Below are 139,731 nucleotides of genomic sequence, written 5' to 3' on the forward strand. Positions count from 1 at the left end.
GTAGGCATCCAGGAAAGGCAGGCTGAAAATCCCAGGCATGAGATGAAACTTCTATCTACTGGTGTAATTTCTACTCCCTCAGGGGAACCTCAGTTCTGCTCTTAAGGCCCTTCAACTGAGTGAATCAGGCCCATACAGATTATCAAGGATAATCTCACTTAATTTAAAGTCAACTGATTATGGACTTTAATACAATCTATAAAATAGCTTCATAGCAACACATGGTTAGTGTTTGACTGAATAACTGGCAACTATAGCCTAGCGAGTTGACATGGAAAACTGACCATAGTAAGCCTTTTATCTTTACAAAATCTGTATCATTTGTAGTTATTAAATACCTTTTCATTCCTAATATCACTTATTTATGTTTTTCTCTTTATATCATGTTTAATCTTGCCAAATACTTTTCTAATTTATTAGTCTTTCAAAGAACCAACTTTTGGGTTTCTGATTCCATTATGTTTATTTTCTACTCCATCAATTTTTGCCCTTTATGACACAGTTCCAGAATAGGCAGAAATTGGTATTAATTACAGGAACACTACCAGCAAAAAGGCCACACTTTAAATTGTAGGCTTGAGTTGTTTTGTTTTCTTTTCTTTATACATCTATGGAGCACGAATTTGGACTGCACACCTATGTAGGGGAAAAAAGCCTAATGATGTACACTAAAACGTTAACAGTGGTTATCTTTGGGTATTAGGGTTGGAGATAATGTCCTACCTCATATTTTCCTATATTAAGAAGTACATACGTCTAGGGAGGGTATAGCTCAGTGGTAGAGTGCTTGCTTAGCATGCACGAGGTTCTGGGTTCAATCCCCGGTAACTTCATTAAAATAAATAAATAAAACAAAGTAAATAAACCTAATTACCACCCCTCCCAAAAAAAGTGAAAAAAAATAAAGCAAAAAAGAGTTCATTAAAAAAGTATATACTTCTAATAATTAAATACAATGCAATATTCTTAACTGATCCTAGGTTGGGTAGAAAAAAGTCTAAAGGGACAAATTTTACTATGAAATATATGTTAGGCAATAATATTCTTTTGTTAAATTTCTTTGGTATAAAATGATATTGTGGTTATATAGAAGACTGTCTCTATTCTTAGGGGATATATTGAAGTATCTAAGGGTGAAGTGTCATGATCCATATTTCAAATGGTTCAGGAAAAACCCTGTTTATAAAGCATTCACAGCAAAATATCAACAGTAAGTCAATCCTGGGGAGGGGGGGCATATAGCTCAGTGGTAGAGTGCATGCCTGGCATGCACGAGGTCCTGGGTTCAGTCCCCAGTACCTCCACCAAAAGTAATAAATAGATAAGCCCAATATTCCCCCCACCAAAAAAAATTAAAATAAGAATAAAATTAAAAAAGGACACAAAATCAATTCTGATAAAGGGTATATATATGTTTGCTGAAGTATTTGAAATTTTCTGTAGGTCTGAAAATTTTCAAAATAAACACCTTGGAAAAATTATATACTCCTAAAATAAAACAGCTGGAAAACAAAAAAGACAATCAGTCACTGATTAAGATGCTTTCTTCATAGATGGGTCTCATCCTTTTGTCTAAAGGGATCTGTTCCATGCTAGTGGCAGTGGCTCACCACAGGCTGCTGCACTGGCAGTGGCTGTAGGATACCACAGTGCCCAGAGTTGGCAGGCACAACCCAGCCCTCACTCACTTGCTCTCTGGGATAATTAGATGATGCCCTCATGAGTATAAAGCTATAAAATAACTTCCTCTTTGAGAAGCTTTTTCTACTGGAGAATGAAATTAAGCATAAGACAACTTTCTACAGCACATAAGCTCAGAATAGGCAGTTCTACTGATTATCATGATGGTGGCTAATATATTAATTTATTTCCTTTTCCATTTTCCTACATTAAGTTCCAATTCTGTGAAAAAAATTTTTTTTCTTAAACGAAGTTTAATATTATATAGAAAAGAAATGAGGGTGATATTTCTTGTTTCAAAGTTCTGATTTGCAAGTTAAACCCAATCAACACAAAAACCTTCCTTTAACCAAACAAAAGTAGGGAATGAAAAAAACCTTTTGCAAATCCTTGGTATTATCAGGTTGCTGTGGACCTGAAATGTAACACTAAAGGATTATATCAAGTTGAGGAAATAAATCAAAATACATGTCTATAAACATGCTTTCCAAAGTAATAGAAATAAACTTTTACTTCAGGATCTTGAAATCAAAATTAATTCCTATATTACTCAGAATCAAACCTAATGACAAAGTAAGATGAACTAGCCAACAGCATAATAATAGTAGCTGATACTGATATAAACATTACCATGTGCCAGGAACTAAGTACTCTTACCTCATATAATTCTCGTAACAACCCTCTGAAGTAGATACTATTATCATACTCATTTTTCAGATGAGTGGACACAGGCTAGAACTTGCCCAACATTATTCAGCTGGGAGGTATTACAGTGGGTCTTCAAACCTGGGTAGTCTGGTTTTGAAATCTGTGTTCCTAACCACTGTGCTACAATGTCTCTCAATACCAGCTACTAATTAAAAAATCAGAAATGTAATCCTTCCTAACCTTAATTTAACCATCATGAGACAAAGAGTATCCTTCGGCTCCCATACATCTAAATTTTCAACATGTTTTGTTCCTTCCAACCTGTAACTATGAAACTACTCTCAACTTTGAGCCACCTGATTTTACTTTACTACTGCATGCCCACCCGACTTCACCCCTGTAATTTGTCCAAATTAAGTGGATGCATTTGTATTAAGCTCTGCTTAGAATACTAACCAAAAATGTATGAAATACGTAATTAAATCTTGTTTGCTCAAAATAAGAGGAGTTGAACACTTTCCCTTACTCTTCAACTACTCTCTTATCAAGGCTTCGAAGACTTGCTCAGAAAAGCACTGCTGAGGTTGATACCCAGAGTAGCTTACCAGGAGCACACTAGGCACTAGGCTACAACACTATCAAAACAGCATCTTCAGTTCTTCTCTTGTGTGTGTATAATGTGTAACAGAAACGGGAGGTGAGGGTGGGGGGTGGAAATTATGGTAATAAACATAACATAAAATATATCTTCTAGAAACATTTCCATTTCATGGAAATACAATGTTAAGACTATCAAGCTAAATATGGAAATGTGAAAGTTTTATTTTTAAAAAATCAGGCTACACAAACAACTCAAAGCTATACATGAAGACACTGCCAAAACAAACAAAAGGTCTTATTTGCAAAATTATTTACATGTTTAGGGCCCATATTAAAAAATACATGGTCCCCTAGGTCCAGTACAGACACAGAGAGCAGTCTATGGTAACACACTTCGGAAAAGGACTATTGCAGTACTTCCCAGTACATTACGTAAACCAAATGAGGAAAACCCTAGAAGGCAATTCAACACTCAGAGGTTATAAGACCCTGGCTTTGATGATTTTGAAGGTAAGAAACAAAATCAAACTGGCTTCCAATGGGACATGCCAGTGGCCCCAAGTCAGTGACCACAATCACAATGCTTCTGAATGGCCCTCCATCTGGAGGCAGGGCAATCTGCAAAGATGATACTTTTTATACATGCCCTGTTCCCTACACCAGGATAATTACTACATTATCTTATAAAGACAAACTGTAGTCTTTAAATGCTTTTAAAAATATGTAATGAGTTTCCTAAAGATTTTTTTAAAAGGCCCAGATTCATCAAAGATGAGTAAAAAAAACTATTACCTTCCTAAGTTCACTCCCTTACTCTATTCCTGCTTAAATGCAAAAGCTGACAGTTTCTGATTCGTAGAAAGATCTAAAGGTTTTTGCTTTTTAGGCAAATTAAGATTCTCCTTTGCCTTTTCTGTCTGGTTTTCAGTTTCACGACTTCTATCCACCACACGTTTTCGCTTCTTTGCTTCAGCTCCATCACTTACAGTTTCTCCTTTGGCCTTTGCAGCCCATGCCTTTGTAAAACATTGGAGAAGAAAAGATTTTTAGGTGATAATGAAGAAATAGGAAGGAAATTATTTCTTTACTTTTGCGGGTAACATTCCTTTATATAAAGCAGCATAATTAGCACTTGAATTGTTAAGCTAATCATTAACTGTTCCCATTTTTAACAAATCTCTTATTACTTAATTACAAGGCATGTTAAAAAATTTACATTCTACTTCTGTACTTCAGTCTAAATTCTGCTTGTAATTAACCATATCAAGTATAAAATACTATAACTGCAGGTAGGTTTTTTAAAAAGAAACCTTTTATTTTGAGACTAGATTATTGTAGATTCACATGCAGTTATAAGAAAAACTACAGAAAGACCCCATGTGCCCTTTACTCAGTTTCCCCCAATGGTTGTACTTCGCAAAATTGTAGTGTACTATTACAACTAGGATATTGACATTGATAAAATCCCCCCTTCTTTACTTCTACGTGTGTGTGAAATTCTATTGGAGGCTGTGTATTTATCATCACATTCAAGGTATATAACAGTTCCATAAGCACAAAAATCCCTCATGTCCCACCCCCTCCCCCCCCCCCACATACTTCCTTCCCAGGCCCCAAGCCCTGACAATCAGTACTCTGTTCACCATCCCTATCACTGTCATTTCAGGAATGTTATATACAGTATATATTCCTTTGGGATTGGCTTCTATTCACTAACAAGGTTCACTCATTTCATCTGTCTCTCAAACTTCTTTAATCTGTAACACTTCCTCCACCTCCTACTTTACTCTCTTTCTCATTCATTATTGTTGAAAAGAGACCCTTTGAGCTGTAGAATTTCTTACATTAACAGACTGGATTTAAGAAATGTTCAAGGTTTACACTAAAAATACTGATTATATTTTTAAGTATTCAAAAACGTAATCACAACTTTTGCCAAGTCTCTTCATCTTTTGATGTTTAAGGTCTTATTCATTCAGATGTGATTTTATCTAATTCTTTAGAATTTTTATCCTTTTGTAAATACTTATAAAAAATGAGAAACACAAAGTTGCTAATGAGATTCTAAAGGAGGCTAGAGGTGGTTAGACCAGTTTCCATCTTTCTCATTTGCAATATCTTTGTTCATAAGAATCAGTTTATCAAGGTAAGTATCCACATCACAAGGTGCTGATGCTGCACAATGCCATCCCTGGGGAAGGGAAGTCTGAGGATTTATTGATACACCACACATATTCCTTCCCCTTGCAAAAGAAAGCTGCTCATAGCCTTTCATGTGGCAGAAACTGACACGAGGAGCAACAGGTACAAGCCACCTGTCCTAATTTCCATGTGAAATGCTAGAACAGAACACTAGCTTTTTTCCTCAAAAGCAATATTCTCATTTAGTATTCATTGTGTAAATACACAGCATTTTAAGAAACTCTGCTTACAAGGACCCTAAAGTAGTAGCACAAAAATGTGAATTAGTTTCATTTTTAATTATTAATTTTATTTGCTTTTGATTTATAAGTAACACTTTTTCTAGTGGTATTCCCCTAACTTACTCTATGCTGAAACTTACACAGATGTGAACAGTGTAACTGCCAAAGAATTAACCAACAGAACTAAATAATAATTATTATGTATCTATATGTTCAAAGCTGACATTGTTATATTTTCTCTCCACAAAGAGTTTACCAAAATGTATTCAATTTCCAAAAACAGAGAAAGGCATTTTCTGTAAGAATTTTTAAAACCTGGGAATTCACTAAGCTCTCAGTCTCAGCACAATTATCCTTACCTTCCTCTCTTCAGTTGACAATACTCTAAATCGAACCATTCCTTCTTTTATTATGTCTGCTTCATCTGAAAAGTCAGGATTGTCAGACAAAATATTACTTCTGTTTTCTTCCAGCCACATCTGGAACCCAGTCTTTGGCCTAAAATAGCAATTATGTAAAAAAAAAAATTATACTTAAGACACAGTTTTAAAGTGCTTTATGATTTTTCAGGTTAGTAATTAACCATTAGTCTTTGCCTATCTATATAAAGAGAGACATAATTCATTATATTTGTTAATACCTATAATTACATTATTACTTAAAACTGCCTAGAGGCTGTAGAAGCAACGAACTGAAAAAAATCCTCTGCAAGGTCAATTCAAAGGAATTACTCACATCTTTATTTTCCAAGTGCAGCAACTGTAAACTCTGCACTTTCAACTCTTTATGAATGTTGACAGGCTCAAGATCTCCAACCTTACTTAGCCTCTCTAGCCCAGTAAAATTCTCCCATGTATCCTTGGTAGGCTTTCTCCATTTCCCAAACCAGCTCTTTGAAATCTTCATGACTTCTCTCAAGCTCCTTAGCCATCCTCTCACCCTTACTCTCACAGTTGACCTGGAGTGTGGGTCCTTTCTTGTACCATCATTATGTAAAGCATGGACACAGCACACTTGTCGATTTTACTAGATCTCACTTCTGATACAAATTGTCTTTAGGTCACAAGTGAAGGTTTAAAGCAAACAATATTTACTGAGCACTTTTTTTCTGTACAGCCTGTTGCCGGTATAAAAAATTGAATCTTAAATAAAAATTACACTGTTTAATATCTAAATTTAGAACAAAATAGGAAAAATAAAAACTACAGCTACCCCCTCAAATTAAACTGGTTAACATGAGATACTGGCTAAATGAGACTTTCAATTTAACTGATATATTTTAAATAAATCTAGAATACAAGAGATCAAGAAATTTGGCAACATACTGAGTTGGTTGACAAATAGTATATGGACAAACAGGAACTCTCATACTGCTGGAGGTGTATAAAATGATACAACATCCATGCAGAACAACTGTGCATATCTATCAGAATTACAAGTATACATTAAGTTGAACCATACAGGAATCCATCTTATAGCTATTTGTATATGCAAGAAATGACATTCATATAGTTATTCACTGTACTACTATTTGTACTAGCAAAAGACCAGCATCCATCTTTTGTCCACCAATAAAGAAATAAACAATTATGGCATAGCCATTCAATGGATGTAAAAAGATTAGAGAAACTCTTCATGTGGTAATAAGAAATGATCTGCAAAAGTTGCTAAGTGAAAAAAACAAGGTACAGAACAATGTGTATACTACCATTTCTGTAATTTCAGAAAGCAGATAAATATGTTTATACATGCATAGAATAATTCTGGAAGGTTATATAAGAAAGTTGCTCAGCGATTATTTGTGGAGGGGAAACTGGGTATAGCAAAGAGATGTACTCTTCATCACACATCTTTTTGTATCTTTTGACTGTGTTTCTCCCATGTAACTATATTATCATTTAAAAACAAACCAAAGAAAAAAATGAATTATAAAAGTGTCCCAACAAAATGTACCTATAATTTAAAACACATAATACAATTTATCAAAACATACTTTAATAAGTAATATAAATACATTAATCAATATTTGTGGCTTCCCTAAAGTTACAAGTGTTCAGAATGCCCAGTATCTGTGCCAATGAATTATTTATAATAATGAATAAGACAGCCACATAATTTTGTATGGCTACTTCTATATGCTTTTTACTGGGATATTGTATCTTGAGAATACTAATTTTCTCTATGTATTGACCTTTGGTTTTCAGTGTTTTGAGGACACACAGGTGGGGTTTCAGATGATGAATTTTCAGAATTTTCTTCCTTCACTTCCTCAGTCTTATCAGCTTTGGAAGCTCCTTTCTGGAAAAAGGATGCTGCAGAAGCCTGTAAAAACAAACTTATGAATACTGCAACAAAATCTAGTATGATTTTGTGTTACAATCAAATTTTTAAAAACGTGGAAAAATATTTGTAATCATTTAGAATTCAAACACCAACATGTAAAGTTAAAAATAAACACGCACACACACACAAAATAAAAAAAAACTACACCTCAAATTTTATGTTTTCTAATTGAAAAAAATTATATGAAATAGGAAAGATAAATAACATATATTTTATTGATGACAAATATAAGATAAAACACTAAAACTGGGATGAAACCTGGGAGATAAAAATCACAATACAGAAAAAGTAAAGATTCGGGCCAGGTACTAAACCAATTGTCATTAAACAGGGACATGCATCAAAACCATCTGGGAAAAGGGAAAACAACAACAACAAAAACAGATGCATGAGTTCCTGTCCTGGGTGTGTGTGTGTGTATGTATATGTATATGTATATATGCATGCATGTATGTGTGTGTATATGTATGTATATGTGTGTATATATATATAAAGTGATTCTAAAGCAAAAAAAAAGATTTGAGAACCACTGCCCTTGCTAGACAATCAGTGACAAACAACTGGAGCCTACCTGAAAGAGTGAACAAAGCTAAAGTAAGACAAACAGACCATGGCAGAGGGCAGCTGAAATCATACCTGTTTAGACTTTGGCTTTGGAATCAGAGGCTTTATAACTGGAGACTTTTCATTATTTGTAGCTCGACTAAGTGCAGTAGACTTCTTGGATGATTTATTCATACTGTCTAAAATATTAGTTGAACGTACTGAATTCCCTGAAATGGCTGGCTCTTTGGAATTGCCTGATACCTAAAAAGCAAACTAGTATTAGCATTTTATGTTCAGAAAAAAAAAATCCCAAGAAGTTTATTTTTCCTTTAAATTTCTGTTAGGTTTGTACTGTAATTTCACCTTTGTAACTGAATACATTTGGTGTAATCCAAATTAAGACTGATGCACATATTCCCAAATACCATATCTCCAAGAAAAATAGGTAGCACCTTTCAAAACCGTAGGTTCTTAGAAGACAAGCAGAAGTATAACTTTTGGCCAAAGCATGAACTAGTGCTACTTTTAACTTTGTTTATTTCAAACATTTACTTATTTAAATATTTTAAAATTAAATCTTTAATGTCTAAGTCTGGGGAGGGTCATCTTGTCACTTGGAAATATTTCTCTGTATGGAAATGTGTTTAAATAATAGAAAACATCACTGGAAAGAGTTTACCTTGAAGGGGTTTATTCGTCCTTGGTTGCTAGAGGTAACTGCACCTTTCATAAGAAAGAAACCCTCACTTAATAGCAGTAAAACTCAGAAGACTTCTGACTTCAATACTAATAATGGAATATTTAAATCTATATTATATGAAAATAAACGTAGTTTGCAACTTTAAAACTATTAACAATTACATATGACCTCCTTCCTATTTCTAAGACAAAACAAAAGCTATTAGATGAGAACTATCCCAATTGGCCACTATGAGACATACAAACACAATATGTATAGATCTATCCTCTTCTCTTGTTACCAGGAAAGACTGTTGCCTTATTTTAGCTAGTAAATAATTCCTACACTAGTGCTCTAAATCCCACCCACTCCTTTTCAAGAAATCTGTGCTGTCAATGGCCACACCATCTTTGACCTTCCTTATTGGTTCCTGAAGTTTCTCAACTTAAACAAACAAAAACTAAACACTCTCTCCTCATCACATTCCCCCTCTTCCCAGACACCATTTTCTCTCACCTCCCACAAACTGTCAAATTTCTCAAGCGCTGTCTACATGGCTATTCCCATTTCCTCACTACTCACACATTCCTCCACCCAAAACATGGCTCCAGTCCTATACTACCCTGCAGAATCTGCTCTTGCTAAGGACTCAGTAAGCTCTATGTGGCCAAAACTGGTGGATCCATTTCAGCTATCATCTTATTTGACCTCTCAACAGCATTCCACATAACTGAGTGTTCCTTTCTTCTTGATACTCTCTCCCTCTTGACTTCTGAGATACGGCATTCCCTGGCTTACCTCCTTCCTCTCTGGTCTCATTCTCTTTTGATAGTTCCTCCCCTTCTTCCTCGTCTACCTGAAGTTTAAATGTTGGGGGTTCTCTAGGCCCAAGCTCATTTTTCTTTTCACTTTACACTCTCTCCCAATACTCACTCATCCGTATACCATGCTTTAAATTGCTGTATTTATGCCAATGATTTTCACTTTATAGCTCCATCCCAGTGATACTGCTTTCCTGAGCTCCTGACCCAAATAGACAATAGTAATTCATCATCCTCCTATCTAAAGCTATGTTTCCCAACTCAGTAAATGGCACCATCATTCACTAAAGTACTCAAGCCAGAAACTGAGAGTCATTCTTCACACTCTGAACTTCCATACCCTCTACATTATCTTCAGGAACACCTCTTCAATTCCTCCCATTCTTTTTACCATCACTCATCACCACCCTAGTCTAAGTCGCTATTCAATCTCACTTGGGACTACCTCAGTAGTCTCCTTACATGCAACCCTCCTCTGCACAGTGTGCCACATTATGCCCCTGCTTAATACCTACAACAGCCTCCCAGTGACTTCAGAATAAAGATCAAAATCCTTACAATGGCCAACACAGATCTGCACACTCTGGCTCTTGCCCATCACTCCAAAACTATTCAGCATCACCTCCTCTTTGCTCTCTGCTCTTCACACCACTCTTACAGTTTTCACACACGCTGTTCCTTAAGCCCACAAGCTTTTCCTCTGCTTCTGCTCTTACCCACCTTTGCCTAGCTGACTCATTTATCCTTTAGGTCTCTGCTTTAATCACTCCATAAGGCCTTCCTTGGAATCCCAACCATCTTCCACCACTGACTGGATTATAGCCAACTTGTTATATGCTCTTTTAATACTCTGCACACATGTTTAAAAGTATATTTTAAAAATCAAACTAACATATATACCCATTTTTAAAAGCCAATCAGTACCATAAAGTTATTCTATGCAGGGATCAAACATGCATGCCTACTTGATTTCTGTATCCCCCATCTAGTCAAATACCTGACACACAATAGGCATTTAATGAGTATTTGTTAAATGACCAGTTTCACATACATTTCTGATTGAAAACAACAAAACAGGCCCTAAAGGGTAGGTGTATTTGTGTATTCTTTATCACTTTAAAGAATTCTTGCAAAATTCCCTTGATATTATAAAATCAAAAATATTTCTTACCTGACTTAATAGCTAGCACATCAGAGGAATTTGCATTTTTAAAAAATGAATTTTGTCCTATAGAAAAATTAACATAAAGCAATATACTGTTAATGGGAAGATAAAGCCACCTTCTATAATCAACAATCAGACAGCAAAGATGTCTCAAAAAAGTACAAGTATTCAATTTCCTTCAGCCAAGTAAATGAGGAGAGGCACATACATGACACTTCTCATCTTCAAATTCCCTTAAAAATATAACTTACCGTGATTGTGTGTTTCTGGTTTTTCTTCTATATCATCAGCTTCTCCACTGTCTTCTGTATCTTCTTCAGCTTGATTTCCGAGCCTTGGCTGACTCCATTCTGTAGCAGTATTACTGTAACTAAAAGACAGTAATATTATTCAATAAAAAGCTGTGCAAAGACCAAGTCAATATTCAAGATGGTAAAGAAAAACCCAAACAACTGAGTATTTCTTACCCAGCATTCAACTTTTTTCTGAAATCCTCTTCTTCTTCCTCCTCCTCTTCAGCTTGGGTTGCTGCCAATTCTGCTGCCTTCTCGACAGCCAGTTCACTAAGTCTCTGGGCCAATATTAATCTCCGAGAACGAGAAGCATATTTAATGGCTAAATTCACAGCATTCTGAGTCATTAGATTAGCAAGTTCCACACAACGAAATTCTCGCTCCAGTTTACAAGAAAGCTAAAGGGAAAAGGTGGGGGGCATCAAATTACCTTAAGTAAAACCTCTTAAAAATAAAAGATGATACTACTATTAGAACTGGGAAAACAGTTTTCTAGATACTGTATTTTTTATTCTAAGATGCACATTTTAACATCTCTCTCTGAAGTTGAGAAGTGTCTTATAATTAACAGTGAGGCGAAATTTAATTGGCAGCATTTTTTTCTGACTCAGCAACTTAAAATAATGGTGCTTTTTACAATCAACAGGAGCTTAGATTCAACGAAATATGGCATATTATTTCAAATTATTAATTGTAAGGAAAGTAAGAGATTTGTTCAAAATTTAAAAATGGTTTTCTTAAATTTGTCTTCCTGCCCACCCTATCACCTGCACTCATCAAACAGGGTAGCAAATTCAAAGAAAGAATAAATTATAAATGATTTATTTATTATTATTTTGCTCAGAATTGGCACACAAATGCTACTAAATGAATCTGGGTGGAGGCAAGTATATTTATCCATAATCTTTTAAAATGTGATTGTCTCTGATCTCTAACTACCAGAAACAGTTACACAATTTTCAAATTAACAAATAACCTCTTTTTTCTTGCTTTGTTTTTTATACTTACAAAATAAAACAAAGAACTTCACTTATCATCCCTTAGAAAATATTGACTTTTTCTTTCAGTACGAATTTTGACAACTCAAAGTGAGGCAACTCAAGGACAATGTGAGGAAAATTAATGCTCTGAAGACTAAGGGTCTCATAATTCATAGAACAGAAGGGTTATTTTGTTACTTAGACATACCACATCTGACTCAACAGCACAGAAGCTTTAGATATTCACCTGCACGTCCTTCTCAAGTTTTCTAGAATCACTTATCTATAAGCAGTACTTCTCAGCTGGGGTGATTCTCTTCCTCAGGGGGCATTTGGAAATGAAATGGAGTAAGGAAAGCAAGAGATTCTTCCAGACTAAGCTGAACTACAGGCATTTGCCAGGGGCCAGGAATGCTAAAGAACTGACCATGATGCTACTAGTAGAACCAGCTGCACCCTGCTGAGCAACACTGCACTCTAGAGGAAAAGCTCCTCTAAGGCTAAATGGTAAATAAATCAAACACAATTCTTTACATGTGTTGTAGGAAATGAAAAGGTTACCAGTTCCTAAACCACAAAGGAGATTTTATAAGAAACAAAACTTATTTCTACAGGAAACTAAATTTCTTTAATACTAAACTCAAGGCAGTGTTGCATAGAGGTGACAAACATGAATGCCACCTTTTGGAGACTGAAGGTCAATCACCTCTGCAGTCTTAGCTATCATTTTTCCCTCAGAAAAATTTTCCCTCATTTTTAAAGTGAAAAGCCTGGACCACTGACTCTCTTAAGAAATACTGAGGTCTACTGTGTGTTAGCATCCGTGCCTGGCATACAGCAGTGAATGAGACAGGGTCACTGCCCTCCAGGGGCTTGCAGTCTAGAGGAACAGAGAAGAAATTATAATACACTTTTCCCTAGAAACCAACCTGGAATGAGGACACAACATACAAACTTTATGTTTCAAAAAATTCACTTATCTCCAAAGCTAAGTGTACTTAAAAATCCAAGGCAACAAACCTGGTCACTGGCTACAAACTTTTACCACCCAGTATGCCTAAGAGGATAACAAAAGGCAGACATATATAAAACCTGATCAAAGTTCTTAAGACTGCCCAGCCTGGAGACCTAGAAGTCCACAAACTTAGTTCGCTGCACATAAGACCAGTAGCTAGAGCCAGTTCTCAAACTATTAAAAAGTGGCAGAGTCACCTAGAGGGCATGTTAAAACACTGACCAGTGGGCAAAAATAAAACAAAAAAGGAGGTAGCACCAGAGCAATTTTTTTTCTTCCTATGACCTTAGATACAAGGTAATGTCTTAAATATATTACCTGCAACATCAACTGAGAAACAGAAGTTTTAAGGGAGAAAAATGCCACCAGATACAACTTGAGAATTTTAGGTTATGGAACTTGTCACACGCCGTTAAGAAATTCAACCTAGAGGAAAGCATTTAACTCTTTTTGCCACTATATTTATTTTACTCACCGCAAGCATTTTCATTAAAAGTTCCTGTTGTTCTTTTATTGCTTGATTTTTAGTGCTCTCTTCATATGCATAACCATTTTTAGCTAAATAATCAAGGTAGTTGTGAAACATAACTGAACGCCAATATTGTTCCTACGAAAGTATAAAAATTGGTTAGAGTCAACTATCAGCTGGATACCAGGCAAGTGTTACATATTTATCATATGATACCAGTTTCTGAATAAAACATTTTCTGAAATACTCCTTTCTATAGCTTATTTTATAATCCAAATTCTAATGTGATACTATGGCTTGACTTCACTTTCTATCCTTAAAAAAAGAGAGAAATACAGTTGACCCTAGACCAATGCAGGAGGCAGGGATGCCTATCTTCTGTGTAGTTGAAAATCTGCATGTAAATTATCGCCTGTATACACAGTTCCTCCATGTCTGATTTCCACAACCTTAGATTCAAACAACCGCTGATCATAAAGTACTGTAGTATTTACTATGGAAAAAAAAAACTCATGTGTGAGTGGACCCGCACAGTTAAAACCCATGTTCTTCAAGAGTCAACTGTATAGTATTTTAAAGTTTCCTAGCTATCATAGTTAATGCTCAGAGAACTTGGTATACCAGATTTTTTAGAAGCCGATCTGTTTCTTGTTTAGAATAACTAACTGCAAGATTTCAAATGACTTTTGATGACCCAGGGCTAGGACTAGAGCGAGGCAAGCCTGGTGCCTAGGGTACAAAACTCATGGAGGCACATCCTCTCAGGCACTCGCCCCACCCTGGGAGTGAGTGCCTTACCCTAGTGAGCCCTGACAGTCATACCCATTTACCTCTTAAACAAAGTCCACAGAAGCAGCGATGGCAATCAGGTGCCCTGGGGATCATAAGCCCTCTCCCTCCCAGTTACTGTGCTTTATTTAATTATAAAGAAATGAATACTCAACACTGGTCATCACGATAATTTTAAATGCTTGTATCACAGACAGGGTATTATCAAATTCAGAGCGTCAAGGTAAGATCTGTGCATACCTCCATTTGTCCTTTCTCAGTGGCAGTCTGACAGTAAGGAAGCTTAAAGGATAATACAGCTATAGCAGGGCGTGGAAGGGTTGGAGGAAACCGAGAACCTTTGCAAGGAATGCACCTGTCAGGAAAGAAAGTCTCACCATAAAAACTTTCTAAAATATCAAAAATTGCTACATTATACATTTTCCAAAAGTTAGTAACTTTTAATAATATTATTCCAGTATCTGACTTAATAATATACAACAAATTCCTCTTTTTAATAAAAGCATTTTAGGCCTAATTATGTATAAAAGCTACCCCTCCACGCATTTCAAGAATTTCAATCCTTCCTTATATCAACTTTATTAAATAGCAGCCACTGAAAGTGAAATAAGCTCTTTTCAGATTTTCTTTAGCAAACTGCCTACTTTCAAAACAGAGAAACTGTACCATAAACACTTGTCATGGGATCCATGTTATAAAACAGATCATTCTAACATAAAATGCTGATAAAGCATATTCACTTTCATTCATCAGTTCAGAAATATTTGGTACTATTGGTAGAAAGTGTCTGTAAGAGAAAAAGACAGTGAAATGTTCAAAACAAGTAAAAGCTTATTGTTAGTTATTGGTGAGAAGGAAGCAGAAAATTCACTATCATTATAAAAAGATTATAATGTATATCTGCTCTGTAAATCAAAGTCGCCTTATATGGCAATAGCTCAGTGAGCCAGGGCTTTGTCTAAACCTTTTCTGACTAGAATATGTAAGGCACTCAAAGATGCCCATCAAGATGGGTACTAATGCAATTTATGAATTAAAAAGCATTCATTCATCACAGAGTGATTTATATATGTAGAACTCTTTTAATGTCTGTACTTCAAATTATTTCTAAGAAAGCACTGGTAAACCATTAATTGCACACTCTAAGTACTATGGGCAAATTTTCTAATTTTTAGAAAGTCATTTAAAAAACATAGTACCTTGTTCAATGCTTACTAATAGCCATCAGTTTACTTATAGTACAGCCTTTTAATCAAGGCTTTAACCTATTACCTTTTTGTAGGAAAATACTAAGTAGGAATTAGGCCCTTGGAGGGGCGGAGGGTATAGCTCAGTGATAGACTGTATGCTTAGCATGCATGGGGTCCTGGGTTCAATCCCTAGTACCTTCATTAAAAATAAATAAATAAACCTCATTACCACCCTCTCCCCTAAAAAAACCAACAAGAAAAAGAAGAAATGATTAAAAAAAGAAATCAGGCCCTTGGATTTATTTTTTTTCATAAATATCTTCTAGTATTATCAAATGCCCACTAGAGTATTAAAAAATGAGTAAGCTGTAATACCCAGAAATCTTTTTCAAACTACATAGGTCCCCTTCCTACTAAGATTTAAATATATCTTTTCCTTTTTTTGGTGACTATACAACAAAAACAAAGATGTTTTTAGAGTTCCAATATTTTTTAACATAAATCTCACTTCTTTCTTCCTCCTCTTTTATGACTTCATATAAATCAGTGGTTTTCACCACACAGTATCAAGTGGCGGTGTGAATGCTCTGAGTCTGAAAAATCTCTTGTGGTAATTCTGTCATGCACCTATTCATAAAACTGTAGGTTTATTAGTCGTGCAAAATGGAAGACAGAACATGTGTATTCAGAAAGGACGAGTCCAATTACATACATATATACATTAACAAAATTAGGAGGAAGACTGGGAGTAATCTTAATTGCCTTAATATTTTTTTCCTATAAAGTGATTTTTTTTTGTTTAAAAACATTTTACAACTCAAATACTTCATTGATTTAGTGAGCAATTATAACAAAGAAAAATTAAGATTTTATTTTTTTGTACTTAAAACAAAAAATTTTTTGGGGGTAATCAGGTTTATATATTTATTTATTTTAATGGAGGTACTGGGGATTGAACCCAGGACCTCATGCATGCTAGGCATGTACTCTACCACTGAGATATATACCCTCCCTCTTTAAGATTTTATTAATGGCTTTTTAAAAAAACCACATTTACATCAAAGCAGAGCACCTTCTCATCCTTTTCTTAGCTTTAAAGACTTAAAGTAAAAAGACTTTTCCTCTGTTAAATATCTCTTTCGTGGAAGAAGAGGAAAAAACAAACTCATCTGACTGCTAATTTGATGGGGTTTGCCTACAATGAATGAGTTTCCTGGAAACTGTGATTAAACCATTTGGAGGAGAAAATGTGAAAAAACAAACAGTACGCTAAGGAGACAAAATAACTTCAATTCCTTTTCAAATAAATCACAAAATTTGTTCTCAAATCATATTAAAGAAAGTGTTGAAAAATATCAAACTAGAAAAAACTGGGACCAATGTCCAGACTAAGTTTCCATAAGTCAGTGAGTTTTGTTTTGTCTTCTGTGTTGCATGGGACTCTTCCTCATTTGAGGGGATTTTGTTCACAACTCTTTTATAGCACTGACTCAGGAGTAAGTACTGATTTTACCAACCAACTCTTCCAGGCTGCTTGGCTTATTTATGTTTATGTAGCACAAGACATACAGTCAGTACTTAAACAAATGCTTGTCAAATGAACACAACTTGCAAAAAAAAAAAATTGTTTTCAAGTGTACTCTTAAGAGCGAGCTTTTAAAAACTGAAGAGAAAAGGTTGATGGTTGTAGACAGCAAATTAGATTATAGATTATGAAAAATCAGTAAACTTTGAGTTATGTATTAACCAGTAGTGATCATGAAAAAAATCTTCACGGGAAACCATAAAGACAGTTTTTGCTAAACTGAAGTTCATTTCTAACAGAGGTAGGAGTGATATACTATAGATCAGTAGTTAAAGGCAGGTGTTTTGTACTGACTCAAATAAACTTAAAAAAATTTTTTTTAACAAAATGTATTTCCTCATCAAAAAGAAAGCATATATACTGCTGAATCTGGGTTAGAAAACATATTTAAAATGAAGAGATTAAAGAAATAAATGTCATTTACCATGAAATACAAGGCTAAATGCCTTAGAGATGGTAAGAAAACTACTGTTGTTATTATTAATAGCTGATATTCAATGAACACGCGCTAAGGGCCAGGCACTGTTCTAGGTACTGCTGTAACACTTCATCTTCACAGCAGCTCTGTGAGATGGGTACTAGTTTCAACTTGGTTTTAGAAATGAAGAAACAGAGGCACAGGGAGTCTAAGTGTCACAGCCAGGGCTACACAGTGAGCATTTCAGCCAGGACACCACAGCAGACTTCAGCTCTGGACCACTAGGAAATGTGGCCTTTCCAGAGGAGCAAGTAGTTTGCCATCTTTACCATGAGTGAACTCTGAGAGGAAATGAAAGCATTAGAGATTTAAATACACACAAGGGGGAATTTCTTGATAGCAAGGACAGGTAAGTCTCATTAAACACAGCAGCAAGCTACTAAAGGTGGTTGTACAATTTTCTTCCTGGGCTTTCATGCACCTCTTCATCCACAAGAAGGAAATTAATCATCTCTAAAGGTGTCTAAATGTAATGAAAGCTGGTATGAGAAGTGCAGTAGGCCATACTGAGAAATGTAGCTTCCAACCTTTGAAAAATATTCTTATTCAAGTCGATTCTTCCAGAATAAATTCAAGAAAATAATAAAAAACACTCTGAACAATTTATCATAATATATACATTTTTCAACATATCCACTCAGTGTTTCAAATGTCTGCCAAATCAAAGTCCCCTCAGTAATTCAATTATCCTCCTCAAATAAGCCAGTCCTTAACAGAGAAGTTTATTCATTCAATGAGTCTTTTTGGGCCTTGGTTTTCTCATCTATAAAAACTGGAGAGAAGGACTGGGAGTGAAGGCAGAGCCCAGGAACTGGACCAAAAGAAATTGGTGGTTCCCATTTTTTTTTTTATCCCTGTAGGGCTGCTGAGCTATTGCAACCATGCACTCACACCGGTACCATGAACTGTAAGTAGAATGAAAAAAAGAGCTCCCATTTTATGTACTAGAATTTTCACACACATACAGATGATAAAGTTTATAAATACAAATTTATGTTAAAATATATATTTTTAGGTCTATAGAAGCTTTCTGTTATTATGGATTTTCTCTACCAACTGACACTATAAAGCTGCTATCATTTGGAGGTCATGAAATGCTCATTTAAAAGGGTTCTTATACTTAAAAATTATAGAAGCCACTGGCCTAGACAATTTCTAAAATTCTTCCAAGCCTAAACACTATAATTTAGAGCCCATTTAAAAAAATCTCATGTTGAATTTAACAGTTAAATGTTACCAGCTATAATTATCATGTCTTTTAATGAGAGTTAAAACTCTTTACAGATCTTAACTGTAAAGCAAGAAAAGAAAGTCAGTTGTATAAATTACTAGGGGGTGTAAAAATTGAACTTGATAAGATACTTGTAACATTAAATTAAATGAAAAACAGAATTATTCATTGCAAATGAATAATTTCGCATACCTCCTTAAGATAATGATATTAAGAAACAAAATGAATCATCTTACTTGAATAAATCTTAGATGGAATAGTAAAAAAGTCTTCTTGAATCTGAATTCTAGTCTTCCCAGATTTAGGTTACTGAATTACCTCTTTCATTTATAAAAAAAAAAATCAATTTATTTAGTTTTTGAATAAGTAATACATTTATATGCACAAAAAAAGTATAAAAAAGAATACAGAGAAGTCTCCTATACTATCCACTGAGTTTCTCTCTACAAGGTAACTACTGTTGTTAGTTTCCTTTCTACTCTTACAGGAATTCTTCTGCATATATAAACAAATAATTATCTATTCTTACTCTTTCTCACCTTTTATACAAATGGTTTTCATTTCACTTAATGCATCTTGCAGATCTTACAGCATCCTTACCCTTTTAAATAATAACTTTATTGAGATATAAGTCATATGCTACAAAGTTCACACAGAATATATCATAGCCATATCATACCATAGAGTGCACAATTCAAGTTTTAGTATATTCACAGTTGTCCATCGATCACCACTATTTAATTACAAAACATTTTCATCATCCCAAACAGAAACCTCATACCCATTAGCAGTCACACCCTATTCTCCACTGCTCCCTCCCCTGTGAGCCCCTGGCAACCACTAATCTACCTTCTATTTCTATGGATTTTCATATTCTGGACATTTCATATAAATGGAGTCATTTAATATGTGGCCTTTTGTGTCTGGCTTCTTTCACTTAGTGTAATGTTTTCAAGGTTCATCCATGTTGTAACATGTAACAGTACTTCATCCCTTTTTATAGCCAAATAATATTCCACTGGATGGATATACCTCTTGTTTATCCATTCACCACTTACTGAACATTTGGGTTGTTATTACTTTTTGGCTATTATAAATAAGGGTACTTTGAACATTCACGTACAAGTTTTTCTATGCACATGTTTTCAACTCTCTCTCACATACCTAGAAGTGGGTCATATGTCTAAATTTCTGAGGAAATTCAAACCTTATCATTTCACATCCCCACCCAGAGATGTCTGAGGGTTCCAACTTCTCCACAGCCTGATCAACACTTGTTATTGTCCATCTTTTAGATTATAGCCTAGTGAGTGTAAAGTGGCATCTCTGTGGTTTTGATATGCATTACCCTAATGACTAATGAAGTTAATATTTTTTCACATGCTTACTGGTCATATGTGTATCTTCTCTGGAGAAATGTCTATTCAAACCATTTGCCTGTTTTTCGGCTGAGCTGTCTTTTTTTGAGTTGTAAGAGATCTTTATATATTCTAGATGCACATCCCTTATCACATACATAATTTGCTTCACCCTTATTAAAAAGAGCTGAATAGTTCTCATGTACAGTGATACAGAACATATGTCTGTATTCTTCTACTAATGAGAATTTAGGTTTCCAATCTTTTGCTAATATTAATAATCCTAAAATGTAGGATATCTTTTACATATTCCCCCACATATGCTAGCAGCAGTAATTCCTAAACTTTAATGTGCACAAGATCTTGTTAAAATGTAGGTTCTGATTCAGTAGATCTGATGTGATGCCTGAGGTTCAGCATTTCTAATGGTAATGCTGATGCTCCTGGTCCACAGGTTGTACTTTATTATTTTTTTAATTGAAGTATAGTTAATATACAATATTATATACATTACAGGTGTACAAATAGTTTTTCACAATTTTTAAAGGTTATACTCCACTTATAGTTATTATAAAATACTACATTCCTTATGTTATACAGTATATCCTTGTAACTTATTTTATACATTAATAGTTTGTGCCTCTTAATCCTCTACCCCTAGATTGCCCCTCCCCCTTCTCTCTTCCGGTTGGTAACTACTAGTTTGTTCTTTATCTTTGACTCTTTCTTTTTTTATTATATTCATTAGTTTGTTGTATTTTTTATATTCTACATATAAATGATATCATACAGTATTTGCCTTTCTCTGCCTGACTTATTCCACTTAGCATAACACCCTCCAAGTCCACCATGTTGTTGCAAGTGAGTTTCACTCCTTTTTAAGGCTGAGTAATATTCCAGTGTGTGTGTGTGTGTGTGTGTGTGTGTGTGTGTGTGTGTGTGTGTGTGTGTGTGTGTACACACACACACATCTTCTTTATCCACGCATCTGTTGCGGACACTTAGGTTGCTTCTGTATCTTGGCAATTGTAAATAACGCTGCTATGAACACTGGAGTGCGTGTATCTTTTCTAATTAATGTTTTAATTTTTTTTGGATATATACTGAGGAGTGGAATTGCTGGGTCATATGGTAGTTCTATTTTTTGTTTTTTTGAAGAGCCTCCACATTGTTTTCCACAGTGGCTGCATCAATTTACATTCCCATCAACAGTGTACAAGGGTTCCCTTTTCTCCATATCCTCGCCAACATTTGTTATTTGTTTTCTTTTCCATGGATCATACTTTAAATAGCAAGTACTAGTATATCTGTAGGATAAATCCTACAGGCAGAATCACTGGGTCTAAATCTGATAGTTCTTCACAAATTGCCTTCCACAGGGAGCCAATTTATACTCCCATCAGCAATATGTAAATGTAATTATTTCCCTACAGCCTCACCAACTAAGAATGTTATCAAATTTACAGATTTTTCTAATTTGCTAGGTAAAAAGAGAATTCTCTTTTTAGTTTTGATTTGTATTTATCTTATTTTGAGTGACATTAATCACTTTTCATATATTTAGAGCCATTTATTTCCCTCTCTGACTATTGCCTCTTTCTTGAAATAGTCTCCACTTAGGGCTCCACTAGGGCTGGGTTCTGAGACTTTTTGTCTCTTTTTATTTATTGCTATAACTTTATATACCTTCTATAATCTGATGATTCCCAAATGTGTATCTCCAGCCAAAATTTCTCTGAATTTGAATCATATATTCCAATATCTTCTTGATATCTTCATTTGGCTATTTTGCAGGTTTAACACCAAGAGAATTCATTTTCATCTTCCTTATTTCTCTAAATGGTACCACTATCAATCTAATAGCTTTAACTAGAAACATGGGTGTCAATGATTCTTCTCTCATTCCCAACCCCCAATCTACCAGCAAATCTTACTGTTTCTATCTTGAATCTGCTTCTCTTAGTTTCCATTGCTCCACACTAGTTCCAGCCATAATTATAGCTCAGTGAGATAACTACAAAATTCTCCTCAAACTAATAGCATTTGGGGAAGGAAAATTTGTAGTTGAGCAAGACCATCCCACACACTCTAAGATATTTAACAACCTAGGCCCCAGCTTTCTGAATGACAGAATAATTCCTAATCATTGTGACAGCTAAAAACAATACCCTACATTTCCAAACATCCCCAAAAGAGTGGAAAACCCCCTAGTTGAAAACTGTTCTCCCTATGCCCGATCTTACCTCTGTGAATCCATTTACCACATATATTTTTATTTTTGTAGTATAAATCAGATTACATCATTCTGCTGCATGAAACCCTTGAATGGCTTCTTGACACACTTCAAAGGAAGTCCAAACTTCTCTATCTATAATGCAGCCTGTGTCTAATTTACTAATACCAACTTGGACTTATGTTCCCTGCCACCCCCTACTTCTTTGCACTCTAGCCACGTTTATATCCTTTCAATTCCTCAAACACACCAAGTTCTTTCTGACCTCAGGGCTCTTGCGCATGCTGTTTACGCAACATGGACTGCTCTTCAGTTCATTCTTCCATAACAGACCCCTTGACCTCCAGATCTCATTCTAAATACTACCTCTATTAAGAGTCTTCTGTGACCATAGTACCTAGAAAATGTTCTTCTGTTATTGTCTGTCATGAGTCGAATCAGATTAATTAGTGGCATCTTCCCCAAGAAGTAATTAATAGTTACTCGTTTCTGCTATCTGTCTCCTAAATCAGACTGTAAGCTCAGGAAAGCGGAGACTTATTTGTTCACCAAGTACCTACACAATGTTACCAACAGTCTTTTAGACCCAGGTATCAGGTGTCAAGACAGAGGAAAACATAAAACAGAATACTGAACAGAGACTATATGAACTGAGAATTCCACACTTGCAGTCAACTACTAAACCCCTACTAGCCCTCTCCCCATAACAATAATTAAGCTAAACGTCTCAAAAAGCAGCTAAATTGTACATCCAACTCTAAATCACAGTTTTAAATAAAAGGCTGTAATAAAAGATGAAATGCCATGATTAGCCAGAACTCCCCTCCTTGTCTGGCTGAAATGGTGCAAGTCACACCAATAAACTTAATTTCTATTTTGTTCAATAAGTTTCAAGTCAAGAAATTAGCTAAAAACTTCAAAGTGAATATAAACAAATTCCTAACTTAGTGAATATGGAAAGCATGTAAATGAACTAAGGTGAAACACAAATTTTAAAAATATCTTTAAAGAGCACAATACAAAGAATTTCAAAGTACTTTTTAAGAAGAGTCAACTAAGCATTTCCTAATAGCCCACCTCAGCTGCTGGGGTTTTTCATGGATACCAACCACCCAGTAGTGATCAGATTTTCCTTTGCAGTGTTCTCTTGTGTTACATATGGGAGTCCATGTATTACCAAGTCCTCTGTTGAGCATTCGAACAATGCCTTCCGAATCCACATAACATGGGGTACCTATACAACAATAAAAAAACAAATCACAGAGACAGCTACATATTTGTTAAATATATCCCTTTTCAAAAACAAATACCAATCATTCAACTTTCAATTCAAAAGCATAAAGCAAAAAAACAAAACAAAACGGCAAATAATCCAAGATTATTTCCCATAGATTTTCATTAACCACATAGAGTAAGACCTAACTGAATAAAGAGAGGAAAAAAAAAAAAAAAACTGCACATGATATGACTAAAATTTACCCAATAATGAGGGTAAAAACCTGATCATTTCAGTGAAAACTATGCCACCTGCTGGAATATAGCAGTTTTTTAAAAGCCAATTTTAGTAAAAAAGTTAAACTTTGGTCTGAAGTTTCCTTGGTTAAGAGACTTGAAAAAATGACCAGAACCTGATGCAAGGTGATGATGTGGAGAAGTCCGTCTTAGTATTCTTCTTCCTCCCTCTCTTTCTTAGCCTTGTCGCTATGCTGTTCCCCAACTCCTAGGCTTACCTAGGAAACAAGAATCCCCATTTCCTACCTACTCTGCTCCCATTTCAAGAAGCACGTGGCAAATTCCCTAATTATTCCTTTTTTATCTGTGATTTCACTCTGCAAACAGCAGTTTCCTCAGAGTCTAGATCTAACTGGTAACTGGGAGAGAAAAATAAAGCTATATGAATGGAAGTTACTAATAGTCACATTTAAAGCCAAGTGACTTGTAATATTCCAATAGAAAACACATCCAGAACTGGGTGATTTTTTAAGGGTAAGCTGGAGTTTCCAATAATGTAATTAAAGGGGCATGAATCTCCAATAATAGAAATATTTAAACTAGAAGATAGGGTTAACAGGTGCCTTAAAATAAGGTATTCCTCAGTGTCCTTCAAATCATGTCATAAGCCACTATTAAGTGAGTCTACAATAGCACTGTTCAATAGAAATACCATGTGAGCCACAAGTCTAATTTTAAATTTCCTAGTGCCACATGAGAAAAGGGGGAAAAAAGTAAAGTTAATTTTAATAATCTATTTTATTAACTCTAATATATCCAAATATTATCATCTTAACATGTAATCAACGTAAAAAATTACTGACGTCTTTTACTTCTTTCTCATACTAAGCCTCCAAAATCTGGAGAATATTTTACACTTACAGCACATCTCAATTCAGATTAGCCACATTTCAAGTGCTCTATAGCCACAATGGCTAGTGTTTACGGCAGTGGATTGTGCAGCAGTAGAAAATTCTTGATTTTTGTGTAGAATCTTCTAGAAAAGCTAGAACTTTAGCTCTGATTTGGATTTCCTCCTTGCTAGCTAATAAATATCCAGTAAAATATATTTTCCTCTTTGTAAGTTTTCTAATCAGAATTCTGACGAAGAGACTTGTATACAAAGCATTTCTAGTTCTGCCAATATATTAATACAAAGAAATTTAAACATAAAATATTGACTATTTATCTTTAAACAAACTAATTACAATTAAAATAATGAAACAATTTTCTTCTTGAAAAAATGTCTTTAATTTTAATAAATGAATTTATCTTGCCTTCAGCTGAAAATCCAACCCATACAAGGTAGGATTTCCTTGTAAGAGGAAGAGGATCACCATGTAAAATTTGTTTTTTCTTTTTCCCCAGCTCCAGCAGTTGAGCTCCAAGACACTGATCACCATCAAATCCTGTACCTAGTCAGAAAATTGAAATATAAATCAGGTATCCATGGTTATTTGGCTATAATGTAGTCTGAATTATTTTCTGTGAATTGAACTGATTTTGTGTTAAATTCCTAGATTAATTAGCACTACATTTTATAGATAACCTACCTAACTGAAGCACCATTCGGGTATTAGAAGCAGAATATTACATTACAAGGACTATTACTATAAAGTGTTTCTAAGTGGTAATTCATTCACTCAAGAAATATTTACAGAGAGCTTACTTTGTGCCAGGTACAGAGGTTATAATGGTAAAGAAGACAAAGTCCCTATTCTCATGAAATTCATACTCAGGTAGAAAGGAAAAAGTAATTTAAAAAAAGAAAGAAAAAATGCTAAGTGTTATTATCAAAGATTAAAAATGCTAATGTGATAGAGTGTCAGACTAAGTGGCTATTTTAGATTGAACAGACAAAGGCAGCCTTTCCAAGAAAGTGAAATTTAAACTGAGATATGATTTGCAAGTTGGAGCTAGTCACCCAAATGATAGGGGGAGGAGCACTACAGCAGACAGGGAACAGCTAATGAAAAGGTCCCAAAGTGGGAACAAACTCGGTGAGTTTGAAGAACACAAAGCAGTCAGTAGGGCCAGAACGAGTAGCAAGAAAAAGTGGTAAGAGTTGAGGTTGAAAAGGCAGGCAAAGTTCAGATCACGTAGGACTTTGCCAACTGCAGTAAGAAGTTTGATTTTCATTCTAAAGCAACAGGAAGTCATCAGAGGAATCTAAGCAGGAGAGGGCCGTGGTCTGATTTATGTTTTTAAAAGATCACCTAGGCTGCTATGTGGAGAATGGATTGTGGAAGGAAGAATTGAAGCTGAAAAGTAGTTAGGAGGTTATCTGATAGTCCAAGAGATGACATCTGGTTTGGACTGGGGTTTTAGTGGAGATGAAGAGAGACAGATTTAGAAAGTTGGGTGAACTGACATGATACAACTTTGCCAATGCAGATGATGTGGGGGTGAGGGAAAGAGAAGAATCAAGGATAACTTTTATATTTCTGGCTTGAGTAGTTAGATTGATAGTATGCCATTTATGGAGATGGGAAAACTAAGATGTAAGTTTGTGGGGGAAAAACCCCCCCCCGAGGTTTTACTGTGACAAAGTTAAGTTTGAGATGTACATCAAAATAGAGATTTCAAGTGGACAATTGGATCTGTGAGTCTGGAGACAGGAGAGAGAAGGGTTGGTAATATTAATTTAGAAGTCATGAACACATAGATGTATTTAATGCCACGGGTCTTGAGATAATCCAGGGTAGTTTCTCAAACTGCATTTTTTCCTGAGTCATGAAATCAATTTAGCATTATAACCAGCACTTAAAGAACAATGAAATCAAAGAGTAAATGTTGTCCACGAGACTTTTGTTATATTTGCAGGTATGCATAGAATAGCAACAGAATGCATTTTTCACTAGGTCTAAGCAGTTGAAAGATTGACAGATCCCGACCTAGAGAGAGTACCAGAGAAGAGGGACTGTAACTGAGCCCTAGAACATTCCACCTAAAGGGCTGGCATAGGAGGAGGAGCCAGCAAAGGAGCTCAAGGAGTTATCAGTAAGGAAGAAATTGGGAGAGTGATGTCACAGAAGACAAAAGAAATTATTTCTAGTAGAATTACTTAAATAAGCATAAAAAGATCATCGGTAACCTTTATAAAACCAGTCTTAGCATAGTGGTGGGGACCAAAGGAAGAAAACGAAGTGATAAAAAGGAAGCAGCAACTTTTTAAAAGTCACATTCAAGGCCGTTTTGGTCCTTCACATAAAGAGTTAGTTTATTTTTTGAGACATTTAAACTCTCATAATTCTTATAAGATATGGAAGATATGGACATGGAAGCAATTAACAAAACTCTACCTTAGAATTCTTTCTACAGTACAGTTTTTCTATAAATAAACTGTTTTTGCTTTCATTGCTATTATTTAAAACAACAAAATTCTCTACAAAGATTATACCGATTCAAATGTTTAAAAAAATCGCAAAAGGAGGTATAAACCAAAACAAAAAGAGGGAAAAAAAGCCCAAGTAATTTCCATTTTACAGAAAAGCTCAGGTCATGGCAAAATTGTGAAAGACTAGAAAAAAAATCTACCTCTATGATAAATAATGACAAGCTGTTCTCCATGTCCTGCCATTGACACCACAGGCCCAGGAAGACTGAACACCTCTTTTTGAACACCTCCAATGGTAAACAAGCGAAGAAGCAAGGTGCTAGTGGCAGCAGCAGCCCAACCCTGACCAAGACATATGGCTTCAATATCTTCATTTTGAGGCATGTCTACTATCCACTCTTTACTTGAATCCCAAGAACTAAAGTGCAGGCAGTGAAGCTTGCTAAAAATTAAAACAAGACAGAAACAATCAAACATTCATATTTGATATTTTGTATATATAAAAAAACCTAATCATAATACCCAGTAACAAAATCAAATAGCTTATTTTTTCTATTATACACAAATAGTGCAAAAATGGCTTTAAGAAAGTAATTATGAAATATCTTTAAAAGGGACCACATTAAAACCATTAACAGTCATGTTATTGAATATTTAAAGATAAAGGAAAATGCTCACAACATAATGTAAAATGGAGAAAAAGGCAGGCTAAAATCTGTAGAGTATAAACCTAGGTGCAAATACACATAAAAATCACAACCAAATTTTAAAAAAGGAAGCATCAAAACATTAGACAACAGTTCTCTCATTGCAAATAATAATAATAACAACAATGGAGAATAAAGAGAAAAAGAAAAAAAGTCATATATAATCCCACCAGTGAGATTACCAACCTCTGTTCACAATTTGATGTGTATTTCCAGTCTTTTTTCTTTGCATATATACATGCATATAAGTGAGTTATTATGAAACTTAAGCTTCAGAATGTAGATACCATAGTATTTGGAATCAGAGGCAGTACTGAATTCCTGAACAGTAATTTAAATTCAAATTTAAAATAAAAAGATAACATTGTCTATGTGAAATAACATACCTAGGAAAACAAAGAGGATATTTGAAATCAAAACTGCACATGGAACTAAATGTTCTAATTATGTAAGATATCCTGAGTTAGAGACACTGGCTCAACAGTGATTTATTTAAGTAAACTGATTAAATGCAATAATGAAGTATTGAGTTGATTTTATAATGCGTAAATTAGGAAACCAATTAAAATGTTAAAAATGACCCAATTTGGTGTTTTTCAGGCTTTAATGCATATTCTATCACCTGAGGATCTTGTTAAAATGAGGATTCTGATTCAGAAGGTCTGAGGTCTGTGATTCTGTTTCAACATGGTCCCAGGTGCCCCATTCCCCTACTTTGTGGACCATACTCTAAGCAGCAAGGAACTAATGTATCCAGTTAGAAGGGTTTTAATTTCAAATCACCTGGGGGTTAGTAAAATCTATGATCAAGTGTATAAGCATATGATCAGCTAAAAAAATACAGATTCTGTATGCATTGCTTTTCTACCATACTTTTTTTGTCTCTATATCTACCTACCTATTTACCTACCTGCCAAAATAATCTAAGAAGTCTAAATATATTAAGTTAAAGTCAAACTAACAAATAGTACTAATAACACTTTTCAGTGTATGTGTGTGTGTTTTTTTTAAAGAGAAGTTTCAAATCTAATCAATACTGACAAAAAAATCCAGATCAGTAGTTGCCCAAGGCTGGGTGGATTAACTATTAATTATTAACTGTAGTTTTATCTGAGAGTAGAATTCTGGGTGGAATTTTCATTTGCTACAAATTCTGTACTGCTTAAGTTTGTTTATTTACAACTCTAATATGTTTATTACCCTTATGTAATAAGGGGACAATTTGGCAAAAACAGAAATATGTTCTGAGGTATTAGGGGTGTAGTGGTATTTGTACTAAACTCTTCTGAAAACCCATACTACAAAAGATGTATTTTTGTTTTTATCTTATTAACTTTTTGTATTGAACTTCAACATTTGTGTCCAACAGTTCAACAGTAACAAATTCTTCCTAATAATCTTGAATTTACCTTGCTAGTTCATCAGTGCTCTCACATGCCAACAAAATAGCTTCATGGGAAAGATCTGCTACTGTATAATTCAAAGTGTTTGATAAGTGTGTTGCATGGTGTATGGAGGTATCATGGAACTCCACATCTATGGCATTGTCTTGCTCATCATTATAGCAGCGAATAATTCCAATAGAGTTCCATACCTACAAATATGTAAGGTTAAATACAAGTGTGAAAAAGACTGAAGCTCCTAGAATCAGTAGGCTAAAACAGCACAAACAAATACTATAATTCAGTCTGTATCAAGGTTTAAGTTACGGAGTAGCCACAGCTTACATACCTCTAAACAGTTTCAGGTAACAGTAGTAACATCAGAGCAAAATGACTAATTATTCTATTCTTCATGAAAAGAAGGTATGTATATACTTATTTATTAGCAAATGGAATATTTCACTTCATATTTTTAAGAATTTCATTACTGTCATAAAAAAATACTCTACAATTGGCCTTTGAACAACTGAACCATTAAATTCCTCAAAAGAAACATTTCAAACATTTACTTACTCACAAATATGGATATAAATGACAGCATATTTTTTTGTTCCAGCTAACTGGTGTATAGTTACAGAATAAATACATACATTTTTAAGGCAGCATAAACTGGTAACATTTAGAAAACTTATCTTTCACTCATGTACACTATAAGCTCTCACTGGGTAGGACAGGACCTAGTGTTTCTTTCCTATACCACAAGTAACAGCTATAAAAGTAGTTGACAATATTAGAAAAATCAAGACCTATTACTTGATGATAATTACTGATGGCAATAAAACTTTTTTAAAAAAATAAAAACATCACCTTTAATATTTATATACAAATTTATGCCAGGACTATTCCATTCAAAAAACACAAGAGGCAAAGTTCTCAGTGAAAAATCTCAAATAATCAACAAATAGAAATATTAAACTTTTTCAACTTTTAAACTTAAGACAAAAAGCTAATACAGTCATTCCATAAATAAATGTTTAATGCCTACTGTGCCATACCTTGTCCTAAGTGCTATCAGTAAACAAAATAGAAAAATCACTATGCTTATGGAGCATACATGCTGGTGGGATGGGAAAAAGAGGCAGATAGTTTCTTTTCACAGTACTTATCACCTTCTAATAGTATACTATACTAGGTGCTGCTTTCTAAAAAACATCTTCTAACTAATGTTCTGGAATCAGTACAATCTCCTATATAAAAAGTAATATGAGAAGTAAAGTTTGTAAGTATAGCCAAGAGGAACTGCAAGATACACAGTCACATTTACTTATGTTCATTATGTGTCATTTTACAAAGCAGAATCTTATTTAACAGAATTTTGAATAATGAGGCTGAAATAAAATTAAAACTGTGAGTTAACCATAAAACAAATCAACCAAAAAATTATAATCAACCAAAGTGCTTTAGGCAACTTAATCAAGGTTTTTAACAAATAGCTTTTACCAAACAAAATTAACTATATTGAGATAAAATGCTGACAGGTGAGATAAAACTATTTTAAAGTTAAGTGTAGACCTGAGACTTACCATGAATCTGTGAGTGAGATGCAAGGGTGTAGAACCTGACTGGAATGGCTTTTGCCGGGGAGTTGGCATAGGACCATTATAAAATGGCTTCTGAGATGTTAAAAGTGGTAGATTTTGAATGCCGCCTGCCTGATCATCTTCCTCCTCCTCTTTGAGAAGACTGGAACTATTTTTTAGCATTGTAACATCTAGAAAACAAAGGATTATAATTAGAGAATCATAAATACCAATGACCTTAAAAAAGAAAAGCATTATGGAAATCTAATAACCTTGTCCATTCATATTTAATAATGCTAAAATGTTATTTGCCTCTTTCATGGACATCTGCAGTAACAGTTCAAAAGCAATGGAGGTAAAACTGTTAGTACCTTAGCATGAATCAAGGCAGTGGCACCAATCTGTATTAGTAGTCAATGCATTGTTAACCACCACTTAACTGCATTAAAAACAGTAAAAATATTTTTGTTTTTGTTTTTGTTTTTTAGATTCCACATACGAGCAATCTCATATGGTATTTTTAGCGTAAATACAAAACAGAAATAGACTCATAGACATAGAATACAAACTTGTGGTTGCCAAGGGGGTGGAGGGTGGGAAGGGATAGACGGGATTTCAAAATTGTAGAATAGATAAACAAGATTATACTGTATAGCACAGGGAAATATACACAAGATCTTATGGTAGCTCATAGAGAAAAAAATGTGACAACTGAAAAATTGTGCTGAACACTGGAATTTGACACATTGTAAAATGATTATAAATCAATAAAAAATGTTAAAAAATAGTAAAAATATTAATTTTATTAAATCTTGATCTTTGCATAGATTTAAAAAAAGCGTTCTCTGTGCTAAAATGGGAAGTATGCATAAAGAATTGTAATGGTTGTCTTAAAAAAAGCATTTGTGTAATTGAGTTGTAAGCTGAACTAGCTAAGTTTTTCATGTAATACCATTTTTACTTAAAAGAATGCCAGATAAACTGTGGTTACACAGACTTAGGTATGTGGTAAACATTTTCTTAAAAATGAATGAAGTGAGCTGGTCACTTAAGAAAAATAACTGACAGAGTTTGTGGTCAATGATAAAATTTGAGCTTTCAAGCAAAAATGAGAATAGTGGAAAACTTGTATCTGCCACCATGAACTTGACTGCTTCATAGTATTTTAAAACTTCTGATGAGATTGGTGCTGATACTAACAAATATTATTCTGGAAAATGTGTCAGTATTAGGAAGGTCTGCAAACCTCAGTGAATCAGTATTTCCCAAATCACCAATATGTATGTTACAAAACCAAACGTGGTAAATGATCCACTCAAAGTTCAAGTTAGACCAGTGGATTTTAATGTAATAATAAGAGTCGAAATGTTCATCAAAAAGTTCGCAAAAAGTTCTCAGACTCCACACTGCAAGTAATCTTTAAGAAACTATCATTTGTTGTGTTTTGGTGCAGCATCAAAGAACAATATCCACAATTATTTCAATAGGCTATTAAAATCTCTCTTTCTTTTTAAACTACATATTGTGTGAGATGAAATTTTCTTCACTTAAAAGTAAAAACAATATATGGCAGTAGACTGAATTCTGAAGCACATGAGAGAATCTAGCTGTCTTTTATGATAGACATTAACAGGATTTGCAAAAGGGTAAAATAATGCCACTTTTCTAATTTTTAAAAAAATTTCATTAAAAATGTTATGTTTACATGTTTATTAACGAGTTTACTGTTATTTTAAAGTGAATAAGTATTTTAAAAATTTCTGTTTTAATTCCTAACATGGTAAATAATAATAAATATAGCTCCACAGATGATTTTCTTCAGAGTCCTCAAAATTTTTAAGAATGTAATGAGCTCCTGAGACCAAACATCTGAGGAGTGCTATCCTATAAGCCCTATATGCTTTAAATGCAGTACAATTTACATTGTACATTGGCATTTTACTTGGTAATGTTCAAGTCTGTTATTTTGCCAAGTAAGTTGTTGTAATAGGTACTTTATTTAAAAGTTTTTAGTTACAATCTCAATAACTTTAACAGATACTGTACTATTCAGTCACCTATTTCTCCTTGAGTTAGCCTGGTAGTTTGTGTCTTTCAAAGAACTTGTCTATTTTATCTAAGTTGGTGAATTTATGGGCACAAAAGTGTTCATAATATTCTCCTATTATCCTTTTGCTATTAATAGCAGTGCTGTCTTACAGAAATATAATGTGAGTTACATATGTAAGTAAAAATTTTCTAGGAGCTATATTTTAAATAGTAATTTTATTGATCTTCTCAAAAAACTAGCTTTTGGTTTTATTGACTTTCTCTATAGACTTTGGTTGTCAGTTTCACTGAATTCTGCTCTTTATTATTTCCTTCCTTCTGCTGGCTTGGGATTTAATTTTCTCTTCTTTTGCTGGTTTGCTAAAGCAGAAGCTTAGATCATTGATTTGAAACCTTTTTTACTATACATATTTAATGCTATAAAGTCCCCTCTACACACTGCTTTAGCTACATTCTACTAATTCAGTAACAACTTTATATAATAGCTTTAATAAAATACTGAAAATATTGATCAACAGGATGGATCATCGAGGGGGGAGGGTACAGCTTAGTGGTAGAGTGTGTGCTTAGCATGCATGAGGTCCTGGGTTCAATCCCCAGTACTTCCATTAAAAATAAATGAAAAAATTAGCCTAATTACCGCCCCTCCTTAAAAAAAGAAAACCCAGGATGGATCATCACATTCACAAAGTGAGTGCATACCAACTGAATTTTCATCATCATCTAGGATGTGACTTCGCTGTCTAGGACGACCTGAAGCCAGCATGAGGTCATCATCATCTTCCTCATCATTGATAATCCCTTTTGAAAAAGAGCGCATTTCGACTGCATTGTCATTTAGAAAATCACCAGCATTACTTCTATCATCTCCATCAAAAAGATCACTGTAATCCTTTTCCACTCTGCTAGATACCTTGAACAATTTAACACAAATTAAAAAGTATTAGTGAACTATTTAGATCAACTCAATAACTCAATAGGTAGTCTTCTAATATGCACCTAAAAACTCTACTAAGTAAGCAAATATGCTGGTAAAAATAATTAGTAAATATATTTATGAGGATTGTACTTACATTTATGTAAGATCTAGTCCTTACTTTAAATGCCTTATAGTCTACAGGTAAGGTGGGAGTGTAAGACAGACATGTAAAGAATATATTTATATATATATACCCAAATATGAAGCAAGATTTTATTCCTCACAAGTCTTCTCCATAAAAGAAGTCACCTATGAGTCCTTACAAAATCTCTCCTTATAAGATATTCTCTCATTTTCCTCTATTTTGAATAAGACACTGCTTAGGTAAGATACGTTTGCTTTAAATGATCTCAGTGAAAGCTTATTTTTTGGAGGGTTGGTGTTTTTGTTTTGTTTTGTTTTGTTTTGTTTTGTTTTGATGCTTATAGAAGTAAATGGATAGAACCAATAGAAAAACAAAGGCAGCAAAGAAATTCAATATTAATCGATTCCTAGGAATGTGAACATACTGCTGCAGGTACTGAATGTCCCTATAAACAGTTTTTGAGATCACTTTAAAAAGGGAATAGTAAGCAGATACATTGTAAAGATCACAATATTCCTATAGGACGAATGAAAACTGTACAAATGTTAAGTCAACAGAAACTTATAGTTGGATATAAAATTCTAATGAGAACATCATTAATGGAATCAAAAGGGACTATATCACAAACCTTTTAGATGGAAGTACAGATGATTGTGCTTGGAAAATTAACATTTAAAGAAACAAGAGAACAGAAAAAAATACTCCTAAATTCATATATTTAAACATATGATTTGAACAATTAAATTTATAAATAAATGCTATAAGAAGATATTTAACTATTCCATCCATAGTCCTAAAACTTTATGTACTCAAGTTGGTGAAAAACTTTATTTTTGCACTTTCTTATTCAAAAATGAAGGTTTTGACCTTATCTTTTATGGTGAGGGCCATGAAGTATTAAAGGTGTTGTAACAGAAATAAGTACTGAGAAATAAGACCAAAAAGGAGAGAGACTGGACAATTCTGGATAGGAGGGTTAAGGTTTTATAAGAGGTGACCTTTGAAGTAAAAATTATTTCTCAATTTACTTTTTGTTTTTATCAATGTTATATGCGTATATGTAACACATGCAGTGTTATAAGGTTTATTATGAAAATGAAAACTCTCTGCACAGCCTCCAATTTACTTCTCTGCTTTCAACTGGTTTTTTTTGATACTTTCCTCTATACTTTTAAAGATTCTAGTCTTATTTTTTGATTTTTCAGTTTTAATTATTATCTATTTAATTGATGCTATTAACTTCCTTCTATTAGGGAAGATGAGGATTTGGTGCCATTTTTCAACCACCCTTACCCTCCTTGTACACATGCACATCATTCTCCTACCCCTGTCCTTGCAATATGGAAATATTTTTATTTTGGTTGGATCAATAATCAGTATTTAGGGGAGGAGAGTATAGTTCAGCGGGTAGAGCATGGGTATAGCTCAGTGGTAGAGCGGGTGCTTAGCATGCACAAGGTCCTGGGTTCAATCTCCAGTACCTCTACTAAAACAAAAACCAAAAAACAAAAACCCCCCAAAAACTAGTTACCCCCCCCAAAAAACAAAAAATAATCAGTATTTTGATTTATTATGACCATGTAAGTGCTATTCGTGGCTGAATAAAAATTATAATAACATTTACAAAGTGTTGTGCTAGAGACTGTTCTAACTCTTTATACACAATTCATTTAATTGTCCCAGTAACCCTAGGTGATAGGCATTAATCTTATCCATTGATTTACAGATGTAGTATATTATGATCATTTTCCCACAACGTTTTGTTTTTTTGTGGAGTTAAAAATCTCTCTGGAATCACGCTCCCTGACTTCAGACTATACTACAAAGTTACAGTCATCAGAACAGTATTGTACTGGCACAAAACCAGACACATATTAATGAAACAGGATAGGAAGTCCAGAAATAAGCCCACACACTTATGGTCAAATAATATATGACACAGGAGGCAAGAATATACAGTGGGGAGAGAACAGTCTTTAATAAGTAATGCTGGGAAAACTGGACAGCTACCTGTAAAAGACTGAAATTAGAACATTCTCTAACACCACATACAAAAATAAACTCAGAATGTATTAAAGATCTAAGTGTAAGACTTGAAATTTTAACTCCTAGAGGAAAATACAGGCAGAACACTCAGACATAAAATTGCAGCAAAATTTTTTTGGATCTGCCCCTAAGGCAAAGGAAACAAAAGCAAAAATAAACAAATGGGACCTAATTGAATTTAAGAGTTTTTGCACAGCAAAGGAAATCATCCACAAAATGAAAAGAAAGCCTACTGAATGGGAGAAAATATTTGCAAATGATATGACCGATAAGAGGTTAATATCTAAAATATATAAACAGCTAATACCACTTAATATCAAGAAAAAAAACAATTAAATATGGGCAGAAGCCCTGAAAAGACATTTTTCCAAAGAGGAAATGTACATGGCCCTTAGGCACATGAAAGGATGTTCAACACTGCTAATTATTAGAGAAAGGCAAATCAAAACCATAATGAGGTATCACGTCATACCTGTCAGAAGGGCTAGGATCAAAAAGAATACAAATAACAAATGTGGGCAAGGATGTGAGAAAAGGGAAGCCTGGTATGCTGTTGGTGGGAATGTAAATTGGTGCAGACATTGTAGAAAACAGTATGGAGGTTTCTCAAAAAACTAAAAATAAGAGTACCACATGACTCAGCAATTCTACTCCTGGGTATATATCCATAAAAAACAAAAAACACTAATTCAAAAAGATTCATGCACCTCAATGTTCACAGCACCATTATTTACCATTGCCAATTTATGGAAGCAACCTATAAGCTCATCAACAGATGAATAGATAAAGAAGATGTATGTGTACATATGTACAGACACACATATACACACACACACACAAAATGGAATACTACTTAGCCATAAGAATAAAATTTTGCCATTTGCAACGTGAATGGACCAGGGGTGTGTTATGCTAAGTGAAATAAGTCAGACAAAGACAAATACTGTATGTTATCACTTATATCTAGAATCTAAAAAATACAACAAAAACTAGTGAAATAATAATAAAAGAAACAGACTCATGGATACAGAGAACAAACTAGGGGGGAGAGAGAAAGGGGGAGGGGCAATATAAGGACAGAGGATTAAGAGACACAAACAATTACGTATAAAATAAGCTACAAGTATATATTGTACAACACAGGGAACATAGCCAATACTTTATAACTTTAAGTAGAGTATAATCTTACAATATAGTGAATAACTATATTGTATCCCTGTAACTTATGTAATACTATACATTAACTATACTTGAAAAAAAAAAATCTCCTACCTGTTTTAGTCTTTTTTCTTAGATAGATTCCCCAGAGATGATTTTACACTCTCCTGCCTGAAAAGCGTACGACTGGCTGACAATGCTCTGGGAGCTAAGCATAAAAAGTGAGCTGGGAATATCAGCACTCAAATATATAACCCTATCATTTAAGCGTTTTCAGTAAATATTCCCCCTCCACCCAGTGCCACTCAGTTGTATCCAGTGTCCCTGGACCAAAGACCTCATTTTTACCTTATCTAGAGAAGAAATCTCCAGCATTCTGCCAAAATGTATACAGGGGTGAAGGAGGGCAGTTACTTAGCTGTGCCCACTGATGTTAAGACTGGACAGATCTACTTGCTTATTAAATCAACCCTCCTGTTTTCAGTATCATTTTTAAGAAGTACCTAGTACTACCAAATTCTGACTCTTTGGGGATTCAGTTAGGCAAGCTAGTGGCACCTCAGCTTTCCCCCAGTGCAGTCTTAGGATTCAGCTTTTTGAGAAGCTAAGCTTAGTTTCTAACATTCTTCTATTTTCCAGCTTAAAAAATTTTTTTTTACTATCATCATTTCAACTATCTTCTTTAACCTTATGAGATTATGCATTAAAAAAATTTCTCTCAGTATAGTTTTAGTTGGGCTTCCAGGTATGAGGAATTTGAGTAGAAATAAATGGGTGTATTAAGTCTGTGATCCTTAACTGGAAGTCTAAAACAACTTGAAATATGAGTGAATATATCTGCCAGGCAGGGGGAATAATGAGCACAAAGCAATGAGGTATAAAACAAGGTGGCCCATTTAAAGCGGTTCAGTAAGGCTGGAGAGATAAGCATAAGATGTATATGATTAGCTCTAAGAGTTAAGGCTAATTCAGGACAGAAAAATTTTATAAGCTAAACTAAGTTACACTTATAAACTCTAATTTTTATCTATAAAACATTTATTTAATTAAAAAACCCAAGAACACCAGGATACTAAAATAGTACTTCACAAAGGTATTCCTTGGAAAGCCACAGAATATTGATAGGCATTATATGGACGGAAAAAAGTTTCTTAGTAAAATATATTTGGGAAACATTAGGTTAAACAAGTTTAAACAATTTTCTTTATGATAGAGCACTACTGAGCATCTAATTACATAAATTATACTTTTCAAAGAAAGTAATATAGTTTGTGGTGTTTTCCAAATCCATATGACCACAGAAAGACTTTGAAGAAATTATTCTACCCTATTACTTATTACCTTACTGCTTGACATCTTTCCACTGGGGTCACAAACATTCTCCAGGAGTCCCAGATTTCCTTCTGCATCAGTATAAGCTATTTGACCACAAGTGGGATGCCATGACAGGCCACAGATTGCATAACCTTTCTCATTTTTCACCCTAAAAATTAAAAAGTGAGTTCTTAAAACACTGACAAGAAAAATAGAAATTATACCTTTCTTTAGGTAAATTTTAGTTAGAAAACATTACATGGTTTTTGATAAACACAGGTGTATGTTTGCATTTTGACAATCTAATAACAGCAAATTTGAAATGTTTCATAATAAAACAAACCAAAATCTAACAGAAATTAGCAAAAAAGAGACAAAAGATATAATGAATCATACCTTTCCATGCAATCTTTGGTTTCCACATTCCAAACTATAATTAAACCGTTAATACTTCCTGCAGCTAAATATTGTCCACAAGGAGACCAGGTTACTATATTCAGGGTCTAATAAAGAAAACAATTAACAAATAATAATTCTATGTAATTTGAAACTGTTAACACTCATTTTATTACCAAATTCAAATTTTTATAACCCATATTCATGCAATTTTTAATTAAATCTGATATACAAATGGCAAGATAAAGTTTGCTTATTTTTTAACTTTTTTTCAATAATTCAGCAATCAAAATAATAGCAGCTATTACTCTATACATCATAAGAATATCAGACTAGCACAATTTTAAAAGCAAAATCTAAAAAATGCTATTATCCTGGAAAGAGAGAAAACACAAGGCATCCTCTTAGCACTCACAATCAAGATGTAGAGAACTAGGAAGTGAAGTACTAAGTGAACCGTACTAAGCCATTGCCGACCTACTGGGATTCTGTTTCCTTAACTGCAAAATGCTGTGCATGAGAGAAGGAAGGGAGGAGGAGGGGAGAGAAAGAGAAAGAGAGAGAAAGCAGACCAACAATATTTCCTGCTCTAAATTCCAGGGTCTGTGATCACAAGTCTCAATGGAACTAATTTAACAATAAAGGCTAATTACTGATAATGTGAGAATAATGTGTCCTATTACTATGCTAGGGTTAAATTTGCCTTCTTATAAACTAAAAGATTTTCCTATCAAATTTCACAAAGGAGGAAAGCCAGATAGAACCTAGAAAAGATTAATCTACTGTCTAGGTATTGGCTACATGAAAAAAGGCTGAGGGGCGGAAGGTGGACACATGCATAACATTGGAGTTGTTCTCCAATGATATTTAACTGCAACTGTATTTAAGTAAAGTATGCATTAAATATTCCCATTAGAATGTAAATTGACGCAGCCACTATGGAAAACAGTATGGAGGTTCCTTAAAAAACTAAAAATAGAACTACCATATGATTCAGCAATCCCACTCCTGGGCATATATCCGGAGAAACTCTAATTCAAAAAGACACATGTACCCCAGTGTTCACAGCAGCACTATTTATAATAGCCAAGACATGGAAACAACCTAAATGTCCACTGACAGGTGAATGGATAAAAAAGATTTGGTATGCGTGTACACACACACACACACACACACACACACACACACACACACACACACACACACGAATATTACTCAGCCATAAAAAAGAATGAAATGCCGTTTGCAGCAACATGGATGGAACTAGAGATTATCATACTAAGTGAAAGAAGTCAGAGGAAGACAAATATCGTATCATTTATAAGTGGAATCTTAAAAATGATACAAATGAACTTATTTACAAGACAGAAACACACTCACCAACATAGAAAACAAACTAATGGTTACCAAAGGGGAAAGGCAGAGGGTAGGGGTAAGAGGGATAAATTAGGAGTTTGGGATTAGCAGATACAAACTACTGTATATAAAATAGATAAACAACAACGACCTACTATATAGCACAGGGAACTATATTCAATATCTTGTAATAAACTACAATGGAAAAGAATATATTTATATAATTTAATCACTTTGCTGTACAGCAGAAACTAACACAACATTGTAAATTAACTATACTTCAATTAAAAATATAAAAAAAAAATTCCCATTAGCCTACACAAAATGTCACTTACAAAACTTACCTGAGAGATGAAATTATCTGAAAGATCAAATTGATTACTCCAAGTTTCCCTTCTATACAGCTTAACAGATTTCTCCACAGGAACTGCCAATAACTATTAGGAAAGAAAAAAGATTTAAACAAAAGTTTAAATTAAATTTAAAAAGAAAGAGAACAAAAGCAGAAAACTGATCCAAACAAGACTACAAAACATAAAAGAAAATCTGTATTTTAATTGGCAACTAACAAAACTCAAAAAATTACTTAAAATTTTCTTAAGTAAACAATGTGTGAGAATCATAGTACTGTTTGCACCAAAAAGCAGAGCACTTGGAGTTACTAGTATTTTTAATACTACTTCTTAAGGAATATAAGCTCCTTGGATCTAAAAATTCATCTTATTTGCTGGAAAGAAAGAATAGAGCCAGAATACTTTGAATATTTCTTGAAGAAAAGGAAACTTATCTTCTCATATAGTCTTCCAAAGAAACAGATTAGCAGAAAAAATAAAAATGGTGTAGTCTTTCCATGTTAAAAAAAAAGAAAAAAGAAAAAAAGGATTACTTATGAACAGTAAGACTATGTTTTAAAAAAAATTTTTAATTGTTTCATAAGCAAAGAAAAAATACACACTAGATTCCTGAACCATCACTTTAGTGCAGAATATACTCTTAAAAGTTTACATGACACAAAAGGGCATAGATTGAAAATAAAGTCTCCCTCCCATCTTTAACTCTACATTCCCAAAAGCAAAAAATACATAGACTATACGAGAATGTATTTGTATATAGATACAAGTACACACACAATTAACAGTAGCATTCTATCTACTGTCTATACCTACTGCTCTATAGCTTGATGTTTTTAACATAACTAAAGATTATTCCATGTGAAGAAATACAGATATACCTCATTCTAACAGTTGCAGAGTATTCTACTTTCAGGAATAAATTCCACAACTTATTTAAGTTCTCCATTGATGAACATTTAGGATGTTTCTAATCTTTTGCTACTATAAACAATGATACAATATTTGCATTATACATACTCTGTAGTGCATACGTGAAAACATGCTTATAGGATATATGCCTAGCACTAGTACTGTTGGTCATTCATGCTGATAAAAACTGCCACACTTTCTTCCACACAGTATATAATCAAACTTACAGTGTTTGACCATCTGACAAATGAAAAATGCTCTATCATAGTTTCAATTTGTATTTCTTTTAGTATGAAAGGTTGCATGTATTTTCATATGTTAAAAGCAATCTGTGTATCTTTTTCTGTACACTATCTGCACATGTTCTTGTTCATCTTTCTATTGGAATCATGTTGATTTATAAGAACTGTCTGTATATTAAGGAAATTAGTTCTTTGTCATATTGTTTCAAAATTTTCCCCAGGTTAACATTTGTTCTTTGACCTTGAAGTATTTCATATTTATTTTTTTACTTTTTATATTGTTGAACTTATTAATCTTTCCTGAAAATTTTCACATATACAGAAAAGTTGAAAAAAAAATACAGTAAATAACTATACAGACATTCACTATGTGGTGGAATGCCTCCAAGATAGTTCTCGGTAATTCTCACCTCCTGGTATTCATACCCTTTGCAAATGTATTCTTTACTAAATCTCCATTTCTCCCTTTATTATACATGAAATTTCTGTATACGTATTTCTCTGTTTTATAGATACCTGTTTACTCATGAATTAGCAGCAAATTTTAATTCTCAGTTATAACTGATTGAATCAGACTTCATCATTTTTTTCCCCAAGACTTTTAGATTTATTTTTGGCTCTAGAATCAGTTCTGTTTGGTTCCTCCAAACATCTTCTGATATTTTATATTTGAATGTTCTCAAAACTATAGACAATTTAGGGAAGAGGTGACATCTTTATACCAAATTTCTATAAATGGGATATATTTTTCTAAATGTTGCCATTTGCAACAACATGGATGAAACTGAAGGTTATTATACTTAATGAAATAAGTCACAGACAGAAAGATAAATATTGTATGTTATTACTTACATGTGGAATCTAAAAAATAAAAGTAAACAAATAAAATGAATAAATATAACAAAACAGAAACAGACTCACAGATACATAGAACAAACTAGTGGTAACCAGTAAGGAGAAGGAAGAAGGGAGGGAAAAAAATAGAGGTTAGGGATTAAGATGTACAGACTATTATGTATAAAATAACTATGCTACAAGGATATATTGTACCGCACAGGAACATAGCCAATATTTTATAATAACTGTAAGTGGAGTATAATCCTTAAAAATTTTGAATCACTATATTGTACACCTGAAACTAATATAATATTGTACATTAACTATACCTCAATAAAAATTAAATAAATAAATCCCTTTTTAAAAAAGAATGGGATATATTTTTTCTATTTAAGTCTTCTTTTACTCTTTTTGGTAGCATGTTTAAGTTTTCTTTATATAGCTCTTTCACATTTTTTGGTACATTTATTCCTAGTTACTTTATCTTTGTTGATTTCACAGTAAGTGCATTTTTTCCTCCCATTATATTTTCTAAATGGTTATTGTTTGTATATAGGACTGTTATTGGTTTTGTATATTAATTTTGCTTCCAACTACCTTACTGCATTTTCTTATTAGTAATATTTTCCCCCAGTTGATTTTCTTGAGATTTCCTTATATACAAGCATTTCATTTGCAAATAATGAACATTCTCCTTTCTCCTTTCAAACCTCTCGTGTCTTTCTATTGTCTGATTATATCAGCGAGTATCTCCAAGACATTAAACCTAGTAGGAAGAGTTGGCATAACAAGACTATTTCCCAAGTTGTTACATTAAACATGAATGTAAAGAAGAATATAAAATCAACTCATTTATGCAAAATACACTCTTCAAAAAAGAATCTTTAAAAAGTTTAAATGTTTCTTAAAGCATTTCAATATTAATTAATTGGCTTGGAGCTCTAAAATTTACAATGTAATAAAATAGTTAGAATTCAAAAAATTATTCTTACATTCAAAGATGACAAGGACTGGAACAAATAATTAAAACAAAGGTTGAAAAATAAGGCTAACTCACCTTCCCACTTCTTGGCTGCCAGGCAAGTCTGCAGATTGATGTTGCGTTTATCACATCGTTGCATTTTTGTAGCAGTGGCCAACTAACAGCACATGTCTCATTTTTTTAAAAAAGAACAAGAAAATGTATTTCCCTTTATGAAAATTCTCCCCAAAAGACATGCAGCACTGAATACATTTAATAAGTGGTTTCTTCAAACTGACTCATATAGCTCAGAAAAAAGCAACTTAATTCACTTTAATCTAATTATGATAATATTTGACTTCCTAAATTACTTTATAACTTTCAGAGTTACAGAGCACAAGTCTTAAACAATTATTTCAAATAAGAGTTTTTTCTATATAGAATAAGCAAGTAATATACTAACTGAATAAACATATATAAACAAATTTAAAAAATCCCAACATGTTACAATCTTAAAGTATCTATGAAAATGAACTTAAGAGATCTACTAAAATGTTAAGGTGTAAAAGTTAAACCTTTTAAATAGTTCAAACGTAAGGGAAGGAACTGTGGCTACTAGCTGAGGCTTTCTGAGGGGGATGTTTTTCTCATCAGCCACGTCATCCCTAGAAATGCCAAGCCTTCTCCAATTGATTGCCTCAGGAAGAATTAATTGTTCCCTCTGCCAATTCAGAAAGCATTTTCTTCATACCTCCTTTAAAAGTATTTTCAGGCTGGGTTAGAATAACATATGTGACTCTCCAAATCAAGTGTGGCCCATGCCTTATTTTTGTATCCCCAACATCTAGGGCCCAACAAATAGTAATTAGTTTGTAAATGTATAATGATTGGATTTCCCTCACTGACTTATAAAACCTAAAAATGAAATATAAATCTATAATTTCCTTTGTGATTGGGTACAAAATCAATTAATTAGTCTTCAACACATTTACTTTTGCACTAGATTATTGTGAATTTGATCATAAAAACAGTACTTAATGCTACTCAAAAGAAATAGACTATGAAGAAAAAGAATTATTTAGTCCAATAACACATTATGTAGCACCCAATATATGATGGAAGTGAGTAAAAAGTTTTCAATTCAAATTGATGAGTTTACCTGATCTGAAATTTGCCACACTTTGACAGATCCATCACAACTAGCTGATGCCTGAAGGAATAAAACAACAGATTTCTCTATAGTTACAGCCATAATACTACATGGAAACTGGTTCAACTGGTAAATCAAAGAGCCTTTTATCAACTGTGTGAAATTTTCTGTTAATTCTCTTACAGTTTTCAACATATTCACAAAAAATGAAAAAAGAGAGGGGGAAAAACGATTACCAGAAAGATGTCCTTAGGATCAAAGGAAAGACTTAAAACAGGGGCATCATGTCCTCGAAACATTTTCTGTTGGCTGCAATCCATCACATCCACAACTTTGACTAGAAAATCACTAAGAACACGAAGAGTAATGTACATCAATAAATGCCAATACAAAAGCCTCTCAAAAGCTATGACCCAAATATTTCAAAATCATAAGAGTAAATGCCATAATTTCTTTACAGCAACTTGTGAAATTTGGCCCTCAAATTTAATAACTTACCCTTCAGTTTTGCTCTATAAAAATGCTAAAAACATAATTCAAGAGTTCTCATATGTTAAAATACAAATACTTTTAGGAAGTGACTTCCTTAGTTACACCTTAATCTTCTATTATTTACTAATCTAATTACAGTCACAACAATTTTTAAAAGCACTATGTCTTTTATTCCAACTTAGCAACTCACCAAGTATTACCTTTTTCCCCCTATGACAAAGCATCAAGAGAAACAACAAAAATCCTAATTGTACAGTCTTGGCTCTACCTAAAATGATTTTTAAAATTTATTCAGCTATCATCTTTCCCCAGTCTTTTCCAGCATTTACTAAACAGGCTGTTGGCAAAGCAACACACCTCAATTTATAAAGAAGCATGAGTTTGTAACCAAAAATCTTTACCAGAAAAAAAACCTAAACATAAAAACTAAATAATAACAAAAAGAAGAAATAGAGTCCTGAAAACGTTACTCTGAATCCAATGAATGAGGCCATTCTATTTTAACACTACTTCCTTTTCTGATATCAAAGAGCCTTACCTAGATCCAGCAGCAATTTTTGTACCATCCCCATTAAAGATCACATGGTTTGCATTTGTGGTGAAGCGAGTCAAGATACCATCTGGAACTCCTTCAGGAAATGTGTGCACCTGAATAGTATTGTTAGATACTGCAGTAACCAATTTCCCATTCTGAAAGAAAAATAAAAAGAAACATTGGCAAAAATAAATAAATAAATAAATAAATAAAATCAATTGGGAGTCTCTCCATAGTTAAAAATCCCATAAAAATTTTTAAAAAATTTGTAACAGTAGTTCATGTCAAGAGAAAAACTGTCACTCAGTGCACAACTTTCCTGAAATGACTACTAGCAAGACAAATTTACTTCTTTTATAAAATTTAATTCTCCCTTCATCAGCCGAACTTTTAATTTTTGATTTTTCTAGTATTTCTGGCAAGAAAAATACTTAAGTAGTATTTTTATGGATTCCCAAATGTCATAAAAAAGGAGACACAGGACAGCTTTTCAGAAAAAACATAACTAGTCTCATTGAGGGAAGAGCACAATTTGGCCACACTATTTGTGTTGCCCTACGTTTCCACAAAAAAATCATTAAATGTCTTTCTGGAGTAGGGTAAAGTCTAAATGCAGAATCCATGGCTCCTTTTTAAAAACACCAAATAAACAGAAAGTTTTAGAATCTGAAAATGATGTGCAGACACCATTGTTTCGCAGAGCTTTTCACAAAGCATCATTAAAGTCAAGGATCTGCCCTAGCACCTTAATTTTATTATTTATCCAGGAGGAATTAAGTCCTGACAGACTAAATCATAGTCTACCAACCTGATACACAATTTGATAAATCATATGGTCAATTTGTTAATTTAGATTAAATGATAACTGCTAAAAAGAAACAAACTGCTCAAGTCTGTTAATGAACACACTTTATCCTATAGCAACAGGTCCTAGCCATATTTGCGCACTTAGTACCCTCAGCCTATCTACAACATCTGCTCCTATTCTAAAGGGAAAAGAACTTGGTAATACAATGACAAGCTACCATACGCTAAAATCTGGGGAGATGTATACATCTGTTCAGATAACAACACAGTTGATTCAAATTTGAACTGTGATATAAACTTACCTCCAAATTCAATTATTGGAAAACTGGTGAAAAATACTATTTATGCCTGCATTGCAACTACTATATGTAATTAAACAATCCACAGTAAACTAAACTCATAATGAAGCTAAGCTACCAATAATTTAAATGTGAAAAACAAACAAAACTATAACCAACTCAAGACAACACTGATGATGCTAAGAGTTCTTTGGCAAAACTGCAGAAACACCAAACTATTTACGTATGTGCATAGAAAAGAATTTTACATGCCAGCTGTGTTTTACTTGGCAGATTCCTTAGCAGAATATTGACTAAGCATCTTCAGTTAACTCTAGTAAAGAATCTTGGTAATTCTTTAACAAAATGTTAACTAGCCCTTTACTCATGTGAAAATGTAAACATATATAACTGCACTAATTCACCTGGGAGACTTAAAGACCTTGCTTTGAAGTCATTTTCCAACAAATCTACAAAGAAATCAAATCACTATCGGTATACCATGCCAACTAGGAAACATTTTTAAAAAAGAAATCATCCAAAGGATCAGGGCTGTGGTTCAGAACTGGTCAGACTACTCTTCTCCCTGGTGGGTTGGGAGGAATGGAACCCAACACAAGATGACTTGGGCTCCAGCCCACCGTACTCCTTACTATGTCGTTTGACTTTCTTCTGAGCTTTGATTTTCCCAAGAATAAAATGGAGAGAATTTCATGTACTCCTCCTTATCTTTGTTAAAAGTCCCTGACAATGTAAAATACCATGCAAGCCTCAACTATTACTATTCAGCAATATGTCAATACATCCCAATCTCACTATTTTGGAGGGTGATATTTTTTTCTGCTTTGTTCTCAAATAAAGCATCTAATTATACTTTCCTATACCGCTGAATCCAAAAACATAAAGTACATGTTTATAAGCAATTATGCTTTAAATGAAATACATTGTCAAATTATCAACTTTGCATGGCTATTTGGTAATGTCATTTCATTGAAGTACCGTAAACTCCACTCTTAAAGCCAAAGAAAGCATTTTAGCGCTGATCATGGATTTGTAGTGGGTTGAATAGTGGCCCCCAAAAGGCATGTGTAAATCTTAAGCCAAGGTACGTGTGAATGTGATCTTTTTCAAAAATAACGTCTTTGCTGATGTGGTAAGTTAAGGATCTAAATCCAATAACTGGTGTCCTTATAAAAAAAAAGGAGAGGGAAATTGAGATGCAAAGACACAAAGGTGATGTAAAAATGGAGGCAGAGATTAGGGTGATGTTTCTCCAAGACAAGGAACAACGAGGATTACTGGAGACCATCAGAAGCTAGGAGAACGGCATGGAACATATTCTCCCCCAGAGACTCAGGAGTTAACCTTGCCAGGAGACAGGAGGGAAGGGGACAGGGGCAGAGCCATTAAAGGAATGACACAGCAATTGAAGATGCGACTGCCAGTAGACCTTGAGGCCCAGGACAGCAGGAGATTTGACTTCCAGTAGACCATGAGCTTCCTCATACATTCACTGTAATAAATTAGCATGCTAAATGACACATCCACAGGTGCCAAGACAATTCCAAGGCTCACCATAAAAGGTCAAAATGTGGGTGGCAGCTCAATTCCTGGGAATTCTCGCCCCTTCCCCAAAGTAGTTGGAGTAATCCTCCTACTTGTTAGCATATGAAATTCCTGAGCCCATAAAAACTAACCATCCGCCACAACCTGTGGCTGACCTCACTTTCCTATAGGACCCCATGATCTGAGGCTGCCTCTCACCTCTCTAGATTATCTGCATTCTGCCTATGGAATGTGTATCTCCTAAGCCTCTCACTCTTTCTTACCTTGTGATACTGGCCCACACTGCCTACGGAGTGTGTGTCTACTTTTACTTTAACTACCCTCACACCTCCTTGCCAATCTCATTTTGCTAGATGATCCTGTGCTCTGGGGCTGCCTCTTACCTCTCAAGATGAACTGCATTCTGCCTATGGAATGTGTATCTCTTAAGCCTCTCTCACTCTCTCTCACCTGCTGCACTCTCTCTCTGGTGTGTGTATCTACTTTTACTCTAAACTAAATACCCGCCATGCCTCGTGGCCTCTCTGGCTTTCTAAGATGGCCTACACCCTGTGTACGAAGTGTGCATCTCTCTGAACAAATCTTCTTTTACTCAGCTGTGGCTTGCTCTTGAATTCTTTCCTGCAAGAAGACAGGGACACTCACTTGGCGGGGCACATCCCAGAGGGAGGCACCCAAAACCTGGGACACCACCATCTTCTTGCACCCCATTTTCCAGTGTCAGCCAATACCTAGATTTCAGACCTCCTGTCTTTTAAACTGTGATATAATAATTTTCTGTTGTTTTAAGCCACCAAATTTGTGACAATTTGTTACCATAGCCTTAGGAAACTACTGTAAAACCACTTTCATTTTTTCTTTTACAGTCTTTGTCATACACAAAAGCAGTATATACTTACTGTAGGAAAAAAAAACAATGTGAAAGTGTCCTGAGCAGAGAATGAGTTTCCCTACTCTTGCTAGGTAACTTTCATTAACATTTTGGGGTTGAGTCTTTTTAACTTTCTTCTATACATACAGAAATTGCAAATATATGTGTACCTATACCCTTTAACAAACATAAGACTATACTATAACAGATTGTTCTGTAACTCTACTTTTTAATTTTTTCAATTAACTGTAATCATCTTTTCAAATGAAGATGTGTAGCACTCCCCCATTTTTTAAATGGATGCATCATATTACACTATATGACTCTACCAAAATTTATAAAATGAATTCTCTATTCAACTCAGTTCAATTGTTTCTAATTCCTATTATAGACAGTGGTTTTACTAATATCCTTGTCTGCACAAATGAAAATACATTTTTCCTTAAGGTAAACAGCCAGAAATGACTATGTGTTAGCATATGAAATTCTAGTTGTGACACACAGTATCAATTTACCCCCAGAAAAGTTTGATGAACTATATTTCCAGCAACTGTTGTATGATTACACTGTGAAACAGAAATACACTGGTCTCAGACCTCATTTCCTGGCACAGAGCTCCTATATAACTCTTGTAATGTCCTAAGTGATAAGAGCACTAGTAGCATCTTTTGTTCTAATATTCGGTCTTTGACTCTGATTCCTGACACAAAGCTCCTAAATCCCTTGGAACTTCCTGGGTGATAGGGGTATCTTTTGTTCTAATGAGGTGCACCTTGGTGGGCTCCTGGATAGCTTCAGGATGGGGGCTGGTCACCAGAAAGATCAAATCATGATTAGAAGCTTGGAACTTTCAGCCTCACCCACGCCCCATCATCCAGGAAGGGGAGAGGGTTGGAAACGGAGTTAATAATCAATCATGCCCATGTGATTAAGCCTCCATAATAATTCTAATAGTATGGGGTTCAAGTAGCTTCTAGGTTGGTGGCCCATCCCAACTCCAGAGGGAAAGAAGACCCTTCCAGATTTCACCCCATGTATCTCTTCATCTGGCTATTCCTTCGTATCCTTTATTTATCCTTTATTATACAATACACTGAAAAACATATTTCCTTGAGTTCTGTGAAATGTTCTAGCAAATGAACTTAGCCAAGAACGGGGTCACGGGAATCCCCATCTGTAGCCAAGCTGGACAGATGTTGTGGGTAATCTGGGGACCTCCTACTTGCAACTGGTGCATGAAGTGGGAAACAGTCTAGTGGAACTGAGACCTTAACCTGCGGGGTCTGCGTTAACTCCAGTTAATGTCAGAATTGAATTGAATAGTAGGACACCCAGCTGGTGGTGCAGAGAATTGCTTGGTGCGCCAAAAAAACACACACATCTGGTGTCAGAAGTGTTGTGAGTATGGCAGTAGTATGAGAGTAAAGGAGAAACACAGGAGGAGAGTGTTTCTCCTTTACAAATATGTACTTCTCCAAGCCCTCACTATTACCAGGATTAGCAATATTTTTCATTATTGCCAATCTCCAATTGTTTAATTTGCATTTCTTTGCTTAGTAGTGAGATTTAGCTCATATTTAACGTACATTGGTCATTTATATTTTTTCTTGTGGGGCTACACTTTCCATTATATGACCATTTTAAAAAGAATATCTGAAGTATCTAAAGACCATCTCATCCACCTTAATGAATCTGAGTTTGGAGAAAACATGAATTCTGTGGAGATTTTTTTCTATCCAAATACAATACACTCAATTTAAAATTTACCACAAATAAAAAGCTTAATGGTTTTTAGGTACTCAGTTTACGAAGTCCTTCTGAAAACAGGTCTCTATTCTCCAAGTAACCTACATCTTATTCCCATATTTACCTTACATAAAACTTTAGACATATGAAATATGTATATAGCTTTCTGAAAAAGTTAATGAAACAGTCCTATTTTCTAGTACAATCCCTCAAGTTATCTGAATTAATGAGCTGAAAATCTAAAATGCAGTTTTCTCTCAAAGAAAAAACAGAATATTTAAACCTCTTTCTTAAAAGATGAAGTACAAAGATAAAGTATAATTTCTTGCATATATCTTAATTGGCTCACCATTACTATCCATCAATCACCTTTCATAAACCATTCAGATTTTACCTGTAAAATTTTGGGGCAAGTTATGGCATTATTATACGCACACTTTTAAATATTATTATTTCATAAGAGAAACAAAAAGGTACATCTATATTCAAAACTTCTACAAAAATTTTTATCCAAACATAAAACATCACACGGCAGTATCATTTCTTATCAGTTTCTGTAATTGTTTTAATACCTTCAAAGCACATGAATATGCCTTTTCTCCAACATTAATGGACTTAGGATCATCATCATCCAAGTCTTCCCAAATCCTCACATCACCATCACTTCCACAAGTCACAATACAACTGTGAAGGAAACATACTCATTAAAAAGTCACCCAATTCTCTGACATAAATCTTAGCAATGTTCTCCTAGGGCAGTCGACCCAGGCAATAGAAATAAAAGCAAAAATAAACAAATGAGACCTAATTAAACTTATAAGCTTTAGCACAGCAAAGGAAACCATAAGCAAAACAAGACAACCTACAAAATGGGAGAAAATATTTCCAAATGATACGACTGACAAAAGCTTAATTTCTTGAATATATAAAGAGCTCATACAACTTAATAACAACAACAACAAAAAAAACCTAATCCAAAAATGGGCAGAAGACCTAAGCAAGCAATTCTCCAATGAAGACATACAAATGGCCAATAGGCACAGGAAAAAATGCTCAATATCACTAACTATCAGAGAAATGCAAATCAACTACAATGAGGTATCACCTCACACCAGGCAGAATGGCCATCATTAAAAAGTGATAAATGCTGGAGAGGGTGTGGAGAAAAGGGAACCCTCCTACACTGCTGGTGAGAATGTAGTTTAGTGAAGCCATTAAGGAAAACAGTATGGAGATTCCTCAAAAAACTAAAAACAGACTTACCACATGATCCAGCATTCCTACTCTTGGGCACATATCCAGAGGGAAGTCTAATTTGAAAAGATACATGCACCCCAATGTCCACAGCAGCACTATAAACAATAGCTAAGACATGGAAGCAACCTAAATGTCCATCAACAGATGACTGGATAAGGAAACCATGGTATATATATACAGTGGAATACTACTAAGCCATAAAAAAGAATAAAATAATGCCATTTGTAGCACATGGAAGGTCCTGGAGATCATCATTCTAAATGAAGTAAGCCAGAAAGAGAAAGAAAAATACCATATGATATCACTCATATGTGGAATCTAAAAAAAGAAAAAAGAGGACACTAATGAGCTCATCTACAAAACAGAAACAGACTCTCAGACCTAGTAAACAATCTTATGGTTACTGAGGGAAAGGGGGTGGGAAGGGATAAATTTGGAAGTTTGAGATTTGCAAATGTTAGCCACTATATATAAAAGTAGACTTAAAAATTTTTCTTCTGTATAGCACAGGGAACTATATTCAATGTCTTGTAATAATCTTTAATGAAAATGAATATAGGTATGTATACGCATGACTGGGACATTATGCTGTACACCAGAAATTGACACATTGTAGCTGGCTATACTTCAGTTAAAAAAAAAAAGTCACCCAGTTTTAGGCCTATTAATTTTTTTGGGGAGGGATGCTTGTTTATCTCTTTTTTAATAAAATGAAGATACTAGCCAACATGTTATCTTATTTGACATACATAAACCTCAATAACAAGGACTGTTCAGCTCTTATTGGGCAAAATGAAAGGTGAGTTTATGTTCTTTACAGTTTTTCCTTGGTATAAAATTTTATACAAAAGTGGTATTTACATTGGGAAGTCAAAGGACAGTTAGGATTGGATATGCTAATATTGTGAAAAAGGGACAGTTCCAAACAGACAAAACTACATGACCCAAAATATGAAGTTAAAAGCACAGAGGAGTTTGCCTGGAGCAGAAAGTCTCAGAAATTGAGGGGGGGGGGGGGGAAGCAGACTGAGGTTATCCTATTTAAAATGACTTTAACGCCAGAATAAGAAACTTAGACTCCATTCTATAAGAAAATAAGAGGATCATAAGTCTCAGTTTGCCCAGGACATTCCTGATCTATGCATCTGGCTGGTTTAGCATTTGGACTAAGTTTCACTTTAAAACATATTAGTATTAGTTGCATCAAAATTTGTTGGGTGGGCTTGACAGACCTCTTCCTTGCACTTCCAGTTCCTGCCATGATCTCGTTTAGTAGTGTAAGCTGTGTAATGAACAGAGCTCTCACTTTAACATGTAGGTAAGTCTGAAAGATAACTAGTGATAACCCAACTTCCCCTTCCAATCCTTTCTTGATGTAACATAACACCGCCTTTCAAGGACAACAGGTGTTAACTGATAAAAAACAAAGTGAAGTTAGACATGAGCCCCCAGAAAGAACAATTTCTTTTAGTCTCCAGTGGTGATGGGAGAAGTAGTTCATATCTTCCTCCCTACCAGCTATTTGGTGTGCCAGCTAGGTGCACCAAGGGAGATGTAGGAAGCAGTAGGTGCCAGCTGGTGATGCCAGTGGGAAATTATAGTGAAATAATAGTAGAATTAATTAGAAATATATGCAAGAGCTTTTAGAATAGTCTGGACATCCTTCCTACACTGTTTTTGTCATTTACTGTAGGAATAAAACTAACTACATATTAATTTTATTGTTGGCTATGCTACTAAATTTTGCTAAAAAAAAAAAAAAACCCTTTCAGTAGCAATGAGCTGGAAAAAAAATACAAGTACATGTTTAATAAAAAATTAAACACTAAATTTCTGCTTCTCGAGAAGTTGATAATGAAAGTATAATTTGAACAAAATATTGACATTTACCATGGGAGGTGTAGTGATAACACCAACCACAAGAAAGTGAGAAGACACAGAACTCCTGAAGAAACTCAGCATCTACTTCATAAGTTAGTAGTTATCTTGAGACTGCCTGAAAACGGTGCTTCTGCAGCAGTACAGAGTTTGCATCTTGTCAAGCATGACTTTTCATAAGAATTTAGTGTTGTTTGATAGAAGTTTCTAAGATGATGGAAATGTTCTACATCTGGCTGCTGAGTAATTAAAAAGCAATCTAAATAGTCACATGTGCTTAGTGGCTACTTTATTGGACAGAGCAGTGTTAAAACAAGTAACAGTAGTTCTAAATTAATTTTGTTCATTTTTTATTCTAAGTTGTCTACTGCAAGTATGAAAAGTGAAGTGATAGCTTTAATATGTTGTCTCCCTTAATTAAAAATACCTTTCTACACGGTCAAATGATACTGATTTTATATCAATGTTATCAGAGGTTTTAAAAAGGAAATCAGATTAATTCCAATAATGGTTTAGTTCTCCCTTCAGTGCATGGAAACAAAGTAAAGCTTCTGGAAGTTCATTCTGTACAAAATGAAGTATCTGACATTATTGGGAGTTCTATTTCCATTTGAAAAGTTCAATGCTAAAGATAAAATTCTTAATGTTTACAGTAATAACACACATTTTGCTGGAGTACACCATTGTAGTAAAAACAATGTTCTTACTATAACAAATCTGTGAAACACAAATATACTTGGAATTGGAATTATAACTCACAATTGTACCCAAATGACCTATGATAATGTACCAATCAAAACAGAAGCCACAGTTGTCAAATTTTAAAATTTTATGCATACCCAGAATAACTGAACAACAAAAATTTTGTAACAAACTGATGTTAAATACACAAAAATACTTCAACATTGCAGAAGATACTTTTTCTGCTGCCTATCATCAATGAGATTTTTTAAATACTTGAGCCTTTGAAGAGTGACCTTATAAAACGTTATACATGACTTATAATGATGGTAGTATTACTATTAAGCAAATTCTCTAAATCTTGGTTGCATTTTGCTCAAAATGAGTTAGAAATCTTTAATCAAATCACTCAACTTAAGCCTTTGAAGCTTTTAGTGAAATGCAATTAATGAAATCAAAGCTTATACTGAAATTCATCTCTACAGAAGCAAGTAAGAATTGAACAAACTGTACATTAAAAGGTGAAATGGTGAATGATTTTATTTTGAAATTCTGTAACTGTTCTTTGGAATACTTTGACTTTTGGGAAGAATCTTTTGATAGATCTCTTCTTTTTAATTGTACAAATTTATGTTCTGTTCCAGAATGACATAAAGTGGGCTTAAAATTTGTGAAACATTCAAGGGAATCATAAATAGAAAGAACTTATTTGATGAATTTTGTCTTTAAAAATACTGTAGACCTTAGTATAGAAAAAGGGTACTCTACATGCAGGTGAAAAGACAGAATCTATAAAAATGCTGAAGGTGAAATATTGATCCATCTCAGGTAAGGCAAATTTTTAAAAATTGAGACTTCCATTTAGTAGAATTTGCTCTAAGCTTACCAGGTATGTAAGGACCTAAAGAGAGTATTTTCTTATTGAAAAATATTATAGTCCAAAGAAAAGAATTAACTGAAAGTCTCACTTCAAATTTATTAACTATAAAATGAAATTCTGAAGAAGACTGCAACCAATTTTATAAGAAAAACAAAAATAAGACTATATTGAAAAAAGCATATTTTTCAGAAAAATATCAACAACAACATGTTAGAGACAGGCTAAAAAAACTGATTAAAGTACATGAATACATAACAAAAATGACTACTTATGTTGATGTTTAGACTACATGTTCAATGTAAAGAAAATTTTTTAAATGTTTTAATGTCATAAATATGTTTTTTAGGAAAAAATGTTTTGAAATAGTTTTTGAATAGAAATATGTTACAGATCTACTGAAACAGAATAACTTACCAATCAATAAATAATTCAAAAAAACCCTGTAATTTTAATTATTTTGAAATTCTTCTCCCTACTCGCAAAGGCGTCCTGGTTTAGATGATAAATTAAGAAACCCATTATAAGTTTCTGAGCAAAGGACTAATTCTATCAAGACTTTATCCTCTTTATGATATAGCTACAAGAAGCCAATGGCTACCAAGGCATTTGTCGCTACGTGGATTCACCATCCTCATGCAGCAGTGTTCTTTCCCTAAGATGACTACCCCTCTGTAACCCTTCCACTGGGCCTCATGAGATTCATGGTCAGGTACTAACAAAATCAGCTTTTTTCCTGAACACTCCTCTGAGGACACTGCTTCCTCTTCAGCCCTCTTAAGTAGTGGCTGATTTTTTTTCTACATCCCTCTGGGGCCTAGAGGTGGGCCTCTCCTGTACTATATTACCACTTCCATTCTATTGCCACACACTACTCTCTTAAAAAAGGCAAGAAACTGCCATCAGACCACCTACAGATTCCTAAAGAGAAATTGCCCTTATTCCCTAAGAATTTTTAGAGGGTTCTCTCTCTAACAACAATATCCTATCACAATTCTTAGTATTTTCATATTCTTGTAGATGAAACCTTCTGATACTTCATCTTGTCCTCCACCCCATCTTAGACTCCCATGGTCCTAGCCTAGATTTTGTCTTTACCAACACTGCAACTGCTTCATGACCTCAACTGCAATCATCCTAATCACTTACCTTTTCACCATGGACCCTTAATATCCTAACTCCAATAATTTTTAAATTCTATTAGGATCTATAATCTACTGAAACTACCTTTTAACTGTCTCTCATCCCCTTCAAATTCTCATATCCCACTGAATCTGGTTTAAAGTCTACAGTCTGTTTTTAAAATCACTCCTCTGTATCAACCTCAAATCCTTTAGGCCTCTCTGATGTTGTCATACCAGGCAAAACCCCAACCCTGGTTAAATCCAACTCTCTATTAATAAATTTGCACTTAGAGAGCTAAACAGGACTGGAGAAAACACATAACTAGGTTATTTGGTCTCACTTTAAATTCACGATCACTAATCTGAGTTAGGCCTTTAGTGCTGCCCTGCAATCCAACGACATTTCCCTAGTCTATTCAACTTTCCCTCTCTACTATCTCCTTATCTGTCATACATATGCTGTAATCTCTCTTACCTTGAAATAAAAACCTTTCCTGACTGTACATTCCTTTCTGATGACCCTCACAAACACTAATTCCTCCCTTTCCATTCTCTTGAATCCAATGCCAACAAGGCTTTTATTCTCACCACTCCATAAAAAAAAGCTCAAGATCATCCAGAGCCTCCACATCACTAATTCTAATGGTAGGATTCTCAGTCCTCAACTTGACCCACCAGCAGCATTTGACAGTTTATTACTTCCTCCTCCTTAAAATACTTTATTTGGCTTTTTAATGTCACTTTTTTTTTTAATGTCATTCTTATCTCTTGGTTTTCTACTTTTCTAGCCATCCCTTCTCATTCTCTTTAACTGGATCCTCCTTCTACTTGATCTCTAAATATTTTGCAGTGTCCAGGGCCTAGCCCTTGTACCTTGTTTCTTAACTACATTTACTCCCTCCCTAGGTGATTTCATTCAAGTTCATAGCACCAAATATCATCTATATATTGACAACTTCCACATTTCAATTTCTAGTCAAGACCTCAGTCCTGAATTCCAGGAGGTAACAGCTAAAGATGTAGATTTCTATCTCGAGATCACATTTCTTCTCAGCTTTAGATCCATTTATCCAACCGTCTACATCTCTGCTTGGATTTCTCAAAGAAATCCTATACTATGTCCAAATGCAAACTCATAATCTCCAAACCCGTTCTACCTCTGAAATATGCTCCTCTCCAAACGTGCTGGATATTTGCAAATGGCTGATTATTTCCCCAAACATCCAGAAATGCAGATGTTATCCCAGACACCTCCTTCTCCTTTCTTCATATCTGATCCATTCTATTGATTTTAAATATTTCCTGAATGCATCCTCTTTTCTCCATAGCCATGCCTACTCTAGTCCAAGTTTCCATCACACTCAACCAGACCAACATAGATACCTGCTAATAGTCTCTCTACATCCACTCCTGTTCCTTTTACAATTTATCCTTCACGTATCTTCTCAAAAACAAGCCTGATCATATCTTTCTGCTTCAAATACCTTTCTACTGTTTTTAGGATAAAAACAAGATTCCTTAGTAAAGCCCAGAAGGCCTTGGATATAGGATGCCCACTTCACAAATTCATCTTTCATCAATCTCTGCCTCACTCTCTACACTTTAGCATGGCTAGGTTTCTTTCAGTCTTTTGAGAATATCATGATCCCTACCCTCATTGGATCTCTGCACATAGTGTTCCCTCCGCCTGGAATGTGAACACCACCACGCCACTGCCACCATTACCCATCTCTCTATACTTCTTTAGATCTTCAGTCTAACGCTCTCCCAACTGAGCTATTTCAGCTAGTTTCTCTATACTTCTTAATGCCTACTCAATCTTCAGATCTCATTTCAAGAAATACATTCTCAGAGAAGCCTTCTCTGCCTCCTCTAACTAGATCAACTTCCCCTCAGATACGCTTATCATTGCATATATAACTTAATATTTCTAAGTATAACTTTAAATGCACATTTACTTTTGCAATTAATTTGTACTCTCTGTCAATCTACAAAAAACTTAAGGTCAATGAAGAAAAGATTATGCTTTGTTTGCACTATTATTTCCAGCCCCCAGTGGAGCAGACATGCAAATATTTTTTCAATGAATGTATCAACATAGAAGTGACAATAAAAGCTGCTTTAACCATTAAAGAAAAGAATGCATTTAAAAGTAAAAATGGAGTAACTATAGTTCAGGCATTCAAAATAGAGCTAGGTGGCCACAGTGGATATGGTTTTAGATGAATTTTTGCATTACTGAGAACTTGAATTTTCTGAACTGTATCAGACACAAGGATACCACCAGTGGTTCTCAAAACAAAATCTGGAAGCAGCTGCCAGCTATAACGTGGTCTCAAGATCTCCACTTATAATTAACTGTGCCACCATATTGGCCTCCAGCCAATACTTACTTAACAAGCACCCTTACTTCCTGCCAACTCCAATTATAATTCTTGACAATCCATGTAATTTAGTAGTTTTTGCTGTTATAATCCTCCCTCATTTTGTAGTCCGACAGAACAAAAGTCAAGCACTTCTTTAATCTGTGTCTCCCAGGCTATAGTCCTCAGTTTGGCTCTAACAAAACACTTTTCTATTCTTAGTATAGATTGTTTACTGTTTCCCTCCATAAGGACTAGAGTAACCCTAGGAAAATACCACCATTTAAGAATCAAGTAGAGGAAATTAGAAATAAAGCTGTCACAAAATTAAAACAATTAAAAAAAAAAAAGTAAAGAGCATCATGAAAGGCAAGGGAGGATAAAAACACTGAAAAGATGGACCCAGCCATTTTGACAAGCAGGCAGGTAGCGATCTGGCAAAATTAATAGTGCGAGGTGCAGAAAGGAAGTGAACAAAAGGAAAACGTAGGGGAAAGTTCGCATTCTTCCAAATCCCCTGGAAGTAAGATTTTACACTCATTAACTTTCTTGATATACTAAAACTACCGTGACGGTCAGAATGGAACAGTAAATCAAAGGAAAATTTACGTGCCATTTTAGAGTTCAGCCTTATTTCTATCTGGGTGAGTCATTTTAGGCTGACTGTTTACATGACATATAAGAATAACTGTTGTAATAATTCACACCCAAAACGTTCTTTTTGTTTCTCAAAGTACCTTACCTCCCAGAATCATCAAAACAGACATCTGTGTGTCCCTCTGTGTGTCCATATCGCATTGGCTTCTGTGTGGCAGGCATCTTTTCCTCTACTTACCTGAAAATATTTTATAAAAGCTACTATTATTTTAGAAAACAAGAAAGCCAGAGGCTGAATGGGTAAAAAGGAAGGTTAATTTCCTCATGGGCACGCCCTCGGCAGCCCCTTTTCCTACGCCCGAGGGGGACTAACAGGATATAGCAGAGGGTCTGTCCGACACTACGTGGGGGAGAAGACACGCTTCCCTGCGGTGGGCGGCAAGGACGCGGGCAGTGGAAGGGACGACTCACCCAGGAGACCGAACCTCCGCGACTGAGGAAAGGTGAGAAGCAACCGCCGCCGCAGGGTCGCTTCCCGCGCTCCGGCGTGCTCCCACACTGCGCCTGCGCCGTCCCGCCCACGTCCAGCGCAGGTCCCGACCCGGGTCGCAGGACGGTGGCGTCACAGCTGCGCGCCCGCGGCAAGGGGAAAAGCCGGTTGCTGGGGGCGTGAGGAAAAAAGGGACGGCGCCGAACGCGGAAGTGGTGGCGGCGCCGCGGGAAGCAGGTGGAGGCGGTGACCGCGACGTCCGAGATGAGAACCCTGCGCCGAGGAGTGGGGGCTTGCAAACCAGCATCTGCATGGTAGAATCTTCATGAGGTGCAGGAGTGGCTGCGCCTCCCTTCTTCACCTCAGCGAGCACTCAGAGTGATGGTGGTGGTGATGGCGGCAGTTACTCGGACAGCCTCGGTTAAACTGCGCTTCGAGAGGTGAGCGGGGGAAGGGTGGGTTGCTGCCTGGCCTTGCCCTTCGGGGTCTGCTTCTACTTTCCTGGCGCTCCTTTCAGCAGCCATATCCGAGTCCCTACGCGGATCCAACGACTCCTCCGCTGGAGAATGAGATCTTTGGGCATGTTCGTTAAAGGAGAGGAAGGCGAGACCCTTCTCAAGCCTTTAATCTTGTCATTTCTATAGAGATAAAGGAAGGAAGACTTAATCTCAATTTATGGTTCCTGGAGTTCTGGTGTGTACATTAATGCTTTTTCTTTGGGACACTTTAAATACATCCCTTAAAAAGAAAGTAACCCAGGTTTCCCTGTTCAGACCCCACCTAAAGTTCACTGAAGTACATATTTAGATATATAAGAGCTAGAATTAAAGTACCTTTTTGAATACTTCGATCGATCCTTGCAATCTGTGCTAAGGTCTTGGCCATTAAGTTTATGCTTTGCTTGTGTTTCCATCTTCTCCATGTTAGGATACAGGTCTCTAATGAAAACCTTCAAATAGTATTTTTTGTGATACCTACCTTCTAGTCTCAATCGGACCTCGTTTATGACATAACTGAGACATTTTTCTGTTGTAGATATTTTCCTATTGTTTTTCATTTTAGTTCCATTGGGAAAAGTTGCAAATGCATATTTAGACAAGCCCGTGGTATTCTTCTTACCGTGGTGGCATTGTGTAAGGGGGTTGTTTTGAGTACTAGGGCTCCAAATACACTTGCTAGACACTGAGGTTTGGTATATGAATGAAGAGGAAGAGTGATTGGTTGAAAAAGAACTTGGAATTTGTGCAAAAATTAACCAACCTATTGTTGATTTCCCGCAAGAACAGAAGATACCTGAGATGATTCCTTCCCAGTGACTTAGTATTATTTGGAGATGATTCGTTGTTTAGGTAGACTGGTTTACAATTTTTTTTATCCGAGTAAACATCATTGGATAGACTATGGGGTTCAAGATGAGCTCTGATAATTGCAGCCTCTATATCAAATAAATCATTGTGAGATTTCAGTGTAGTACTTCTCAGAGTTCAGCATAAGAAGAATCTGCAAATTTGGAACAAGAGTTACAGCTATAAAATGCCCTAACTGTAATATCAGGAACCATGTGATTTTAAAACTATGAATGGTGTCTGCTCTTCTCTCCTTTCACTCTGCCAAGCAGTCAAGTCAAGCTATACGTTAAAGAAAAAAATTTTTTTTTCTTTTACAAATTTCACACGTATAGAAAGAGCTTGGGGCCCTAGGTTTTAATTTTGACTCTGACAGTTACTCATTATGTGACCTTGAATATGCTTCTTTACTTTTCTGAATGTCAGATTCCTCATCTCTAAAACGGAGATAACACCTACCCTCATAAAATTATCAGTATATAGAAGGTACTCATTGATTTACAAAGCTAATTGTTAATAACGTATTGTGTTATTAACAGGGTACTTTGAATGGGCATTTAATGGTTTTATTTAAAATGGAGTTTGAATCATCCAGTAAAATTTTTCAAATATGAGAAGATGTATTCTTGCTTCTGTCAGCATAATGTTTCCACATTTTCATTTCTGTTTCAAATTTTTAAAAAACAAATTTTAATGTCTTCAGTGAGTTTATGGTCTTGTTGAGGGAAACATTCAAATAGTATATACAAGATGATAGTGTGGTAATGAAATGTGTACAACTTAAATGTTAGAAAAATTGGCTGGTTATTTAAGATGACATAGCCTTTTAAGAAGAAACCAGTGTAGCTGTCTGTCACTGTTTTGGCTGTTAAATTTTTCCAAATGGATTTATCATTAACAGTACATGTGTCATAGGAACCGGTAGCTGAATGAACTCACTGAAAATGATGCCAAGGTCGCACCTCCAATTGCAGTGAAGGTTAGGTAGCTCTGTTCTGTTGTGACCATTCATAGTACCCTTAGGCTCACAAATGTTATTGTTCTCAAAGACAATAGGGTGAGAAAACATGAATATATTACCATTCTACTTATGGCAGTGAGTATTATCTATATAAATAATAATATCATATAATCTTAGTCACTTTATCCAAGAGGCATATCAGTATTGCCTTATGGAAGGAGTTTTAAAAATGCGTTTTGAATAAAATATGTATTTGATGTGAAAATTATTCATCCTGTGAAAGATAAAACTAGAAGAGAGTAATAACAAGACTGAGGAGAGCAGAGTATTGAAAAAAAAAATTGAAAGGAGTTTAGACATCTGAAGATTTTTATATCTCTGATAGTGTCCTGAAGTGTAACAGCCTATTTAATTTATTTTGGGGGTAAATAATATGTGCATGTGTATAAACTTTCTAAGGTGTTAACGGGAAAACAGTAAAATTCCTACTCTCAGCTACCTAGTTCTACTGGCTAAAGACAGCCAGTATTTGATTTTTCGTGTTGTTACATTGACATTGGATCCTTACCACAGCAAGACAGATAAAATCACTGTTTTATCAATGAAAAGGCTGAGGCTAAGGCAAGTTGTATTCTGTCCAAGATCACACACTTAACCAAATGTCAGAACTAGAAATAGAACCCAGGTCTTTTATCTTCTGATCCAAGAAGTCTACTGCCTCTCCAACTTTTGCCATAAAACTTAGAATTCAGTTTTATCAGAACATGAAAGCAGTTTAAGTTTAGAGTAACCTTATACTAGTTTGTAGGTAAAACTTCTTACCCAAGCATAATTGTAACCATATGTAATTATTACACAGCAATGAAAAGAATAATATATAGTCAGTTTTAAAAAGAAAGGCTTTCCCTACTATTTCTGTTCAAATCTATATATTCAATTAGCTTGCAAGAAACTACAACTTTTTATAACTAAGTTTGTTTATTTACACCCATAATATTTTTCAAGAATTTAAGATTCAAAAACTTTTAAAAATAGCATGTGTAATATTTGGAATAATATAAAGTGCTTTTTGATATTTCAGAAATGCTGAAGCATCCGCAGCCTCAGATTTGTGAGGTATGTTTTTGTGCGGATTTTCTAGCCTTATATGTGACCTTTGTTCCCTCTCATTCCTTTTCCTGAATTTTGCCACTTTCCCACCTTGTATTTTTAAAAATTAGGTTCTTCTACATGGAAGACTCTAAGAAACACTGGAAAGCAGCTAATATGTATTTTCATTAAGCTCAATGTGTGTTATTTTCATACAGTTTAATCCTGGCAGTAAAAACATGAGGCAGTTGGCACTACCCAGATTTTATGTGAAAACTGAAGCTAAATGAAATTTTTAAAATCAGGTGGCATAGCTAGTAAGTGACAAAGTCTGAATTTTAGATCATGTTTGATGATTTAGCAGTTCATGCTATTTCATCTGCACCATGCTTCATTTTTAACTATGGTATAGTGAAAAACTAGATTGTTAATTTTTTATGGATCTTTAAAACTTAAAATTTTTCTTTTTAGTCTAAATTGCTCTCATAGGAAAAAAGACTGCAAGGAAATTGGCCAAAATGTCTAAACTGATTGACTCTAGATAATTGAATTATAGTTTTTTTGCCTTTTTGAACTTTCTGAATGTTCTATATATTTTATGAGCGTACATTATTTTTATAATTAAAAAATTACAAATTGAAAGGAAAAAAATACATCCAAATTATTTTCTAAAAAATTACATCAAATAGCTTAAATATTCTTTTTTTTCTCTGAAGATACCAGAGATGTGTTTTATTATTTTTTTGTATGTATGTTTTTTATTGAAGTATAGTCAGTTTACAATGTTGTGCCAGTTTCTGGTGTACAGCATAATGCTTCAGTCATACATGAATATACATAGATTCATTTTCATATTCTTTTTCACCATAAGTTACTACAAGATATTGAATATAGTTCCGTATGCTATACAGTATGAACTTGTTTATCTATTTTATATATATTAGTATCTGCAAATCTCCAACTCCCAGTTTATCCCTGAATAGCTTAAACATTCTGGTTTCTAAGATTCTCTTAAGGTTTTTCCACTTTTAGAAGCTTATAGTGCCAGCTCTTAGTTTTCTGTTCCCTCTTCACTTTAAATTAACCTTCTTTAGTGACAAGTCTTAGATGTTTCTCATTATCTTTAGTTAACATGTTCGGGGAACATATGCTCATTTTAATATTAGCCCTAGTTAATGTTTCTCCCACAGTTTGTTCCACAAAAAGGATTTATAATGGGTTAAATGTAGGAAACTATGGCTTACGCAGGTTTCTTAACTGAAGGACCTCTTGGAACTTTTTGCTAAATATGCATTGTAATCTTTCAGAGGTGAAGTGGTTCCCAAACTTGTTTGACAAGGAAACCTCTGTTTCTCTAGAATATGTATTAACATCTTTTAGCACTATTGTCCACAGGAGTTCAAACTGGGGGACACTGGCATAACCAAACTATAATTAGGAAATTAAGTGGAGAAAGTTCAGAGTAGGGAAGGGAGAAGGGAGGATGTGGTGGTGCTAATCAGTGTTTTTTTGTTTGTTTGTTTTGTTTTTGTTTTTTTTAAGTAAATACAGTTAAGTCCCATGAGCCATGGCTTGGTAGCATGAAAAAGGAGATACTTTAAAATATTTACTGGAAAATGAACTTGTATTGCTTTTGTTAACTAGAAAAAAACATTTTTTAGTTCAGATTTTTTTTCTTAATTTGAACAAAACCATTTTTCATATTTTTCCTTAACCTGCCAAGGAATTTATCTGTCAACTACTATCCAGTATAGTCCATTTGTGACCCCTAATAAATGTTTCCATAGAATTGAACTCAAATATCAGACTATGATCAATATTAAGGACTATGATCCACAGAATCCAATTCAGATATCATGGATTATGACCAGAATCTGTTCAAGGAGTTTTGGGGCGTATGATGGCGGGTAAACTTTGGAATCATGTATTTGATAAGGAAATTCCCAGGGTTAAATTACTACCAGAAAAATAATTTGTTTACACATTCTTTATGTAGTAAATTATTCTGTGTATGATCAATTTTTTAAATTTAATATTTATATGAATTCTGGTCTTAGATATGCATCAGCATTGAAGACATAGTAGTTCAATGAATAATTCATACAGTAATGCTCAATTATCCAACATCATAGAGAATACAAATGAAGTGTTTAGATAAATGAAGGTTAGCCCTTTAATTATTGGCTTTTTAAACTGTTTTCTATGGAAATCTTGAATTAAAATCACCTTCCCAGCCTTATTCAAGAGAATTAAGGTAAATGTTATTTAAATCTGTTATTAGTATAGAATGGTCACATTCGATTTATTCTTTTATTACTGTCTTTGCAGTTGATGGTAGGACCTAGAATCAAATGGCTAGTGAATCTGGGAACTTGCCTTCTTTTTCTTGAAAAAAGCTTTTATATAAACTTGCTTTAGACATTTGCCTCTTGCTCATTAAGTAATAATATTTTAAAAATGTCACTGTGTACTCCCCAGGGCAATGTAACTTAGATTCCTTCATAAAAAATTAATTATTGAATTAAGAAGCAAAGCAACCTTCTCCCAAGTGATTCTTTCACCCTCTTTAAAAAAAACGAAACAAAACAAAACAAAGACTTCTTGTTAATTACAAAGATCTTTGATTTGTCAACACCTTTCAAAGTATCATCTTTGATTTCTATACTACATAAAAATGATGGTAAAGCTGCGTTCTTTTCATTTTGTGTCTCATTTATCTCATTTCAGTTTGTATACAATTTCAACAATTAATGATAGGGTATTTGAAAGGACTCATTCAAATTCAGAACCCTACACTTTTTTTTTAACATTCAGATTTTACATGTATGGGAAGACAACGAAACACTTTTTCTTCTTTCTTTAAGCAGGTGCTGGGGATTGAACCCAGAACCATGTGCATGCTGAGCATTTGCTTTACCACTGAGCACTTTTTTTAAACTCATCTTTAGTCTTTAAAAATAAAAAAAATTAAAACTTTCTCACTAAAAATTAATGTTTTTATTGAAACCAATATTATTGAATTTTTTAATTTTATGAATTTTGGTTTAATGAAACTTTTGGAAGAGATTAGAAAATCTTTTTCCATGTGTTTAAGTGCAAAGATGTGAGAATTTATATACTTGATGCATTTTTATCATTTTTGTAACAAAATGATGTGATAGTGAAGGAAATTCTGAATGTCTTTTTTTTCTAAAAGGATCACTTCATAGCAAAAGTTTTTTTTAAAGTGGTTACTTTCTTAGTAATTAAGATGTTATCTAAACCATGAAGAGACCAGTTAAATGTTTTGTTTTGCCTTTCTTTCTTAATATTCCTAAGTAGCTTCTCAGAGCCAATTATTATCCCAGTAAACTGCATCAAATTTGTAATTTTGTAAGAAAAAAATGCATAACTTGTCTTAATTTCAACAACATAAGTACTTTGCTCTGAGATAACTACCAAACCTTGTGTGTTATAAGATTTCTATGATTTCTATTTACCAAGTATTGTAAGGATTCTCTTATTTAAGATATGTAATCCACAAATCTATTCCAACAGTGGGGAAACAGTTGCAGTGCAGTGAAAATGAACAGAGAAATTGAGAGGGCTGCCAGCAAGTCCTCAGCTTTTTGGAGCTCCCACTCTTGCCTCAAGAATAGCACTGCATCACACACAAGTAATCATCTGACAATGATTGGAAGTATTGCCTGCCATATATTCAATATTAATAAATTTTAATTTTTAGACAAATATAAATAGAAGTTAAATTTTCTTCCTCCTTTGAAGATTACAGCATTAAGTGACATTCTGGTCTGTATATTGATATGATATATTTTACCAAATATATTTTTGCCATAACAGTTTATAAAAGTGGAAGCATAAACTCAGTTTTCTAGCAAAAGAATAGCTATGTGAAATTTATATAAGGTTATTAGTCTTAGATTTTAAAAAATTGTCAGAAGAAAATACTCTATTTACTAACTTTTTAAGTATAGGTAAATGTATGGAAAAGTCATCTAAGGCAATGGTATTTTTTATTTTATGGAAACTTATAGCATTAGCACATATAAAACAGGTTAACCTAAAATCCACAGATACTTGATTGATTAGTACCTATTATATACAAGTTGGCAAGCCTTGCCAAATATAAACCTGTTATATTAGCATGTAAACTTGTATAGAGTAAGGCTGGAAATTAGTTCTCTGGGGGAAAATGTCAAATTGTTTTATAGCTTCATGGTCTGTTGAGTTTTGGCTGTACTTGGCTTATTGATCCTTTTTACTTTGAAACATTAGTTATCATCCTGAAAATTATATTTGCTCATAAATTTTGTAGTTAGCATTGAGCTAGAGACAGGTATTTCTGTGATTTCTTTAATTATGAACTCTATAAAATTGGCTTACCTGCTTTAATAAAACAACATGTAATATCTGTTCCTTTTTTAGAAGTGAAAGAATATGTTAACATTTATTATATATTTGCTATATTTAGGATCTGAGCTGCTTATTTTACATATATTATTTCATTTAATCCCCAACAGCCCAATAAAATAGATAGGATCAGTATCTCCATTTTCCAGATGAAGAAACTGAGGTTTCAAGGTCATGTGGCTAGTACAAAATAAACTGGACTCAAACTGTATTTCTAATGCCTGCCATCATTGTGCTGTGGAATTCCATCCTTGTCATATACACGTATAGAGATATTGAAAATGTTTAAATAGTTACTTCCAGGTGGTAGGATTGTGGAAGAGTTTTACTTTTTTCTTCATAGCTTTTAAGTTTGAATTTTTCATGGTGAATATGAAGTACTATTTTTATTTATGTCTATTAAAATGATGTACATACCTAGGTTAAAATTAAATTAAGCTGAAAAACTTAGATGAGCTAAGAAATCGTGCAGTCCTTTCCTGCCCATTCCAAAGGCATCTACTTCCAAATTTTTAAACTTTTTTCCGATATTTACCTTCATATTTCTAAATCATTTGCTTATACTTCTTTTTCTTGGTGTATCAGTAGACATGGTTTTGCTCCTGTTATGATAGAGGATTTACCTCTTTTTTAGTCTCCCTCCTCTCTTTCCATTCTCTTATTACACAAAGAGCCTTATGTCCTTGTGTGGTTGTATGGACTGGTTGCTCTCCAGCAGCTCCAGATACCCTGTTTTCTGGAGGTGTCCTTTCTTAATTATCCCAGGGACTCACATTTCCTCTCTTATGTTAAATATCTTGTTTCCTATGTCATGTCCCTTGTTTTGGGTTTACACCATAATTTTTGAAGAGCACATCCTCCTGTATGAGGTAAAATTGTTGATACTTTGCACTTCGGAAAATTTCTTTATTTTATCCTATTTCATTGGTAGTTTGGCTGGGTATCTCTTCAAGGTTGGAAGCTGTCCTCTAGCTTCCAATGTTACTTACTCTTGAGAAAACAGATGGTATTTTATTTATAATCCTTTGTGACTTTTTTCCCTCAGGAAGTCTTTCTTTCTTACTTTCTCTCTCTTTCTCTCTTTCTTGGCTTGGTCATATACATTGATTGTAAGAGCACTTAACATGAGATCCACCCTCTTAACAAACTGATAGGCATGCAATGCAGTGTCATTGCCTATAAGACAGGAAGACTTTGGTATCTCCTCTTTATCTCTAGGGTTCTAAAGTTTTAGAATAACGTAACTTGGTGTGTATTTTCCCTCATGCTGGGCACTCATTGTGTTCCTTTTATATGGAGGCTCTTATCCTTCAGTTCTGGGAAATTTTCTAATACACTTTCTTTTATAATTTCTCCCCTTTATTTTGTTGTTATTTTCGGTGAAACGTCTGTATTGATACTCTAATTTTCTTATCTTCTCTTTCTAGTTAACCATTTTTTCCTCTTTTTTATTATTTCCTCAACTTATCCTCTAACTTTCTTATTAAATACTTTATTTCTGCAATCATGATTTTAATTTCCAAAATCTTCTTATTCTCTGATTGTCCCCACCTTGTCTTACTCATTCATTGGTATATCTTCTCTTGACTTGGAAGAAATCTATTTTATTTCCTGTTGCTTTCATGGTTACTGTTTTCTCCAAGTTCTTTATGTTTTAGTCACTGTTGTTTATGCTAGAGGCTTTCCTCAAAAGTCTGGTGACCTGTCATATTCTAGAGTGAATGAAGCACAACAATGCTGCCTAAAAGCTGTATGTGAGCAGGCAGGGCTTGTGGATGGATGAGCTTCACAGCATGCTTGGGTAGCCCTCCAGCTTTTTATTGGAGGATATCTAGTTATCAGCATCCGTAGATCTTCTCTCTCTGGCTGTTCTGTTTCTCCAAAAGAGCACCTTCCAGTATCCTATTAGGAGGTATAAGTCTGGCTGCGGGAGTTCTGGAAGCTAGAGGGAAGAAGGGAGCAGGGAACTTTCCTTCTGATTTTAGTCCCAAAGCCTGCCCCCTGTCCTCACTGTGTCTGGCATCCAAAGTCGTGAGCCTCTCTGGTTCAGTTTCTCCAAATAATAAATATCCCATCTCTTCTAAGTGTAGAAGTAACCAGAGAGGTCCAACTGCATTTAAACAAATTTTCAAACTGCCTCCCATTTTCTGCCCTGTTCTCCATCCATATTTTCTGTAGCACCTGGTTCCTCTGGGTCCTGGACTTTGCCTGCTCTGTTGGCTTGCTTCTCATCCATGTTGCCTCTGTGCCTGGTGTCACCCACCTCTCCACTGCTGAGTCAGTCGTTGCTACTCTGTTCATTTTCTGTCCTTGTATTTTGTGACTCATGTTATAGATAATCTGCTAGTTTCACTGAAGATGAGGTTTGTGTTTTTATTTCTCATTTTCCCTTCTGAGAGAACTGACTTCTGAGAGAAGGATGGAGCCAAAAGGTTTTCACTTAACCATTTTAAAAACAGATCGTTCTTTCTTTTACACTCAAAAAAACTTTTTTTTTCATTTTGAGGGGAAATCAAGTTATACTACTCATTAAGAAATTTAATATGGAAGGCAGCAGTTATAACTAAAGGAAGCATTAGAATCACTAAAAGTTTATAGGAGATTCAGTTGTTTTTGAAAGTAGAGAGAAGTTAAGAGAGAGAAACAGAAGCAGGCCCTGGTAAAGGTGGAATGTCATCAAGAGCAGAGGTAGGGAGCTTAGCTCTGATATCGAAATGAAGGAAGATGAGGGAGCTCATACCCATAAAGTAAAGTTGATCACAGAGTTAGTAAACTGCTATTTTGATATTTGTAAAGTAAGTAAATTACCAGGCATCTCGATCCTTGGATGATATACTTTTCACATTACCATGCTGAATTAAAAAGTTGAAATTATATAGTGTTAATAAAAAAAATCTGCTTGGGGCTCCTTTTTAATTTATATCTTGAAAAATCTAAGTGTACGCTCTTAGTAACAAGTATCTCTTCTAATTGGTAACGCTCATTCTTCAGCCTACTTTGTAGCTTCTACCTGTTTATTTTTGTTCAGTGGAATTTACTCAACAAACAGCCAAAACATACTATTGAATATAATTTTGGTGTACTAAGTGATGATGTTTCTTACAAATTAGATTTTAAAATATTTTTCTCTGTGGATTTTAAATGATTATGTACCAGTGAGCTGACTAAATCAAAATAAGTATAATCGCCAGGTGCTATTCAGTGTTTAGAAAAGGGGTACTTTTATGTGGCAAGCCTTTATCATTAATTCACACTTTAAAGTACTTCCCAATCATGTTTTCCACTGCAGATACTTGTTTCAAACCCTACTGCTTTGAAATTGGATCTAAACATTTATTTGGCTGTTCAGATTGTTAATGCTCCTCTGACATAATCAGAAGCTTAATCATTGTTAGAATGTTGAGTACAACTGATTTTCTCAGTCATGAAATTCAATTTTCACTTGTGAAATAGAGATTATTGAATCCATCCCCCCAATTCTGGGCTTAAATCTTATTCCACCTAAGAATAGGTAAGTAGTTTTCATCTTTGACCAATCATTACTATTAGTCTTAATAAAACTCAGTATTTTGCATTATAATTCTAATATATCCAGCCAATTTTATAGGAAAGGCATTGCCCTATAGGGCAATTTTATCTGCTTGTTTTTCATAATTATCAAGAAGAATACAAGGAAGTGTGTGTAGTACTAAATTTTTATCTAATTCCGAATTTTGTAAAAACTGCCTAGACCAATATTGAAGTTGACCAGTTTTTAAAACAAGTTGACAAAATAGCATTGGGAATTCTGCACGACATTTCTGCTGTTCACTGGTGATTATTTATTTAATAAATTCTTAACAGCTTTTATAACTTAAAACTTCATATTTTCAATCAATAGGAAAGAGAACAAGAAGAGAAGTGAAGAAACTATACAGGGTAATGGTCCTCAAACACCAGCTCACCAGTTTCTCACTATCTTACAAATAATTCCCTGGTCTGCTATGAAATTTAAAAAGTAATAGGAGGAGAGATTGGCAAGATGTACCTCAAAACCAGAAATTTTTCACATTTCAGACATACATTTTGGCTCAGAGAGGAGGCTGGGCTCTTGCAAATTAGCTGTGGGAAGGGAACTCGGATTCTTAACTCTATGGCACTATGAAATTATTAGTATATGGTAACACAGTTTATTAAAATGGTAACAAAAGATCTTGGAACTGCCTTCCAACATTTCTAGTACTTCTTTTAATTTACTAATTATCCTTTTTCATATTTTCATCTTGTGTCTAATTGAGGCTTAATATATAAACTATACAATGTTAATGACAAATGATTAATTTTTTTTCCTTAGATACATCCAGAAAGTGCCCAGAAGAGACTTCCTGCCGGAAAAACTGAAAAAGCAGTATTTATAACAGTGGAATTTGTGGATAATTTGTTAAAATGGCAGAAAATAGTGAAAGTAATAAGAATGCAGATGTAAGGCCCAAAACTAGTCGGAGTCGAAGTGCAGATAGAAAGGATGGTTATGTGTGGAGTGGAAAGAAGTTATCTTGGTCGAAAAAGAGTGAAAGTTGTTCAGATGCTGAAACAGTGAATGCTGTAGAGAAAACTGAAGTTCCTTTACGGAGTCAAGAAAGGAAGCACAGCTGTTCATCTATCGAGTTGGACTTAGATCATTCCTGTGGGCATAGATTTTTAGGCCGATCTCTTAAACAGAAACTGCAAGATGCCGTGGGGCAGTGTTTTCCAATAAAGAATTGCAGTAGTCGGCACTCTTCAGGGCTTCCGTCTAAAAGAAAAATTCATATCAGTGAACTCATGTTAGATAAGTGTCCTTTCCCACCTCGATCAGATTTAGCCTTTAGGTGGCATTTTATTAAACGACACACTGCTCCTATAAGTCCCAAATCAGATGAATGGGTAAGCACAGACCTGTCTCAGAGTGAATTGACGGATAGCCAGCTAAAACAACGGAGAAACATGGAAGAAGAGGTCAACTGTTTCTCACATACCAGTGTTCAGCCCTGTGTCATAACCACTAACAATGCTTCGGGTAGAGGTGGTCGTAGGGCTGACTCTATGATGAACCTGGCTTCAAATAACAGTGTAGAAGATAGTGATATGGATTCAGATGATGAAATTATAACACTTTGCACAAGTTCCAGGAAAAGAAACAAACCCAAATGGGAAATTGATGAAGAAATCCTGCAGCTGGAAACACCTCCTAAGTACCATACCCAGATTGATTATGTCCACTGTCTTGTACCAGACCTCCTTCAGATCAATAACAATCCATGTTACTGGGGCGTTATGGATAAATATGCAGCTGAAGCTCTACTAGAAGGAAAACCAGAGGGCACCTTTTTACTTCGAGACTCAGCACAGGAAGACTATTTATTCTCTGTTAGTTTTAGACGCTATAGTCGTTCTCTTCATGCTAGAATTGAACAGTGGAATCACAACTTTAGCTTTGATGCACATGATCCTTGTGTCTTCCATTCTCCTGACATTACTGGACTCCTAGAACATTATAAGGACCCGAGTGCCTGTATGTTCTTCGAACCACTTTTATCCACTCCTTTAATTCGGACTTTCCCCTTTTCCCTGCAGCATATATGCAGAACGGTTATTTGTAACTGTACAACTTATGATGGCATTGATGCCCTTCCAATTCCTTCTTCCATGAAATTGTATCTGAAAGAATATCACTATAAATCAAAAGTTAGAGTACTCAGAATTGATGCACCAGAACAACAATGCTAGGAAAAGGGTTGGAACATGAGAATGATTGTATGCATATTTTCATTTAATATTTTATTTTTCTTATTATGCCACTTTGAATTTTTCTACAAGGGCAGTTGAAGTGTAAAATAAACCTCTGCCCTAAATTTTACTTTCAGATCAGTTTATTTTTCTTAGGATACAGTAATGTTTAAGGTTACACACTAGGGGTTAATGGATACTTTTGCCCAGGTGTTTGGTTTTTGATTTTATCATTTAGATTGTATACTTAATTTTTTCCTTTTCTTAACTAATTTGCATATGATCCAGGGATATTTGAAATTTGGTAGGCATTGCAAACACAAATAATCTGTATTTCATACTTTTCTTTAAAAATAATCCTTTGTCCTTTTCTACATACAAAATGCTTTGTTAACCTATGCCATTGACATTCCTACACATAAAATAGTTTCCCCATCCCTTTTTAGAGTTGTTTTAAAATTCTTCAGTAAAGCTGAGTGTATTGTAATTTACAATCCACACTAATGTAATTGATGGGTTTTTTGTAATTTACTAATAGGGATGTTAAAGGTTAACAAAATGACTTAAATCAAACTTGATGTGTTTTCACTTTAAGTAAAGTAAGATTACTAAACTTGATTAATCTGCTCAGTAAGAATCAACTGAGGACATATTTCGGAGATGAATTTATTCTATAATGTGGCATGGTCATTTGTTATTCTTTGAATAGATCTTTCTCTCAACCTGGAAGAGTTGCCATCTTCAGAACCTAAGTATTATTCCTTTCTCACTGGAAGCTTTAAAAATAATGATAATACTATTAATAACTAGTAGTTACTAAAGTAAGAAAGCAACGGGGGTTTCTCTGTATTTACTTAATGAACTTTGCTTCTGCATAGCACTTTTATAGAAACTCTGAGCTTTTTACTTTGGAGAAATGCCACAGCTTATAAACAGGCACAAATTTCCATTGGTAACCGAAGAGATCTAAGTAGTTTTTCATTATTTTAAATTGAGCTTGAATAAAAATTTAAGAAGTAAACATGGAGCTGAGTATTCAGGGGGCTTAATATTGTTTTGATCTTCAGGTTTCAAATAATTATTCCTATTTTCAGAATTAATCTATTATGGCTTCAAAAAACAGAAAACATTTTGAGAGTTACAGGGCTTATGCCATACTGAACAATACTGGGCACCAGGCATAATATTTTACATTTACTATCTCAAGAACAGGGAAGCATTTTTAGAAACATCATGATCCCAATGTAGTAAAATAGATGGAGTGATCGCCTATCCAACTCTTTTTGAAAGAATCAATGAATACTAAGTTTCCTAGACAGTTGTTTCTTCTGGTGAGTTGTCAACCCCTTTGTACAAATTAGCATTTTTAGTATCATAGTAATCTATTTCTTGATGCTAGCTTAGCTCTGGTAGAAAGCAGCATCTACTTGGATTGAAACAAATTTTACTCAAATTTCCAAGTTAGGTGTTTCTTCAGTATCATTGCTTTTATGGTGAAGTAGCATTTCCCTTTCCAGTTCTGCTGTTAACATAAAGGTGGCATTTTTAAATAATTGCTTAAATAAATTTTCAGCAGTTATCACAATATTATAAACAATCTATTACCATTATCCTCTAGCATTTCTTTCTTCTCAGTGATCTCGAGATTGTCTTGGTTCTAGTGAGGGCTAGCTACTAAAATGGCACCTCTCTTAGCACGGATGAGGCTCAGGATATCAACACCAGTGTCAGAATAAATATCTCTTCTAAAGATGGTATTTCCCTTTTACAAAAGTGGGGAAGTCTCATACTACCTCATCTTTATTGTGGCGCTTTTGTAGATCACTGAGAAGCTTATCTTATTTGCCAATATAACACTTCCTAAATATCCATCTTTAGTGAAAGAAAATTAATAGTATGGTAAGACTCTACCCATGATTATAGTTTTTTATCAGAATTTGATATTGAGACTTTCTGTTTCTATGAAACAATATTGTTTTAAATGTTTTTCTTTTAAAAATAACTTTTTATCAGTACAGAAAAACAAAGGATGACTAGCTACCAAATATTCTGTTAAATGGTAATTTTATAAAGAAAAATGAAATATAATTACGTTGTCTTTTATAATGGTAAAAATTAGTATTTATATAAAAATCAAGATCTAAGTAGCTTTTCATGATACTCAGACTGGTTGCTTGTGATATATTTTCTCTGGCTTTCTAATGTTTTCAACTTCAAGGTATTGATAGGTGTTAACATTTTCAAAATACTGCCATTTATACAGCCTTGAAGTAAATGATCTAATAAATGAAAGCAGGGAAGAGACTGATTTACTCTGAAACAGTTTGTATTTTTCCTTTGCTATTTGCAACATTGAAAAGAAATCTGGAAAGTAGACGTATAAGATTTGAGAAGGGAATTGTTTACCATGAAGGAAAAAGAAGAGTAATAATAAGTTAGTTAATTTTTTAAAGCATGAAGGGATTGGAATTTAGAAAGGTTAAATCCTTTCTCAGTGATTTTTGAGGATACGTTTGGAAGAACATTCAGTATGCAGAAGCTTAACTCATTAAAAAATGTAAAAATGTAATTACTGGAATTATGTGTAAGCAAAATGAGTATAAGTTTTGAGAGGAACAATGTGGAAAGATAAATATATCTAAATATAAATTTTGTAACTCTTAAGTTGGACATTGTGTGCATTTGAAAAGTGTAAATTTCAGAGTTAAGAAAGCGTTCAGCATGGTGGAAATGTGTAGAGTTTATTGGTGAGAGAGAATGGGGTTAAAAGAAACAAGATAAAATATTAAAATTAAGAACTTAGGCATTACCTCAGGGAAAAGCCTTGACAGTGAAAGGGAACTACTTAATCGCTAATAGCTAGTCTGGACCAGACACTTAAATGCGCTTTGGGAATCATCCTGCACTAACCAGGAAATAAACTTGACTTTTGTATTTCTCTATGAAGCTTTCAGGAGTACCCCCCTTGCTCCCCCTTTTTTTTAAGCTACATCATCTTGCTTCATCCTAGAATTCCTGAAACACGCTGAGTTTTTTAGGTTCTTTGAGCATTTTTATGATTTATGAATTATATCTGATCTTTCTATAACCATGCCATTCACTTAAATAATTCATAGAGGGGATGGTTTAATTTAAAGGAAGACCTAATAGGAAGAAGATTGAAGGAAGCTTTTAGTCAGCCTGCGGCTAGATTTATTGATTTGGTGATCAGACCTGTGTTCTTTCCTGAATTTCAGCTAATGGCAAACTGTGGTCAAAAAATGGCTTTCAGTTAAAGTTTTGATGTCTTATTATAAATAATATAAAGAACGTCTAAGTAATTAGAAATCCTTTTAAAAAAAAAAAGAGCGAATGTGGCAAATAGGACTCATCATTATACAAATTCCATTTCTTTTTATAAGAAAAACACAAACCATTATCACTTATTCATGAGCCAAAGCCATTAAGAAGATAAATCAAGTTATCAGCTTCCTGTTTCTGAAGTTTGGATCATTTTATAGATCCATGTAATAGAGAGCTTCCTTCCTATGAAACAAAAACCTTGAGACCTAACTCTTATAAATACATTTATAGTTTTTGTTAAAAATCTTTTTTGTCACTTTTAGCTATAACCAGAGTCAAATAGGTTATATATTGATTTTAGTAGAGCAAATTTCACAGGAAGAAGATTTAGTTATGTAACATTCCTGGAGACAACACAAGGGAAACTGTTTCGATGTAAAATAGATTGTGTGTTAGGTAATTTAATGCCCAAATGAATAAAGGATTTTAAGTCAAGCAGCTTATTGTTTCTACTTTGGAAAAAAACTTAGTTTTAACATAATTAGTTTTATATTCATTTTTATTTCTAAAGAGCAGAAAGCACAAGGGGTTTTTCTTTTTCAATGGCCTATTAGAAATGAGCAACACGACAAGTCTGTCTATACTATCCTAATACATTAAGAAATGGACACAAAATAGAAATTTTGGAAATGGTTTGGCTTCTAAGTAGAAATGTAGACTAATGGATATATAAACCCAGTGGAAACGGACTTAAGGCACATGAATCCTGTTTCAAATAAAGCCAGTCTTTTTTTTTTTTTTTTAAGTGAAGTAGTCAATTACAGTGTGTCCATCTCTTGTGTACAGCACAATGTCCTAGTCATGCATATACATACATACATTTGTTTTCATATTTAAGCCAGTCTTTTTGATTTACTTTTTAATTTTGAATAGATTACTCAATCCTAAATCTTTCTTTGCTTTCATTTCCTAGCACATAAAGTATAGATAATACTATTTGTCACTTGACTTCCCGAAGGTTAATTCTTCAATTTAGAGGTCACCCTTGGAGCATACTTGAAAATAATTTCTGTACAATACTAATGTGATGATAGGTTTTCAAAGTATCCCCTTAGTGAATCCTGCAGATTCACATTCACTTCTTTTACTCTGTAATAGGCTTTCTTGACTTGATTTGACAATAAAGATAACGGTACAGCTTGAATTTATGATTTAGACTCTGCAATTAGATGGACAGTTGCAATTTTCTCTTACCCTTAATAAGGTTTGTGTAAAATTGATGTTTGCCTAAGTTATTTTAAAAGTTGATTACATTTGCAGGAAGTAAAGATAATCACTTTTGCTGTGGTTATAATCAAATCTAAGCTTTCAGACTTGAGAGTGTAAAACTCAAGGACATTTACTTAAATTATGCCGACTTTGCTAGAATTGGATAAATTCTGTATAAACCAAGTATGAACTTGATATATACTTGAATATACAGAGTTTAAATAGTAACTTCATAAAGCTATTAGTACTCTTACCAGTCCCACTTGTATGATCCACCCTTTAACCAAAAAGGAGTGTTTCCATTTTTATTTCTAATCCTTGAAGTTGAATGTCTCTTGGATGTGAGTTCAAATAAAATGATCTGAATAAATTTTCATTTATTAAAACTTCATATATAAAATCCAAAGTCTTTGTAGTTTGTTTTTAAAACATTGTATAACTTTACCTGGCACATTCAACTTAGAACCTGATAAGAGAAAATTTTAAATCTGTATTACACGTTTTCCTTTCAGTTTTTAGTGTGTCCTTTTGGGTCTTCCCAGAAGCAGATGCCAAGATGTGCTTAAATGTGCAAGAGACTTACTGGAGGGTGGTGGACATCTATGAAGAATAAAGGGAAAGGGAGCAGGAGAAGGTGGGGAAATCTTCCTACCACATTGCAAGTCTGACATCTGTGAAAGAAATTGAAGGAAGGATTGGGTAGGGTGGGCAGCGCAGTTCTAAGAAAGCTAGGTGGGGATTTAGTTCCCTATAGAGCTTGCCTGTAGGAGCCCATATAGGACAAGAATGGCCTGGCCTAGCTCTTGAACTCCCACCATGCTGAGTTATTGGCTGGGAGCATGGGAAAAGCTGGGGCTGCCAGCACTGTGATAAACACGGCCAGGACTAGGGTGGGGTGAGTGAGGCACTCAATGCGGTCACAAATTTTTTGACTAAAAACCTCAGTAATGAAAAATACTATTTTTGTCCAACATCTAGAAATCAGAATCAATGCCCCCCCAAAAACAAGCAGAATATCAAATTTTTATTTTTTTATTTCATTTTTTGCAGGGGAGGTAATTAGGTTTGCTTATTTTGGGTGGAGGTACTGGGGATTGAACCCAGGACCTAGTGCATGCTAAGCAGGAACTCTTAACACTGAGCTATACCTCCCCTCTGCGAAATATCAATTTTTTAAATACATCATGTTTTACTGACTTCTGTTGCCTCAGGCTTCCTATGGCTCCACAAGACACTGCTGATTCACTGCCTCCTATGAGGGCAGGGTAGGTCGTTCACACTAGTGGTATCATTTTCCATAGACCACTGCCCCTATCCAAAAGTGTCTTCCCCAGGCTTAGGTATTTAAAATTTCTCTCTTCCTCATTTTTCAGTATGAGAATTATGTGTGCTGTGGAGCTAATCCAGAGATTAAGTCTTCGTTTAGGGAGATTATTGTAAAATATCCACCCACCGACTCACTAACAGCTTACAGAAACACCAAAATGTAAGAAATTTGCATACTTTTAATTCTTACATATTAAATATGTATGTATTTTATGTGTATATATATCTTGTACACCACATAACTGACATCATTACCAGCTAGCAGTTCCTTGACGGCTGGGGCCTTGTGTCAATCATCTTTTGGGCCTGACAGAGTAGATACTTAAAGGTTTATCCAAAAATGAACATGTGGGGAGAAGAAATACTGATCAGGAAAAATCTGCAAAGACATCTGTACAATTAGTTAATATCAATTTGTCAAGCCATTTGCAAACATTAATTAATGCCCCTTTCTGTGTTGTTGCTTTAGCTCTCCCCAGTTTGGGCCCAAGGATCCGTATCCCGGGGTTGGGCCGCATTCACACCCACCCAGCTTCGAGGCCTGGCTCTCAAGACCATGAATATGGGGAACCCAAAACCCTACAGGAGTCAAGTGAGCAATTTCTGCCAGGCTGTTTAGAACGTCACCCGTTACTGGCGTTTCCTCCAGAAGCTCAGAACTCCGGAAAACCGGGGAGCTTTCTCGCCCACCGGGAAACGGCAGTCACTCCGGGGCGAGAGCAAGGAGCAGCCGCGCCACCAGGGCCCTGCTGGGGGCGCGCGCGGCGCGGCCCGACCAGAGGGGAGGCGGAGCGCGGGCGGAGGCGGCGCGCTCCGAGCACCGCACTTCCTGTTCCGGCGCCAGGACGAGCCGCGCGCTGCTGGTGCTGGTGCTGCTCCTGGTGTTGGTGCCGCCCCTGCCGCTGCCGTCAGTCAGGCTGCGTTCGGTTCTTCAGCACCTGGTTCCCTCGGACCCATCGCCGCTTTTAGACCTTGCTGCGGACTCGAATCTTGCCGGGTGAGGCTGCTTCGGCACTAGCGGGGTCGTGGAGGGCAGTGAGCGAGCACGCCCAGGCGGGAGGCGGGCTCGGTAACGGAGGTGCCCGCAGTCGCCTCTTTGGACACCGGGGGCTAAGGGCTTCTCCCCGTCGTCTTCCTCTCGGCAGCCCGCTGCCCGCCCGGTCGCCCCCTATGGAGAAGGCCTCGGAGGCGGGTGACGTCGCGCCCGACGGGTCTCTCGGCGTTGGACGTCAGGCCTAGTTGAGGGGCGGGGCGCGGAACGGGCCCGGCCCCTCCCCCACCCCTTCCCGGCAGGCGCGCGCGACCCGCTCGGAGGCCGGTTCGCTCCGGTTAATCCTGGACTCCTTTTGTTCGTTTGGCCCTAAAGGGCGCCGGGCCTCGCGCCCTTCGGCTCTGACCCCCTCCCCCATTCATTAATTTCTAATGAAAGGGAGAGAGAGACTTGCAGACATTCTTGGAGTCGTGTTTGACGCTTCTGTAAGATTATTCTCAATGTGACAACGTTCTGGTCATTACTTTCTAGAGGAGTTGCTATGACAAACTGTGGAAAGTGCTGAGTTCTGTAATACTCCCTTCAGGATTTATGAGCCTTTGGTGGCTCACAAGTAGCTGGACCATTTTCTTTTGAAAACCGAGAGTAGTGTTTTCAATAGATAAAGATATTAATGTTAAAGCATTGAACCATACTTACCCGACCATAAGAATTTTTTTTATTGCATTGGTACTAAAAAAATACGCATTGGTACTAAAAAAATACGCACTCGTACACCTCGTGGTTGTAAGGGCCTGTTTTGAAAACGAACCTTAATTACAGTCGAAGGTGGCCTTTGGAAAATTTTCCTAAGGTCTTTGCTCAGGAGTGTTCACTGGGTAGGAAGAATAGAAATTTTTCTTGCTGCTGGTTTGTGAAGCTCTTATTCAAATCTAGTTTATCTCAGAAACTTTTGAGTTGTGTATCCTGGAATGTTCTTTTCCTTTCTCCAGGAGGTACAGAGCCCCGCAGCCCGACGCCTTAACCGAAATCCTTGGGATCTCTGTTTTGGAATTTAGAAATCTTTGGATTTTACGTTTAGATTTTAGGAGGACAATAAGATGCATAGATGAGAAAACACACCGGCAGAATCAGGGCAGCATCCCTTAATCCAACATTATTAATATTTGTGCAGCGACAGGTAGGAATTAATGGAAACTAAAAATAACCTCAGGTCAGGTTTTGCCACCGAGTAAGATTTATGCCAAACTTGGGAGCATTTCTTTTTCAGAGGTTTCTGAATTGAGAACTGCAGATAGAGGTTTCTGGAACTATAATAGTGACTGTAAAAGATAACGTTTATTTTTGCTATGTTGCATACAATGCTAAGAGATTTATTATATAAGTCTCACAGCGAATCTGTAAGGTGGGTACTATTCTTGTCTACTTTCACCTCTGAGGTTTGGAGAGTTGGGTTTGTCCAGAGCCACCCAGTGAAGAGCTACAGTGTTAGCTAGTCATACCTACAGTAAGGCAGTAGGCCCATATGCCTACGAAGACAAAACAATATATCTATTTCCGGAGCACTTTCACTATTAGCACTTGATTTGCCAGTTCCATTTAGTCTCTCACATTACTGGCCCATTCTTCATAGTTCAGGAAATCGGTTCATTTAGATGAGCTGACTCCATGACATTCAAATCCTGGTCTTCAAACTTTCTTCCCCTTCCTATATTCCAGCCAGTCTGAACTGCTTACACTCCCCAGATTTTCTCTTGCCTCCCTCTCAGCTTTTGCACAGACTGTGCTCCTTTGGCTAGGGCTGTCCCACCATCCCCTACTCCCAGCTCTCTCTTTATTGTTCTTCCAGACTGCAAGGATTCCTCCCTCCTCCTCTCTTCCTTGATTCCTTTAGGAACTCTTCAAGATACTCCCATAGCGCCCTGTGCTTACTCCAGTAATGTTATTGTTTAAATGGTAGTTCTCCGCCAGACTGTCAAGAGCCTTAAGCAGTTATTCCTTGTAACACCATTCATTTCCCTAAGGCTCAACACAGTTCCTGGTACATATGTTGCAGTGAGTACCTCGTTGTAGAAAATATGGCTGGCATGAGGTTGTTAAAAAAATTACTTTTATATCATGTTTTAAAGTACTTTAAAATGTTCAAAAACTGGCAAATCCCTTATTTCTTGAATTGCTCAAATATAAGATAGAGTATATCTGATAAAAGCCAATATGAAAAACTATCATGTATGCAATTCAAAATTTATATTTTCAGTACAGTTCATTATTCTCCCTGCCTCTTACTAAGCAAATCAGTGCAGAAATCCTCATTTCCCTTAGTGACTCTTAATAAGTAACTTTCTTGTTTACAACACTTTATAGATTATTAAATATTTTAATTTTCTGTGAAGTAATCAGAAATTATAACTGTTTTGCTGATGAGAAAATGGTCTCTGGTGGAAAAGCTGGCTTTTTGTCAAAAGATTCAGACAAAAGGATTGATGTCCAGGTTTCATAACTCTGTGGCCCCATACTGTTAATGACTCCTCCACAATTTGATGGCCCTTTGAAATACTCCTTGTCCAATAGTCACTAGTAATTTTTGGAGTTCAACTTTTTTAAACCTCCCCCTGATTGAATTACCTTTTTTACTCTAAAGGTCATAATAGGCATTACAGAAATGTTTTACTGTTCTAGTGCATGTCATAAGAAATTTTGTGCTCTATTTTAAAATTACTCCTCTTGCTCCTTAGAAAAAAACAGTGATTATTTTTCAGATGATATGTAGATTCTGCCATAAATTGTTACTGGAAAGTTTTGAAAGTAATAGCTTCAGGTTATTCCAAAAAGAAAAATGAAAATCTTTTTTGATCAACTTTTTGTTGTTGTTAGTTCAAGGTTATACTGGCCTCATCTTAATTAATAATGAGCATAATCCATATGTTTTGGAATATTTTTTTTAAAGAAAATATAGGGGTTTTTTACATTCTACTTTGTCTCATATTGGAATACTGATGTCCAACTCTATTTTTTGCCTTTTTATGATGAAAGTATTCCCCAAAGAGTAAATTGGAATGTCTCCAGTTAACATGAACACTGTTTATTCTAGGCATGGAGAGCCAGTCACTTTACTCTGTGGTGCTGCAGAACAGGAAGTGACCTATTTCTAATTCCTTTGGTCAGGGCATTATTAATTCCTCTATCTTCCAGGGTTTGATTTTGAATTTAAATTTCTGAAAGCCAGAGTTGTGTGAATCAGTTTAATATTACTAACTAGTGGAATAACTTACATTTATTGGTTAACTTTATCATGTTTTTCAAAAACTAATAAGAGGGGAAGGGTAATTCTGAAAACCTAAACTGTAGAACCATATGAAGTTGAATGGGTTGCTTGCTTTGTGAGGTTTCTGCTCCAGAACTATGTGGACTTTGATACAGAACCATTTTCTGTTTCGTTAAGGCTCCCCCGGTTTGAAAAGGATGTTAGTCTTATGTAGACTTTAAACCTGTCTTGCACTGATGAACTTTCTTCAGGTGTTAGTCCTAAGAATTTACTATTGTGTGATGTGACTTTTTATTATAAAACAAACCTTAACATGGGAATGAATGGGTAATTGTGTTTACTGTACGTTCACGATGTGTTTTTTTAATATTACAAATTAAAAGCAAGATTATAGCTGTTGTACTTAGTAGGCTTCGTGTCCATTTTCTTTTATCATTCCTCATGATGACCAAGTCATACTTAATAAAACTCTGTCAATGCAAGGATGACTCAGTATTGAGCAGTATATATATAACTATTGTGTATTGGTGGGTCAAAGGAGAAAAACTATGAGATCAACTCATTAGATGCCAAAAAAATCTTCTGAAGTTCAGTGTTATTTTTTTCAACTAACAAAATAATAAATAAATCTAGCAACCTAGGCATAAACAGAAACTTCCTTAATGTAATTTTTTTAAGTCTCAAACTAAAAATGAGAATGGTACTTAAACATTAGAAGCATTGCCAGGAGAGTTGGGAAGAGACTACTGTGTTCACTACCACTATTTAACCTTTCATTGTTGTTTAAGTTCTAGCTTATACAAAAGAAAAAAGAGGTGTAAATAGTGGAAAGAAAAGGTAAAATTATTTTTTGCTGATGGCATAATTCTTTACCTGCAGATTCTAGAGAATCAACTAAGAGACTTTCAGGAATAAAATAATTCAGTAATACCACTGCTTATAAAAGTAATACACTAAAATTTAAAGGGCTTTTGCCATATATGAACAACCAGTTAGAAAATATAATGGAAGAGCCAATTTACAACCACAACAAAATGTTTACCAGTTAAAAATCTAACTCTCAAAAAATGTGTAGGAGACTTGATTTTTAAAAATGATTGAGTGATAGTAAATGACAATGATGGGAACTAGAAAGACATACCTTGTTCCTGAATGAGAAGATTTTATATTTTAAATATATCAAATGTCCACTAAGTTAACCTGTAAATTTAATGCAGTTTAAACCAGAACACCAACAGATTAAAAAAAAAAAAAAGTGGAAAAAATAAGCGTAAGAATTTTCAGGAAAATCTGAAAAAGCAGTAGTAATAGATCATACAATTTATTAAAAATATAAAGCTGCCTTAGTGAGATGGAATGTTCTAGTGTGGATCAGTGGAAGAGAATAGAGTTCACAATACCTGTGGGAAATGGTGGAGGCTCTATGGCCTGGTGTTTAAGAGCCTTGTCTCTGGAGTCAGACTGTACCTGGGTTTGAATCTCTGCTTGTCACTAGCTCTGTGACCTGAAACAAGTTAACTTGCTAAGCTTCCTTTCCTCCAGCTATAAACTGGGGGTGGTGATAGAATCTGCATCTATTAAATGAGATTATACACCTAAAGCACTTAGCATGGGGCCTGTTCTATGGTATATTATATTCAGTAGTATTTGTTGTCAGTAGCAGCTGTGAAATGTGTTAAAGGTAGCTTGTCAAGTCAGTTGGGGAAGAAAGATTATTCAGTATGAAAGAACAGATTTTAAAGTTAAACTATATAAATACAATGGAAAACATAGGTGAGTTTTTTGTCTCATATATGACAGTGAATTTCCTTAATGTTTGTAAAGCATTAAAAAAATGTACTACTAATTAGTAAAATGATCAAAGGCAAAAAAGAGTACATACTGTTTTATTCTATTTATATGAAATCAAGGAACAAGCAAAAACTAAGAAAGTGATTGCTAAGTGGGAAGAGGAATTGACTGAAAACTAGCATGAGTAAACCTTACCGAGTTAGGGAAATGTTCCATATCTTGGATGGTTACAGGGGCATATACAACTGTCAGAGCTTGTTGACCTGACCACTAAACTATGCATTTCATCGAGTGTTAATTATTCTTCAGTGTTTAAAATTGACAAAAGTGGTCCAAGGACATGAGCATATTCATAGAAAAAGAAATATAAATGGGGTATTAAATCTAAATAATGCTCTAATTTCCACTTAAAGAAATGTAAGTTAAAACAATAAGGTGCCAATTTTTAGCCTATCATAATTGAAAATGATTAATAAACTTCATAATATCAAGTGGTGAAGAAGAATTTTTAAAAGGTAGACAGTGCAAATTGGTATGCCTTTTTGAGATGGATTTTAGATGGCCTTAACCATTGCCTGTAAGTTTCATTTGTAGTATCTTTCCCTGGTGATAGATTCACAAAGATATGTGTTCAGAGATGTTCACTGTGTCATTGTTTAAAACAAGTCAAAAATGTGAACAACCTAAACTGCTACCAGATGGAGAGGTGTAAACTAAATTACAGATTACTTTTATATGATGTGTAGCTAGTAAAAAGGGATGATTTATAGAGCTGTATGAACTATTATGGAAAATTTTCCTCTATAAAGAAAAACACATTATATAAATGATTAAGATTCCATTTAAGTAAAAATAATGTATGCATAGAAAGTTCCTTAAAGAATATATAAGAAATGGGAAACATTGGTTTTAAAATATTTTTTCTTTTCTTTCTTTTTCAGGAAAATGTCTGATGAATTTTCGGTAAGTTGATGCATTTATCCTTCTTAAGTATTTTGGTCCTAACTGTGGGCCATAAGTCTTAAATAAAAAGAGATGCTTTTTGTGATTTCTTGGATTTTTTTTTTTTTTTTTTGCCATTTGATAGATGATTTGCCAAAATTTACTTAGATGTAATACGTTTGAAAATTCATTTTAAATTGTTAGTTCTGATAGTGTTAATAATAGCCAACATTTATTGAAAATTATATACCAGACATTGTGTTAAGAACATTTCATGAGTTACCTTGTTTAAGCTGCAGGTTAACCCTAAACTATTGTGGTTTTTTTTGTTTTTGGTTTTTTGAAAATGAAACTGAAGCTCAGAGAAGGTATGTAACTTGTTTGACATAAAGCCAGGATTCACATCACACTATGTTGATCAGTTTTATTTAGAAAACTTGAGCTTCTCTGAGAAATTTGCTTTGTGAAGTTGATATTCAAGGTAACTCCTCAAATTTTATATTAAATGAATTGTTTTTAAACTGAACAGCTTGGCTTTTGAAGAATTCCTGATGCTATAGCTTACTGTCCTTTATGGGTATATAATCATGTTTGGCATGACTTATCCCTAAATAAGATCAATAAGACGTGCCTGTTTTTTATTCTAGTTGGCAGATGCACTACCTGAACACTCCCCTGCCAAAACCTCTTCTGTGAGCAATACTAAACCTGGCCAGCCTCCTCAGGGCTGGCCAGGGTCCAACCCTTGGAATAACCCAAGTGCTCCACCTGCTGTGCCATCTGGACTCCCACCGAGTGCGACACCCTCCACTGTGCCTTTTGGACCAGCACCAACAGGAATGTATCCCTCTGTGCCTCCCACCGGACCACCTCCAGGACCCCCGGCACCCTTTCCTCCTTCTGGACCATCATGCCCCCCACCTGGTGGTCCTTATCCAGCCCCAGCTGTGCCAGGCCCTGGCCCCACAGGGCCATATCCTACACCAAATATGCCCTTTCCAGAGCTTCCGAGACCATATGGTGCACCCACAGATCCAGCTGCAGCTGGTCCTTTAGGTCCATGGGGATCCATGTCTTCTGGACCTTGGGGACCAGGAATGGGAGGGCAGTATCCTGCCCCCAATATGCCATATCCATCTCCGGGGCCATATCCTGCTCCTCCTCCTCCCCAAGCACCAGGGGCAGCACCACCTGTTCCATGGGGCACTGTTCCACCAGGAGCCTGGGGACCACCAGCACCATATCCTGCCCCTGCAGGATCATATCCCACACCAGGACTCTATCCCACTCCCAATAATCCTTTTCAAGTGCCTTCAGGACCTTCTGGTGCTCCACCGATGCCTGGTGGCCCCCATGTGAGTGTTTAATTTGTTATTTAACATGCACTAATAGTCCCATAAGCACAACTAAAAGATTGTCTCCAGTTTGGGTTGGAAGATTGGGAAGTTTTTAAACCTTTTTTTAGAAAGGTGTGTGTATAAAGTAAGAGTAAATTCCAAACTTCAGGTAAAGCATTTAAAAGGATGAAAGCACAAGTTAAGTATTCCTGGCACTAAAAATAGAAAAATTTTCTAAAGACTTTGTAATGTAGTAAGCAGTGTCCTCAATAGCATCCTTGAAGTAAACTCAGAGATGTGTTTAATTGAACCTTTTTTTTTTTTTTTTTTTTAACATTTCTCAGTAATGTTTTATAGCATCACGCCAAAGCACACACAGTTCAGTAAAAGTAATCTCTGCCAGTCTGGCTAGATATAGAGGTAGATTAGAGAATCCAGGCCAGTGAATATATAACGTTACCCATCTTTCATGCAGCTATCCATAGTGTTTCTCATCCAAGGATTTGTTTAGATCCTTAGCAGAATTGAGCTCAAGATTATACTGCTCTCCTACATTGCCAGCTCTATGTAATGCTGTATGTTTTACATATCAGCCAAGCTGGAGTAGGGTTGACATCTTAGTTGAGGACCCAGTCTTGAACATGTGACCAAATAGAAAAGCACCCTGTTTTCCTATGAACTGGGCCAAGTCAGTATCCAAACGCAGAGTCAGGTCTCCTTGGGGGAAAAAATCTATTTATTCTTAACAAAATACTAATCAGATCTTCAGCTAGATTAATCAAACATCCACCTCAATTGTAAATAAAAAAATTTTAATAAAGTGTCCCTAAAACTTCCTTTCATTAGTGTAACTTCTTGCTATATACTCTCAAAAAAATATTTTTGTGAATTGTATGCCAAAATATGTGAGATGATTTGCTCTTTGGTTTTATTAAACAGTAACTTTATTTTAAGCCACAGCAAGGAGTTAATAAACTCCATTTACAAAATCTAGAAGTTTACTTTTTCTTTTTTCTATTGCAGTCTTACCATTAAGTTAACAATGGATGAAGAGATGACGCTTTGCTTTTTGAAGTACATATATATATGCACATGAATGCATATATAAAAATTGCTGTTTCACTATTCTTAGAGGGCATTCATGAAAGAACAACTCTTGCACCTCTCAGAAGATATCTGCCTCTTGTACTTGGATGTTTAGTACATCTGATGGATACAATCAGATAAAAATGTAAAAGTAAATCATTCAAATGTGATTTTTATTCGGTTTTTATGGAAAGTTAAAGTGATTAAGTATATTGAATACAATTTGTTTAAAATTTTTTTTATAATTTGATACAATTTGTTTAAAACAAATTTTCGATTTGTTTAAATTATGAAACTAAACACATAATCACTTCTTCCCCTAAATAAACACACTTTGAAAATAATCACATTGTCATAATTTAAACAAATGATGCCTCTCAACATCTTGAGCTGCTCTATCAATAGGATAAATAAACCTGGTCCTCTTGAGGTTTTAGTTTGGATATACATAAAACTTCATAATTATTGTCGGATGTTGAGCTCATTAACCAGGCAGTGTTCATTTTTATCCTTGAGCTTTTAGAAAAACTTTCCCTTTATTTTGAGTTCCATCTTACTTGTTTTTTTATTAGCCAGATGGGTCATACAGCTCTAAAATCTGCCATTTATGGAAACTAACTTTTATCTTTTTAATGCAGGCCAACATGTATGTAAATTATATTCTTAGGGAATTGGGGATCTCTTTGTATTGCTTTAGAATCATGAGATGTCCATATTGGCTTTGGGAAGAGCTCAAGGAAGGAAACATTCTCTCCTAGAGGAGACCCTGGGAGTTGCTTCATAGACAAGTAATTTGCATTCCCACAAAACACCCTTCCTGTAGCCCCCTCTCCTTCTGTTCTTTAGAAGGCGCACATCCCTTAATTCCTCCCTGATATGGAAAACTGGCACACTCAAGGGGTCTATCACAAACAAAGAAATTAGGTTTAGAGAACCTTAGTCAGACAGACATGATAGTTCTCTTTGTATAAGTGTGATCAAAATATGTATGTGTCTTTCAGTCTGGTTAAGTTGTCTTTGTCTCTTACATAGTTTCCTGGATCTGTTTGTAAAGTGTTTATGGCCAACAGTTCAGTTCTGTATTTGTTGATAGGTAAATAGAAGAATGAGTGCCGTCCTTAAAAATTATCCTTTAGCTCTAACAGTGAGAATAATAATAAAGTAGATCTCTGCAGTTGAGTTTAAAGCAATATGACTGTGTTGCCTAGAAAAAGTTGTTTACTTTTTGGCACCTTTAAATCAGATTTTTTAGATTTGGTATAGAACTGACCATGTTATTCGTCAAATAACATTTTGAAACTTTGAATGTATCCACTGGCTTACTAAAATGTATTGTGCATTTCTTGACCAGTATAGGAAAGATTTATGCTAGAGCTTATTTTTGCTTAGAAATAAAATATTTGGTAGTTTCTCTTGTAGTTAAAATGTCGAGAATGCCAAATGCTGCCAGTTTAATGGTTTGATAGCTACCTCCTTTTAAGAAAGCAAGATTGTCACCTTTGAGAGGAACATTCGGTGTTTAGGCCTCCCTTTTAAGTGCTGATAGATTCAAGCTTTTGGAATTGAAACTGATTTGTTTGGGTATTTTCAGACTGGGGAATGTTAGACAGCTCTTTCAGAATGGCACAATCTTTCTTCTTTCACTTCTTTGGAGGGACAAGTGCCAGCTATCTGTAGCACACTTGGAATCTGTGTTGACAATGTAGCCTTCAGTTTACTAGGCCAGTAGCCTTAGAAAGTGACATGGCTTAAATTGTCAATCAGTATCATAATGTCATCTAACTCTGGAGGGATAAGATGATAGGAAAAGTAAGATGGCAGCAAAGATACCTCTCCTTCTGGTTATTTTGGTTGTCCTACATTGGGATAAATTGACAACTCTAGCTTTACCTAAAGGTATTTAACGCTAGAGAGAATAATGTTTAACTAAAAGAAGACAAGGTAGCAAGTTTGGGAATCTGTCATCGTGAAATCCATTTATTATCGGAGAAAATCTTTTGCTAAAGGATTTGAAGGACCGTGAAGACAAGATTTGAAATTACTACCCCCTGTAAGTATATTAACTTTGCTGGCAGCCCACATAGCCCAGTGAGCCCTAGACGATACTGCCATTTTTAAGCTTTGCTTTTCGAGGATTTTCCAACTGGTGTTTCGGAAATTTTTTCTTTTCTTTTCAAGATTGGAAACCAAAGGAATAGAATTTGCTATTACATTCTTTCTAATTCTTTCAAGCATCATTTCTTAACTTGGAGGAGGGACATCTCAATTCTCTTGGGCACTCTGGGGCAAAAAGTATTTTTAGGTTCAGGGTAGAGTTAAGAAAAGCAGAAGTTGTTTCAAGGGAGGAATGGGGGAAAGCATCTAAGAAGGTTTTTTGTCTTTACAAGGGAATAATGTTGCTTTTAAAACAAGTCTTGCTAGGCTGAGATTGGTTTGTGGAAGAAACTGCTTATTAGTATGTTTGGTCTCAAGGGAACATGAAGTATGGAATATGCTGGCATTTGGACTTTCAGAGCAAGAATTTTAAGATAAATTTGATGGAGATAGTTGAGATGTGTTGAGGAATATTGTTTTTGAAGTTAGAATCTTAGGTTTTGAAATGTTGAACCTAAAAATGACAGCAAAAGATTTTTAAATAGACCTTAGGGCCTCATTTACATACTCAGTCCTCAAGAATCAAGGCTCCTTAGAGGAGAGCTTACAATGCCTTGGCTTGTCTGTACTGGGTTTGACGCGACACTTTTCGTGCTTTTGAAGATGGCTGTGTACAGCTCTGACTCTTAAAGCCTGTTTTCTGTGAAGTAATACATTGATTATTTGGGAAGAGACAATAATTTAATTACCCAAGGGCCACCTTCCTTTGTCAGTTTTACTGTTTATTGCTTTCAGTAGAGAATAATAAAAGGACAGAGAAGAAAAGGGGTAAGTTTTGGGCCTTGGTCTGTCACACCACTACAGTGAGATATTGGAATATTTTCCAGGAAAGAAGTCAGTTTTACCCCTGGTATTTTTACCTCACAGATAATTAGTGCTACCTATTGTACTCAGATGTACAGCTTTTGAAACTGTGTAGATCAAAGTCTCAATTAAAATACTGTGCCTAGTTTGCATATCAGTCGGTTGCCTACACTTCTTAATGATTAGTGCCAGTGTCTTCCTCACCCTGAATAATCTAGGGCTAGATTTATAAAATGCCTGCTTTATAAACCTTGGAAATTAAACCTAAGACCTTCAAGTGTTCAAGTTTTTGAAAGCATAATGCTTAATTCATATGAATCACACTGATACACTGTACTATGCATAGAAAGTGGTGGGTGGCTTTCAGGGGAGACTATAATCTTAATACAAGCAATATTTAGTATTGAAGACAGACACTATTCTTTCTATTTTCAGAATTCTGCCAAGTAAAACAAAAATTGCCAACAAAATAATCAGTATTAAAGAAATGCCATGCAAGCTTCTGGCTATAGAAAACATCTGAAAACTGCATTCATTCAGCAGACACTTAAATGTCCATGACGCAGGTGCTTTGCCAGATGCCAGAGATAGAGCTGACAAAGAGTGCCTGTCCAGGGGCTTACAGCCTAGGGGTTGCATTACAGAACTCATTAGTACACTCATTATTAGTTTACCTAGGCAAACATTTTAGTATTGCTGCTGGTGGAAATTATAGACCAGCCTTTGGGCATTTAAAGAGCTATGATATATACCTTTTTTTAAAGTGAGAAAATGCTTTTCAGGACTGTAGTGTTTTTCAGTGCAAAGCGTGCGAAAGTTAATGGGATGTTTTTCCTCTTCACTTTTCCCCTGGTTAAAGGCACTTTCACTGCGTGTCACTGATTAGCAGATACCGATTTGTTGCCATTAAGTAAACTTGACTTCTTATGTGTGCTCTGTAAAGGTTTTTTTTTGTAACTTTTTCCTAATATTGTGGTTTTTTTCATTGACTTAATAATGACAAATTTAATGTATGTAATTGTCTATGCATTTTAAGTTAAACTGCCTAAAATGTGATTTGAGACATATACATTTGTTTGTATTATGAACTGTAAGCAATCTGTTTGAGATGTTAGGTTTTATCACCTGCTGCTGTATTTGTAAACAAAGACAATGTTGCTTTAAGACGTAATTATAACTAGGAATAGTCTATGGATATGATACTTGATATTTTTTAAGATAAACTTGTTTGCTTTTGTGTATTACACCTGAAAACTTTTTTTTAAAATTGTATTTTCATGGTTTCAGTTTTTCCATTTATTTTAATCTTTAGGCCCAATTCTGGGCTTCCCAGAGCAAGTCCAGCACCTAATTTGTTAACTGCAAATTCTTGTCATAAAGAAAGAAAGAAAAAGAGCCTTAGACGCCCCTGTGTGTGTGACCTGCATTCACTAAGGCATTTAAATAGACTGCCTGGGAACAGGCGCTCCTCCACAAACCATCTTTCACAACGTACTGTCCGTTGTGAGGATTTCCTCTTCTTCCTTCAAGGCTAGGCTGCTCTTTGTAACCAGGTTATCTGTATACACAGTTACGAACCTCCTTTATCTGCCCCTGCTGCCATCATCCCCGCTTTCTTTTATGAAAGATAATTGCTATGTCTGTAGTGAAGGTCATGTTAAACTTGGTGTATATTTGCCATTTCCTTTCCACAGGGTTTTGGTAGCCTTTCTTGAAACCTCGTTTGAGTGGGACTATAACTGAGTGAATAATTTATGGTATATGCCACTTCTGAAGAAGATTTCTGCTTTTTGCCTTTCAGGTGGACAAAATGCAACTAAAAATTTTTAAGTGGTACTTGATGTCTTGTTTTATATCTCCTAAAAGTACCCACCTAATGCAGAGCTGTGAAATAGGTAGTAAATATAAGATCACTCTGGAGCAGGGCTGGAGTTTTTTTCCCCCATCGTGAAATGACATTCCTTTGACAAACACATTCTTCCTTGGGTACCTGATACAAGCAGGTTCTTTTATTTATTTATTTTTTTTACCATATTAAAACTTAGCACCAATCCTTCTGCAACAGATTTCTAAAGCAAAATAGAATCCTATCAGCTCACTTATTTTAGATAAAACAATGCAATAGAATTCTAATACCAGAAGAGAATTTGGGCCATCGTAGATTTGTTCCTATAACATTTGAACATTATTCTCATGGGGGCATGTTTTTATGTTGATGCATTAAGCAATTTATCTTCATACTATATTTTGCAGTTCTCTGGGTTCCAGGGAAGAGAAGACAGCAGGTTCAGCTTAGTTCCTCTCTGCTCCCCGCTTTCTCTAGAGCAGTTTCACTCTTCCACTGTATGCTTTACTTACTATATTAGTCAGTTTGGGCTGCCATGACAAAATACCACAGACTGGGTGGCTTAAACAAACAGACATCATTACGGTTCTGGAGGCTAGGAAGTCCATGGTCAAGGTGCTAGCCAGTTCAGTTCCCTGATGAGGGCTCTTCCTGGCTTTCAGAAGGCCAACGCTGTTTCCTCACACGTGGAGAGAGAAAAACCAAGCTCTCTGTTGTCTCTTCTTGTAAGGACCCTAATGCCATCATAAAGGCCCCATCTCCAAATATCGCATTGCAAGTTAGGACATAAACATGGATTGGGAGGTGGTGGGTGACAATTCGGTTCATAGCACTTAGAGATAAGTTGTTTGGGGGGGACGGACAAAAAGTTTTGCTGCTTTTAAATTTTAAAAACTATTGTAGATGACCACGTCTCCTAGTTGAGGTTTGCTAAACTCATAATCAGATTCACAAAGTATAACAATCTCCATCCATTTAGAATTCTAAGTTATGCTTAAAGTGTTCGTGTCACACAAGAAAAGAGGATTATTTAACATTTTAAGTTTTTGCTGTGTCTTGTTTAGTGTTAGGCTTCATGTTTTAAATGGTCCTTTAGACTAGCATTCCTTAAAGATAGGTAGGTAGTCTAAAAAGACAGACTTTTTTAGGGATAGGAAATCTTTAAAAGAGGTTAAATAAATTCCCAAGGTTGTACTACATGATGGCACCAGCTCTTCGAACATCAAGACTTAGGGTTTGTCCACTAGATTACATTTTGCTCAGGCATCCAGTACCCTCTGTGTGCAATTCCTTGATTACCAGTCTAGACCTTTGTTCTCTTCCACAAGACACCCTGATTTGTCCTTGTCCCCTTAAGATGCCACTGACTAGGTTCCAAAACTATGGGAAAACTCGTAACAGTCAACTGGTTAACTTTATAGATGATGAGTCCAGGTTAAACTGAGCTTTATGTGTTGTCCTACTTCATCCAGCTTCATTTCCCAGGAGCTAGTAATGATAGCTGCTGTGTCTACCTACATACTTGAGCTCACTGAATTCTTAACACCCCTCCTTTTGAGATACATACATACAATCTAGGAGACAGAAATAAGTCTAGTTGACAGTTTACACGCACAGTCCCAGTTAAGCCTCAACAACAAATTTCTAAGGACAGTTCTTAATCCCTATTTTATAGATGATGAAACTAAGGCTAAGAGGTAGAGATCACCTAGCTTGAATGTTATGGAACTGAGATAAGACTCCTGGGTGTGACCAATGTCCGCTTTTGCTTTGTTCCACTTAACACTGCCGAGCTTTCCTAGGAACAGGTTCTTCACCTTACGTGTGCCTGCCATGGTTGCCTTAGTGCTGTAGTTCTACTTCCAAAATTGTATACCTGGAAAGTCAAATCTAATGTTTCTTGAATGTTATGTAACAGAGCTGTCACATAGCTTATGTCACTGAATGAGTTTCATTGGATATTCACTTTAAAAAGCTAGTGTTCGTGTTTGAAATGCATATCCTTACAGTTTGGTGAATAAGCACAATTCTTAAAACTGCTAACTTTTAAGAGAGTTGTTATTTTCATAAACAAAGGCAAATAATACTCATTGATAAAGGTGTAGCAGTTAAGAGTAGGTTTAAGATATAGGTGTGAGACTTGTTTATAAAAGTTAGGATTAAACCACTCATTTCAGTCCTACTGATCATTGAAGACACTGGCTGCCTGGCTGCCCTGCAGTCAGAAAGGCTTGGACAAGTCTGTCAGCGTAGCTGAGATAAAAGAGGTCTCTGTTACTAGTAGATGAGCAGCCAAGATGTACAGGAACTGTACAGAGGGTGGGAGAGTCCTAAGGAGGTTCTGCCAAGTACAGCTTGACAGTTCTTTTTTTAAACTTGCCAATACAGGACATGCTAAGTTAAAACATCTTAACTGTTGCTTAGTTACTGCAACACAGAAAAATCCCAAATACTAAACTTAATGAATACCTGGATCCCCTCTTAAATGTCAAAGGAATCTTCACAAAAAAAAGACCAGACTACATGACTAATGATCGGGACTCCTACTTCGGCCTTTTATAGAAGTGGGATAAAGAGGATTAACGTGAACTAGGAGCCTCTTTACAAACTTCACAAGACTTCTTATCTGAAAGGTGGTAATAAGTCTCTCTCATGAGTTCATAATAGAAGTCTGATCAAATTCTAGAATGCAGCTGTTCATGGTTCAGTGAGCAATACAATAGCTGGGGACTTGGGGGCAGAGTTTTTAGCTTTGAGCTCAGCTCTGAAGTATGATTTAGTGCAACTGACTAGCTTCCGGTGCTCATTTACCTTAACATAATAATGCTCAAAGTACCTAAAGCATCATGAGGGAAAAAATGGTACATTCTTCCCTCCAGCCAAAGGGTCGTATTTGTTGTATTAGCATAACTGAAAGATTACACATCTAATGTATGGTATCTGTGTTAATGCTTTTAAAACAAAAGATTGTCAAACTTGAAGGCTAAAAGTTACACAATGTGATCATATATTTATTGAATACAAAGGATGCACTGTAGATGGTCATACTTGCCAGTTGGCCTGGGACAACTCTGGTTTATGTCATTCAAGTGTAATTATTAATACATCCTCCTTCCATTCTCAAAAGTGTCCCGGTTTTAAAGACAAATTATATAATTATCATAGCTATACTAAAAAAGAATGCAAGTGAAGATATTCTGTGTTTGTTTCCTGAGATTAAAAAGAACTTAAAAAACATGTTTTGGCATAGAATTAATCTCTGATTTACCTATATTATTTAGGGTGTCACACTGCATCTCATAGAGGTGAAGAAAAATACCGAGTCACTTAATTGCAGCTACGTTGTCTCTAAAAGAGCACATTCTAGTCCTAGAACAGGAAGCCATGCCTTTTTTTTTTTTTTTTTAGAGAAGCTAGATAGAAAACGAGAGATGGGAATAAGGTTTCTTACTTTTCTGGGCGTCTCTCCAAGGGTTTCTGCCTCAGAGCCTCAAATGTATCTTTTTTTTTTTTCTTGTTCTGAAAGCAATTTCCCTTAAAGCTCCCAGTTTTTTTCCTAACCTAATCCTCTCACAAACTGAGTAGCACTGAAAATTATGTCCAATTTGGGGGGGACTTTTAGCTGCTGCGTACAAACATTACCAAACCTGTGGTAGAATTGCATTTCATTTCCTCCAACCCTGGGCTGACATGAGTGTTTCTTATTCACAGTAATGGTGGAGAGGAGGAAACAGTGAAATTATTATTTCATAAGGTACATTCGTGGCAGGAAATGTTGAAAACTTGTTAAACCATTTCAGAAATATCTGCTGGCTGAAGTCATAGTTCTTAACTTTTTGCAACTTGTGGCTCCCCTGTAAGGATTCAGTGCCTCAGGGGTTGTCACACTAGGCTATCAGGCTGGTGGTAGGACGTCTCCCACAAACAGGTTCTCACGCGTTCTCTGACAGGCAGAGTTGTTGCGGTTGCAGGAAACCATTTTTCTTTGGTGCTGACGTCTCCGGGTCCTCCGCCCACTTCCCTCCTGCAGTTTGAATCCTGCTCTTCCCCTTGGCAGTAGCCACTGAGCTGAGCCTTCCGACAGCCTATGCTGTAAACCTACATGTCCCCAGCTATGGCAAAAATTCATACTGTGCAGTGACCACAATATAGTGACACATCTGTTCTCAGCACACTGTTATGCTGCAGTGCTTGAAGTTAGAATTGGAAACAGCTCACTGAAAACATCAGTTTGGATAGAAAGCGAAACCTCAAAACTCTCCAAGTTTGAATATCTGTTTGCTGCTAGCACCTTTCATAGCAAAGTACTTGGAATCACATCTGACTTATTTATCAGAGAATTATTGCTCTCAAACAAGTCATACTCTTTGTGTAATGAAAAGCATATTAGCATTACCCGGGGGAGGGTTGGAAGAAGGATGCAAATGCGGAGGGGTACAGGGAGAACTTGAGAGTCTGACAAGGTTTTGTTGAGTGGGGTGATGGCTATGCATGAGTAATCATCCTATTTATTTAACTCCAAAGATATGTAATACCCTTTTGTATGTACAATTTACATGTTGTTTTAAAAAGCATATGGGGCCTGAGCACCTAACATTGAAAGGAAATCCCAGTTTCACCCAGACTCTCTTTGAGAAAGGTCGACGAGACTTCAGCGTGACTGATTCCTGAGACGTGTCACAGCAGCGTGGGGCCTTCCGCGCCCAGAGTCAGAGCTCTTCCTTTGTGCTAATAACTGAAACTCTCAACTGCTTCAGGAAACAGGCGGTTGTCATTAAGAACGCAAAAGCCCAAAGGGTCTGCCCAGTGGTCCAGTCGTCTAGTGTCCCGGCTGACAATGGCACCAAGAGGTATGTTGTGAAAGAGCATATCCGGTGCCCAAACCCAGCACTAGACAAGTGGAGAGGCGGTTATGAAGCACTCAGTTATATGAGGCACTGCATTAGGCTAGTACAAAGGGAATCGTAGCATAGGTATACCCCCCCTACACACACATACACAGATGTGCGGGATGGTATGCTCCATGGTGACGTTAGGGTAAATGGAGAAAAATGAGGAAAACATAATCGGAGTGAGGATGAAGCAGTGCGGTACAGTGGTAAGGAGCACTGGTCTGGGGCCTGACCAGCTATGTATACTGCTTACTAGATGTATCACATTGGGTGGGTTCCTTAAACTCCCAGTGCCTCCATTTCTTCAGCTATAAAATGTAGATAATGATAATTCCTAACTCCATAAGGTTTTCAGCGTTACATGAGATAATCTAGATAAAACACTTAGCTCTTGACATCATAATCACTCAACCAATGTGAACTTCACATGGGATCTGGAAGAGATTTTTCTAGATGTTGGGGCTACAAGGGAGTCTAGTAGAGGCAAGAGAAAACTGACCAGACCGGTTTCATCCAGTGTGTAGGCCCCCGACTGTGGGAACAAAGGAATGAGCCTTGGGCTGGAATGGTAAACAAGTTATAAAAAGCTGCAGACTCCTCAGAGGTGAGAAGGCTGGTTAGCCACAAACGGGTAAGATCCCCAGAGGGGGGCAACCTAAGACAGGCACAGCTGCCTGAGTCCAAGAAGAATGTTGTGAAGCAGCCGTTTCTCATACGTTCTGCCCTGATAAGCTGTAAGGCTCGCTGGTGCCAACACGAACATGATTTACCAAAACATAAAGGGTCTTCTGACCTTCAGCCAGACACTGCCTGTTAACCATTTCCCCTGTCGTTCTTCTTTGCTATATAAGACTGTGTAACTTAATAAAGCTTCAGAGTAGCCATCAGCTCTCTCCGCATACAGTGTGTATGTATACATGATATCACGACACCAACACAGTGCAGTGTTATGGATGCAGGAGGCACAGAAGACTCTGAGAATATCCAGAGAGTCCCTGGTAGTTAAACAGCTGCCATGATTTGAGCACTGCCTTCTCCTCAGAGCATTAATCACATTATCCCATTGAGTCCAGGGGTAAAATTCAGCTCTGTGAGTGCAGGGTCACGATCACTCCTCTTGACAATGCAGGTCTCCACTAGTGCTCCAAAGTATCTGGCCCTTTGGAAAACGTCCTGTCTCACAGAGAGTGAATGCAAGAGGGAGACTGGCCTCACCTCCAGCTCCTTTGCCCTGGCCATATTTTTCTCATCACACCCATACTTTGAAAGCAGCTGACTTTGGGGTGGGCTAAGGAACTCACAAGCCCCAGGCACGGGTATGTGAGTGAGTTTTGGGGAGGGATGAGAGGGGGCAAGCAATCTGGGGAGGAACTCATTGACGCAGGTCGAGTGTAACTGTCCTACCTCTGAGGAGGCTGTGTTCCCAACATTCCAAAGAACAGCGGGCCCCACCCTGGAACAGCTTTCCATGAATTATTCCCAGCAGCCTGCCTAGGAACACAACTTGCTTCACTGCTGCCCACAACTACACCATTCCTTCTTGCTGGGTTTCGGGAGTACACATGAGCTATTCATTACAGAGTCTCAGGCCACTAGGAACTCATTTTTAAATGGAGAGCCCTGCTTTTCCAAGGCTCCTTTGCTCCAGAGTATGTGAGAGACTTCAGCCTGTACACAGCGAGACCAACTACTACTCTGATCAGGGAATAGATAAGAGAGACATTTCCTGGAATGAGTATGGGAGGATTTGAGTCTTGGATAAAGCGAATTGAGGACTTTGACCTAAGGCCAACAAGGAAAATAGAACAGCCCTAACTTAAATGAGCAAAAATATATCAACACCTAGATTGTTTTAGTCATCCAACTGGTATTTTTATTAACCACTGACTCTGCCATGTGCTGGCAGTAGTGCACTAGTCAAAAATGCAGCTCACAAGCTAGTGGAAGGGACAATCATTAAATAATATTAATTACACTTGTGATAAGTGAGAGGGAGAAAAGCATGACCTACTGAAGCTCGCAGAGGAAACGATATTTGAGCTGCAATCTGAAGGATAAGCAGGATTTAGGCAGGAGACAAACTGGGAGAAGGGTGCCAGGAAGAGAATCTAAGATGGGCGAGGAGGCAATCTTCGTGTGCAGGAAGGCAGGGGGCCAGGAGTGGAGATAGCTGTCTCCATGTTGATGGCATTAAGGCAGAGGATGTGAAACGGAACACACACAATAGGGGGGAAGACCTGTGATCAGCTCTACTTCTTTTCCCATTTTGTCTACTAGATTAAGGTAGCGTCTTCCCACTGACAAATGCAGAGGCTCCAGTAAACTTAGTTTCAAGTCTTTAGAATTCGTTGACCCTTTAGGGTAGCCATATCAGGGAAATCGTTTACATACCGATCTGGGTTCTCTGAGGTCTCATTAGTCATATTTTCCCAGCCTGGTGGAAGGGGAAGTCTTCTTTTTACAATCTTATTCTCTTTCAAAGTGCCTTACTATGCAGCATTCTAAAAGCCATCAGTGGAAGAATCATTGTCAGCACTGTGCTGACTGGGGGATGGGGCGCCATCCCTGGATCAATTACAAAGGAGAAATTAGAGAAATCCTTGACTAAATAATTTGGTCAGCTCATACCTGAGTAACTGGAGTTCCTGTTTCTTGCTTCTTACCATAGATTTCTAACCCTGAAAAGCTGAATGCCTATACCTCGTAAGGTACACATGGGAATTTCAAACCAGCTGCTTAGTCTGTGGCTGCTATAGGAAACATCTACATTCCCCAGCCCTCTTTAAGGCCTTGCACGGAGCAAGCCCCCAGGCAGAATCTCCCAAGACATGTTCTATAGAACAGTAATTGCTAGATATGCACCTTGAGTAAAGAGTTCCATGGATTAGTAAGTTTGGGAACACTAAATGTGCTGTCACTCATGGAAAGGTACCCCCACATTAGTGCATTAAGGCACTAACAACTCCTATGGTAAAGAAACCCAATAGTTCCCACGTGTATTGAACTGCAGGAACTCTTTGAATAACTATGTTTCTACCACAAGACTACATGAAGGTACTGCTTATTTTTTATTTAACATTTATTCAATGGGTACCATGTGCAAAGCAGGTGAGTGTGTCACATAGTGATAAAGGAATAACAGAGGGGGAGGGTTTAGTACATTTGATGTACAGTCTCATTATATTCAATTCTGTAGAAGAAAAGAAATGGATGAGCAAAACAGACATCAAGTAAAGATCAGTAAAGAACATGTGTGGGTTAAACATTGATGAGAAGGGCTAGAAGAACTAAGAGTACATGAGGTAATGAACACACATGAAGGGCACCTGGGCAATAAATACTCAATGATACATTAAATGTCAATATTCATGAGTCCTTAATGCAGCCACCCACTAGCGATACCTAGTCTGACTCCACGTGCCCTCCATGACTGTTCAACAGACTATCTGATAAGCTACTACTGTGGCTAATTGCATCTCTCTGACAGAGCAAGTAGGTATCACTAACATAGGATCCCCGTGCTTAAACCTCAACTCTAGTTTTCATATTTGCATTGTCAGCAGGGAGAGTTGAGACAGCAGAGAAAGAGAAAAATAGAAGTCATATGAACATTGCATCCCCTAGGATTTCAGCAGCATGGTCCTATCAATACCATTTGTTCCCTGTCCTGTCTAACTTAGCCATTTCCCCTCCTTGTTTCTCACAGTGTGTTTTACATTGACTTAATAACTTTTGTGATCCAAGCATTTCAGTTTGGTGTATGAGCCTTTATATTCCAGGAACTCTGTGATAGTTTGCCTAGTAGTGTAGTTGGAGGCTGCTATTGGATAAAGGTGATTTTCCACATGACAGTGACACACACAAATATTTTTAAAATTAGCTAACCTAGTTAATAACATTAATAAACCTAGGCCAGATTGATCAGGAAAAAAGAAAGAAAACATAATTGCCAATATCAGGAATGAGAGAGACGACATTACTACATATTCTGCAGATACTAAAAGAAGAATAAGGAAATATTCACAATTTAATGCCAATAAATTCAACAACTTAAATGAAAGGGACAAATTCCTTGGAAGACATAAACTATCAATGCTCATTAGAGAAGAAATAAATAATCTAAATAGCACTATCTAAAAGAAATTGAAACCTTCCCATAAAGGGACCGCCACTTGTGAAAACAAACTGCCAATTTCTTAAAAGTTTAAACATAGAGTTTCCATATGATCCAGTAATTCCAATCCTAGGTATATACTCAAGAGATATGAAAACATATGTCCACACAAACACTTGTACACAAATGTTCATAGCAGCATTATTTATAATAGCCAAAAAGTAAAAACAACCCAAATGTCCATCAGCTGATGAATGGATTAACAAAATGTGTTATATCCATTCTGTAGAATATTATTCAGCCATAAAGAGGAATGAAATATGCTATAATAGAGATGAACCTTAAAAACATGCTAAGTCAAAGGAGCCAGTCACAAAGGACCACAATGAATATGATTCCATTCATATGAAATGTCCAGAATCAGTAGCAAATCTATGGAGGTAGATTGGTGGTTGCCGGGGCCTGAGGAGAGTGGGGCCTAGTGGGGCATGACTCCTAATAGGTACTGAGTTTCTCTCTGGGGTAATGAAAATGTTACAGAATTTTGATTGTGGTAATGGATACACAACTCCATTACATTGTGAAATCCATGGAATTGTACACTGTAAAAGAGTGAACTTTATGCTCTATGAATTATATCTCAATGAAGCTATTATTAAATCAATCTATGCAATTCACCATATTAAAGACTAAATAAGAAAAAAAATCATCATATCAACAGATTGCAGAAAAACATTTGGCAAAATTCAACATCAATTCTTGATTAAAAAAAAAAAAAACCACTCAGCAAACCAGGAATAGAAGGGAACTTAACCTGTTACAGGGCATCTACAGCTAACGTCACACTAAATGGTAAGAGACTGAGTGCTTTCCCTCTAAAATTAGGAACAAGGCAAGGATGTCTGCTTTCATTACTTCTATTCCACACTATCTGGTTCAAGGCAGTAGAAGGTAAGAAAAAGAAATAAAAGACAATCAGATTGAAAAGAAAGTAGTAAAACTGTCTATTCTTAGAGAACATCATTGTCAATGCAGAAAATCCTATGGAATCTACAAAAACAGCTTCCAAAAGTAATATGTGAGTTTAGCATGGTTGCTGGATATAAGTTCAATATACAAAATTCAACTGTATTTCAATATATTGGCAAACAACTGGAAATTGAAATTAAAAACCATAGTATTTATCCTAGTGCCAAAAATGCCAAATGCATAGCAATAAAATTAACAGATGTGTAAGTCCTATACACTGAAAACCATAAAACATAGCTGAAAGAAATTAAAGAAGACTTCAATAAATGAAAAGATATTCTAATTATGTACCGAAGACTCAGTACTGTTAAGATCTCAGTTCTCTGAGATCTGAATTTACACGTAGATTCAGTACTATCCTAATCAAACCCTAACAGGTTTTTGGTGTAAAACTAGACAAGCTAATTCTAAAATTTAATTGAAAATGAAAAAGATCTAGACTACTAAACAACTTTAGAAAAGATTCAGTTACCAAGACAGTATGTTTTGGCATGAAGATAGATTGTTGGGGGGGAAAAAGAGTGTGGAAATAGACCTACATACATATATGGTAAGTTGTTTTTTCAACAAGCATGTAAAAGTGATTTAGTAGAGAAAGAATTATATTTTTAACAGTGCTTAAATTTGGCTATCCAAAGGGAAAAAAAAAAACAAACTACTTTGATCCAAAACTCAAAAATAAGAAAACAAAACCCCCAATTTTTAAACTGGCAAACAATCTGAACAGATAATTCACCAAAAAGAAATATGGATGGCAAAAAAAAAGCACATTTTAAAATGTTCAACATCATTAGTCATCAGGTAAATTAAAATTAAAAATCACAAAGAGATACCATTACACACCTATTAGAATATCTAAAATTAAAAAGACTGACCATATCAACTGTTGTCAAGGATGTGGAGCAACTGGAACTCTCACACATCACTGATGGGAATGCAAAATGGCACAGCCACTTGGAAAATAATTCGGCAGTTTCTTAAAAATTTTAACAACTATATACCTTACGACCTACCCACTCTACTCCCAGGAGAAATGTAAGTATATGCCCACACAAAGACTTGTATACAAATGTTCATAGAAGTTTTATTTCTACTATTTCAAAACTGGAAATAACCCAAATGTCCATCAGTAGGTGAATGGATAAACAAATTGTGGTACATCTACTTAGCATTTGATACACTCAACAATGGAACATTACGGAGCAACTGATACACTCAACAACATGGATGAATCTCAAAATAATGCTGAGTGAAAGAAGCCAACAAAAAAAAGAGTTCAAACTGTATGATTCCATTTATATCCAATTCTAGGAAATGCAAACTAATCTGTAGAGACAGAGAGTAGACAGCGATTGCCTGAGGACAGGAAAAGGATTACAAAAAGATATAGGGTAACTTTGTGGGGTTATGGATATGTTCATTAATTTGATTATGGGGATGGTTTCACAGGTGTGTACATGTTAAAACTTAGGACATTGTATACTTTAAACATGTACAGTCTGTATTGAGTCTTAATTCCCTCAATAAAACTGTTAAGAGATCAGAGAATAGAGTTTTCCAAAACAAATGGAGTACCTATTTAAAAAATAATAGCCAATTTTTATCGAACATTTCAAAATGTTGAACACTAGGCTAGTTAGGAGCTACTATTTCCTTTCATCTTCCCAGTAACTGTATGCGAGAGATACTATTATTTCCAGTAAGTTAACTCACTCAAATTACACAAGCCAGTGAGATGCTAAGCCAGAATTCAAACCCTGGACCAGATGACTTCATTTCCCACAATCATAACCACTGGATAACACGATTCAAGGCATTTGCAGTCCAATGAAAAGACAGACACCACCTCCCAAATTCCAAAGAGTAACCGAAGGGGAAAGAAGGGGCAATTTTGGTGAAGCTGAAACTTATCTCTTGCCAGGTTCCAAGCCAGACCATTCACCCAATAGTACGGGCAATGCTCTAGATACAGAGTCCTGGTGCTTCTGTGGGGTCGCTGGAGAAGGGAGGGGCTGGCGAAGGATGTGAAGCCTCTTCGTAAACTAAAGGAGATTGGAACATGTAAATGGACCCAAAGAAGTTCTGCTTCAAGGCAGTCCCATCAGGCAGGGGACAAGACAATCAGAAGAAACTGAGCAGACATTGCCTTGTCCACTGCCATCCGTGTAGTGTCTAGCAGGGTGACTTTATTTCTGTCAGCTCTGCTAACTACAGGGAAATGTACTGAGATTACAAAGCAGCATAATTAAACAACTAAAAAGGGAAATCACTAATTTTGGATGCCTTTATATAAATGGTTACCTTTCTGATTATAAAAGTAATAGAGGTCAATTATAGACATTTTAAGAAATACAGACTGTGAGGAAAGACTTAACACAGCAGGTCTGGCTGCTTTCTCCCTACCTGTCTTCAAGGGACCCATGATTAACCCTTAGCCAACCAATGGGAATGTGGCCTTAGAGTGTTCTTTCTGTTAGTGATTGATGGGTTTGTTATGTACACCTGGAGCAATGAACCATCCTGTACCTGTTTGTCAGGTTGCTTTGCACAAACATCAAAATCAGTGATCTGCACCTGGTTTTATTGTTAGGGTCCTGCGTTTTGGTTGCCATGGCTGGTTGCATAGCAGGATATACGTATTTGACCAGCTCCCCATAAAAACCTTGGACTCTGAGACTCAAATAGCTTCTATGGGCAAAGACATTTCACCTACTTCCCCATAGTTAACCGTGAGAGAGAGTATTCTTGTGTGGCCTCGGACAAGGAAGGACATTAGAAGCTTGTGTTGAACTTCTCCGGGCCCCCTTTTTTCCTGCTGCTTTTGCTCTGTATCTTTTGCTATCATAAATCTCAGTGAGTTTATAGCCTGCTATTGGGTCTCATGGGTCCTTCTGATGAATCACTGAAGGAAACACAAATATATATATATAATCAAAATCCCTCCACCTAGTTTTAACCATTTGGCCTGCTTTAAAAACAGGTTTTGACCAACTAAACCATCTCGTGAAAGTCCTAAATTGTCAGAAGGCAAAACTGCTAACTTAATTGATGATAAGTTGTATTGTGGAGTGAAGATTAAATTTTATGGAAGCCTCATATTAAGACTGTAAAGAATAATTTTGCCATTTTACATAATTAAAGATTTGTTGAACTTCGCTTCTGTAACACAATAATGGTTTTATCTATTGTGTTGGTCCTTAATTTGGAATCCAATTTTTAATCTTGATTGGGTTCTTATGGAAAGAAACAGGACACTCTACAAGAAACTGCTTTATAATATCCCCCAGGAACAAATGGTAAAAAGCAGAGATTGCCTGTATATGAGAGTTTGGGGAGACAAAGGGGGAGATGAACCAGACTGGCTCCCTTGCCAGATACCCCTTACTCTGTAAATCTCCTTCTTTGACAACTCCCCTCAATACCCCTAATAATAATAATAATAACTAACATTTATTGAGAACTTACTCTGAGCCAGAGACTTTTCTATGCACGTTTTCTCTTATTTAAACCTCGCAACTGCCTATTCAGTAAATATTACTGTTTTCTCCTTTATACAAATGAAGAAACCAAGGCTAAATATAATTAAGTAGCTAGTTTATGAAGCTAGTGAGATGGAACTGGGACTTAAACCTGGACTCAGAACATCACTTGCTATATACGTCATGTCCCTTTATGTTCAATATATTCAAATAAGATGTCACTGATATAAAATGGAATTTGGACTTAGGTTTTGTATTAGTCAGGGTTCTCCAGGGAAACAAAACAATTAGGAGATAATACATATATTCACATATATATTTATAACACACACATACATACAGTTGAAACCCTTGAACAACACAGGTTTGAACTGCATGGATCCACCACTTAGAAGTGGATATTTTTCAACAGTAAATATTACAGTACTACATACTATGTGGTCTGTGGTTGGTTGAATCCATGGATGTGAAGGAACCATGGCTACCAGGGCCAAATATATCCTGCATTAAACCCTGCATTGTTCAAGGGTCAACAGTGCACACGTGCACACACGCACACAGTTTTACTTTAAGGAACTGGCTCATGCTATTGTGGGGGCTGAGCAGTTTGGAATTTGTAGAGCAGACTGGCGGCTAGAAATTCAGGGAAGAGTTGATGTTGTAGTCTTCAGTCCAAAATCTGCAGGCTGGAAACACAGAGTTTCTACTTTGCACCCTTGAAGCAGAATTTTCTTGGGAAACCTCAGTGTTTGCTTTTACGGATAAGGCCCACCCACATTTGGAAGGTAAAAAAGAACCAATTTAAATGTTAATCACACATAAAATTAACCTTCACAGTTTTGATCTTTCTTTTTTGAAGAGGAAAGGGAGGGTGGATCCCCAAATGTGATTTACCCAAGACTAACCCCAGGATGAGCCAGCTCTCAAGCGTACAGTCAGTCCCCAGCCACAATCCCTGTATGATAGCCACAGCCATGCAAGTGTGGCCTTGGCCAGAAGAGGGCACTGCCATCTACTTGTGTGACTATCTGCATGGAAACTAATAAGATGCAAGAGGTTTTAATACTTTCAATTAATTATTACTTTTTAAAGTGCCTGAGTGAGCATAGCACAACCTTTGATAGAATAAATGCCTGTGAACTTTTAGTTCTACTGTGAGACGAAAGCACCTCCCTGACAATACTCAAACTTTATGTTCAATAATGCAAGAGGACAAGGAATGTTCATGTCCTTTGGCTTTCCTGGTACTTTACAACTGGTCCCGCCAGACAGAGCCAAATCAAATGGCTTTTCCAGATCAGGCCAACTCAGACTGATGCAGGAGGAAGGAGGAAGCCAGGGCATCTGGTGACTGAAAGGAAGAAATGGGAGGACTCCTGGGGTTCCAGGTAGGTGAGGAAACTTCTGGTGAGATACAGAGGAGGACAGGCTTGGGAGGTTACTCTTTGTGTCCGAGTTTGAGAGAATAATACTACAGGTCCCTTTGGCAATACAGCTCTGTCTAGCAGAGCAGTTAATCTAATCTCTGGACTCTTATTTGGAAATGGAAACTCACATAAGTATAGTTATTCTTCCATTCTCATTAATAATTAAAAGTCTCCCTCCCCTGCTTCCGTGTTCATGACAGCTTCCATTCGTGTGATTTGAGACTTTGCAGAGGGCTTTCACGCACAGAAAGGAGCAGGACATGTATTGATTATTTCCAATTTACAGTTGAGGAAACAGAGAGTGAGTGGTTTGCTCTGGCTCCCCTGTAATCCAAGCCTGGGAGGGGACCAGAGGCCTGTGCTCTGATCTTTGACCTCTGCGCTGTCCCTTATCAAAAATACATTCCTAACTCTCATCACTGCTATTTCCAAGGTCTATGAAGAACTGAATGTATGCAAACCTTCTGACCCAGCAATTCCACTTACAGGAATGTATACAGCAGAAATGCAGGCACTCAGGCACCTAAAGGTATGCGCCAAACTGTTCATAGCAGCATCATATGAAGTAGCCCCATCATATGAAATAGCCCCAGATGGAAACCAACCCCAAATCAACATAGAGTGGATAAGTAGACTGGGGTATATTTCTATCATGAATATCATGTAGTAATGAGAATAAATGAACAAGATCTATGCAAAATGAACAAATTTCATAAATATATATAAAGTTCAAAAATAGGCAAAATTAATATAAAGTGTTGAAATGCTAGTGGTTATACTCCAAAGGGTTAGTAACTGGGAGGGGGGATACAGGGGTCTACTGGGATACCACTAATGTTCTACTTCTTGACCTAGGCAGTGGTTACCTGGGTGACATAGGTGTATTCATTTTGTACAAATTCACCAAGCTGTATATTTATAATGCATGCACTTTTCTGCATGTATGTAACACTTCAATAAAAACCTTAAACATCCTGACTTGTCTAAATAAATTACTTTTCTATGAGCAACTTTAGTATTGCCCAAATGTAGCTCAACCCTGATTAAAGCCGATTTGTTTGTTGCTCTGCTCTGACAGTGACCACACCACCATTCCCCAAAGAGTTCCCAAAGGGTTGAGAGAGCAGGTCAACATCTGCCTTTGCATTTGTGCATGCAAGAACACATTTCAGGAGGGCTGCCACACAGGAAGTTCATCCTTTGCCTCCAATACTACAAACATATGTTCTTTCTGTGTGTCCAAAAAAGTATAAAAGAAGGGAACATGCAAACAGGATAAGCCAAACACAGCACACATCTCCAAATGGCAAAGCTCTCCTACTTGTCCCATTTTGAACAGCCAATGACACTAGCACTGTCTTATGGGAAAAACAGGAAATCTAATCCCTGCATCTCAAAGGTGCAGATGGCACCGCTAGACAAAAGAGACCTGAAGCACGGGCCAGCAAACTGAGGCTGCTCAAAATTCCATGGCAGGGCCTGGTGAAGTCATAAATGGAACCAGACTTCCTGTTTCCCAGAATACAGCCTGCTTCTCATTAGCCCTATTGCTTCTTGCAGGACCAGAGGGCTTAAAAATCTTAAAGGACAAAAGTACAACATATTAGATCAAGGATTGGCTATCTCTGTCCATGGGCCAAGGACACTTGGTCCACGGCTAAATACACACACACACACACACACACACACACACACACACACACACCCATACTCCATGGCTCCCTCTGCTGCTTTGGAGAGTTTCTACCACCACTTCAGCTCCCTGTATCTCCTATGTCAGTGATTCACTGCTGTTTCAGTTCCACACTCCATCCCAGGGACAAAAAGAATGAGAATCTTGGAAACTACTTTGATAGAGAGCCACTTTCATACTTCGCCCGGCTGGATTGCATTTGGAGGAGCCGGCCCTCGTTTTCTCCTCCCAATGGCAGAGGGACACTTGCTGTACTTTTTTGCACCTTTCCATGATATGGTGGGGTTGTCAGAACTCTAGAAGCTGGGCCATAAAGTATCCTGTGACCACAACAGCAGAACAATAGGATGAGAGCCGAAGTCAGGACTGAGCCTGGTGGTGTTCTTCCAGGGTCTAAATGAGTCCTGGAGGTAGCAGAGAAGCCCGAGGGTATGCATGTCTGGAGCCCAACACCGGGAGTTTTCTGGCAATGGCAGTCATCAAAGCCAGGCAGATGGCACAACAATATACACACAAAGGAGATCACAGCAGCATTGTCATTACAGAGAAAAATGAGAAGCAAGCGAAGCATCCAGTAACAAAATGTGTTAAATTATATGCTCATTATGTACCACGGGTCATCATGCAGCTGTGAGAAAGAATGAGGCAGCTCTATATTAACTAACACAGAAGGGGTCTACGCTTTAAAGTTAAATGATAAAGGCAAGTTGGAGATAACTATTCATTACATGATGCCATTTATGTATTTAAAAAATCCTATATGCATACACACTCAGTCTCACACACTAGCATTGGTAAATGATCTGAAAGGATACACACTTATCAGGTTACCTCTGGGGAAGGGAATGGAAGTAGGGAGGTGAGGAGGAACTTTCCAATTTTGCCATATTTGTTTCTGTATTGTTTGTTTATGCTGTACCAAGAATTCTTTTTTTTTAATTTTTTTGGGGGTGGAAGGTAAGTAGGTTTATTATTTTTTTAATGGAGTTACTGGGGATTGAACCCCATGACCTTATGTATGCTAGGCATGCACTCTACCACTGAGCTATACTCTCCCCTGCCCAATAGTTCTTTAATAATTTCAAAAGCAATTTAAAAAACCAAGGCTATGGGGATGAGATATGGAGGAGGCACATTTGATGGGCTTTTGTGAGTTCAGGAGCAAAGGCTGGGAAGTAGACTCATCCAGAATTTCGGGAGAGGCCCCAAGCTCCTGATTATGCGTGATGGAATTTTTTATTTTTGCTGTTTTCCCTCTTTGGGGTCATATACTCTTGGTTCTCTTTGGGTCACTTCCAATCCAAGGCAGCTGGAGGAGAAGAGCCCCTCCCTAGGCAGGCCCAGGGAGGATGGCTGGGCCCTGTCTGGCTCGAGGCCTGAGGAGGAAACCTCCTCTTTTCCTCAGTGCCCACTTTCTTGGGGCTCTTTTTCTGGGCCTTTGCCATCAGAGCACAAGATCTCCAGGGGCGGAGGAAAAGGGACCCTAGCACCTGGCCAACTGTTAGTCAAGCCTACTGCTATTATCCATCCAGACTCCACTTTAGAACTGCCTGGGCAGGCTTTTTAAAACAACAGCCTCAAATAAAGACTATAAATTGATATGTCGAATAATGTTTTATTATGTTAGCAAATGACCAATGCTGGGTAAAATGGGAATTTTCATCCATTCTGGAATGAGTGTAAATTGGTTAAGAGCCTTTTGAAAAGCAATTAGACACTATCCAGAGTCTAAAATATTTTCACACTATTTTATCCAGTAATAAACCTTCTGGAAATTTCTCCTAATGAAGGACAAATGCCTCAAACAAGGGATACTTCTATGAAGATTGCTCTCGTTACGTTTCCTTTTATAATAGCTAAAAATTGGAAACAAACTAAATATTCAACACATGGGAGGTGATTGGTTAAATATGTGTGCTCTGTGGAACACTGCACAATTAAAACTTCAATGAAGGGAGAAGGTATAGCTCAGCGGCAGAGCACGTGCTTAGCATGCAGAGGTCCTGGGTTCAATCCCCAGTACCTCTGTTAGAAAAAAAAAAACAAACCCCAACAAAAGTTCAATGAAGATTTGCAATAATTTAAAATATACTAATGAAGGCCTTGTAACACTTTTTTGTACAAAAGTACTTTGGCACTTATATAAAAGTTCACTCTGTAAGAAAGAGTAAACATATTCAAGCCTTACCCCAGTCTAATTAAATCAGAAGCTCAAGGGGTGGAGGCTGGACATCAGAATGTTTTAAGTCTCTGCAGATGACTCTAATTGAAGCCAAGGCTGAGAGAGAACCATTGGCTTTGGATCCAAATGAGGCCTCCCACCTCAGTTGTGGCCCAGTCCAGCTCATCTGGATGGAGTTTGACACGGGGTACTGAATGGCCTGTGTTTCCCTGGCCTTGTCCCCGATTATAAGGACTCATGGGTTGGGTGGTAGCCCCAGTCGGAGGCTACTCATAAATTTGAGATTAGGGCCAAACAGGTTTACCTCTGACCACAACCAGCGGCAGGTAGACTCAGTAGGAAGTAAATGGTTAAGATCATCTCAGTAAGAGGCATGAGGGCTTGAACTGGGTCAGGACAGCAGTGGGAGGCATGGCAGAGGGAGATCCTACACAGCTGGGTACCTGAGCTGAGGAGCTGGATGGAACCAAATCCTGGAATGCATGTGGCCTGTTGAGGAGGGGATGCAGCCCGACAGGGCCCCTGCTTGCCTGCCTGCTGGTATCAACCTCCACAGTCTTGCAAGCTGGGATGAAAGCAGAAGGTTTGCCACTAGGAGACTGGTGCCTACAGGGCTCTTTATTTAATTTTTTTTTTTTTTTTTTTTTTGGTGGGGAGGTAATTAGGTTTATTTATTGTTTGTTTGTTTGTTTTTTTAACAGAGGTAATGGGGATTGAACGCAGGACCTCGTGCATGCTAAGCACGTGCTCTACCACTGAGCTAGAACCTTCCCTTTACAGGGCTCTTTAGAAGAAGGTGTGGCAGCCAATTTGCTGTTGGGCCAAGGGAAACAAATGAAAATCGAATAGGAGAGAGAAGACTCAGGAAAGGTAGACAGCAAAAGAGGTTCATCCATCAGCAGAATATAATGACCCCTTTAAGGCCTAATATTCTGAGGGCCTTAGGGGAAGAGTACAGTTATGCGGCAATATTTGGTGGGGTTCCAAAGAGTCCTCTGCTCATAAATGTCCTTCTCACCCAGGCACCCTGTTGCTTATACTTCCACTGTGACAATTAATTCCCCTTGGGTTATTAAACATTGCCCCTTCCCTGTTGTCCTTTTCTAAAATGCAGATTCCTAAAAGGAATGACACTTTGGTTCAGCAATAATTTAATAGAATTAGCTCATGATTTATTCAGCCAATTTGTATGCCTACTCTGTGCCTGGCACTGTACTAGGAACTGGGGTACATTGGAAAGAAGACCTCGTTAAGGTGACTAAGAAGACTCAATTCAACTCTTGTCACCTGACAGGGAGCTGGTGCTAAGACAGGAGGAAAACAGAAAAATACACAACACTGTCACCTCCCTCATGGAGTTCTAGCCTCGTTGAAGGGAATCTAAGCACACAAAAGGCAAGACAAGCAACTGCTTATTAAACTGCTAATATAATCAAGGGCCAATGTGAAGACTGGAGGTTAGGGCCTTCACGTCAAAGAGTCTTTTCAGAAGTCCTCATGATTGAATCACACTAACCCTTTTCATTAGGGAGCCTGGAAAATAAGCTATTATAACCACACTGTTTTCTAAATATGAACATGAGTGTGACTTTCTGGTTCCGAAGCCTCACCTGTTTCTACCCTCCACCCTACAGCTCTGGCTAGGCTGAGTGCTACTCAAAGGGAGTTATTCATTAAGCATTTACAGGGTGCACAGGGGCCCACCCACCTTCTCTGCCTGTGCCCCAACTCTGGCCACTTGCCATGTCTTGGTGGTGGGCTGAGTGGTTTCACATTTACTAAACACCCACAAGATACATGGCTTCTGTCTATCACAGTCATGCTCACAGGGCACCCTCGTGAGAAAAGCCTCATCAGCTGCTGGCTCCAGCTGTCACTGGGAAGTGAGAGCCGTGACCATCACCCAACTGGAGTAAGGAAGCAAGATTTGGGAACAGAGGAATAGGTGTGGCTCAGTATCCAGGCATCAAGCAGGAACAGACAGGGAGATACTGCCAAATGCTGAGGTGCTGTGCCTTTTAATAAAACTATATTAGTAAATTGTGTTACCCTAGAAGCACATTCCAGGCTAGACAACCTTTGTGGCTGGATCAAAAGCCCAGGAGGAATGAGGAATGTAGACTAGTGCTGAAACCAAGTCAACATTTAGCCCGTAGGAGGGGCAGACTCACTGGCACCAGGGATTGGGAAAGACTGGAGACAGAACTGGAAATCAAATCTGGGATGGCCAAGAAAGAGCAGACACAACAAAATCTAAGATCAGGCACTGAGGTGGCATGAACCTTGGAGGAGGAGAGCCCAGAGTACAACCCAAGATGAAGATGAAGATTCAAAACTAGGGCAGCTAATTGATGTCTACGACTAAGCAAAATACTGAAATGGTGGTTGCCTCGGGTGGTGGGAAGACTGATTAGGAAGAAATATGACAGGACTTTCTGATAAAATACAGAGATGAATGTTCCATACTTTGAAAGAAGTGTGGGTCACATGAGTGTATCCATTTGTCAAAAGTCTTCGAATTCTATACTTAGGATTTGTGCATTTAAACATATGCAAATTTTACCTTAAAACTTGTAAATAAATAAAATCCTCATTAGGTTTAGTTTTAGCAGTGCTATGAATTACCAATTCTGAAACTACCATCTGTGTATTCTTGAGCTTGAGGTAAATGGGATGCAGATTTCTAATTTTGGGGGAAGGAAATTACAAACATAGAAAAGATGTTTGTTGCACTGGAGTTGGAATAATCAGTACAACTATGCATCTATGTCTAATATATCTTTCTATAGCTATGTCTCCAGTATATTTCTAATGTATATCTATGCCTCTGTATTTATCTATTTATGTATGTATGTATGTATGTATGTATGTAATATTACCTAATTCTGTCTGCTAAGAGGCCCTAGACGCCATGACACACCAGTAGGAATGAGCATATTTAGCACCCAGACCTTGGTTTCTAAATACCATTCCCCAACTAAAGGAGAAACGGTTTGTTCCAAGGTTGGGAGCAGGAAAGTAGTGCACGAGCCTAGAACATCTTGTGCCAAAAAGTAAAGAAATGTTCAAAGAATCGTTGAAAGGACTCAGAAGCCAGCTTGAAGGGGCTCCCACTGGCCCAAACTGGGGCAGAATGAACCTCAAAATAAATAATGTTTGCTTTTTCCAACTCTGGCCCGGCAGGATGGCTCCCGCAAAGAAGGGTGGTGAGAAGAAGGGCCAGTCCGCCATCAATGAGGTGGTGACCAGAGAGTACACTGTCAACATTCACAGACGCATTCATGGAGTGGGTTTCAAGAAGCGTGCGCCTCAGACACTCAAAGAAATCCGGAAATTTGCCATGAAGGAGATGGGAACTCCAGATGTGTGCATTGACACCAGGCTCAACAAAGCTGTCTGGGCCAAAGGAATAAGGAATGTCCCATATCGTATTCATGTGCGATTGTTCAGAAAACAGAATGATGATGAAGATTCGCCAAACAAGCTCTATACATTGGTTACCTATGTACCTGTCACCACTTTCAAAAATCTACAGACAGTTAATGTGGATGAGAACTAACTGCTGAGTGTCACAAATAAAGCTCTAGAACAATAAAGAAAGAAAGAAAGAAAAAAGAAAGAAAGGAAGAAAGAAAGAAAGAAAGAAAGTTTGTAATGGATTATACCCCAGTGAATAAAATAAGAATCCATATTGATATAAATAAATAAAAGAATACATAAGTAAATGGAGATGAAGGGAAACCTCTTCATTACAGAAGAACGCCAAAATGGCAGAGGTAGAAAATCATCAATGGATGCTAAAACTGATAGGTAAAAGTTTGTTTAAAAAAATAGGATAATTACAGAGTTACAAAGTATTCTTCCCCCCATTACTTATTGATTACAAAGGAAAAAATAGTAACTTCACAGTGGCAGAAACCACATAATTAAGTCAACAAACCTAACATTATATTGGTAGAAACCAATATCCAACATCATGTGCCCCGGATTAGAATGCTTGGAGGACACACCACCATTTCTGTGATATTCCTGCCAAAAATGCCTAATTGGAATCAAATCCTGAGGAAACACGAGACAAACCCAAACTGAAAGACATTCTACAAAATAACTGGCCTGTACTCTTTTAAAATGTTAGGGTCAAGAAACACAAAGGAAAGCTGAAGAAATGTTCCAGAACAAAGGAAAATAAATAGACCTGATGACTAAATGTTGTGCATGGTCTTGGATTTGATCTTGGACACGGGGGAGAAAAAAAATAGTAAGGATATTTTGGGGACAGTTGATGAAACAGATAGTAGTATTGTATTAATGTGTAGTTTCCTGATTGTGTTAACAGAACTGTGGTAAGGGAATGTCTTCTTGGAACATGCACACTGGCGAGTTTAGGAGTAAAGAGGCATCACGTCTCCAACTTACTCTTAAACAGGAGGGAGGGAGGGGAGGCAGGGTGGAGAGAAAGAGGGAGGGAGAGGGAGAAAGCACAAATAAGGCAAAAATGCAAACAAATGGACCAAAGATTTTAGGAGTTCCTTATACTGCTCTTTTAATTTTTCTGTAAAACTGAAATTATATAAAAATAAAAAGATCCTCTCCAAAACAAAAGGAAGCAAACAAACCTATGGGTGTGGTCGGGAGCTAGCATGCTGGCACTAACAGCCAAGAGGCCTGTGTTTCCTGCTGGGGCAGAGCCAGCCCAAAGTAGGGCCATCCCAGGGCCTGCAGGAGGTGAGCGGTAGCCCCCCGTGGGGTAGGCTGAGTTGGCAGGAACTTGTATTATGTAAATTCTGTCAGCGACTAGACCACAAACTGGGGTGCTGTTCCTGGCAGAGCCCATCACGTCCTTACAGCAGAGAGGCCATAACAGCTGTTTTGTGTCAGATGATTCATAGATACCATGCAGCAAACAGAGAATCATTGGTAAACGTCTGAATGGTGCTCAGATTTCATCTCTTTTCATAAAACTATTGTTTAAGTCTTCTGCTTTTGTTACAGCCCATCAAGAGATAGCAGTGTGCTTGCACTTTTGCAAGGAGGCCTGAATTTTTAAAATCTGGTGAAAGAGTTTAAGGTAAAGGCACTTAAGGTTTTCTCATGTAGTAAGAGTAGTACTTCAGGCATAAGCTCTCCCTAAGCAATTCCTTCCCAGAGAGAAGCGTATGTTTAAACATAATGCATTAATATCTGTTCTGTGGCCATTATCCAGTGCTTGGCCTTCTGCCACACTCCAGAGCACAGTGATTTTTTTTTCCTCTGTCATCTTTTTTTTTTTTTTTGGCCAAAGATTCTGAGAATCTCTGAATTGCTAATTATATGATTTCCTCCAGTTTGCCTCCAAAAGCTTAACAGTCAGATTTATTTTCCCCCCAGTAAATTGAATGTCCCACAAATCAAAGACCAATTAGCTGAAAGTAAGACAGGCTTCTTCACACAGCCCCCAGGTGGATATCAACTGCTTCTTCCCAAGGTGAGACGTAGCCACTCTGCCAGTTCCCTTCAAAATCCATCCCACTGTGTAAGTTCCTCCTAACCCTTAACGCACTCCACCCAGGCTGTGCCTGAGAAGGGCCAAGCCTGACTGCGGTGTTGGGGAGTGGAACAGGCCGGAATTCACCTTCTCTTCCCCTCTGCGTGCCTGTGGGGAGTGTTTCTGACTCCCACCCTGGCTCACACTGGGCAGCACCTGGCGGACATTAGAGGAGGCGTTGCCCTGGGAGGCCTGGAACACACAACTCACCAGAGCGAGGCTGAGTCATAGGGTGTGGAGGCTGTTAGGTCACATTCTTGCAGCATAACAAGCAAACAGAAAACTGGCAGAGAAAATCTAGACTGTGAAGTCTGTAAAACTTTTTCAAGGCCAGTTCACAAAGGCATTCACCAGGTCTGTGAGAGTGAAATAAAAGGCCAGCAGAGCTGGTCGGAACTGCACCACGTAGTTCAGATTGGCCCGTGGCCTACCTGACACAGCTAAAGAAGAGGCCTCTGGAAAGGCAAATGCCTTTTAGAGTCTGAAGTCTTCGGCAGAGAAAGGGCACAAAACCTTAACTTACAACACAGGCTGAAGATTGAGAAGCAACCTCTCATGGGGAGTCTTGGTAAATCACTTACCAGCCTCTAGTCTCCAGCTTTAACTACTCTGGATCTTGAACTCCCAGCTGGACAGAGTTTACCAAAGCAGAATGTAGCCCTTCATACCCCGTGTACCCAGGCAGAGGGGAGTGCTCTGAAACTGAGATCTGCTTCCAGTGCATAACTGCTTCAGACCTCTGAAACTGGAAGAAAATCCAGTGTATTAGGGAGCAGCAGCATCTGAAAGGTAGGTTTGCTGAAATCTGAAGGTTCACAAGACAGACATATTTTCCTCATAGCTCAAAATCATTTCTTTCAGGCAACGATCTGGCCATGGGACCAAGCGAAGTGCTCATCCTTATGAGTAAATGCTTCCAATAGATCACATGGTAGGAGCTCACACAAACCCAGAATGCCGAGTCTAACACACACTGATGTGATGGCCACTCCTGTCTCTGGTGTGGACACCACCTCCCCAATAGGACATCTTGAACCTGCATTTTATAAGCTATGAGACACTTGTTTTCACTCTCATGATGAAAGTATGAGGGATGCTTTCTGCCTTTTTGCCTTTGGTTATTTTTCTCCCCCTTCCTTTCTTTTCTTCCACTGGCCCGAGAAGAGATAGAAAAGGAAGGAGAAACCCAGAAAGACAAGAAAGTCCCTCCCATCCTTTAATAAATTTCTGCTCTGCACCTGTAGATGTGGAGTCAGGACCTGGAACAGGCAGTCTGCTCCACTCACATTCCAGTCATTTTCTCTCTTAAGTAAGGATGACCAGCAACTTCACTTGTGTTGAATGTTTCTCCTCAGGGCCTGTGTACAGTCCTGCAAATGTGTCACTGGCAGCAAGGAGGGCCAGGTGTGGTTGTGCATGAAAAGATATAAAATTCATCTTTGCCTCTAGAAAAACAAGTCAAAAGGTATAACTGACTGAAGGTAGTTGGACCCTCTCTAAACCTGGTGTACTTTGCTGCATTTTGGGACACAGAAGAGACAAGAGCTAACATTTGTTGGGGGGGCAGCCAAGGGTGCTGGACAGTTTAGTCATGGTCTCACTTAATTCCCCAACAACTCTGAGGCAGGTGGCACTATACCCATTTTACAGATGAGGGAACTGGGGCTGTATAGTTGACAAGGTACCAGCTGCAGGACCTTAGGTAACCAGCAGAGTTAGGATTTGAACACAGGCGGGTACATACAGAGGCTGATGTGCTTTCCACAGGACCATGCATAATGTGCTTGCACTGGTCTGATCTCCAGTCATTTGGTCATCTGTGGCCACCCAGAAGTGTCTTAAATCGTCCATAAGTTTGTTTTGTTTTGTTTTGGGGGGGGTAATTAGGTTGGTTTGTTTGTTTGTTTTTAATGGAGGTATCAGGGATCGAACCCATGACCTTGTGCACGCTAAGCATGCATTCTACCACTGAGCTATACCATCCCCTCTTCCATGAGATTTTGAGGATTGCCAGGAACAAGTGTAGGGTCACCCATCTTTTAACTGTACTTGATTTGAATTTTATATTTTAAATATACTTGGATTTCACTTTTAACATATATTTAAAACTATTTTTTAAAAACTACAGTTAAAAACACAAACATGCAGCTGTGTTAGCCACTAAATTATAACACAGTGAAAACCACTGGCACATAAACTTTTGCTGACAGGTTTTTGAGTAAATCTTGGGATAAAGCTTCCTGGGCTCCCCCTGCTTCTCTCTCTCTTTCAGCTAATGGGACTTTGAAGAATAACTTATCTACAGTCAAGTGCACAATTCTTAGGTCTAGGGCTCACGGATTTTCAGACATAGTTAACACTCCACCACCTTCACCAGAAGAGCCCTACCTGTCCCCTACCTTGTAAGTCTGGTTTTTAAAAGCCTTATTTGGAGTGTGTGTGTGTGTATGTGAGTGTGTATGTGTGTGTGTGTGTGTTATTAACAGCATTAGAGATTGTTGTATCTTATTCTCTGTAGGTGAGAAGTATTCTATTGTTTAAAAAAAAAAGTGAGACCATTCTCAAAAGTCACTTCCTGAAATAAAGCAGGGAGGGAAGGCATGGGTGTGAGGGCAGTGAGTCATCAGAAGGCAGCTGGGAGAGAGCACGGGGCTGTGGGCATGAGCGGGGTTGAGGGCAGCCTTGCTCCATCCTCCATGGGACTCTCAGATCAATGAGCTGAGCCGGACATCAGGCCCTTCTGACGTGAGAAGAGGGCCTCGTGAGAGGTCCAGAGGGGGCAGAAGTACAGGATGGTGGTCAGGTTGGGGCTGTGGGATGTACAGGTGGAAGGCAGACAGGTCCTGGGATTTGGGCTGGGGCCACTCAGCTGCTGGAAAAATGAGGTTCAGAAAGTTGCTTGGATTGCGTAAATTTAGACTTAGGACAGAGCCAGCCTTAACACCTGGTTTGGTGACACACACCACAGGCACACGGCAGAGGGATGTGAACTGGACCATGGAAAAAGCAGGACTGCAAGATGAGATGTGGAAGAGGCTGTGGGAGCAGAAAGAGGCGACTCAACAATCAGTGCAGCGTCCTGAGGGCTCCCAACGTCCACTGGATTCAAGCCGCTGCAGAGCAAAAGGGCCGAGGGGCAACCAAGAGGCCTCAATCAGAGTGAAAACTAAGGAGGAGTTTCTGAATGAGGCTGCGCAGCTCGCAGTCAGGCAACTAGGGCAACCCGATCCCGCCCCTAGCTGAAACCACAGAGCATGACTCCAGCCGCCCATCTCGTAGGCAGTGCATGAGTGGGAGGATGATTTTCTAGATAAAACCTAGACCAACAAGTCCCACTGGAGCGTCTAAAAAGGAATTGGGGAAGTGGGACCACAAGATGCTGGGTCCCACTTGTATCAAAGTGTGACATTGCCAAGGACTGACTTACAACTTTTGCTGTGCTTAACTGCCCCATCATTTGTTACCTTTATTATCTTCTATTTCTCAGTAATTCGGAGAACACTGAGTGACTGAGTGGTCAAAAAACTGACTGCCTGGCTTCCCATTCCAGCTTTGCCACTTTAACTGTGTGAACTTGGCCAAGTGTTTAAATGTCCCTGAGTTTCTACTTCTTTATCTGTACAGTTGGAATACAGATAGGACCAACTCATGAGGCGAACATGATTAAATGAAATCATGCATGTAAAGCCCTCGGCACAGGATAAGGGTTTGATACATATTTGCCTATTGTGACCTTGAGGGTAGAAATAATAGTAGCAGTAGGTGTAATGACAGTGACAAACCAAGTGGCAGTCAGGTACTGGTTTCAAGGATGGAAGAACAGAATAGAAGTTGGGGAGTGGTGTGCTATGAGTTTGGGGCCCAGAGGAATCTGAGAGGCAGAGTGTCCCACTGTGGTTAATCTCTGGGCACCTCATCATACCAGGTTGGTTCCCTGAAGCCTGCGCACAGCTCTGGAAATCCTCTCTTCCTTCAGTCTCTGCACCGGAACCATGTCAGTGGGTTCTTTCTCCTGCTGGGATCCCGACTGACCCTCTACCTGATGGTGGCTGTTCACCTTTCCATCCGTCTTTTGTGCTGGTCCTCAAACCACGCCCTCCTCCCAACAGTCCCACTTGGCTGTGGGCACCAGCATTTCCCAAGCACCCAAGTGTGGCTTTTAGTCATTCCTGACTGGTTCTCCCCTCTCCCTGAGCCCCACAATCCAACATCCTGAAACCCTACATTCTTACCCCAGAGAATATCTCATGTCCTCCCCCCTCCTTCCCCCACCCCATGGCTTCTCCTTCCCATTCAGATCCTTCTTACTGCCCAATGGGGCTATGGCAAGAGCATCCAAACTAGATTCCCAGCCTCCAGGTTCTTCCTCTGCAACCCTAATTCAGCCTATGATTTATCATCAGAGTAATCTTCCTAACTCTGGGGCCTTTCAAAACTTTTGGCCATGACTCACAATAAGAAATATATTTTACCTCACAACCCAGTATACACATACAAATCTCACAAAGCAACACTGAACCCTGATTTTTTTTATTCATGACCCACAAAACTGACTTTGTGACCCACTTATGGATCACATCCCACAGTTTGAAAGCACTGAGCCAACATAGCTCTAATGATGTCACTACCCCAGTGAAATCCTTCAATAGTCCCCATCATCGACTGAATGTAGCACTAGTTGTTTAACAAGGCATTCAAGGCTCCTATAGGATGACCTCAATTTGTCTGTCTAAACATTTCTCTCCCTACCTCAATTTACGTCATTTTAAACTCTCTGAGCTCTAGTGGTCTAATATCTAGAATAGGAACAAAAATATTTCCCCAGCATGAAGGCCAGGGCTAGATCAGATGATACATTTGGTACTTATAATGGCTGTGATTCTGGGATTTTAAGTGCCCAATATCCAGTAACCAAATGTATCTCCTCTCTGGTGTCCATACCCTCCCGTACCTATGTCTTTATTAATATTGTTCCTTTAGCCATCTTCCTCTATCTCCATCTATCCTCCCATGTGGAAATGCCACCAAAGTCCAACAAGGGCAAAGGACACAGGAAGGAAAGGTCAGAATGTACTCAGGCAATGGAATTAGTCCACTAAGGGTGGAGCCACTAAGGCGGATAAGTTACACACAGGTAGGAAGAAAGATAAAGATAAAGAGGTGGGCTAGGCTAGGTCTTGCCACACTGAGACCCTCAGGCTAAGATTTCATCTTAATTTAGAGGCCATAGGGAGTCACTGATAGTTTCTGAACAGGTGTGGTATGATCAAAGGTGAAGTTTAAGAAGTCCGATTTGCCCAGAGCTGAGGACATCAGATGTTATTTGAACAGTAAAACTGACATAGCCTGGATGGAATTCATATCATGACAGGCCACATTAGGGATGAATCCTAGAAATTCAGAAAGGCAGTAACTAGGAAGTTCAGCTTTGGCCACAGATAAGTATCCTGGAGAGCAGAAGGACCACAGTGTCGAGTTACAAGGAGCAGATCTGAGCAGATGGCCAGGAGGGTCCCTGGCTTCTGCCAGCTCTGGCAACGCAGTGTAGGGACACAGCCAGTAACTGAGACTCCAGGGCATGAGGCCAGTCCTTGAAAGGGCGGGTGAGAGCAAAGCTTCTGGCAAAAAAAGAAAAGGAACCACACCCTTCACTCAGATCCCTTATGTGACTGTTTCTCTGCCAAGCACTTTCACACGCTGGTCTATCTGCCTCCAAAGCTTGCAGTCTGAATGACACCAAACTGTTCCAAGGTCTCTGAGGACAAGAAGCAAATTCTCTCTCCTCCGGAGACTCAGCACAGTGCTTACACAGAGTAAGCCTAGATACCTACTTTCTGGGTTGAATTGAAAAGAGATTACTATTCCTCTCACTCCTGTTCATCTGTCTTCACTGGTGACTTCTGCTGTCCTGGGCCTTTCACTGTTTAACTGAAAGAGCCTGAATGCCAGTGCTCTGTGGCTGATTACAGTGATACCCTGAATTCATTAACCTCCATGTATTTCTAGATGAAAGGCTTCAGGTGCAGCTTCAATGACTGATGATGTGTGAACAGCCCATGGAGGAATGAACATTACTGTTGTCTTTCATCCCCAAGGCCTTGGGGAGCAGCGAGAGCTCAGCTCTGTTGCAAAACAAGCATGTAAATCATCGTGGGATTTGTTTCCCCTCATGCAGAGGGAGAAGCCTGCACTATTATTACGACTCTTCTCATGTGCCCTCTTCCAGGTATATGTTGGTCTCCTCACTGCCCACGGTGCTCTGCAGATGGGTGGAGCCACTTAAGGGGCAGCGGGAGCTGGGAGGAAGCTGAGGCTTGTGCTGGAGCTGTGGGGCTCTGCGTGGGGCCCACGGGGGTTCCGGCAGCCCTGATGTGGGTGGGAGCAGCTGGCTGGGGTCCTCTTGGAGCAGCACACCCCTGGGGGGGAACCAAGGACAGCTGACTGCCAGAAAAAGGGTGTAGAACTGTTTCTCTTGGTTAAACTCTCCATAAGAACGGACTATTCAGACTCCCTGGCCCCTAGTTACTCAGTCATCACTAACAGCCCCTCTGCTAGCAGGAAAGCAGAGGGCAGGCAGGTCAGTTCCACTTTTGAGGCTCCTAGGGTATTAAAAAATGAACAAATGGCTAAACAAGTTTTAAAAATCATGGTATATTTTAATGTTTATGTTTTTAAAACTAAAATTACATGATGAATACTGTCTTCTTTCCCTCCAGTAAGTACAACTTTGTGTCTGAATTCATAACCTTATTTGCAGAAGTACAAATTTGAGGCTCTGTGTAGACATGTGGATTGGACCTCTTGCCCCCAACCCCACCCTGGCCTCTGTCCTTGTCCCCTACCAGACTCAGATGCACAGTGGACTGAACCACAGCATGTTACAGCTTTGACTAATGCCAAACTGTCCATTCATCCTTTGACTTCAAATCGAGCCTGGAGCTTTGTCCTGCCCCCAGAGGCTACACCCAGATGCAAGACTCTGTCCTTGTCTGAAGCAAGTCTGCTGGGTTGTGAGAGTCTTTACTGCCAACTCAGCCAATAAACCAAGCTATTTGACTTGAGTTCTATCTCTGATGTCCTCATATGCAGTAGAATTGTGAGGATGCCCTGTTTCTAAATGCATGGACACACTCACCTGTAGCAACAGGAAAAGCAGGGATGCCACAGAGAGACTCTTGCTTGGGCATATGACACACACCTCTAAACCCACTGAGCCAGGAATAGGAGGTGCCCTGATGTCTAAACACAAAAGCACATGATTTGATGCCATGTGATAATGTGAGGAACTGCCAGCACCCTCTTTTTAAAAACAGCCAAAGGGACCTAACCCCAAACCTTCACACATTTACTCTGTAAGAGTTTGGCTATAGGGAACGATGGTCAGAGGGACCCACTTCTTTGGAATGGGTGAATCTGCTTCTCCTCCAGTTTTGCGGAGACCCACGCTGGAGACTCCTATGAGGCCAGCTGACCTCTGAGTCAAAACCTCGTTGGGTTTTCCTTACTCAGACCTCTCCTCTAAGAATCTCAGATCTGTTTCAAGAGAATTGAGGAGTTAGCAGTCGACCTATACAGTCCCCATGAAAAACAGGGGTCCTGTCTCTTACAGAAGTGGGAAATCTGAGGCCCTGGGACCTAGTCTGTGTCCTGGACTGGCGGACCTGATTCCTGCCCCAGAGTTCACTGACAGCTGAAAATATGAAGAGGTGAGGAGGACGGGGAGTTAGAGAGAGCTGTCTAAAGATCTCAGTAACCTAGAAATTACTGATATGAGGAAGTGCCTACCCTTCAGAAAAAGATGAGCAGATGAGAAGGAGGAAAAGGAATAATACATAATCTATAATATCATTTAAAGAATAACAATATTTTTCAACCCTCATCTTAATTATAAAGAGGCACAAATATGATGATGTAGCTGCCAGAACTGTGTTTTTTGGCAAACAGCTATGTAATTTTGTTTCCCCACAGGGTATGGCAAAGGAAAAACATTAAAAACTTTTTTTTAAGGGGGAAAAAAGACACACGTGGAAGGAACACTTTTCCCCCAGACCTGAGCACATTTACATTGAAAGAGTAGTACACCTCTATTTACTTGAGAAACCTGCACATCAGAGAAATGCTAAAAGACAGAGATTGTTACCCTATGTTTATCTTGGGTGTTATCTCTTTGGGGGGAGGGATGTGTTATCTCTTGAAAGAAGAGAAAATTATAAAGGAAGTACCACATCTATCATTAATCACTGAGCTTCAGAAATCCTTAGTCACACGACTTTCAGTGTGTATTTCTAAAGGAAATATTCTCTCTTGCCTTCCTTTCTTTGACTTTAAAAGTGAGAATTCTGGTGACGCTTTTAAACGAGTTCTGGCAGATCTGATCATAACTGGATCACCAGTTCCTCTGTCCACACCCGCACTCTTCACCACCTTCTTTTTTTTTTTTTTTTTAATTTTTTTGAGGGGGGGTTAGGTTTATTTATTGTTTTAAGGGAGGTACTGGGGATTGAACCCACGACCTTCTGCATGCTAGGCATGTGCTCTACCACTGAGCTATACCCCCCTCACTTCACCACCTTCTTTATCACCAGTTAAAAATGATTTTCTCCACCCCCTGCTATCAACATTAGTCCTACTAGAACATTAGTCCTAGTGATTCCTTCCTTCATGTTTAAGAAGAAGGATACCACTCAACTGTTTGTTCTCCTTATTCAGCATGTATTCATTCAGTGCCTGGTGTTTCACTGGCGCTAGGGATAAAATAATGACAAAAAAAGAGCCTTGGACTGAAAGTAAGAATCACACCAATCGATGTAAGATTACACTCTGTGGTAAGTGCTTATCTTGCCAAGAAGTCCACCTTGTGTTTAATTCATCCTTGCTGCCTCCTGATATACCACTGCTTCCCCTCTCCAATATCAATCTCACCCTGTTCACCTGCTTCCCTGTCAGCAGCGTGCCCTCGTTTTTCCCTTTAACCCTGCCTCCAAACATCTTGACAGAATAGTTTTATACTCCCTCACCTTTTTTCAGCCACCAAAATACATAAGTTGGTTCCCGCCTACACTGCACAACTGAAATGCTCTCTCAGGTTTGCCAGCGAGGACCCCCATTTTGAATCCTCATCGCAGCTTCATCATTGCTCTTTACCTCTCCCAGTATCTAAGAGCCCTACCGCCATCTGTGAATGCTTCTTCCCCATCAGACCGCGCTCCCTTCTTTCTCCTTCCATGGCGGAGGGACTAGTGTTGCCAGGGTTCCCTCCTCAGCCTTGTCTTCTGTCCACTCTGGGAGATGCCGCTCACTTTCCACCTCTGTGACACTCCCTCTAATCACAGCACCAGTTTGAGTCTCTCCTGGGCTCAGACCCATACTCCCATCTCAACCTCTCCTCTTGGATGCCCCATGGGACTTCAGATCTGAGGCTGTATGAAACAAAACTCATGGTTTTCCCTTCCATCCTGCTTTTCCTCTGTTTTCTATCACAATCAATAGTATCACTTTCCATTCAGGCATCCAAGTCAGAAGCCTCCAGGTTCTGTGTGACCACCCTTTCCCCCTCAGATATGTCACTGAGTTCTATCAGAGTCCAAACCTGAAGTATCTATCCCAAAAAGGGATGGCAAGTTGGTTTCATCCAATGTACTGACTCTAATTCGTAGTGGCCTCCTGGAGCATTGCTGTGTTGAGAAGGAAGCTGAGGCAGCATCTGACCTCACCAAGAAAAATGCTGGGTTCAGCTATCAGTGCTGCTCTGGGTGGTGGTACACATGCCAGGTATCTGCTCTAAAACTTCCCTGGTAAACAAATGAAATAACCCTCGCCTGCTCCCACTGCCACTGCTCCAGCCCCCTTTCACAGTGTTACAATAGTCTCTGGGTTGCCTTTTTAAATTTCTCTTCTCCAATTCATCAGCCCTGGCTTTATCCTTCTAAAGCAGAGATCTGTCCAGTCATGACTTTTAAAAGTGCCCCCACATACCAGGATAAAGCACATGTCATTAATGGCCATTTAGAATCTGACTGCAGCACACCTACCTACCGCCATATGCCCCATGTGCTCCCAGAACAGGCAGAAGAACATTGTGGTTCACGGCATAGACCTGAGGCCTCCCTGCCCAGTTTCAAACCTCAACTCTGCTCCTCTGTATGACCCTGGGCAAGTTATTTGACTCTTTGTGCCTCAGTTTCCTCACCAGCAAAATGAGAAAAATAATCAGACCTAGCTCATAGGGTTGTTGTGAGGATTAAATGAATTAAAGGATGGAAAACTCCTACAAGAGCTCCTGGCACATAATAAACCCAATGTAAATGTTCACTCCTATCACTGCCACCACGCCTGGCACAGTTACCCCCAGTGACTTTGGTCAGGCTGTTTCCCTTGGCCTGCCGCACCTCTCCCCACTCCCAGGAAGAGGAACTTGTTCCCTGAGCTGTCCTCCCACAGAATGTGTCAGACTCCTCTACTCCAGCGGTTATCACATGGTACTGTACTTAGTTTTTGTGTGTGTGCCTGACCCAATAGTTGGGGGCTCCTTGAGGGCACGGAAGGCTCACGAGAGAAGGTTTCGAGTTGTTTGGGAAGCTGTCTTACTTACTTTTATGTCCTCTACTTCTACCATGGTATCTGGAAAATAGTAGGCATGATCATGTCTGAACAATGACATGACAAAAGAATGATGGAAGGAGTGAGTTGGCAGAGGCTGAATGAACACTGGGCACTGATAATGGTTTTGGCTGAAACTGTTGTTTATCTACAAGGGAGATAATAAATAACAGAAAACCTACTGGAATGCTATACCAGTAGCAGGTACATTTTTTTCTTGCTCTTAGACCAGTACATTCTCATTCTCATCTCTATAAACATGAACTGCACTTTTTATGGCCTAATTCCTCCCCTACCCCCAATACTATGTTAGATTTAGCAGAAACACGCAAAAGCTCCCTATTGGATTATAAGACCCTTGACCTTTACTTTGGGGCAAGTAGCTCTGAGGGTCCCATGATAACAAGGGATTTGGAGAGCTTTGACTTACCACTTGGATTAGAAAGAATTAGGCCTCTTCTGAAGAGTGCTTATCACTATTTGCTGCCTTATGCTCTAGGTGTGATTCAGAATGTGCTTCTGTAGGCAATACATTTCCACAGTTTATAGTAAACAGCCAGGCATAACTACATGCCTCTTCATTTCTCTTCAAGATTTCTGACCTTGGTTCTGCCCTTGTGGGTTCAAAGCACATGTTTGCTCTTCAAAAGTGCAAAGAGGAGGCAATCCTCTTCCATGTTCTCCTATTTCTGCACAAACCAGATCTCCCACTTTATTCCACGGAGATATTTATGTTTGCTGACTAGCAGATGCATTGAAAATATGCACAGCACATTGCCAGTGTGCAGATCTGGAAGGATCTCTGAGCAAGGAGCCGTCAGTCCTGTTCCGCCCCACCCTGCCACAGCCCTGGCAGTGTCCACAGTTGTGTTTGCACTGAGAGTGCTGTGGCTCCACAGTGGAGATGTTTATTGACAGCACAGACGTGCTTTCCAGCTGACTTCCTCCTCTCTGCTCTCCCTAACCTAACAGGCTGGCAGCTTGGAGAAGACGCACCCAGGGAGTATTTGGACTGTTCCAGTTTTAGTAAAAGGCTGGGAGGAATCCATATAAAGCAAGCCTATGTGGTTTTGCAGTGGGGGGAGACGCAGTTGTGTGACTTTGGAAGGTGTGTGTGTGATTCCGGGAGGGAGAAAAGAGGACAGAATCGCTGAGGGGTAGGTAGCAAGCAGGATGACAGTCCTGGGGAATGCAGCAAGGTGGAGGCCAGCACCCACGAGTGTCTGTTGGAGATGGAGACCAGAAAATCGTGGACCTGAGTGAGTCTAGTGTCTGAGCAAGACAGTGGACAGGCTGCCTAGCACAGAAAGTGCAGTCCAATGCCAGGTTCCCAGAAAAGACTTCCGAGGAGCTGGGTGTCTCCCAGGTCCCTGAGTTGTGGATGAGCAGTGTGGGATTCAGTGGGGAAGTCCTGGCACATGAGTCAAGTAGCAGTAGCTATGGCAACAGCACTGAAAGCCAGTTCTCTCTGGTTCAGGTCTCAAGCAGTACACGCAGAGAACCCAGCGTCCACAAGGAGTCACACGGACTTCAGTGAAGCCCCGTGGAGGAGGGCTTGCGTTCTATATTAGGGCTCTTGGTGGCAAGTGACAGAAATCAACTTCAGTAAGCCTAAGCAGGAAAATGATTTTAAAAAGGTGGTGGTGGTCGCGGTGGGGTGGAAGTGGTCAAGAGTGACATATAAAATGCAGAAATGAGAGTAGGCCTCAGAAAGGGCCTGGAACCAGACATTTAATACGTCAGAACATCCTTCTCTGTGAAGCTTCTGAGTCTTTTCTGCAGATCAGCTTTCTCTTATCTTCATTTCACGTGGCAGAACAAATTTACATGGTGCATTGCAGCCACACATATCGACTGACTGATGGTCTCTCGAGGACCCAAATCCAAGCTTGGGTGAAAGAATGCAAACGCTCAGCTTGTTTCAAGAGTTCACTCCTTGGGGGCGGGTATAGCTCAGTGGTAGAGCACATGCTCAGCATGCACAAGGTCCTGGGTTCAATCCCAGCACCTCTACCTAAAAAAAAAAAAAAAGGTTCACTCCTGATCCTGTCAGCTCCTGCTGGGGCAAGAGGGTGTGAAGTGCCCACGTGGCTGCTGGGAGCTGCCCCTGCGAGGATGGTGGGAGGGGATTTCTTAGAGAAGTGGGCGGGAGAAGACGTCCAGGAGATGGCCATCCTGCCACCTGTCTCTGCTGCTGCTCTCAGTGTTGTTCTTGCTGGTCCCACTTTCCTCAGATCCTTACATGGCTGCCCCTCCTCATCATCTATGTCTCAGCTCAAATGTCACCTCCGTGGAGACACGATCCCTGACCACACTGGCTACAATAACACCCCTCATCCTCTCCTTACCCCTTCCCGTTCTCTCTCCAGTCTGGGCTGAACTATGTCCCCCTGCCAAAATCCAAATGTTGAAGTCCTAACCCCCAGTACCTCAGAATGTGACTGTATTTGGAGACAAGGTATTTAAAGAAGGAACTGAGTTAAAATTAGATACTTAGGGTAGGCCCTAATCCAACATGACTGATGTCCTTATAAGAAGAGGGAATTTGGATTAAGACACGTATAGAGGAAAGACCGTGTGAGGCCACAGTGAGAAGGCGGCCGTCTGCAAGCCGCAGAGAGAGGCCTGAGGAGAAACCAATCCTGCCGACACCCTGATCTGACTTCCAGCCTCCACAACTGTGAGAAAATACATTTCTGTTGTTTACGCCATCCAGTCTGTGGTACTTTGTTACAGCAGCCCTAGCAAATGGAATACACTCTCCATCCCTTTCCTTGTTTGATGTTCCTGCAAAGAGACAGCTTAGTTAGTGGTTGATGCACAGACCCTGGCTCTGGGCTCTCTCAACAGTAATGGCAGCAGCTGTGATGGGGCGGTAGGTGTTCTAGAACCCCGTGGATGTAGGGAAGTTGCTGTGGCAGGCTTGGGGGTTCTGGTGGTAGCTAGCGCAGAAGGCAGGCCTGGGGTCAGGCTCCAGGGACAGACAAGGCACGGCCGAGGTGACCAGGGCGAGGCTGGGCTGGGGAAGGGTCTTCACACCTGCTGGGCCACTGGGGAGACCTTCTCCCTGGTGCTGCTGGCTTCCCCATCCAAGAAGAGTGGGGCTCCTTTCTAAGGAGGTTATGGCCTCCATGGCACCCCTGAGGAGCTCTGGTTAGGGTACAGCGGGGCACCTTGCAAACCAGCATTGGGCATGTCGCCGCCACAGGCCCCCTTTCACTTGTTGACCAGGCTTTGACAAAGCCATCATCTTGCAAAGCCTGAGGGCTGGATTTTGCACAATGGTTGAGGCATATATTAGGCCCCCACTAAACGCCTCTGGAATGAAGGGAGTATGTGCAGATAACCAGGACTAGAAACAGCAGACAGGCACAACCATTTGGTTCGGCATCGGGCAATTGCTCTGCTTCACAGGGTATACTGCGCTCCCACAACACCCAGCATCTCTTTCAGTCCCCTGGTCTGCCAGCCACGCGTTCCACATGTTTCCAAGTTCACAGTCCAGTTGTTGACATCAGACAGACCAAATGCCCCAACGCCTGACTCAGCTTCTCACTTGTTACCTGGGAGTATTGACACTCCGTGGACACAGACAGAACTGTCAAGCCTGCCATGGGTTCTCCAGGGTCCAAATGTGAAAACTGGAAAGATCTGTTTGTTTTCTGTTATCAGGCTTCCTGTATTCGGCTGTCTATAAGACTTACTATCTATATACTTCTGTTCATATCTCAAAAGAGCTTCATCTTCTGTCAGACATTCTTCCTTATCTGGCCCTCTGTTGTGCTGGTTTCTGGGTAGTTTCTCATCTCTTTTCTGGCTTGTTCCCAGCTCACTCACACTTTTCATATGTTCATAATTCTCCTATTATCCTCTCTCTACCCTTCCTCTCCAATTCTATTTTTCTATTAAAAATTTGGCTCTGAAAAAAAAATTGGCTCTGTTTTCACCTCCACTTTATTTTTTCTCTTTTCTTTACTCACCCTTGGAGAGTCCCTCTTTGCTCTCTTCTTTACCTGCTCCTTTCCCTGGCTTTGTCACCCAAAAGCTCCCCTCATCCAGATGCCCTCTGGCCCTTGCAGCATGTTGCCAGCTTCCTCAAAGTTCTTCCTCCCACTCCTGCAGAGATGTCTCCCCCAGGGTCCTTGCTTTCATATCAGGGTCTTAAAATCTCTCTAGCAGCTGTTTGAGGGCTAATACTGAGATTGTCTCTTATTTCAAATAGCACAGTGATCTGTACATAGAAGTTACTCAGTGATATTTTTATCGATGTCATTACATTGCTTTTTGTACTTATCTTGGAAGAGTTAATTCAGGCTTTGGGTTGGGTACTATCGAGCCATTTACTGCATATGTACACATGCTATATTCTCAGGCACACCCTGATCATAGCAAAATTCTTTTGTTAGCTTTAAGGGGCATGGATTTGGCACCAAAGAGTGGTGTGTGGGGATGTGCAGTTAAGGAAGTGAAGCCAAAAAGATGTCTGAGCACATGATTAGTGTAAGTGAGCCCACTAAGTAGCGAAGGCATGAGCTTTATCCAGCCCTAAGATGACCCAAAGTTACTGGAAAGAAAAGCAAGAGGGTGACTCATCCCTTGTCTCCATAACAACCACTTTGGCCATTGCTTTTTCTTATTACCAGAGGCTAGTCCTCTAATGGCAGTGATGCCACTCCTGGCCATGTGGCCTCATGACTCAAAGTCTTAAGATTTACAGCATTTTCTTAAGAGATAAAGGCCGTTCCTGTGGGTAACTCCTTTTTAATACTCATAGGTTAGTCATTTACTACAGATAATCCTTTCAAGTAAGTTGACGGCCAGGCTCCCCAGCCACATAGTGAATCATCTCCGGCCCAGAGAGTTCTGTGTGTAAGCCTAGAGGGGACAGCAACACAGAACAGTCCAGCCACTAAGGCACTTTCAAGTGTATCCTGAAGGAAGCGAGACACCTTCTCAGTTCTATCAAGTGAGTGCCTTCATGTGCACATTTCCCTCTTACGGTGAAAAACAGGATGAAAGAAACCCCTTTACACAATTGCTGAACTATCTGGTTATTTTAGCGAGCATAAGAATTATTTAGGAACCGGATTATACCTGGTTTTCTCTCTAGTTTACATTAGCCAGTCCCTGCAAGGATTCTCTGCTCAGTGCTTTTCTGGATGAGCTGTAAGAGTCAGGACCTCTGGATTCTGTTCTTAAACATGCAGGAGCTTGTATAAGTAAATCACTTTCCCTGACAGTAAAAGCAAGATGATAATACTTATCTATTTCCTCCAACAAAAAGATAAGACAAAGTTAAAAGGAGACCATACATAATTTGAATTTTCTGTGCAAACTGTACTGAAGGGTTAGCTGATAACTGCTTCATAATGGAGTTACTTTTGAGGCCAGGTCTATTTATCTGAAACAAGTGGTCAACTTTTAGTTCCCTGAGGAATAGACATTAAAAAGTTTTTTGTTGTTGTTGTTTTGTTTTTTTAATTTGTATTTTACAAACAAATCAATCTATTAATTGAATTCTTCACTCAAATTTTTAATCATTTTTAAGAAGCATTAAATGGTTAACTAGAGGGAAGAGCATTGAGAGTTGTAAAACCATCCACAGGACTCTTCTCCAGTGCCCACACTGTGAATTTATTTACTTAGAAAATATTGAGTGCCTACTATGCCTCTTGGATTCATCAGTGAATAATAAAGCAAAGAACTCTAGAGTCAGGGAGGGAGTGGGAGAAAGGCAGGGGGAACCAGTAGAGACAAAAACACAGTAGACACAAGAAATAAGAAAATTCTATAGCATGCTGGAAATTGATAGATACTGCAGAAAAAAGAAAAATCAGAGCATCATAAAGGGGTTATCAGCAGCATGACGAACTGGGAAACTTTTTTGGGAGTGGTAATCTGCAATTGACTGGTTTTTTTTTTCTTAATGTTTTTAAGACAAGTGGTAAGAAATGTTGTTGCCTGTCTAAAGTTGTGAAGATTCTCCTGGTTTTAAAATTTGTTTGTAGAAGAAGGAAGGTTTTCCATTCAGATAATCTGCATCTAGATTTTGCTTCCTCCTTTTTTTGTGTGTCCAGCTCTGTGTGGTTCTCTGCTTTTTTTTTTTTTTTTTTTTTGTCTCTCTAGGTTGCGTTTTTTTGTTCTGAGGTATGCATGTGCTTCATGGAATCTGTGAATCCAGTCAAGTGGTATGGATATGCTTGCTGTTTTTTTTTGTTTTTTTGTTTTTTTTTTTCCGGTGAAAAAATTTTCATATTTTTCATGAGATTTTCAAAGAGGAAGGAGACTGAACAAATTTGAGAATTCTTGTTCTTTTTTTTCATGTCATCTTTGTCTCATCAATACCTCATTTTCCCTGTTCCCTTCACTCCCCTCTTTCTCCTTCCATGATGTGGGTAGGAAATATATCTTTATGAACATAGAAAAACTTTCATTTCTGATCATAACATAAAGGAGAAAAAAAGAGAAATTTTATATATTAAAAAAAAGTTGTAGACTTGTGGTTGCCAGGGGGGTGGAGGGTGGGAAGGGATAGACTGGGATTTCAAAATTGTAGAATAGATAGACAAGATTACACTGTATAGCACAGGGAAATATACACAAAATGTTATGATAACTCACAGAGAAAAAAATGTGACAATGAGTGTGTATATGTCCATGAATGACTGAAAAATTGTGTTGAACACTGGAATTTGACACAACATTGTAAAATGATTATAAATCAATTAAAAAATGTTAAAAAAAAAAAAAGTTGTTTTGCTATGTATTCCTTGGTTTATTTTCTTTAACTATAGGTCTTTAGTTATTTTAAAACAAGCCAAAAAAAAAAAAAAACCAAAATAAAACCAACAAAAAGAGCAACAAACCCCTTTTGAATTCCTTTTGATTTTGAAAATAAATATAATAAATGAAATACTCTTTAGGAAATTCCTTTCCAAATGGAAAACATTGTTTAAATATTAAAATAATGAATTATTTTAAAAACATTTAAATTTTACTTAAAGTAGAATATGTATGTGTTCCTAAAATCTTACGAGAACTGGGGAACTTTTGAGTTGTGATTTTAAGTAGAGTAGTAAAATAGTACACTCATAGAGAAGGTGTTATTTGAGCAAAAACTTGAGGGAGGTCAGAGAGTTTGTTAGCAGATAATGGGAGTAGAGAGTTCCAAATACAGGGAACAGCCTGAGCAAGGATGCTAAGTCTGGAGCGAATCTTGTTCTCTGACATCATAGGATTCCACACTACCAACATTATCAGGCTACTGGGTCACTTTATGTAATTCCTGAGTTCATTGTAAGGTTGCTGCCCATTGTGAATCATACATTTAAAAAATATTAATGTATCTTATTTTTTAGAATTAGTTATAGACAGATGGATTGAAAGATACAGATTTATATAGCTAAATATATTTGGAGGGGGTTAAAATGTAATTTGGACTTTTTATAAATTTCCATCCTTCAATCACATTGTATCAGAGATTACACCATGATATCACATTTCCATTTTCCACTTTGGTTTACTGAGCCAACTCATTGCCCAAAACATAGAACACGTGAAACTGTATCACCAAGTTACATCACAAGCACCAGCTGGCCAGTTCCAGCCAGGCCTCCTTTGTCCCACTGAGGTTATTTACAGGCTCCCCTTAGTCCTGTTCTTGCAAGAGCAGGGTCCTTCCTGAGCCCCTCCCCTGCTCAGTGTGTCCTCAAAGAGGTGGCCTATGTGGACCACTCTCATGCTAACAAACCAGTATGCCAGCTGCAGCATCTGCCCACCCCTTGGGAAATGCCTACTTGAAGGAACTCCCGGTGACACTGCCAATGGTTCTCCCTGGTGAGAATGCTAATGTCTGTCCCAGAAGTCTGCTCTGGAAATCTGCAAAGAGCCTCAAGCCCCGGGGTGTGTGCAGAACAGGGAAGAACTGCTGCCTCACATCCCAGGGCTGTATTTTGTCACTTGATGCAACTTCTCACAAAGCTTTCACAAGGACAGCTCCATCAGCTTCTGGTCCCGTTCCTCTGTCTCTGGGGTCCAACCCAGAAAATAATTTAGACTGAGATTGGTTCCAACATCCCCTCCCTAGTCCTTTGTCCTTATCCTGCTGTCTAGCACCAAGTCCTTTCCTCCTCTAGCCAAAAGTCCAAAGGCTCCCAGACACAGTCAGGCAAATACAGAGAATTTCTCACATATGTTCTCAGTCACACTCAGAATCCCACTTGAGACAGAAAACTGTCCCTCAGAACTGAGACACTGGACTCAAAAGAGCAAGTCTGCTCCTCTGTTCTCTCAGAGATCATTCCACCATGTGTTCAACTATTCTTTCCTTTTCTGAATGACCCCTTCCAACTTCTAAATCTATCAACTTTTGGTGGCCTGTTGGTGATGGTGTTTTTCCTTCCTCCCTCCCTCCTTCTTTTCTTCCTTCCTCATTCTCCCTTCCTTTATTTCTTCCTTCCTTCCTATATTGCTTTTGTTCTCTGCCCCACTCTTTTGAATTGCAAATATCCTATTTCCAAAGGCAATTTCTTAGACCCTAACATACTTCTAATTTGATCTATGTTGTGATCTTGGTCATAGCTAATTCTCTGTGCCTCAGTTTCTTCATCTTTAAAATGGGGATAAAAATACCTACCCCTCCCATATATGTATGTAAAGCACCAGGTATAATACAAAGCATATAATAAGTGCTTGATGAATAGTAGCTGCTAATATCTGAACTTTGTTTATATATACATAAAAATGAAATATATTTATATATAATGAATATATATACATATATATGAAATGATTGCCACAAGTTACCACATCCATTACCTAACACAGTTACCTTTTTGTGTGTGCATGATGAGAATATTCAAGATCTACTCTCTTAGCAACTTTCAAGTATTGCTAACTATAGTCACATGCTATACATTAGATCACAGAACTTATTCAACTTGTAACTGGAGGTTTGTGCCCTTTGACCAGTATCTCCTCATTTTTTCCCCACCCCAGCCTCTGGCAACCACCAAACCATGTTTCCACATTTCTGTTTCTATGAGTTCAAATTTTTAGAATTCATATATAAGTGAGATCATATGGTGTCTGTCTTTCTCTGAATTATTTCACTGAGCATAATGCCCTCAAGTTTCATCCATGTTGTCACAAATGGTAGGATTTCCTTCCTGCCATTTTTATAACTGAATAATATTTCATTATGTGTGTGTATGTGTATAGATATAGATATACAGAAATATATCTCACATTTTCTTTGTCCCATTCATCCACCAATGAACACTTAGATTCTTTCCAGGTCTTGGTTATTATATATAATTCTACAGTGAACATGGAGGGGCAGATATCTCTTCAAGATGGTGACCTAATTTCCTTTGGGTATATACCCAGAAACAGAATTGCTGGGTCATATGATAGTTCTAGTGTTAAATTTTTGAGGAACCCCCATACTGTTTCCACAATGGCTGCACCAATTTACGTTCCCACCACAGGGCATATCCTCTCCATATCCTCTCCAACACTCATCTCTTGTCTTTTTTATAATATCCTCTGCAACACTCATCTCTTGTCTTTTTTGTAACAGTGATTCTAACAGGCATGAAGGCATCTCATTGTAGTTTTGATTTGCATTTCCCTGATGATTAGCTATGTTGAGCACATTTTAATGTACCTATTGGCCATTTGTATATCTTCTTTGGAAAAATGTTTATTTGCTTCCTCTTCCCATTTTTTAACTGTTTTTTCCCCCAGCAATTGTGCTGTATGAGTTCCTTACGTATTTTGGATATTAACCTCTTTGTAAATATTTTCTCCAATTCTGTAGGTTGCCTTTTCATTTTGTTGATGGTTTCCTTTGCTGTGTATCAAGCTTTTTAGTTTGATGTATTCCCACTTGTTTACTTTAAGCTTTTATTGCTTGTGTTTTTGTTGTCATACCCAAAAAATCACTGCTAAAACCAATGTCAAGGAGCTTCTTCCCTGTCTTCTTCTAGGAGCTTTACAGTTTCAGGTCATACACTTAGGTCTTTAATCCAGTTCAAATTAATTTTTGTGAATGGTTATCTGAATTTAAAAAAAATTCATCTTATACATCCATAGCTCTATTTCAAAGTTATTACCTACTGAACAAATAGCATCTCTCTTGGAAGCATCACTGTTGTAAACACCTTTCTTAGAGCCATAGATTTATTTTATTTTACTCCTGCCTCTTCCAAACATACGTTTATATTTAACTCTTCCCTCCTTCATCAGGACTCGTTCCAATCTTTGGAAAAAATACAGACTTTCTAGGAAGTGATTCATTATTTCTATCATTCATTCAACAAATCTTTACTAAGAACCCAGTGGGAAGCAACAGCAAAACAATTTAGGGCTCCCAGTCTGCCAGAATAGTCTCAGTCTGTGTACCCATATCACAGTTCAGAACGGGAATGAATACAAGGCCAAGAATACGAAGCATATCACCTAGCATCTCAGAAAACTTGACAGGGCCCTCCCAGTGACCGAAGTCGCTGTGCAATTCTTGGGAAAGCTTTGACGCTGAGAACGGATTTAGGTAAAGTAAATGCAGAAGGGATGAGAATGCCCGCACACGGTTAAAGCAAGCAAGTAAGCAAAACTCCCTAAAGCAGCACACAATGAAGCTTCGCAGACTCTCCCTATCTTGGTCTGAGGAGTTAGCAGGTGAATCTGGAGAGAGGCAGTTGAACGTGGGGACGGGGAACGGTG

At 37.5% G+C, this 139,731-nt stretch overlaps 4 protein-coding genes across 5 annotated transcripts; 3 read left to right on the top strand and 1 right to left on the bottom strand.

Moving 5' to 3' along the window:
* Positions 1-3,130: 3,130 nt before the first annotated feature.
* WDHD1 (WD repeat and HMG-box DNA binding protein 1) lies at positions 3,131-60,487 on the bottom strand. The gene is made up of 26 exons (XM_010982947.3): positions 60,402-60,487; positions 60,076-60,168; positions 51,726-51,837; positions 45,889-46,040; positions 45,095-45,206; positions 44,868-44,918; positions 43,805-43,900; positions 40,751-40,843; positions 39,051-39,157; positions 38,682-38,823; positions 33,775-33,985; positions 31,027-31,214; positions 29,471-29,655; positions 27,555-27,796; positions 25,295-25,432; positions 23,604-23,760; positions 14,692-14,806; positions 13,669-13,800; positions 11,373-11,596; positions 11,157-11,275; positions 10,912-10,968; positions 8,920-8,963; positions 8,331-8,501; positions 7,543-7,673; positions 5,711-5,849; positions 3,131-3,944 (listed from the first exon to the last, which is right to left on the bottom strand). Exons 2-26 carry the CDS (start codon positions 60,150-60,152, stop codon positions 3,744-3,746), a joined length of 3,396 nt encoding a protein of 1,131 aa, XP_010981249.1. The 5' UTR covers positions 60,153-60,168; positions 60,402-60,487; the 3' UTR covers positions 3,131-3,743.
* Positions 60,488-60,544: 57 nt separating this feature from the next.
* SOCS4 (suppressor of cytokine signaling 4) lies at positions 60,545-78,931 on the top strand. 2 transcript variants are annotated; one of them, XM_064485969.1, is made up of 3 exons: positions 60,545-60,860; positions 67,354-67,471; positions 72,560-78,931. In XM_064485969.1, exon 3 carries the CDS (start codon positions 72,652-72,654, stop codon positions 73,972-73,974), a length of 1,323 nt encoding a protein of 440 aa, XP_064342039.1. In that variant the 5' UTR covers positions 60,545-60,860; positions 67,354-67,471; positions 72,560-72,651; the 3' UTR covers positions 73,975-78,931. The 2 variants fall into 2 exon arrangements, with proteins under 2 accessions (XP_064342039.1, XP_010981253.1); XM_010982951.3 differs by lacking the exon at positions 67,354-67,471.
* A 1,757-nt stretch (positions 78,932-80,688) lies between these two features.
* Positions 80,689-93,503, top strand: MAPK1IP1L (mitogen-activated protein kinase 1 interacting protein 1 like). Its single transcript, XM_010982952.3, has 4 exons — positions 80,689-80,848; positions 86,840-86,861; positions 87,488-88,195; positions 89,201-93,503. Exons 2-4 carry the CDS (start codon positions 86,844-86,846, stop codon positions 89,210-89,212), a joined length of 738 nt encoding a protein of 245 aa, XP_010981254.1. The 5' UTR covers positions 80,689-80,848; positions 86,840-86,843; the 3' UTR covers positions 89,213-93,503.
* A 22,563-nt stretch (positions 93,504-116,066) lies between these two features.
* LOC105091442 (large ribosomal subunit protein eL31-like) lies at positions 116,067-116,463 on the top strand. The gene has a single exon (XM_064486404.1). It carries the CDS (start codon positions 116,068-116,070, stop codon positions 116,440-116,442), a length of 375 nt encoding a protein of 124 aa, XP_064342474.1. The 5' UTR covers position 116,067; the 3' UTR covers positions 116,443-116,463.
* The last annotated feature ends 23,268 nt before the right edge of the window (positions 116,464-139,731 follow it).

Source organism: Camelus dromedarius, chromosome 5, assembly GCF_036321535.1.
Source record: "Camelus dromedarius isolate mCamDro1 chromosome 5, mCamDro1.pat, whole genome shotgun sequence".
Taxonomy (NCBI): Eukaryota; Metazoa; Chordata; class Mammalia; order Artiodactyla; family Camelidae; genus Camelus; species Camelus dromedarius.

Bases quoted from the DNA above. Each gene is read 5' to 3' on its own strand.
- WDHD1 (XM_010982947.3), bottom strand. From the start codon at position 60,152: ATGCCTGCCACACAGAAGCCAATGCGATATGGACACACAGAGGGACAC. The intron at 45,207-45,888 runs GTAAGGCTCTTT...TCGTGTTCTTAG, and splicing joins AAAATTGCTGCTGGATCTAG to TGATTTTCTAGTCAAAGTTG. The intron at 23,761-25,294 runs GCAAGATAAATT...ATTGTTGTATAG, and splicing joins GGTTGGATTTTCAGCTGAAG to GTACCCCATGTTATGTGGAT.
- SOCS4 (XM_064485969.1), top strand. From the start codon at position 72,652: ATGGCAGAAAATAGTGAAAGTAATAAGAATGCAGATGTAAGGCCCAAA.
- LOC105091442 (XM_064486404.1), top strand. From the start codon at position 116,068: ATGGCTCCCGCAAAGAAGGGTGGTGAGAAGAAGGGCCAGTCCGCCATC.